At 35.4% G+C, this 131,964-nt stretch overlaps 1 protein-coding gene across 1 annotated transcript; it reads left to right on the forward strand.

Moving 5' to 3' along the window:
• The first annotated feature begins 8,767 nt into the window (after positions 1–8,767).
• LOC124357969 lies at positions 8,768–69,616 on the forward strand. Its single transcript, XM_046810139.1, has 3 exons — positions 8,768–8,999; positions 64,104–64,320; positions 67,870–69,616. The coding sequence occupies exons 1-3, from the start codon at positions 8,899–8,901 to the stop codon at positions 68,023–68,025; spliced, it is 474 nt and encodes a 157-aa protein (XP_046666095.1). The 5' UTR covers positions 8,768–8,898; the 3' UTR covers positions 68,026–69,616.
• The last annotated feature ends 62,348 nt before the right edge of the window (positions 69,617–131,964 follow it).

Consider the following 131,964-nt stretch of genomic DNA (forward strand, 5'->3'; position numbering starts at 1 on the left):
AAGCCACCGGACGGTGATGTTCAGTGAACTGTCCCGGGGTGCTAACAAGGCCCTGCGCTGTCATAGGTGGGAGGAATGTGACGAGAGGTCACAGAGAGGACAGTAGATCGCAAACTCCCTGTGCCTGCCGGGTTAATTGCTTTAATTGACTCAACAATTACCGCTCTTCACGCTCTTGCACTCTACAACTCCACTTTACGTCAGAACGGTATGACTAAATGAGACTAACGATGGTGTGGGACACAACAAATTATGACGCAGGGGAATATTAGCACGGTTTCTGCCCTATACCAGAGGATCTTGGGACTTCCAAGTTTATAGTTACACCTTGGGATTTTAGTTCATCCTTACAATAAATTAGTGTTCGTGCTGTGTAGTCAAGTTTTTTCAAGTACAAATGAGAAGCTGGTCCTCTTTTTAATTTTACATGGTTCACTATATCATGTAGAATTTCACAACTTTCACATCATTTACGTGATTACGAAACCATATTTCCAACTAAACAAAAACATTCAGCATTTATGTTCTCTGTTCACTTAGGACAAGAAGATAAGGACATGTCCATTGACCATTGAACATGTCATAAAAGGACACTTGCGCTGATTTAAGGATGGCAGGATATTCAGAATGACAAGGCTGGGGTAGGGACCACCTCCTGTCCAGTTCCCATGAAAAGGCACGATATCAGTCATGTCGCCTTGGAAGAAGTAGATGCATGTTCCCGTTGAAGCGGGTATGGGATCCGTACTTCCTCATATATTAAGCTCCATCCACTCTAGTTATTGACCAAACCAGACCTATCGACCAATATCGACTTTATTTGCGGTTAGTGATGTGCCGCTCCTGGACATTTGGTTACCCAGATTTAAGTCAAAATCAAGTTCAAAATAAAAAAATCATTCATTTGCTAAGTGCTAAAAAAAAAGAAAAGTGTTTACATTATTAGAGTAATGTTAAACCTAACTGACTAATTGAAAACTAAGTAACAAATTATATTTTTAGTACTAATATGGTTTACTGTTATGGGTGGGTGAGGCAAAAAATGAGAAAGTGAATAAAAGATGTTTACAAGGAAGTCTTTAAGCTTATTTTAAAAATATGATAGTGAAGGGCTGGTTTTTAAATAATCTGACAATATGTTATGATCTTTAGGTCCTAGATATCGTATTGATTTACGGAACATGTTATTATTATGATAGAGCACAATCAAACTTTTTTATTTCGGGTACAATATATATATATGATTTTTGGTAGGAACACGTTATACAGGGTAGATAAAAATGAAGGGAAGGTTTAGGCTACGTCCTTGGAGAAACACCTCCCCATAGATCTCCCGGCTCTTCAGGCCAAACACCAGACCCCTCCAGTACACTCTTTTGCAATTTGAAGATCCTTTGCAACAAAGAAGATGAATCTGTTCCCCATAAATAACACATTGTAATTTGCTACACAGTATAAGTTCTACTGGCAAGATGTAAACCCTCCTAGGGTTTGTCTAAAATATACTTTTGTCTCTGACGTGAGCCAGACTAAACTATCTTTCTTCTTGGATCTTGAAAGATTTAAATGATCCAGAGATGTATGTTATATTGCAACCCCTAATAAGTATTATTTCTCACCAAACCAAAATTACTGAATTTCGTCTCCACACCAACGAACGTGCCAAGGACACTACCATTTTTATCACTACCATTCGTGATTTGCCCATTGATAGCTACATAACCTTTCTTGTTGGTATACCCGACACCGTGCAATCCTGGGTGTTATATAACACCGATTGCTGCTGGAAATAAAAGCAGCACCACAAAGCCTTCGTCTCATTAATTTGTCCAACCGCAGAAGGAAATTTAATACAATTGTGCCCTTGATCAACGACTCAATCAAAAAGAGCTGATAGTCTTGTTGTCTGTAGATCGGTTAACGCCGACGTCGATGTTAGAGTACACCTTTTATCGATACACCAGATTGAAACCCATGCCACAAAAGACACGTAGGGATAATTTAATTTGATTTCTTGCTGAGATCAGAATCCTGTCTTTCTTCTTCCTTATTGAGGAATTTTACCACTAATAAACCGCGTACCATTTCTTCAGTTATGATCGTTCATCAGGGTATGGCTGGTAAGAGGACGATACATATCTGTTACTTCTTCCCTAACGCCTATTTACCATCTATTTATCGTGTACAGATATTGCTACGGCTCAGAATGTGTTCTGCCATGGAATATGGTTTTGAGAGTGATTCTTACATCGATGGTTAGATCTCGATCATGTCGTAAAGACAACTCTCGGTGGAGATACTCTGATGCAGGTATTTGGGATGATGATCAACATCGATTTTCTCAATACGATTGGATATTCCCATTGTTTTCGGTCATCTGAATTTCAGAGAAGCCTGGAATTTGTTCGCGGGAGGAAGAAAAGTCCTTGGTCTCCGATAAATAACATTTAAGGGTTGATTTGAGATGTTCCGATGTGAAGTTTTGGGTTGGTTTTCGAATATCGCGTCACAAAGTCCTTGGTCAAGCGTAATTAAACTGAGTGTGAGGCTGGGAATGCCGTTAGTTTGACTGAGTATCTGAGGTACAATGATAAGTCCGATCGCTTCTTGTACACGGACAAGACGTGGGATCTGCTAGTCTTGGCACGAATCACCATATGATTTTGGATGAGGGTTAGTGAAGCCTATCATCAAGTGACTGAATAAATACCATTTCTGTCAGTCTTTGTGCACGGCGTCTCTAGACGAAACTGACCTATAGATTTGAAATTTTGCATAAAGCTTCATTTCTATATAAGCAACATCGAGTTCAATGATGGTGCCTGTAACTCCATGGAATTTGGCTTAGCGTTAGCGAAAATTGTTAAACTGGTCTTAAAGGAAACCACAATGGAAACGAGAAAGGTGCAGAGTAAATACATAAATTTGTAAACAAACTGGGTACGATCATATGACATGGCAACACACATGTAGCCTAATGAAATGAGCTACAGACTTTAAATTTTGCATGCAATCTCAGCGAAGTCTTTTATATGGCGTACTCCTAACTTCTCACCGTGTGAAACAAGATTGTTACCAGAGCTGCCAACACAGTGTAGGATTATACAATTCGTAAAGTTAGGTGTATTGGAAAGGGTTAGTATTTCAGGGTTAGCCCTAAGCGGATTCTTTTCCTTTCCTTTTCCAAATCCGTTTTGCCGTGTCTTAGTGGCCATGACATGACTATTTGAGTATACTTTCAGTACTTGTACATACCTTAACTTACATTGTTTGGGTTAAGGAGAATAATCGTTTCAGCTAACATTTGGCTGTATCTTCCAAGGTGTAGGATCTTGGACATCGATGAAAAGGTCCTCGGCCTCGTAATGATCGTCTGGAAGCCAAGGCTGTCGACCGGAAGTCCGATTATGACGTCATCAGGTGGGAACAGCCTAGGTGGGCAATTCTCACCTTGTCCGGTCCATTAACAGGGATATAACTGCAGCGTTCTCCTCCTACCGAAATGCTGAAATGTTCTTAACTAGCCTTCAAGAGTCTACAGTTTATCCTGAAATAATTCAAGTCACTGAAGTCAAGAAGCAGATCGGCGATGGTAAGTTCAAGGCTGAACCTGTCCAGAAGAGGGCCTACCGGGCGCTAAAAGAAATATTATAGTGAAGACTTCGTAACGACTAGGTGTATTACTGAGCCTGCAGAGTTTTTCCTAACCGCCATGTTCAGCAAAAGTTCATCATCATCTGCAACCATTATTTTATTAAGTAGCAGAACTGTCGTGCCCCCATTCATTAAATACATTTACAGAAAAAAATATTTATTTGGTTATCATCTTGAAATACGTTTTTAGGCTAGAAATCAAAAGTGGATTCAAAGCAGTAGCTGGAGAGAAATTGTTAAGTACAACAACGTTTTACACTAGACAACTCTTCTAGAGTTAAAAGCTTATTTCATATTCTAAGAGCACAAGGAATAGTAATTACAGAAGAATTAATTGGTTCAAAAGTGTATTCCTTAACATAAAATAAATCATATAGATTATTTATATTTATTAAAAGGGGTTCAATCACTAACTTAAGCTTTTATAATTGGTTAAAATTCTTTATACGACCAAACTTTGCATACTCCTACCTTGTAAAATGTAAAGATTCGGAAGGACAGCATTTTTTTACAATGTGAGTGGCACGTAATATGATAGCCTCTTTTTATTGTAGCTATTCAAGCGTAGCTGTTTAGAATCACTTTACCACAAGTGAAAGAGCAAAACAAACGTATTATAGCGGCAAATATAGCCTGATTAGCATAACAGCAAAGCAAATTACGACCGAGGGCGATGAAACTTTATTATCTTGTCCTGCTACTACGCATGCGCACTTCTACAAGGTAGTTCTACCTCATAGTGCGCAAATAAAACAGTCACAAATTGTAAAAGAGGCATTTATATTAAAAGTGCTCGATTCCTTATCCTTTCACACAAGAACGTATTAAATTTGTTTTATTTGAATGCTGAGTTGCACAGCTGTTCCTTACCTGCTACACTGAATGTTTTGCTGAGCGTTAAAGAAGCCTATCACTTAAAGGGTTGGAAAAAATGTATTTCTATCTGTCCGCACGATATCTGGAAAAGGAACTAACTTATAGACTTGAACGTTTGCATGAAGCTTTATTTATATATGAGCAACACTGAGTTCGATGATGGTGCATGACACTTTATTTTATTTGGCTGAGCGTTAGCGAAGATTTTAACATTGGTTTTATGGGTAACCATGATGGCAGAGAGAAAAGTAGCAGAATAAACACATATTGTAAACAAACTAAGTATAATCATATGAGATTTCAACATGTAAAATTTTTATTCGTAGAGATCAAGAAAAAGACATGTAATGGAATGTCAACGTTAGAAGCTGATGATTTCAGTGCAATCTTGATTTATAGTATCCACCCTTGTTCTTTCGAAATGTTATTATTTTAAACTGTTATGAAACCTAACTCAACATAGTGACTGTGATGGATGCATCTTATATTTACGATAACCCAATCTAAACCTACTTCCAATAAAAAATAGTAAATAGGGACAGAGTAGCCTCCTTTTGCCGATGTTACTTCCATTTGGCAGGCAAAAACAAGAACCGATCGTCACAATAATATGTAGTTTTCACAGTAAATCAAATAAAGTGTTTTTTATAATGTGTAGTTTTTTAGGTTCCCTGTAAAAAGACTGTTCAAAAAATAGTGGCCTCCGGATAGCACCCAAGTACCTAGATATTTACAGCACGTACTAAAACAAATCATTAAAAAACTGGACTTAGGAGAAAATAGATTTAAAAATAGATTATTTGACAATCTATAAATAAAAAAATAACAATAAATTAGAAAATAAGGAACGATCAAACAATAAATAGTTCATAATTGCATAAACTATGGAAGCAAAAAAATACCCTACGCGAGATAACAACAACAACAACAAATATGACTAAATAGCAAAATATCATAATTGTAACATTATATATTCCTTTTACAATAAACACCTCCAAACAATTAAAGGATCACTTTAAAAAAATAATTTGTACTTAGTTTATTGTTCGAAATTTAACACTTATTTTTTATGTTTTAAAGCTTAGGTTAGGGCATTTGACGAACGTCAAAAATACAAAAATAAAAATAACTCTTCAATTAAATTTTAAATACAACAAACGATAATATATTCTTCGAAGTTCCACACTCAATATCTGGTGTTACCTCCTGTGCCTGAGATAACTGCTTGTGTACGCTGTGGCATGGTTCTAATGAGTGTCTGAGGCTGTGTTGAGGCAACCACGCTCATTCTTCTAGTAACCCCATTTCCAGCTCATCCCAGGTCCTGGATTGGTATGACCGGCCCCAGATGCTTCTCCCTAGTTGATCTTAAGACTTGCTTAATTGGATTTAAGTCTGGACTGCAAGCAGGCCACTCCAATACTGGTACGTTATGTACGTCCAAGTACTGTCGAACTATTCTGGCTGCATGTGGTCGAGCTCCATCTTGCACATATACACAATCTTGACCTGCTCGTCCTGCTCTCACACGAATATGGATATCCAACACCTCATCCACATAACTTCAGTCCTTTGGATGGGCATGAATATCGATAGTTTCATATCATTCTATAATCATCATCCGATTGTGTTGGTGGCCGCTTATTATACTGCAGGCCTAATGAACTACCGTTTGGATCTCTAAAAGGTCTCTTAGTCATCAATTGTTATTCTGCCCCGACACTAATATTGAGCCCCCACCAAACAGGAGCCTAGGAGTTAGGCAACAGTTAACAAAACCGCTCATTTCATCTTCTCCATACTCTGACATAGCCATCATTAGCAAAAATTGTAAATTTTGACTCGTCTGTGAGCATAACGCCATTGTCTCAACTGCCAACTCCTATGGTCTCTTGCGAAATTAAAATTTGCTTTCTTACGATGAGCGGTCAATCGCGGCACTTTGACAGGTATCATATACTTTATTCCAGCTTTCCGGAGTCGATTTCTCACAGTTTTGTCTGATGTACGAGTTCCAGTTGCTTGACAAAGGTAATTTTTAAGTTCTCTAGCAGTTGGAAACCGATTATAAAGTGCATTCACTCGTAAAAATCTGTCCTCTATCCGTGTGGTGGACCTCGAGCGACCTTGTCCTGGTGTTCTGCGAAGAGTGCCTTGCTCCTGGTACCAGATCTACAATCTTAAAACCACCGAATAACTCACACCTAGGTGTCTACTCACATCCCATTGGGAAACACTTTCTTCCATCAGTGTGAGCGCTCTACTAACTTCTGTATCGGACAAAACCAGTCTAAAACCCACCATTACAATTATAACCAAACAGAACAATCATAAAACATCAGCTATCAACAGCTAAACTGATAAAAGTTCAGATAATCACAGAACTACACCTGACATTTTTCTTATCTAAGTCTTGTTTGCACCCGATAAGTAAAAAAAAACAGTGTTTATCTCTAACAGAACTCTTCCGAAACAAAACAAAATTACTCATTTTCCTTATCAATGTGCAGCCTTTATCTGTGGGCAAATATAAATCTATCATGCTATTTATATTTATCCCAAATCAAGCAAGAAGTGATCCGGTAGTTGTTTCGAGGTTTTATAAGGATTCAACAAGGAGGGATATCTTAGTAAGAAGACCCGATAATGTTGAATGACATGTTGAAAACTGAACTTATTTAAAGTAGCTCCGAGAAAAGATTTTCTTTCTCCTCCAATGTCTTACAATAACCTTCGAAACACCCTGTCTGCGTGTAAAAACAAACATGTGGTGTGCATCGACAACGGAAGTATTTTGTAAATGTGTTCCGTAAATATCAATTAAAGCTTCACAAGAGACTAAGGATATGTTCGAAAGTACTATCGACAATTCTAAGGCTCCACTGTTGCCCCCTAAGTAAGTACTGTTTTACTATATTAGTCCAACCCAATCCAGAACTCCTATGGATAAATATTTATCTGCGCAGGAAGTAGGGCAGCGTCTAATGGAGAAGATATTCCGCACTGGAAGTGCCCAACATCGACATTACATAATTGCAATACCGTATTCAATGAAATTTGTAGGTATCATCATTGCTTGTTGAAACAATGACACAAACGAATTTGTTAAACGGTATCGTTTAATTGAGGAGATTTCTGTAATTTGTGAAAGGAATTTATGCTCAATTACTGAGCCAACATTATTATTTTAGGATGACGATAAGGTAAAAAAAAGATAATCAGCCCTTGAGATCTATAAATCGGTTTACGTGAGCAGTTCAACACGCTTTTCAGGATGGACGAGATAAGAAGAGCCGATGCACGTGTACAATGAACTTTCTAAGGTGAAAGATAACTTTCCGTCACTTTGCTTGTTACTTTCTAAGGACTGCGTTACCCCAGCAAGGATCACTTCTGGCTGGATTATACCTTCCAGTTGAACCCACACTGTGCACAGCAAAAACCGATGTGTCACTTCAATCTGGCTAACCCTATGGATGTTCAGGAGCGGCACATCATTAACAGCAAGTGTCAAGATTCTGGGGTGCAAGGACAATTCGATAGGTCTAGTTTGGGAAAGGTGACTGTTGGAGTTGGAGGTGTTCGTTCCCTAAGCATCGGAAGTTCTTGCTAGCCTCAACAAGAGTGTGCCAACCCCTGCTTGCTTTGAAAAGAGAGGCTGGTTCAGAGCTGGCCTCCCCTTCTTCCGGGAAGGACATGACTTTGAGATTAATGCCCTATTTCTTCCTCATGGATCTCGATAGGAGGCGGCCCCTACTCCCTAACCTTACCCATCCTGAATATCCTGTCACTCCGGAAGCAGCGCTAAGGTTCTTATAGGACTAATTGCAATTTAGAAGCTTCTTGTCTTAAGAGAACAAAAAAGGACTGCGTGGCCGTCGTACTAAAATATGAAAGATTTTGAAGTTGACCGAATATTTGCTCAGAATTACGCTGTAAAGTGGCGGACTGATACTATCGACATAATGATGACACTAATGGGACAAGAAGACACCGGTGAATGATCTCCACTTGCACCTGGTTGTCACCCAAGTAACCACGATAATAAATATTAGTCAATGACAATCATTACAGCTGGTTAATAGTTAACATTCGGTACGATTCAACAAACCGAATCAACCTGGGAGCGATTAATTTCACACGAAATGATCCCTGCGATGGATGACAAAGAAGAAAGAACGGAGAAGAAGAACTAGGCCGATTAACGGTCTCAACTAAGCCTGTTGATAAAGGAGGCATTGCCCAACAATCCCAGCACACGTTCTCCACAGTTGCAAGTTTCAGTTGTAAACAACCATACCGCAGTGACAATAATTTAAAATTAAAGGAGTAAATAATTTAATTGCTGTTCTCAGAACGGTTGGACGGATGTTGGACCGTGAAAGAGCGTCGCCCCTGGCGGCGTACAACGTCATCAAGCTTCTTACCAGAGGACTCCTTCTGTCGCAGGTCACTGGAAGGATGTTCGAGTGAGTCCCTACTTTGTTATTTCTGGGCCTAGTTAAGTTAGGTTAGGCTTAGTTTACGTTATTCTTTGTCTTACGAAATTCCTTTAATTGTCTATCTGATGGTAACAATATTGTTATTGCGTAGAGACAATATTTAACGAAAGCAATCGCATAAATCAACAGAGTAAACTACGAAAATACACAATTTTCATTGCGTTCTATCAACAAAGAAATATACAACACTTTTTATATGTCAGAATGGGGTTTTCATTGTGGCTTGTGGTTTTAAAAGTTAAAAGTGTTGAGCATTTTCATTCCAGCAACTCATCAATATAGGAAAATGCCTTTGTGCAGGTGTTTCAGAAGAGCTTTGAAGTTTTTTGGATCATTGATTTTTTTGATACCATCAGGGAGCCCAATGATTAGTCTGACGCAAACTTTAGATGGCGAACGTTCAAAAGCTGTCGTCCTGTTTTTCTATTCCAAAGTGCCCTGCCTCTTGTTACGTACTGATGGACGCCCCTGCCCAGTCCAAACTCAGTATAAAACAGGATGACCGGGTCTTTTTCGTTCAAGGGCCAGTACAAAAGACCCTAGCTTGCCTATTCAAAACTCAGATCACGCGATGCTTGCCCGCTGCGCAGCGCTTTGCGCTGCTTGCTCTTTTAGAAAAAAAATGAACTCGAGCTTGCAAAGTCTAAGTCCAGATCAACTCACCACGCTTTATTGAACAAGAAAAACTAAGTATAACTCACTCTTGTAAGGAGCTGGCCCTTAAACGAAAAAGACCCGGATGACCTCGTGTTATTAGAATTTTTGAGTGAAACACAAAACCTGTGGTGTGATGAGGTGTCACGTGATGAAGACTGGCTTTGTGGAGTGTATCACTCAGAACCCCAGTGGGAAAAGGGTGAGGGGATGAAGCGAAGTGACGTGGCGAGGACTGACATGGAACAGTGAAGTTTAATTTCCTCTGCTCGGAATGATTTGACGTGACAAAATAAACCGTCGGTGTCTTTAAATTGTGTTTAAAGGGTCTAGAAGGGCTAAAGATAAAAACAACATAACATATTTCACGGATAATGTAAAGTTTTGCTGTTTCTTTTAACTGTGAACTTTATAGCACCTAGAATTTTTAATAAACTGCTAGAAAACACAAAAACTTCAACTAGTAGGAAAATGTTCCTTGTGAAGTTAAAAAAAATGGTTGTTTGAAACTAATGTTGAACAAATACTGTTCATTCAGCAATGATTATACACTTTTGTATATATTGTATTATTAAGTATTGAGATTTATTTTAAGTTATAAAGTTATTTTTAAAGTTAAAGTGAACTAAAACAGTAGTACAGGGGATGAACATTTATTTTATTATTATTATTATATGTTTTACATTATAATATATATATATATATATATATATATTTTTTAAGAAATTCCATAGATTTATTTCTAGATTTAGACCACTTTATAAAAAATTATAATTTTTGTCTGATCGCACATTAGATACTTTATTACTAATGATGGAACATTAAAACAGGCTTAGCCCTAGAGGCCCTAAATTTTCTCAAATTATGTACTGTAGTTATGTTGTGTATGTATTATGTACTGTATATATTGATATTTAGTTGGAGAGTTAGGGATGAATTGAATTTTTCATTTACTTTCTTGTCTACAACTTGTTAGATTAATTGATTTATGTTTTATATGTAAATATATATGATTGATTTCTCCGGAAGCCGTCTTCTCTTAGTGAAACAACTTTTTTTTTCGCGAAATGAAATTCTTATAAAACCGCAAAACTGATCTTAATTATAAATATAACATATAGGTTAGTCAGAGGTATAGTCCAGTCGTATTACCTGATTGAAAAAATAAATGTTTTTCTTACAGCAAACTAATGGCACAATTTTGTCAAAATACATCATAAATTAATAAAAAAAACCATTCCGAACCAAAATCGTCTATTAGGGGGTATAGGAGGGGTGGTTTTTAGGGGTGAAAATGGTTTTTTGCAATTTGTGAGTAAACAATGCATTCTATTGAAAACAGTCAAATGTAAAAGTTGTTGGAAATAAAAAAATCTACAAATTATGTAGTAATCATTTTTGCCCTAACCTCAAAATGTTTCCCAAAAAAAATCAATAAACCGTTTTTTTTTTGTTTTAAATTTTTTTTCTTTTACAAAAATGGTTTGATTGAGCTGAAAGTTTGATCAAATATACATTGTGTTATTATAAAAATACTGTATTTTTTCATTAAGAAATATTCATTCCGTTATAATAAACTTTCACTTTAAAAAATATTTTTATAATTTTCAATCACCATTTTGAAACATTTTTTTTAATCAAAAAAGGTTTTCTGACGGCTCATTATTTTTGTTTTTATGTCTATTTTGAAGAAATGAAATAAAAAAATATGTAGTTTCATTGAAAAAACTGCAGAAAAATTGAAAATAAACAAAATGTTGACATTTTTCATTATACATTGTATTATTTACGTGGAAAAATTGTTATTATTTATTTAAATTATAATTTTTTATACCAGTGCTATTTGTAAGAATTAAGCAAAATAATAATGAATCATGCATATTTAACAATTACGTGGAAATTTTTAAATAATTAAAAAAACAGAATTCGAGTCTTAGTAATTTTATTTTTAATTTGTATTTTTCATCATATATTTTTTATTTCTTTACAATATTTTTTACAATTCTTATTTAAATTGAATCAAGAAACCATTATTTCTTTCCAAAAGTTTTTTTAATAATTATGTATTTTTTCAGAGAACTTAAAAATATAAATATCTTTTTTCAATATTGTACGTCATCTGATCGTGATTCATACCATATTCTACTCAATTTTCCCCTGCTTTTTTTAAATGTAATATTTGTATCTCCTTTCATTGAAGGAAACACAAGATCATTATCAAAACTATCACTCAATTATTTTTTAATGTATTTAATGTTGGGATATCACCATCAAAAATCTTCTTTAATTTCGTTAAGGGAAAATTGGCACTCGGATGATTTTTTTTTTTAAGTAATACACGCAGTAACTTATGAAATCTTTAGAATCTACACCCGATGTATGTCTACAAGATGTTGAGCTTGTCCTATCATAAAAATATGACATGCACCTATTATGATAATAAGCTTGAACTTCATCTGATTCTTGAGAAAATTCAGTCCCAACTAACAGACTTTTATTAAATGATTCTGAAACATCTCTTCCCTTTAAAGTTGATAAAATTTTTTCTTTAGTCTCAACCTTCTGCATGCCGCGCGAAATGCTCTATTTTGGTTAAAAGGTTCTTCACAAAAAACACAATGATGCTCAAAATCAAAATCACATGCTTCTTTCATAATCTTCTTCCCAACAGATTTTTTTCTTGTTTGTTCTTTGGAAGCTGTAACAATTGATAGAGGTCTATTGTATGCCGATCGACAACCATCATGAATGTGTGCTTCAGTCAATTTCTGAAATGTTTTGTATCGCTGATCATTGCTTTGTTTACTTGACGAAATAAGAGTATCTATCCCTCGACTTTTTATTTTCACCAAATCTCCATCGCGGCTTTTACCAATGATACAAGAAGGTACCTTTTTCCACCATTTACATGAATCTATAAAATGCAGAAAGCACGATATAAATTAGTATACTGAAAATTACTAGATAAATAGCATGCGTAAAATTGTATGTACAGAGATAAAGTTTTATGATCTGTATTATTTTTAATAATTTTTTTGAATAATTTGTATAAAATTTTGTTTCGCAAAATTTTAAAGTTTTACTTTCGATTTGTATTTTATATGGACAAAAATCTTGTAAATTGCTAATCACGAGGCTTATTTCACGACACTACTCCAATATAACTTGACTGACGACAAAGCAGCTGCTTATTGAATGCTTAGAAACATACTGAAACCCGTATAATAGAAGAATAGGATTGACCCCGCCCTTTTCCTTCAAGGACACTATTATATACCTGTACTATATATACCTGTAATCCAACTTTCACATTCAACAATGTTTCTAAACTTTTCAAAATATTCTAAAATTCTTCAACATTAAAAAAAAAAATATAATTTAAATAAATTAATAACAATTTTTCCACGTAAATAATACAATGTATAATGAAAAATGTCAATATTTTCTTTATTTTCAATTTTTCTGCAGTTTTTTCAATGAAACTACATATTTTTTATTTCATTTCTAAAAAATAGACAAAAAAACGAAAATAATGAGCCGTCAGAGAACATTTTTTGATTAAAAAAAATGTTTCAAAATGGTGATTGAAAATTATAAAAATATTTTTTTAAAGTGAAAATTTTATTATAACGGGTGAATATTTCTTAATGAAAAAAATACAGTATTTTTAGTATAGCACAAAGTATATTTGATCAAACTTTCAGCTCAATCAAACCATTTTTGTAAAAAGAAAAAAATTTAAAACAAAAAAAAAATCGGTTTTTTTTTGAATTTTTTGGGGAAATTTTTGAGGTTAGGGCAAAAATGATTGCTACATAAGTTGTAGAATTTTTATTTCCAACAACTTTTACATATGAATGTTTTCAATAGGATGCATTGTTTACTCACAAATTGCAAAAAACCATTTTCACCCCTAAAAACCACCCCTCCTATACCCCCTAATAGGACGATTTTGGTTCGGAATGGTTTTTTTTAATTTATTTATGATGTATTTGACTAAATTGTGAAATTAGTTTGCTGTAAAGAAAACATTTATTTATTTGACCATTTTTAACTGCTATTTCTCCTGGACTAGTAAGGTAGTTTTCACATATGGCTGTCATCTCGATATGTCAAACTATAGATGCTTTATTAGTTTCGACTTAACTTGCACAATACTGATAGTACAGTACTTAAAAATAGTGATAAGAATATAAATTTATATGTAAAATTATGGACTTGATTTAACACAACCTATCCTAAAGTTTTTCTGTAAAAGTATACACCTATAACAAATAAAACTGATTTTATAGAAAATTCAATCGTTCAATGATACAAAAATTAGTAACACTACGTTTCGAGATCTGTAATCTGATCTCTTCTTTAGGTAAATAATGAACCTAATTCATAATTACAAACTAGGTTAAAATAAACAAATCATATCAGAGCGTTGTGACACACGTGTCAGGAAACACAACCACCATGTTGTGTTTCAACTTCACTAACTCTAAAACATGCATTTCATAAAAAACAAAATACAACACTGATTGTTAAAACCGAACTACACAATACAGGTCACAATAGGTCTGCATTCGTCGACCAACCACCTACGGACTGACAGACCGCTCTAATTGTGTTAGGTTAGTTATTTACCTGAAGAAGAGATCAGATTGAAGATCTCGAAACGTAGTGTTACTGTTTTTTTTATATCACTGAACGATGGCCTATGTCCGGAAAAGCAGTTTCCGTCACAATCCTTTCATCGTCAAAAATAAACCTCAAAGAAAGGAAAATTCAATGTTATCGCACAATGTTTCAATCGCCATAGCAGAAAAGAAATAATTATTACACGAATAACGTGATTGAAATAATGAGATAGTGACCCATCGACATGGGTGCAATGGTAGTTATTAACAGTCGACTGATTAGAGTAATTTTAGCGAGGGTCGAGAACTGGCGAAGCCAGGAGACGCAGGAGAGGCTGTGGCGCTCATCCTTTGGAGATACTGTATAAATACCGGAAATACCGAAAAAATTATTCGGATCGAACTATTCAATCGGTTTTAAATGTAAAAATTGTAACAATCATAAGAAAATATTGCCCTCAAAATGACCACCTGCAGATTTTCATAATTTAAATTAATATAAAAGTTCCGTACAGTAATTTTGTTATTAAAAATAAAACAATTTTTATGGTTCCACAGATAACATTCTATGGTCATCTAGTTAACAGATCAGTTGTCAAACTTATAATTGGTTTGATAAAAAAACAAAAACAGAAAAATAAATTTCCTTCATTTTCGGTGCTGCCTTAAAAAAAAAAGATAAGCCGATCCCCTTTTAAGCCTTATTCTGCCCGTCCTCATGGGCCACTGGCCTGTGCGAGGATCTTATCAAACAGAATAAGGGGGAGAGTCGATACAGTACAAAGTCGATGGTACTGATATAAAGTGCAACGGTCACAGACAAGAGTCGAACCTGCGCTATCTCTCACTCAGACTCAAATTCCAACGTCTTAGTAGACCACTCGGCCATCGGCACTCCCAAACTTTGTGGTGGCTCAGTTAGGGCTAATCCCGGAACGTTTAGCCTTAAAGTCCTATGATTGTAAAATAAGTAAAAAATTCTCATCTCAGCCAAAATCGAATTTTATCTGCGGAACTCTCAGTTTCCGATTCGGTTATGACGGTCGTAACGGTTAAAAGATAAATATGTAACAGGTGAAATCATTATACGATTTGCTATAGGTTTAGTAATTCAATTATAGGAAATTAAAAAGTATAAATGAATAAAACAATTTCAAGTCTACAGCTCTTTTCATTATTGACGTTTAGACAATCACACGGTTTAGAATTTTTTACATCCGTCAGTCAACAGAATGATAAGGCTTCAGCGACGCTCAACCAAATTCCACAGTTGGCCATGCAACACCATAGAACTAATTCTTGTTCACGTAGAAATGAAGATTAATGCAAAGCTTTTACAGATGAAATCTTTTTCGAGTTATTTTGCCACAACACACATTCTCAACTTTGTTCATTAAATTGGGTTTCATATCAGTGTTCAAATAATAAAAGTGTTCATACCAAGTTATCATAAAGCGATGGTCTACGTGTTAGGATAGTTGGGCTAAATCTGCTAATAAGTATAATAGGTTAAATTCTTTCGTGATTTTATTTACAAATGTGTTTTTTCTAACATTTCCTTGTTGCCATCATGGTTAGCCATAAGACCAATGTAAAAATATTCACTAACGCTCAGCCAAATCCTATGGAGTGACATGCTCCATCATTAAACTCAGTGTTCCTTGGATAGAAATGAAGATTCTTTCACAGTTATAAGCATATAGGTCAATTCGTTACCGAGATAACGTGCGGACAGACATACAGAAATAAAATTTGTCCAGCCTCGAGTAACAGAAGTACAAGACAAGACTGTTTTACAGTCTGGACTCTTAGTCCGCCTGTTGACCAAATTGAACTATCTGTGCCAGTAGTGATTGACGACCTGTTGTTAAATCTTCGGTAACTGTAAATATTTAACAATGCTCAGTGTCTACACCGCGTGAACACTATCAGCTTCTACTCCTTATCTATCGTTTGGACAAACAAACACAATACAATAACAACCGACAAATGAATACAAATACCCGATAAGGCTCAACGTACGGACAGACATACAGAAATAAAATTTGTCCAGCCTCTCGAGTAACAGAAGTAAAAGACAAGGCTGTTTTACAGTCTGGACTCTTAGTCCGCCTGTTGACCAAATTGAACTGTCTGTGCCAGTAGTAGTGATTGACGACCTGTTGTTAAATCTTCGATAACTGTAAATATTTAACAATGCTCAGTGTCTACACCGCGTGAACACTATCAGCTTCTACTCCTTATCTATCGTTTGGACAAACAAACACAATACAATAACAACCGACAAATGAATACAAATACCCGATAAGGCTCAGATAACGTGCGGACAGACGGACAGAAATAAAATGTGTCCAGCCTCTCGAGTAACAGAAGTACAAGACAAGACTGTTTTACAATCTGGACTCTTAGTCCGCCTGTCGACCAAATTGAACTGTCTGTGCCAGTAGTAGTGATTGACGACCTGTTGTTAAATCTTCGATAACTGTAAATATTTAACAATGCTCAGTGTCTACACCGCGTGAACACTATCAGCTTCTACTCCTTATCTATCGTTTGGATAAACAAACACAATACAATAACAACCAACAAATGAATGCAAATGCCCGATAAGACTCAGACTAGATGTACACAGACGTGAGTTGCATTGCTTTTGTAATCTTGGTACGAGATTTTCGTCAGTTTCATCTGACGTAAATAACTACATTTTGAAAATTAACGTTCAAACCGATTGGATTGATAGGTTTTGATTACATATAAAGTTTTTAAATGTACTTCAGTAACTAAAATATTCGTGTCATTTTTCAAAAACAATTTTTGTTTAATTTTATGCTCCAATTTAAATACGATTCTGTCTGTTATCCAATTATTTTCATTTTCTATTCATTGAAACTTATTTGTGATTAAATGAGTAAAAACACAAATATACGAGATTTTATTGTTACATTTCTTTAATATAACCTAAAATAGTGCTTGTCACGATTTTGGTTTGAAATTAACATAACATTTTTATTCTAACTTGCTAGTATTCTAAATTGATTTGAAAATGAGTCGGTGTTCGTAATTTTCGTTTCAAAGGTTATTTTAGATTGTGGGAAGTTTATTAATTTTTTGGAAAAGATCAGAAAGCTAAAAGACAACGTCGAGGATCGACAATCGAGAGTTACTCCAGAGTCCAGATTAGAAAATTGTCTTCACTTACATTATGCCTTCTTTTACTCATGAGGCTGGAAGATTTTGCAATGATGAAGCATGTCACTCCATGGGATTTGGCTGAGCGTTAGTGAATATTTTACACTGGTCTTATCGCTAACCATGATGGCAACAATAAAATGGTGGAAACAAAATTTCACATCCGTATGATCGTATGATTGTCCGTAGTTTATACATCAATAAATTTAGAACTTGCCGCGAGTTGTTTCAGATTTTTGTATGCGCATTCGTTTCTAGAGAGAGATTGGCTTATGCATGCGTATCGCACATGTGTCGATAAATATTTCACATCTAAAGAAACCTGTTATAAAAGATAAACATTTTTATAAGCCTATTTTTGGGATACGAGGCAATAAGTCGTTTTTCATATTTTATTGTACAAATAAGTAGGTTAATTTTTTAAAGTAGGCTATATACAAATTGTATCCTTTGCATGCTTATTTTGGAAGTAGGCAGTTATTAAAACGTAATTTTTTGACAATCAGTATTAGGTTTTTTGTTTAAAGTTTATCATTGACGATGGAAATTTTAAAAGGATCACAAGTCTCCGAAAATTTGCCATAATTAATTTTATAAAAATAGAATGGTACGTTTCGAAGATTTACATTCTTCATCCTGTGTCAAAGCTAAGCATATGTCTTCGTCTTTTGTCTTACGGTTTTGACAACTGATGAAGAGGGTAGATTACAATCCTCAAAACGTAACGTTATATTTTTATAAAATTAACGTTGGCAAGGTCCGATACAAGTTACAATTTTTAATGTTTGGAGTTGACGACCTGTTTCACCAATACAGCAGGATCATCTGGTATCTCTTCACCATGGCGTTCGGCATCAATATAAAATTGTTTCATATATCACATTTCAAACATATGAAATTACTTAAAATATATATTTACAATTAATAACGTGTTGACACGTGCATGGATCGAGGTTACCCACTATGACGAAGCCATGTATACACGTTTTAGTTGTGATTTCCTAATGACTGTTAGTTAGTGTTGACACGTGCATGGATCGCGGTTACCCACTATGACGAAGCCGTGTATACACGTTTTAGTTGTGATTTCCTAATGACTGTTAGTTCGTGTTGACACGTGCATGGATCGCGGTTACCCACTATGACGAAGCCGTGTATACACGATTAGTTGTGATTTCCTAATGACTGTTAGTTAGTGTTGACACGTGCATGGATCGCGGTTACCCACTATGGCGAAGCCGTGTATACACGTTTTAGTTGTGATTTCCTAATGACTGTTAGTTCGTGTTGACACGTGCATGGATCGCGGTTACCCACTATGACGAAGCCGTGTATACACGATTAGTTGTGATTTCCTAATGACTGTTAGTTAGTGTTGACACGTGCATGGATCGCGGTTACCCACTATGGCGAAGCCGTGTATACACGTTTTAGTTGTGATTTCCTAATGACTGTTAGTTCGTTTTGACACGTGCATTGATCGCGGTTACCCACTATGACGAAGCCGTGTATACACGTTTTAGTTGTGATTTCCTAATGACTGTTAGTTCGTTTTGACACGTACATTGATCGAGGTTACCTACTATGGCGAAGCCGTGTATACACGTTTTAATTGTGATTTCCTAATGACTGTTAGTTCGTGTTGAATAGTGTAATTTTGGTTCAAAGATTATGCAAACCTTCTAGACTAGAAGTAATAAATAAGATTAGAGCTGTTTATAATTTAGAAGAATCGTAAAGATTTTTATTGGAAATTCTTTTAACATTAAATTAAATCAGAAATGAAATATTGATATCCTAAAATGTTTCCTTCAAATTATTATCTGTGACAAAGGAACAATAAGTCATTATATTAAACAAATCAAAGTCCAAATTCTAAATAGTCTTTGTTATGTGATGTTTATAACATCGCTGACGAATTTAACAGATTTTTATTTTCGTTACTGAAGAGCAAGGTCTATACTAGAGGTCTATATACATTATACATTCTCTAAAGCCAGCAGCCTCATTGTTGATAATAATTTCTTCTCTTCTGGAAAGTTACATTCAGTTTTCAATAAGTAATATTCTTGTTCGATATATTAGTGTTGTTATTGACATCTCTGCTTTGCATATTCTAAGGAACGATACGTTACATATATTTTTTTAAACATTAAAAAAACAAAAAATAAAACGAGCTGCCAGAAGACTAATGTGGTTTATTACGGAATAAATCAACAATTGAGACAATATTGGTGTAATAGTAATAATAATATTAAGACAGTAATTTTAAAATTAAAGATTTAGGTGTAATTTTTAGTTCTTCTTTCTGTTTTAATGATCATGTCCACATGCTGGTGTCGATTGCATGCAAACTTCTGGGCTTTGTCAAGAGAAATTCAAGATATTTTCACAATACTGAGACAATTATGACTTTGTATAAAACTATGATAAGAAGTAAATTAGAGTATTGTTCTGTTATCTGGAATTCAATAAATTTATTAGAGTGTAGCAATTTAGAGATAATACAAAACAAATTTCTTAAATTTTTATTTTATAAACGACATAATTATGTATGTCCTTACGACATGCCCACTTCTAATTTAAGGGAAATGTTTGAGATTAAAAAATTGTCCATAAGAAGGGAACTAGCCTCAATAAGTTTTTTATGTAAGTTACTTAATAATTCAGTTGATAGTTCGTATTTGCTAAGTCACATAGGTTTGCATGTAACACAACATGTATTTAGAGAATTTAATTTATTTGCTTTACCTAGATGTAGAACAGTTTCTCATTATAATTTTCCTTTGTACAAGACTCTACGGTTTCTTAATTTAAACCAATTAAACTTAGATATTTTTAATGATAATTTGGAAAATATTTTAAAGAAATGCAGCAACCTTTTATTTTGATTTAATTTATTGTTCATTGTAGAAGTGTATGTGTACAATGTAGCAGGTTGTTATTTTTATTTAAATTGCGTAGAGTTCATTTATTTATGTTGTGCAAAGAAATTTAAATATTAATTTGTGTAACTGCCAGCAGTTTAGTTTAGTTTAGTTTGTTATGTAAAGTTCATATTAAGAGTACATTAATTTTAGTTAGGATGGCTGTTTTGGGAATAATTGAAGGTTTTGTACTTTGTTTGTGCTATATCATGTCCTGTAGCTGTCATGTAAAATTGAAAATAAATAAATAAATAAAATTAATAGAGTGGGAATTAATTACACATTATGTATTTCTTGATGTTTCCAAACTACTGAACACCAACCACTACATGGTCTTCTAGTGCTCAGTTATTATCTCAACTTGATTTGTGTCAATGGCAACAACATCGAATAGTTCATTAGTATTGCATGAAATGTTTCCTGAACTTGTAATGAGTTTTTCTGAGTTTGTTACTGTGTTCTGTAGACATTTGAGACCATGCCGGTTATGCTGGCAGATTCCATTCTGGATGCTCTTTGACATTCCTTGGAATACATCTTGATAGTTGACATGTAATAATCATATTGATCATGTTTATACTACACTAGCTGTTTCCCGCGGCTTCGCACGCTTTTCATAAACTTTGCCCGAGTATGTGCACTTCTGGTTCAAGTGAATTATATTTCCAACGCCGATGTAGAGTTTGCTTTGTTGCCACGATCAAGAAAATCTGTGTATTTTTATAACAATTGTACACGTACATGTACTTTATTATAAAGTGGTCTAACACTCAAGCTTTAAGTTCAACTAGGAATTTATCTTAAAGACAAATATACATCATAACTTAGCGCCTTCAAATATTATTTGGCTATTTAATATAAGTAACTGTCTAGAAATTGCAGTTTATCGTGTGCAGGCGCTTTGAAAACTTTTATGTTTTGCAGCGCCGCCTGGTGGCGAGTTACATCAATGGGCATAACATATAAACCTTCTCCGTGTAAAAAATACATATACATATACATTTTCATATTGATCGGTCAAATAGTTTACGATTCTATAAAGGACATACATACATACATTCATTTTTTATATATAAACTAGCGGGCCCGGCGCGCTTTGCTGCGCATTTCAATAATTTTTTGCAAAAGTTGCCCGCGGCTTCGCACGCAATTTCCCGTTGAAAACAGTACACTATATTCACTTATTCTTTTTCTATCACATTCTAAACATTGCTGAGATAATTGATAGTCGTTCCATCGTGAGCCTCTTGGGCGTATTATGAAGGTATGTACCATATTCCTGCCTCTATCTAGCTGTTACCCACGGCTTCGCACGCAAATCTTAAGAACCGAAGTCCTTATATTACTTAGTAAATTTTTTTTTTTTACTATAATAAATTTTAGATTAAATTAGTTATATCTCCGATGCCACGATTGAGCTTGCTTTGTTGTCTCGATCGAGAGAATATGTACACACGGAGTTTTGAGAACCATACTTCTGTCAAAAAAAACAACTAAGGTTGATTTTATAACATTCTTTATATTTGTAGCCAACGTAAGATAGTAATTATGATATCTGCATTACTCTTCTGATCAAGCATGAGCATGGTTTATATTAAATAAATATTGCAGTTAAAGGTGAATTTTTACGTCAAATTTGAATTGTATTATCTGGATAGTAAAGTCTATGTTTAACAGTGATTGCAAAAACAGTTTAAACAAAATTTGTCGTTTCTCTTAAGCTTACTCTATGCTTTAAAACTATAAGTGTAATATATGTTTACAAAGAACAGCTGATTAAAAATTTGAAAAGACGTTAACATATGTTTGCTGCAATGCATTTCTTATGGGTATTTCTGTAACCAGTGGGGCGGAATCCTGAATCGGGAAAGGGATGGGCATAGCTTATAAACCTTCTCCGTGGAAAAATACATATACGTACAAATTTTCATCATGATCGGTCCAATAGTTCACGATTCCATAAAGGACAAACATACAAACATTCATTTTTATATATATAAATTATTCTGAAGAAAAATGTGTGCTTGAGTTTTCTATTGAAATGCCTTAGTCAGTATATAATGGTTTGATTTACCCCAAATTTTCGACAGTATTTATGTTCGACGTACTGTGAAAATCATAATTTAATCGTTTTTAAACTATAAAAAATGCAGAACGCTTTACATGCAGATGAACCTTATTTCCAAGGCGTTGAAACTAGCCTAAATCGCTTTTTGCGTTAGACTGTGTTCACAAATTAATGGCATTTTACGGCAAGACCACTCACTATATAAGATTACTGAGTCCAGTGTTGGAAGTGGGCGATAATTGGTGAAGGATGATTGTAGCATGTGTGAATGGTTTGATGTGGTCTCGACGGTGTATTGTAAGCTGTGTGTTTATTTTTTAATGTAAGTAAACGATGAGATTTGATTTGAAATTCACGAAATCTTGAATTGAGTTTTAAAACCTCTTTTGTATTATTTGTGAGTTTGAACATGTGTGTTATTAAGGTTATTTTATTGTGGATTATTGTGGTAATGATGGAAATGGCTACTCTCATCCATCTTCTAATTTTTGTTTTAAGTTCCTTTATTTTGAAACTACATTTATTTTTTTGTTCTCTTAGTACAAGAAGCTTATAAATTTCACTTATTCCTATAAAGACCTTAGCAATGCTTCCGGAGTGACAGGATATTCAGGATGGGTAAGGTTAGGGAGTAGGGGCCGCCTCCTATCGAGATCCATGAGAAAGAACTAGGGCACTAATCTCTAAGTCATGTCTCCCTGGAAGAAGGGGAAGCCAGGTCTGAACCAGCCTCTTCAGTAAAAGCAGGCAGGGGGTGGTACACACTTGTTGAGGCTAGCAAGAACCTCTGATACTTAGGGAACGAACTCCACCAACTCCAACAGTCACCTCCCGCAGTAGACTAGACCTGTCGAATTACCCTTGAACCCCAGAATCTCGACATTGCGGTTAGTGATGTGCCGCTCCGGGACATCCATAGGGTTGCCCAGATTTAAGTGACACATCGGGTTTTGCTGTACCCAGTGGTAGGTTCAACCGGAAGAAGGTATAAACCAGCCAGAAGGGATCCCTGCTTCTAAAGTAGACATGTAATATATATCCTTCCTCTTCACTTCTTCGATCTATGCTCTTAGTTTATATTGCTTTTATTGTTTATCTTTTACTAGTTTCAGTGGTGTGAGAGACCTCACCTAGTGTATATAACTTGAAGAGTAATGAAACATAAGTAATAATATTACCACAGACTGATTTTAAACTTTAAAAAAATCTTGATTGCTCATTAGAGTCACTCACAAAGGAGAATTAAGGAAGTGACCTCATGCTCACGTATGACATTATGTGTTCTCCAGAACCCGCTACTGTAAATGGTTTTTGGAAAACTAATCAAGCGAGTTGACAAATTACTGAGTCGGAACCCCGTCAACACCTCATTCCAGTAGAGGCGCGACACGACCTCTGTGGGCCGAGTCTGACGGCGCATTTGTCTTCCACATATTCTACGTTCCTTCGATAGTTCATCGTTTTGAAATTTGGTCAGGATAACAGATGGATTTATTCTAATAAAATACCAACTATTTGTTCTTTTGTAAGTCACTGAACGTTAAAATCATAAATTGAAATAAAATTTTAGTTTTGCCAATAGGCATGTATAAATGAACAACTTGGTTAAAAATGCCTAACTTGCTAACTCCAAAAACTCATAATACACTTGTTTAAGTTAAATTCATTGTCCTTTAAGTTAACTTCTCTGAGTAAAAGGTACAAACCAATTTTTAGATCACTACAATTAAATCCACGTAGGTTCAGACGGCTTGTTTTTTCTTAAAAGATTTTTAATTCAATTTATAAATAATGTGCCATTGTCTTAAAATATCTTCTTTAAGACATAAATTAATATAAAACAAGTCACACCCTACTATATTTCGTGTACATACCGTAAATATTTTCCATTTGTATCTTAGTTGTTTCTATATGGGACTGAATACCTAATTACATACTTGACTATTTTCTTGGCGATGTAAAATAAAATAAATGAATGTCTTATTTTACTAGTCGAAGTTAGGGCTCTTTTTCGCTGAACTTGGGGACCAACGGGTTGGAGGTGACTTCCGAACCACCACCAATGGTCGGGCAGGTGGACTGCTTGCAAGGAAAGGATCGCTCAGCGGTCACCCATCCAAGCAGCAGCCACGCTAGACGTTACTTGATTAGGTTATCTTGCGATACACTGCGCCATTGGCACTGTAATATAGTGAATGTGTGACAATACCGAGTTTAGTAACAATCAGGATAAAGTATCTAAATGGATGTATACTAAGGTTATGATTAACAATTTATTGTACTAGCTAGTATGCCTGTAATTTTCCGAATGACGATCAAAACAATAAAATTTCTTACACTTTTTCAGGAAAGGTAACATAAAAAGCTATGAATTTAAGATAATAACATTTTCAAACTCAAAATCGATTGCATCTCCTTAACGCAGTTGACTTCCTTGAACATCAAACTCTGTCTAACATCAATCTCTGCCTAACATCAAACTCTGTCTAACATCAAACTCTGTCTAACATCAAGCTCTGTCTAACATCAACTCTGTCTAACATCAAGCTCTGCCTAACATCAAGCTCTGTCTAACATCAAGCTCTGTCTAACATCAAACTGTATCTAACATCAAACTCTGTCTAACATCAAGCTCTGTCTACCATCAAACTCTGCCTAACATCAAGCACTGTCTAACATCAAGCTCTGTCTAACATCAAACTCTGTCTAACATCAAACTCTGTCTAACATCAAGCTCTGCCTAACATCAAACTCTGCCTAACATCAAACTCTGCCTAACATCAAGCTCTGTCTAACATCAAGCTCTGTCTAACATCAAACTTTATCTAACATTAAACTCTGTCTAACATCAAGCTTTGTCTACCATCAAACTCTGCCTAACATCAAGCATTGTCTAACATCAAGCTCTGTCTAACATCAAGCTCTGTCTACCATCAAACTCTGCCTAACATCAAGCTCTGTCTAACATCAAACTCTATCTAACATCAAGCTCTGTATAACATCAAACTCTGTCTAACATCAAGCTCTGTCTAACATCAAACTCTGCCTAACATCAAACTCTGTCTAACATCAAACTCTGTCTAACATCAAACTCTCTCTAACATCAAACTCTGTCTAACATCAAACTCTCTCTAACATCAAACTCTGTCTAACATCAAGCTCAGTCTAACATCAAGCTCTGTCTACCATCAAACTTTGCCTAACATCAAACTCTGCCTAACATCAAACTCTGTCTAACATCAAGCTCTGTCTAACATCAAAATCTGTCTAACACCAAACTCTGTCAAACATCAAGCTCTGTCTAACATCAACTCTGTCTAACATCAAGCTCTGCCTAACATCAAGCTCTGTCTAACATCAAGCTCTGTCTAACATCAAACTGTATCTAACATCAAACTCTGTCTAACATTAAGCTCTGTCTACCATCAAACTCTGCCTAACATCAAGCACTGTCTAACATCAAGCTCTGTCTAACTTCAAACTCTGTCTAACATCAAACTCTGTCTAACATCAAGCTCTGCCTAACATCAAGCTCTGCCTAACATCAAACTCTGCCTAACATCAAGCTCTGTCTAACATCAAACTGTATCTAACATTAAACTCTGTCTAACATCAAGCTTTGTCTACCATCAAACTCTGCCTAACATCAAGCACTGTCTAACATCAAGCTCTGTCTAACATCAAGCTCTGTCTACCATCAAACTCTGCCTAACATCAAGCTCTGTCTAACATCAAACTCTATCTAACATCAAGCTCTGTCTAACATCAAACTCTGTCTAACATCAAGCTCTGTCTAACATCAAACTCTGCCTAACATCAAACTCTGTCTAACATCAAACTCTGCCTAACATCAAGCTCTGTCTAACATAAAGCTCTGTCTAACATCAAACTTTATCTAACATTAAACTCTGTCTAACATCAAGCTTTGTCTACCATCAAACTCTGCCTAACATCAAGCACTGTCTACCATCAAAATCTGCCTAACATCAAGCTCTGACTAACATCAAACTCTATCTAACATCAAGCTCTGTCTAACATCAAACTCTGTCTAACATCAAACTCTGTCTAACATCAAACTCTGCCTAACATCAAACTCTGTCTAACATCAAACTCTCTCTAACATCAAACTCTGTCTAACATCAAGCTCTGCCTAACATCAAACTCTGCCTAACATCAAACTCTGCCTAACATCAAGCTCTGTCTAACATCAAGCTCTGTCTACCATCAAACTCTGCCTAACATCAAACTCTGCCTAACATCAAACTCTGTCTAACATCAAGCTCTGTCTAACATCAAGCTCTGTCTAACATCAAACTCTGTCTAACACCAAGCTCTGTCTAACATCAAACTCTGTCTAACATCAAACTCTGTCTAACATCAAACTCTGCCTAACATCAAGCTCTGTCTAACATCAAACTCTATCTAACATCAAGCTCTGTCTAACGTCAAACTCTGTCTAACATCAAACTCTATCTAACATCAAGCTCTGTCTAACATCAAACTCTGTCTAACATCAAACTCTGTCTAACATCAAGCTCTGTCTAACATCAAACTCTGTCTAACATCAAACTCTGTCTAACATCAAACTCTGTCTACCATCAATCTCTGTCTAACATCAAGCTCTGTCTAACATCAAACTCTATCTAACATCAAGCTCTGTCTAACATCAAGCTCTGTCTAACATCAAACTCTATCTAACATCAAACTCTGTCTAACATCAAACTCTGTCTAACATCAAGCTCTGTCTAACATCAAACTATGTTTAACATCAAAGCTCATTAGGCATTAGGGATTAGGTATAGTGTCCCGTTGGCTAATTAAAAGATCAAATTAACTCCAAATAATTTTGCATACCATAGTGGCTCATTTTGGAGTCAATACCCAATGATATTGAGCATCGCCGAGGATTCATCGCAGAATTAAACCATGTGGTTAAAGTCAGGCTTTACAGAAAGAAAAGAATTAGGGCTACATCCGATCACCTCCATAACAGTAGACGCTCTTCTTGAATATAAAGATTGAGTCTGGAAACATCGAGAAATTATGCTTCTGTTGGGATATAAATTCACACTGTGCATGGAAAAACAAAGTAATAGAACATTTACATTTTGTTATATACAAGGTGCGCCACACCATTTGTTGCATAGCAGGCTTCGGTGAAGTCTGCAGGTCATTTCATTCTCAAGATGTCATAAAGAATGTTTACATCCCTCGGGCAGACTAAAGGGAAGTTATGTCAACCTACTGAGCTTCAATGATGCTCAGCCAAATTTTATGGTCGGACGTCATGGAACTCATTTTTGTCTATAACAATTTATGTTTTTCATGCAAAATTTAGCTATACAGATGATCTTTTTGTTGATTACCATATCTTACTTTCCTATTTTTTTCACTGAGTTAGATTCTATAGCTGTGTTTCAATATTAAAAGGTCCGGTGAGGTATGAAGGGTACTATGATGCGAAAGTGAACTGAAATCAAATCTTTTCACCGATTTTTTAAAAATTGAATTTCCACTCTGTAATTTGTTTCCTTATAAGGTTTATGAGTTAATCTATATCACATGTTAATACCTTGTATGATGCTACTCAGCTTGTTTGCACATTGATTTCTTTGCGATTTCTCTTTTGTCATCATGGTTACTCATAAATCCCATGTAAATATATTTGCTAACACCCAACCCAATCCTATGAAGCAACATGCAACATGCTTGAAATCAGTGTTTCTTGTACAGAAATGAAGCTTCATGCAAAATTGAAGATGAGTTCGTTTTTGAGACATCGTGCATCTAGACGGACAGACAGACAGATAGAAAATGAAATCTTTCTAACCCCACAAGTGAATGGCGTCACTAACGCTTAGACAACTACGAGGAATTACTGAAATGTGTTATAAAGCCTAAAACACATGAAGGGGTCAGAAGCCAAGGGGTACAAGTGACTTTATGGTTTTTTCTGGGTTAACTGCAGAAGCCATATCCTGAGTGTATTAAAAATGTTTGTGGCCAAACAGGTATAAGTAAAGCTCTGTTAAATGCTGAGATCTAGCGGCAAAATGAAAAACTACTTTCAGCATCAGCTGTTTTAGTTAGAGGCCAAGGGGTACAAGCACTTGTATCCCTTGGCTCTAACAGCTACAGGACATTTTGTTCTGGAATGTGTTCTGTTTACTGCATTGTTCAACAAGCGAATTACTAATGTTGCTTCTAAGAAACACATATCTGAAACAGGTATTCCAACCTTGAGACAAAAGAGGGCGTAAAGTTCCTACCAACAAAATTGTGCAGGAAAAAACTGACTTGGTCAAGGGTGCATATTGCAATGTTTCCAAGATACTCCAGTCACTATTCTCGACATCAAAATCCAAACAGGAAATATCTTGACAGTAACCTTAACATAAAAAAGATGTATGAATGTTACAAGCTTTTCTGTGAAGATCGGGGCGTGGAACCTACTACTGTAATTTTATTACAGACACATTTTTAACACCTGTTTCAAACCTTACTTTCCATCGACCACACACAGACACTTGCAATACGTGTGATAAGTTGCAAAACACATGAAGAAGCAAAGGTAGCTGCTACTACAGGTAAAGAATTTCACCTCCGTCAAGCTGAGAGTGATAAAACTGAAATGGAACATGCGAAAAAAGGAGATAAAAGATGACCCAACCCATGTTGCGATATGTTTTGACCTCCAAAAAATGTTGCCCAACCCCAATACTAACTTGTACTAGAAATTGCTAATCTCGTCAACTTTGGACCTATAATTTCAACGTCCATGATATCTGTACAGGTAATGCGTTCATGTTCATGTGGCATGAAGCACAAGCTTCTAGAGGGTGCGAAGAAAATTGTCTCTTGTTTGTTGCAGTATATAAAATCATTTCCTTCAACTGTAACCCACTTGACAGCTTTTTAGCGACAATTTTGGGGGCCAGAACAAGAGTCACATCACAGTAAAAGTTCTGGTTTCACGTTGTTAATACAACTAACATTGAGACCATTGATTTGAAGTTTCTGCTTACTGGGCCACCTCTTACAACCACTGTGACAGGGACTTTGAGAAGAATGAAAATATGAAGAGGAACACGAAGAGGGGCGTTTATGTTCCTGACGATTGGATGGAGATTATTGCGGAGCAAGTAAAAATTTCATGGTAAAAAAGATGTCAGATGAAGAGTTTGTTTCCCTGGAAGGCCATTCACAAGGTTCTATGTTAAATCTGTGAAGGGTATCAGTAAGATGCAGTGGTTACAATTTAGAAAAAAACATCCTTGGACTTTTGTTCTACAAAACTACTTTCAATAAAGACTTACCGTTTTCAGAATATAGCATGATCGCTAAGAACCCAGGAAGGATTCCGACCCAACTGCCACCTTTGCCTCCAAAAACAAACAAAAAGAAAATAAAGGCATCTAAGAATCTGCTGCAAATTTGTACCTCCGGTTCACCACAGATTTTACAGATCTCTAGACTATCAAGGGAATACTTTAACAAGACAGGGGCCAATCAAGAGAAGATCAACCTTGTGAGGAACACCCTCATCATGAAGAAGTCAACATTGAATTGGAAAACTTTTTTGACAGTGATTCTGACTAAATATTTAAGATAGGAGCTTACTCTTTGTAATAAAATGTGGTTTTTATTTGACATAAAAGCCTGTGTTCTTAATTTTTTCCTAACTCCACTTGGAAGCCAAGGGATACAAGTGGCACCTCTTATCAGATAGTAGCCCATATCATAAAGAGGGACAATTCAAACCAATATAAAAAAAGGTATTTTAGCATTTTGAAATACCAGTAAAAAATAATGTGCTAAATTTACTGAACATATTTGTACCTGGATTTGATTATATAACTTAAACTTTAAACCTTGTTTTCTCAAAACTCAAAAAGAGTCACTTGTACCCCTTGGCTTCTGACCCCTTCACATAATATTGCATCTAAAATATCAATACCTTTTGTAGGAGTAACCCAATAATGTATACGTACAAAAGTAGCCAACGCCTGTGGTAAGACTATTCTTTTCGTTCCACAAACTCAAACCGTTCTCCCAACTCTTTCCGGAACATAAGTTCCGTCTATATTAAAGGTTTACAGCTTTCGTGCCATCTCAGGTTGACTATTACAAATTCGAGTTGATCTTTCCACTAATCTCATCTAGTTCTGAATATTTCCTAAGCTTAAGGTTACGTTTCCATATAAAGTCAGTTAACCTTCGTTATATTAGTTACTTTCGTTATATTAGTTACTGCAGATTCTCTCTCAGTTACCTCGACTCCCTTGTGTTTATGATAGACTACATCTTTAAATACCCCAAAAATGTGATAGTGCAGCTATTATTGGAAGACGTGTGCTAGCTGCTTCTCAGCATACTGTTCAATGGATCGGGGTCTTGTTAAGTGCTTTGTGCATATCATAAATATGTATTTTTGCTTTGCATGCAGTCATTTATTTATAACGTTATGCAGTTGTCACTTTTGCAAATTATTGTAGCTCTTTCGTATTTCTTTATTTGTCTTTATTACCTTTTTGCACTTGTTATTCATTTATTTATTGTTGTATTTGGCATTTGCTATTTACGTATAGATATGTTTTTGCACTCGTTCTTATTAAGGATGATCTTTTGCATTTGTAAACGTTTTTCTTTTTTGGAATTTGTTAGTATTTATAAATCTTTTACACTTGTTATCCATTCTTAGTTTTTGCATCGTTACTTATTAAAAAATATTTTATTAGCATTGTTATTCATTTATAGATTATTTATTTTTTATCACTTGTTATCCATTTATAGTTTTCTGCACTGTTTCTGGATAATTTATTTGTGTTGTTATATATTTCTAGATCGTTTATTTGCACCTTTTTTATTTAGCCGTTTTGTATTCTTATTTAACCATGCAGTCAGTGTACATTTATATTAGTCTAATAATTTTTTCATTTATTATTCATCATTACCGTTATGTTCATTATAATTTATACATATTTTATATATTGTTAACTACTTATAGAAATATAAAGTCTGGTTGCATGTTTGGCTTGTCCATATGATAATAAGTAATGTAGTAATTAGCTACCTTGCAGTATGTTTACAATTGTAAATTGGTCTTTGACCGTTGGAAGATAATACAACAAAATAAATAAATGGGTAGTTTAGATGCAATTAGAACTTGATACTACAATAATTCAAATAGTTAATCAATCTGGACTTGGGAGTACTAAAAAAGGTATACACCACGTTTAAAATACATTTATGTTAATAAATCCAGGGACGACGTAATTACAGAGGCGTGGGCATGGAAGGTACATCGACCCTGGCAGTGATTACCGGAACCGCGGTCCGCGTAGCGCATCCTTCGAGCTTCCGGCGGCACGGTGAGTTACCGGCCCGCAACAAGTGATGTGCTCAGCGTACAACAACACTCAGTTGAGGCGCCTGGTGGGTGGTGCTCAGCGTACAACAACACTCAGTTGAGGCTCCTGGTGGGTGGGTGCTCAGCGTACAACACTCAGTTGAGTCGCCTGGTGGGTGGGTGCTCAGCGTACAACAACACTCAGTTGAGGCGCCTGGTGGGTGGGTGCTCAGCGTACAACAACACTCAGTTGAGGCGCCTGGTGGGTGGGTGCTCAGCGTACAACAACACTCAGTTGAGGCGCCTGGTGGGTGGGTGCTCAGCGTACAACAACACTCAGTTGAGTCTCCTGGTGGGTGGGTGTTCAGCGTACAACAACACTCAGTTGAGGCGCCTGGTGGGTGGGTGTTCAGCGTACAACAACACTCAGTTGAGGCGCCTGGTGGGTGGGTGCTCAGCGTACAACAACACTCAGTTGAGGCGCCTGGTGGGTGGGTGCTCAGCGTACAACACTCAGTTGAGGCGCCTGGTAGGTGGATACAGTTTTTGAATAATACCAGAACAAACGGAAAGCACATTTACGAAGATTTAGTACGGTTATGGGAACGAGATTTCTGCTGGTGGAATTTTCTGAGTTAGTAGACCTCTTGTCATCCAAGACACTCTTATCTCATGCGTCATTTCTGGATGATGATGCTACTGAGGATGAACAAGCTACTATACCGCACTATGAGGATGCGGTAGTCCGGCCCATTATGATGAATGCGGTTGGAGATAAGGGACGGGAGAACCGTTGGACAATGGTAGTATGTTCAGGCCGCCGCGCCGTATCTGGCAGTGTGTCAGTGTGGTTTCGCCGGGCTCTGGATGTGACGGATTGCCTACTGCAGGTAAACACAGTGTGAAGCCTGTTACACTTGTGTTGTACTGTGTTGTTGGTTGTGTGGATGAGGACTATCAATTAACGTAGAATCGATTAGAGATATATGGTTCCTATAATAGTCTGATCCAAACCTAGAACTGGCAATCGACATTATACAGTAATGTCGATCTGTCACACGCATGTGTTGACAGTTCATACAGAACATAAGTCAACTTTACCACCATTATTTATATACCATCTCAAACAAAAAGTATTGCTGATTTTTGTTTTGCTATTTTGGCAATAGTGATGTCACAGTGACGTTATAAAACTTGCCAGAAAGATCGTCTTCATCCAGCTTAATTTTTAAATTAGTGATATATATAATGGATACGATGTAATATGTTGGTTTATAGCTTGTTATAGCTTTGTTTTAGGCTATAATACGCTAAATTTTTGTGAAAACAATATATTTTTTTGTTAGTTCTTGAAAATAATCGTACATATAGTACAAACAAATAAAATAAAAATAGATATTGGTTATCGATTAATGTATTGCTTTTTAACGAAAACAATTTTCTAAATTTTTGTATTTTAAGGAAATATTTAGTTTAAGAATTATATTTTTTTATACTACTGATAATAATAGTAGCTATAGTAACAAATTAGCCTTTTTTGTACTATTTATGGTTTTTACAATATACATTATAATGTATACCTGGATACTATTATAATTTTTTTTTTTAATTAGATAATATGAATAATAAACTGGTTCTCTCAGATTTTAATATTTATAATATTATCACACTTTACGAAGGACAGTCCCACCACTTAACAAATATTAGTGTAGTCATTAATTTTTAAACGGAATATTGTATTTTTATGTTTGTTAGGCATAATGTTTTTTATACCATAATTATCTCCACATTTCCCTGTAAGCAATGGATTAAATTTATAATATATAGTAAACAATTTGTTTTACAAAATGTTTAAAGTACGTGTACAAACATTCAAAAATGGTATGCCATATGAAGGAAAAATGACTGCCAGTTCGAGGTTTTTAAAGCAGAATAGCCCTGGGTCTGGGCGTGGTGGGGAGGCGCTGCTAGCCACAAGGTCTGGTCTCCATGCTCATCGCTCATCGACGACAATAGCTTGTTGGTAAAATAAGAAGCCTTTTATAACTACTATCTTACATTACAATATTAACATCAAACTCTATTATCACAATAATGTGTTGGTTATAATGTTTTCATTCAAAATATACCCGAAACCTAAGTCTACTACACGGAAGGGTTTTCGGATCATTTTAGCGGTTTCGATTAGAATATAGCGCTAAAATCGGGATAAAACTATATTTTATTGGACATCAAGCTCTCAAACAAAATAGTCTTTTTAGAATGGCAGCTTCCTTCTGGGCCGCCTTCACTTTCGTAGAATCCTATTATGCTTTAAATCTCACTATACCTGATGTTTTGGGCAGGGTTTGCTTTGATGTTTTCGATGTGCTTTGATGTGGCTTGTGCCACCTTGATGTTTTACGCAGAGCATGTATTTCGCATCGCTATAATGTTTTGTGCAGGGCTAGTACCATGGTTTGCCTTGATGTTTTCGGTCGGCAACTAACTTGTGCTACCATGTTTTGTGCAGAGTATGTATTTCGCATCGCTTTGATGTTTTCTGCAGGACTAGTACCTTGCTTTACTTTGGTCTTTTGGGTACGGCTAGTAGCTTGCTAGAATAGCCCCTTTGGAGAATCTAAATTGATACCTTAATTCGGTTTAGCACCTAAATTAGTACCGCCTTGATGTTTTCGGTCGGCAACAAGCTTGTGCCACCTTGATGTTTAGTGCAGAGCATGTACTATTTTGCATCGCTTTGATGTTTTCTGCAGGACTAGTACCTCGCTTTGATTTGGTCTTTTGGGTACGGCTAGTAGCTTGCTAGAATAGCCCCTTTGGAAAATTTAAATTAATACCTTTATTCAGTTTAACACCTACATTAGTAACATGGTTTGCATTGATGTTTTCGGTCGGCAACTAACTTGTGTAACTTTGATGTAGCTTGTGCCACCTTGATGTTTTGTGCAGAGTATGTATTTCGCATCGCTTTGATGTTTTCTGTAGGACTAGTACCTCGCTTTGCTTTGGTGATTTGCGTACAAACAAGCTACTAGCTGTAAAATAAGACAGTCGTATTTTTTTACCTGGTAAAATAAGACATCTTTACTTTACTTTACTTGCTAGAACAGCCCCTTTGAAAAATCCAAATTAATACCTTCATTCGGTCTTTCAGATGAATTGCTTCATTTACCCCACGCCCAGTAATGCATTTTTCGAAAGCACTGCGTATAAGGTATTTGTGATTATACATCCCTTTCTAACCGTGCTGATGGCAAATGTAAAATTTTGAAATCGCGAGTTTCACAGTGATAATTCGAATGTTTGAAAGTCCGGGACGTCAACAGCTATAAATAATTGAATAAAGTGTTTCAATATTTTGTATTTTAACAAATGTTAAAAAAACATGACAGTGTTAAATTAATAATAAAACGGATCATTATTAAAACAGTAAAGTAGAAACAGATTTTGAAAAAAAATCCAATTGCTCGTTTAGCAGCTGTGACATATCAGATATGGCGATGAGTAGTAAGTGCGTGCGTGCACAGCGTCCGCACGCGAGTGCAGTGGCACACGCGCGGTCCACCATTAGCCTGTCAATCGCACACGTGTCAATAACTGACAGGGAATGGCGCGTGTGTCGCTGGAGACATACGCACTCGTTCAGCAGCGATAACCTCGGCTATAAAAACACTAGATTATTTATTCAAGTTTCATCACATTGAACCGATTATTTTACATGGAAAAGTTCCATTTTAGGTATACAAAGCCAAGCCTATTGCAATCTCCCTCGTGGCATCACTTACCGATCATTTTTGAATAACCAGCGAACATGACCCCGCCATTTATTTTAAATATGGCACTAGTTCGACTTTAAAAATTGCTGATTCCGTTGTTTATAAAGGTGGTAGAAGACTGAAAGTGTTCTGGGAATTTCTATTGCGAATGGTTTTCGAAATATCGAGTACATATAAATCCTACGAGAATAAATTCATCATATTTTGATTGTCACAATATTTCCCTACTTATTCCCACTGAGCTGGAAGGACTATTATAAATAAAAATAGTTACTATAGTTTTAGTAAGTATTTCTAAAAAGTTTTAATATTCAATAAAATCTTTAAATTTTTAAAAATTTTGAAATTTTTTAGTTTTTTTAAATTAGTCTTTTGTACTTGCAATACTTTTTAATTCGCAATAAAATTTCGATTTTCACAAAGTTTCCCTACGTCTTCCCACTGAGCTGGAAGAACTATTTTAAATAACAATAATTAATGTGGTTGAAACAATTAAATATTCATAAAAAGTTTTAATATTTACAAAAGGAAATCTTAACATTTTTAAAAATCTCTAAATATATTAGTAAAAAAATTTAATTTAATTAATTCTCAATATATTTGTGTTTGTTGTAATTTTCGGATCGATATGAACTTTCACTCTCCCCTCCCGTTGATACGTCTCTGGACGTGATGGGGGCGGCGACGACGTTGGTGTATGGCGGGGGGCGGTGGGGGGCGGCAACTCACCGCTCGTTACGTCGCCAGTCGGCGCGGACGCGCGCGCCTGGCAGTGTGTGAGTGTGCTCCTCTGGATCCTGAATGTGACGGATTACTTACTGCAGGTAAACGTGCTGGTGAAGCCTCTTACTCTAGTGTTGTGCTTTATAACGGGATGTCATCTCTCGCTAGCTCATCCCTCTGCCAATGTTCTGACATATGTCAGGGACAGCAGCTTGTCAGATATGTCAATACTGCTTGGGTTCATGTCAGTGTTTCCTACAAGAAGTGTAATTCGTAGGTGGGCGAATGTCGGAATTATTCACAAATAAAAACAACAAAACGATACGACTATATATCAGCCCACAATTAAATATAATGTTAACCTAAAAGTTTCCATTTTTGTTACTTCTTGAAAAAAATACATGGAAACCTTTAAAACGAGCTCGTTGTTTGTGGGAGCCACGTTCTAAAAAACATTAAAAGTTATATTTTATTATTTCAAAGCAGAAAACAGACTAAGTAACCTATAACCAATCAAGATTATGTTTTTAGTACCTTTACATAATTGGTTACAAATCGATAGTAAATTTGATAATTGAAACCATACATTTGTAGCTCGATTTCAACTACTCGGGTACCGGAATTCGCAAAGTTAAATATTTACAATACTAATATGGAGCAGATTATAATATGTGCTACTGGGTTCGTGCTCCACATAAAGCTGTAATTGGTAGTGGGAGTATAAACTAATGACACTAGAAACCCAACGATCTCATAAAGTAGCGAGGCTACGCTTCATTCGCCAGTAACCCTCACAAATAGTAGTAAAGTTTGTCGGAGTACAACAACGAATTGTTATGTATGTGTCAGATTCACCTGTGAGATGGTGGACTATAAGATCAATCCATCTTAAGTTTTGAAAACTAGTTCGAGTTCTGATCAAGTATTTTAAATGGTAGTTAATTAATTAATGGTAATCAACCGTTCTTGTAATATAGTCCAAAGGTGAATATTGAATATAAAATAAATATAGGATCATCATAAAGATCTGCCACTTCCAATTCAGTGGTCACCCAGAATCAGACCATAGCCACTCTCTCAATCTAACACACTTTTGATATAAAATAACACCTTAAAGCTAGTGCAACAGTTCCATCACAGTTTATCTTGTTTACATTATTTTCCAGACATCATCAGTGGCCCATTAGACTCAGTGGTCACCTAGAACCAGACTATTGCCACTCTCTAACTCATTTTGCTACTAAATAAAACCTTAAGGACAGTGTGTCAGTTCCATCACAGTTTATCTTGTTTACATAATTTTCCAGACATCATCAGTGGACCCATTAGACTCAGTGGTCACCTAGAATCAGACTACTGCCACTCTCTCACTGATTTTGCTATTAAATAACACCTTAAGGCTACCGAGACAGTTCCATCACAGTTTATCTTGTTTACATAATTTTCCAGACATCATCAGTGGCCCATTAGACTCAGTGGTCACCTAGAATCAGACTACTGCCACTCTCTCACTGATTTTGCTATTAAATAACACCTTAAGGCTACCGAGACAGTTCCATCACAGTTTATCTTGTTTACATAATTTTCCAGACATCATCAGTGGCCCATTAGACTCAGTGGTCACCTAGAATCAGACTACTGCCACTCTCTCACTGATTTTGCTATTAAATAACACCTTAAGGCTACCGAGACAGTTCCATCACAGTTTATCTTGTTTACATAATTTTCCAGACATCATCAGTGGCCCATTAGACTCAGTGGTCACCTAGAATCAGACTACTGCCACTCTCTCACTGATTTTGCTATTAAATAACACCTTAAGGCTACCGAGACAGTTCCATCACAGTTTATCTTGTTTACATAATTTTCCAGACATCATCAGTAGCCCATTAGACTCAGTGGTCACCCAGAATCAGACTACTGCCACTCTCTCACTGATTTTGCTATTAAATAACACCTTAAGGCTACCGAGACAGTTCCATCACAGTTTATCTTGTTTACATAATTTTCCAGACATCATCAGTGGCCCATTAGACTCAGTGGTCACCTAGAATCAGACTACTGCCACTCTCTCACTGATTTTGCTATTAAATAACACCTTAAGGCTACCGAGACAGTTCCATCACAGTTTATCTTGTTTACATAATTTTCCAGACATCATCAGTGGCCCATTAGACTCAGTGGTCACCCAGAATCAGACTACTGCCACTCTCTCACTGATTTTGCTATTAAATAACACCTTAAGGCTACCGAGACAGTTCCATCACAGTTTATCTTGTTTACATAATTTTCCAGACATCATCAGTGGCCCATTAGACTCAGTGGTCACCCAGAATCAGACCATAGCCACTCTCTCAACCTAACACTATTTTTATATAAAACTAGCGGGCCCGGCGCGCTTTGCTGCGCATTTCAATAATTTTTTGCAAAAGTTGCCCGCGGCTTCGCACGCAATTTCCCGTTGAAAACAGTACACTATATTCACTTATTCTTTTTCTATCACATTCTAAACATTGCTGAGATAATTGATAGTCGTTCCATCGTGAGCCTCTTGGGCGTATTATGAAGGTATATACCATATTCCTGCCTCTATCTAGCTGTTACCCACGGCTTCGCACGCAAATCTTAAGAACCGAAGTCCTTATATTACTTAGTAAATTTTTTTTTTTTACTATAATAAATTTTAGATTAAATTAGTTATATCTCCGATGCCACGATTGAGCTTGCTTTGTTGTCTCGATCGAGAGAATATGTACACACGGAGTTTTGAGAAACCATACTTCTGTCAAAAAAAACAACTAAGGTTGATTTTATAACATTCTTTATATTTGTAGCCAACGTAAGATAGTAATTATGATATCTGCATTACTCTTCTGATCAAGCATGAGCATGGTTTATATTAAATAAATATTGCAGTTAAAGGTGAATTTTTACGTCAAATTTGAATTGTATTATCTGGATAGTAAAGTCTATGTTTAACAGTGATTGCAAAAACAGTTTAAACAAAATTTGTCGTTTCTCTTAAGCTTACTCTATGCTTTAAAACTATAAGTGTAATATATGTTTACAAAGAACAGCTGATTAAAAATTTGAAAAGACGTTAACATATGTTTGCTGCAATGCATTTCTTATGGGTATTTCTGTAACCAGTGGGGCGGAATCCTGAATCGGGAAAGGGATGGGCATAGCTTATAAACCTTCTCCGTGGAAAAATACATATACGTACAAATTTTCATCATGATCGGTCCAATAGTTCACGATTCCATAAAGGACAAACATACAAACATTCATTTTTATATATATAGATAACACCTTAAGGACAGTGCGACGGTTCCATCACAGGTTATCTTGTTTACATAATTTTCCATATATCATCCCATTACCTATTAGACTACAACCCCTACTCCAACATGTTGAAAATACATACATTGCCTTGCTTGGGGCAAAATATAACAAATTTCTTAGCGTCGATTATTTTAAATGTAAATTAAAACCATATGTTATCGTAAACATATTTTGTATGTTCTTGAGTTTTTAATCTATCATGTTTATTATATAACTAATGAGTAGACTGATGAAGAAGTATTGTAATAACAATTTGTGGCCTTGCTCTACTATATTACAGTTTTTACACGTATTGTTTTATAACTTACCATTAGGTAACTTTATCTTAACCGATTGATAATAAGTTTGCAAATAGAATGGAAAACTGATTGTATATGATGAATTAATAACAACACGTATCACTGTTTTTAACGATTTGTGAGTATGCCGAATGCTCATTAGAAATTTAAATTTGGGTGGGGCAAGTATGATCCTATACTGGGTTAATCGTACGTTTTCCCCGGGATCTGGTCTCGTACCAACACCACATGTGGTACATATAAAACTTTAATGGCTTCTAGAATGTCCAAAAATACTAGCCGACTGTGCTGCGCTCAAGGAAGGAATCACTACACAGATTGTTTAGAGAACATAATTGTAGTGAAACCATAACAATCGAAAACCGTTTTTCTGGTCACCGAAGAACTGAGAAACGTTATAATTGTATAATATATTTATCGAGGCAACAAGCTTTAGTGAGGCAATATCAGTTTGGACTAGGTTATCTGTTTCCAGTGAGGTTTTGAGCAAAAATAAAAAATGTTTTCTTATCTCTAGCTGTGCCTATCTTTTGTAGGTTAAAAGATCGGAAGTAGGCCTACCTGGACTTTGGTTGATATTGCAGTCGGCTATGCTGGATACCTTGACCTTGAAGACGAAGTACCAGTTTTAAGGGACTGTTACAAACAGAGTCTAAAAGAAAATTCCAGCTCAATTTTTTATTAACTCGTCCTCAATTGTGTACGTTCTTCACACGTAATGTGTATTGCCACTCACTTTACACTACGTATTTTTACATGGAAACCTATCAAAAGTTGGTAGAACTGGTAGCAGTTAATTCAAAAAAAGTCGTTTAGGCCTCTTTATCAGTTATTCATTAAAAAATCTAAACAATTTCAATATTTAAAAATACTACGATTCACTACGTTTACAACACTTTCGTTTTGGTCTGCAAATTGTTTCAGCTTCACTAGTAACTTAATTCCATAAATTTAAAAAAATGTTTGCTGACTCTTCAAGTACATTTTCAGGGAAGTTTACAATCCTTTTGATTTTATCCTGGATCAATGGATCCAGCTATGAATAATCTTGTAATATGCTCCGATTGGGCACAAATAGTTTCTATATATTTGTTCTGGCACAACATAAAATTTACAAATATATGAGTTTATGCTATTGGACCAACTCAACTGTTGAGATGTCTTTAGCTTTTCCTTTTAAACATCGTTTCTCTTGAAAATCTGACTCTATTTCTAAAAAATTATATGTAAACTATAGTTGACATTCGTAGCATGCTACTTTGATTGTGAATACAGGGATTCAAAGTGACCATAGATTCTTCTAGAAATAATTTGCTGCAGTTCGGTTTGAGCTAAGTTCCATGTAGTTGAATAGATTATAATTTTTCCTTATAAATACTTTGAAACTGGGGTAATGACCAAAAATAAATCCAAAAGAACCAAAGACATGAAGGCATTCACGAACTTACACCATTCAAGTTCAAGTTCAAAAATACCTTTATTTATTTAGGAATTCACATGTTTTACTATATTTCATATGCCAACATGGCTCGTGCAAAATGAAAAAAAAACAAACAATTTTATACAATTATATTTATCAGAGTCCTTCAGCTGGCTGCGGTTTTACTTTCAGTCTCTAATATATTGTGTACAAGAAAAACTCCCACCTAAACATTCATGTGAATTACAGGACGGTAATATACCCATACCTCTATTAAGTATAATAACTAACAGAATAACATGTAAATAAATTACTAACAATAAATAAATAACTAATTATGTATATAATCCAACAATAAATAACTATGAAGACATAACATAACAATAACGTAACAATAATTAAATGAATTTATGATATAATATTTGTAATAATCAATAAAATAAATAATTAAATAAATATCCAACAAACATAAGATCCATTGATTTATGATATTTCTTACCATGAATTTCGTTTTACAGTCGAATCTTCCGCATGATGTAATTGAAAACGGTTTAAATATTAACCAACTTCTATGTATTTGTTTTTTTTTTTACTTCTTAATCCGTTGAATTCCAACGTCCAATTTTACCGGACGTTTAAGAAAAATCGGTAAAAATCTAAATCTTTATATTTTTAAACTAAAATTATATTAAATTGTTCCTGAAGAACTGTTTTTTTTTTTCAAAATAAATTGTTATAGTACACTTCCGATCGATTTAATTTAATGAAAATCAATCTAGAACTCACACATACTGTAAACGATGTTGGTTGACTTAGCTACAGGAAACAATGTGACATTAGTTTTTTTAAAGTTGTACTACTCTCTCATTTGTTGAGGATAATTATGTACATTTTTCAAGATTTTTAGACAATTCAATACCGTTTTAGTGATGTGGACAAAGAAAAGGAGATACTTTTTTTAATGATAATTTGGTTGAAAAACGAAATTTAAATAAATTCTGGAATTTTTAGGTCCATTTTTTGTATTCCGAAATTTAATTTTATTGTAGATTTTTTTATTTTATGTTAATTAGGCAGTTTTCAGAGGAAAAAAACAACATTTCGCATTTCGATAACTTATTAAATAAATAAACTGTAAAATTTTCTGCTGAAACCTTGCAATTGTCTTTAAAAGGGCTGGCACTTTTCAGTACACTCACTCAATAAATTCTTGGAACTCAAAGGGTTAAACCCTCCTCGTCAGTAATTGAAGAAAGAGCCTTACCTTTACTCCACCACCTCATAGCTCCAATTTTGTCGAAGTCTCTGTAATTTATTGAGTGTTTATAATTGTTTTTCTTCACTGTCCCTCTTATGGGGAGACATTTTGATGTACACGCTTTATTTTTTAAATCAATCAAATCAAATGTAAAAGTAAACACGTCCCTTCCCAGCCTTTTACATGCCTAGTCAGCTGTAACTGTGAGACTTTGTCTGTGTCTGCCAGGGGTGCCAATCCCTGACACCGAACTTTACCCTGCCGAAAACAAAATAACGTAGCGGCGCGAGGTTAATAACCTCTATCTGTGTCACAGCAACGCTTGGATTTCTGGCCGGCGGCCGCATCTTGGCATAGACCACCGCCACACTATCCATCACTAATATGGATTTAGTTCAATATGAGTTAAAAGTGTTTACTTTGAAGATATTTAGCCTGTGTCCAAATTACGAGGTCTGTAAATTAAGTAATGATACTGATTAAATTTTTATTCGAAAATATTTAAACTTCTGAAGCCACACATCGCTGGAGATGGTTCTTCCACTCCTCAATTTGTGCTGCAACTGCGATGCTGGAATAGCCTCCAGCTGGTCGGTCACAGCCTTTGGGATGCTTTCGACTGTCCCAAAATCACCCTTCAGGTGATTTTGCAACTTTAGGAAGAGAAAAACAGTCACAAGGACTTCAGTCAGGAGAATAAGGACGTTGAGAAGCCACAGGAACGTTTTTGCTGGCCAAAAACTAGTTTTTGGAAATTGCTGTTTGACAAGGAGAATTATCGTGATGCAACACCTACTTGCTCTTGGTGTTTGGTCTTACACGAATGACTCTTTTTCGAGGTCTTTCAAGAACCTCCCAGGAAAAGTGTTGATTAACCGTTTGGCATTGACTCTTTGTGGACGATTCTGTGAATATAAAAAAAAAAACAAATCAGCATGCATTTCTTTGTTTGAAGGTTATTTTTGACGATGGAAGGATTGTGAAGGAAACAGGATTTTCCCGACATTTGCCATCGTTCGTTGACATGGCAAATGTCCGGGAAATCCTGTTTCCTTCAGCATGCATTTGATTTTCGACTTGGCCATCCTTCTTTTTTGAGCCTAGGAGAGGTTGAAGAGTGCCACTCCATGCTCTGGCGCTTGGTTTCTGGGTCGGTCGTACTCAAACACCCAAGACAGTAATGAGTAATGTCCAGAAAATGGGGGTAATTTTCAATCGAACCCAAAAAGGCACCTTTCCAAGGTTTTTTTGGAACCACTTCTGCGCGGGTTTTCTCATCCCCAATTCATTATTCAAAACTTGATGAACGGTGGCGTGAGTCAAATCTAACTCTTCCCCGATCATTATGATTGTCTACCGACGATCTGAATACGCAAGATCCCGGATTCTGTCGACATTCACATCGGTTCTTGAAGATAAAGGCCTTCCGCTTTGTGGTTCATCTTCAATCGACTCTCTTCCTTATGACAGACTGTTGAGTCACCTATCTTATATTCACTGCCAGTTTAAACCAAACGGTCACTTTCAGTAATATACAACATCAACGTGATGTTAGAAATTTAACGAGCCGTAGTACTCGTAGATACAAATCAGAAAAGCTATGAAGAAGTTATAGTAAAATAAACATACATTCTTATTGCAGCGCTAGTAAATTAACACTCCCTGTTGGGACACTTATGTGTAATGCATATTTTATCACCGACACGTGAATATGAATACGACAGAATATCAATAAGGCGAGGCTATGAGGACAAATTGATAGTCTTGCACGAGGACGTCTTTAAATTCTTTGTGCTGGACGATTAATCGGCTCACACTCTTTGCCATTGTGCGTATAGCCGGGACTCAATTAATTGACCTATTTTTTTGTAAAATTCTTTTCTTTTATCAAGAGAAACATATTCTACAATAGAAAAATCCTATTCCTATTATTTCGTCTGTCTGTCATTTCTATTTATTTGTATTATTTATCTCGTTAATGCCTTATTTATTCAACAGTAGACCCTTTTTTATAATAATATGGCATAATTAAGATGGCTAGTCTTATAAATAGAAAAATATCGATAGATGACAATGACGTAATGTATTAGTGCTAGATCGGCAATACTATAAATATGTGAACAATAATCATTGGTATAATAAACATTAACAAGATAAGTAAGTAAAGAGCTGTTTAACTAAGTAACCATTAAACTAATTGCACAGCCATAGTTAATAATTTATTAGTTGATGTCAAATAACATAATAATAATTAAGATAGTAATACTCACCAATTAAATAAACTATTACGAATATTAATAACAGCGAAAAAAAACAATAACAACAACAACGTGACGATAAGTAAACCTTACAAATAACAATAATAATCAATCTACAATAAAATGCCACTGAAGGTAAGGTATCAGAGAAAGATCATACTAAGGCGGTAGATAAATTCTACTGAGGCGCCTTCTGAAGGCGTTTGGATTTGGAATCCATAACACTGGACACCACATTACCCCCTCTTATGAGTTTAGGAATACAATGTTGGTGGCTGTGTAATTAAGGCTCTCTTGAAAAATTTATCCTGAGAGCGTGTGTTTCCCGGAATGCAAAATTCGACCAGTTTAGGAAGTTTAGAGCAGTTAATAAATCCGTTCACAAATTTATACAGCAGCAAGAGATCGGCAATATTTCTTCTCAAAAACAGGGGAGGAAGGCCAAGTGTACTCTTCAAGAGCTCCACCGGAAACTCGAGATACCGGAAACCAATAAGCAATACCACCAGCCTTATAAATCTCACTTACAATCGTTCCAAAGCATCAATGTGACCTGGTTGGTAAGACACCAGACAACAGTTGCGTACTCAAGGACAGGCCTGAAGAGTGTCTTGAAGAGGGTTGCTAAAGCGAGGGTGTGCCGGAAATCACTGAGTATGTCATGATTGATTCTGTTGAATACTTTTGCGAAGTCTAATTGGTTACAGTCTACTTGGTGCTTTTTAAATCAATGCAGAGTTAACTTAGCTTTGTAGAAGTAGACTTTCCTTTCCTAAATCCATGCTCCTGACCAGTGACCAAACGACCCAGGTCAAACTCCAATCCATCTAGGATCAAATCCTCAAACACTTTAACCAGTGTAAACTGGATCTCTGCATTGGCCTGTAGTTAGTCACCTCGGCTCTGGACCATATGTGCCTTAAATCTAGGTACAACATAACTGCTTTTTAGTAATTCAGAGAAGTTGCCACCCACCAGCAGCGAGTTTAAATAAGTAGCAACACGCAGAGCCTAACCCATCAGGGATTACTTTTGGCTGGTTTATACCTTCCAGGTGAACCTACCACGTGGTAAAGCAAAAACCGATGTGTCACTTAAATCTGGACAATCTTATGGATGTCCAGGAGCGGCACATGACTAACCGCAAATGTCGAGATTCTGGGGCGTAAATGTAATTCGTAGGTCTAGTCTACTGCGGGAGGTGACTGTTGGAGTTGGTGGGGTTCGTTCTCTAAGTATCAGAGGTTCTTGCTAGACAACAAGGGTGTGCCACCCCCTGCCTGCTTTGGCTGGAGAGGCCCTGGAGAGGCTGGTTCAGAGCTGGCCTCCCCTTCTTCCGGGGGGACATGACTTTGAGATTAGCGCCCTCATTCTTCCTCATGTATCTCGATAGGAGGCGGCCCCTACCCCCTAACCTTACCTGAATATCCTGTCACTCTGGAAGCTAAAGTTCTTATAGGACTTAGTGCAATTTATAAGCTGCTTGTCCTAAGAGAACAAAAAAGATAAAGAGCCAATTATTTTACTGCAGAATTTAAAAACTGGGGGAGGTATAAGGTCCGGTCCCATACCTCTAAAGGCATCAAGTGCTTTTAGTTTTTCTTCAACTTGGGAGGCAGACAGGACGAGGTTATGTATGTTAAGGTTAGTCCCAAAGTTAAAACACCAATGAGGAGTTTTGGTGTCAGTGTAAACTGAAGAAAAAAAATCAGCGAAGAGCTCACGCTGTTGATGCATGATTTGTCCTAATTCCGTTAAAGGTCATATGAGATGGGATTGCCGTGGACTTGAGGTCCCTGATATGAGACCAAAACACTCTTAAATTATTATAAGTTGTTGATTTTTTTTACATTAATAGGAATTATAACATTTTTTTCCAGCCACTTTACAATGGGAACTCATCATAGTCCCTCACGTGTTTATTTTGAATTCTGTGAACGGTATTTTATAATACAAGTACTTTGAGATCGTGATTAAACCACGTAGGAAATTTACTGTTATTCTTAGATTGTTTTGTTTGATTGTACTGTGTAAAAATTGCAGTAAAAGCTTTTACGTAAAAAAGAACAGATTTATTTCGGTTATATCATATTGAAGTTTATGTAGGGAATGGTTTAAAAAGATGGTCCAAATTTCACGATAAGACCAATGAAAAGTAATAATATCCCGACGGTTAGCAAAAGGTCAGGATTAACTTATTACATACGTATAGACGTTGCAGAACGATACTCCACTCTAGACAGACCGTCTCTCTGGTGGGGGGGGTACCCTTCTATGACTCATATTGATCGATACGAGGCCTTACGCACCATGCGCCTCATACCGTATAGACGTTGCAGAACGATACTCCACTCTAGACAGACCGTCTCTCTGGGGGGGGGAGGGGTACCCTTCTATGACTCATATTGATCGATACGAGGCCTTACACATCGTTCGCTCATACCGTATAAACGTTATTCTTAATAAAACGACCTCAATATAATGTCTCCATGGCTCATAAAAAAAATGCTGCAAGCATTTAGTGAGACCCTTAACCCAATTAGTAAATTATTCATTCCAAAAAGGAGTGTTTCCCTCTCTCCTGAAAATTGCTAAAGTTATTCCTATTTTTAAGAAAGACGACCCAGCTTCAATTACTAACTATCGGCCTGTCTCAATTTTGCCAGTGATAAGCAAAATTTTTGAAAAGCTATTTCTTATAAGAATGCTTCATTTTTTGGACAAATACAATCAGCTCTCAAGTGAACAATTTGGTTTCAGAAAGGGCAAATCGACAACAGACGCAGTTGTGAGTCTTGTCGATATGATTGTAGAGGGAATTGAATGTCGAAACCACACAATGAGTACACTGCTCGACAAACTTGAGTCCCACGGCATTCGAGGCGTGCCTCTTAAATGGCTTAGCTCGTTCCTAAGTCAGAGATCCCAAGTTGTCCAAATATCAAATAAATCATCCAAACCAATAGACCTGAGATATGGAGTCCCTCAAGGGTCTATACTCAGTCCTGTGCTTTTCCTGCTTTACGTGAACGGTATAAAATCATCACTTCTGCATGGAAAATTGGTGCAGTTTGCCGATGATACGACTCTTTTTTTCAATGCAATGTCAAGCGAAGTTTTGGAACAACAGGCTTTTGTTGACATCAACAACTGTGTCCAATACTTCCACAGCCTCAATCTAACAACAAACTCTTCAAAAACCAACGGTTTTAAATTTTGCCTTGCGCACTGCAGGCAACCAGTGTGAGCCGGCCATTTTGTTAGATGACTCCACACTGGAAGAAGTCTGCTCTTCAAAATTCCTAGGAATGCACCTCGATCGAGGGCTGACTTGGAATGAGCACATTGACCATGTTTGCGCAAAAATCTGCTCAGGCATTTTTGTTTTGAGATCTTTAGCCAAATACTGTCCGAGTCAGGTACTGATTACGGCGTATTACGGCTTGATTTATCCCCATCTTGCCTACGGAGTGGTCCTTTGGGGAGCTTGCGCAAACACTCAGTTTCAAAGAGCATTCAGACTCCAAAAAAAAGCAATTAGAGTAATCGCCAAAATCAAATTTAGAGAGTCGTGCAGGGAAGCTTTCAGGAAATTGCAGCTGTTGACTCTGCCGTGCCTCTACATTTTGGAAACAACTTTGTTTTGTGTGAGTAAATGTGCCTTAACCAGAGGCCAAGACGTACACATGTATGAGACGCGTGGCAGAGCAAACTACCGGACTGGGAGACACAGAACGGTAGTTTATGAACGCCTACCCTCGCAAGCGGGTGTGCAGTTCCTCAACAGACTGCCCAATTCAATTAAACATGCCCCAACGCCTAAGGCGTTAAAGACTCGCCTCAAACGCTTCTTGGTGTCTCAGGCATTCTATAATGCGGGTGAGTTTTTGGCATTTGACTGGGAGACCGCCCAATTAGAAGACTGACTCTGCTGTGCCAAGTGGGCTGCATTGGCGAAGAATGAAAGAGGCGTGATTGTAAAATTGTAAGTATGAATGTGTATTGTGTGTATGAATGCTTGGAATTTTAGAAACCCCGTATTGACGTTTGCCATACAATGTATATACAATGTCGCTGCAATAAAAAGATTTTGATTTTGATTTTGACGTTGCAGAACGATACTCCACTCTAGCCAGACCGTCTCTCTGGGGGTGGCACCCTTCTATGACTCACATTGATCGATACGATGCCTTACACACAGTGCGCTTCATACCGTATAGACTGTGCAGAACGATACTCTGGGGGTGGCACCCTTCTATGACTCACATAGATCGATACGAGGCATTACACACAGTGCGCTTCATACCGTATAGACGTTGCAGAACGATACTCCACTCTAGACAGACCGTCTCTCTGGGGGGGGCTCCCTTCTATGACTCACATTGATCGATACAAGGCCTTACACACAGTGCGCTTCATACCGTATAGACTGTGCAGAACGATACTCTGGGGGTGGCACCCTTCTATGACTCACATTGATCGATACAAGGCCTTACACACAGTGCGCTTCATACCGTATAGACTGTGCAGAACGATACTCTGGGGGTGGCACCCTTCTATGACTCACATTGATCGATACAAGGCCTTACACACAGTGCGCTTCATACCGTATAGACTGTGCAGAACGATACTCTGGGGGTGGCACCCTTCTATGACTCACATTGATCGATACAAGGCCTTACACACAGTGCGCTTCATACCGTATAGACTGTGCAGAACGATACTCTGGGGGTGGCACCCTTCTATGACTCACATTGATCGATACAAGGCCTTACACACAGTGCGCTTCATACCGTATAGACTGTGCAGAACGATACTCTGGGGGTGGCACCCTTCTATGACTCACATAGATCGATACGAGGCATTACACACAGTGCGCTTCATACTGTATAGACGGTGCAGAACGGTACTTCACACTCTAGACAGACCGTTTCTCTGGGGGGGGGCTCCCTTCTATGACTCACATTGATCGATACGAGGCCTTATATCGTGCTGTTCCCAAGGCCACCATCTATCTAACCGGCTATGTTATGAATTTTGGCCATGTTCCATTCTAATATTCAAAATGATCAATACAGTTGCTCCCGTAACAGGCTGCATCGAGAAATATTGCTCCTGAGGTTGATAGCAAAGATACATAACTGAGACACGAGCACATGAATTTCGGTATTTTGAACTGCCTTCGTCATAGCAACGATACACTTGTCTGTTTAACGATACACTTGTCTGTTAACCTGTATTCGCTTGAATATAGTCTATAGCGCTTCATAACTGAGACACAAGCTCAAGAATTTCCCGCCTTCGTCATAACAACGATACATTTGTCTGTTAACGATACACTTATCTGTTAACCTGTATTCGCTTTAATATAGTCTATAGCGCTTCATAACTGAGACACAAGCTCATGAATTTCGGTATTTTGAACTGCCTTCGTCATAGCAACGATACATTTGTCTGTTAACCTGTATTCGCTTGAATATAGTCTATAGCGCTTCATAACTGAGACACAAGCGCATGAATTTCGGTACTTTGAGCTGCCTCCGTCATAGCAACAATACACTTGTCTGTTAACCTGTATTCGCTTTTAATATATTCTACGGCGCTTCATAACTGAGGCACGAGCGCATGAATTTCGGTATTTTGAACTGCCTCCGTCATAGCAATGATACTCTTCTCTGTTAACCTGTATTCGCTTGAATATAGTCTATAGCGCTCGTAACTTCAGTTATCATGTCTCAACACGATAGCTTGTTTTACGTCACGAAATATCGCAATGTAATGTCGTCGTTATCTCTTACCGCAGACAATGCACTGGCAGGGGTGGGGGAACTGTCACCTGGACGCTGTTCATCTAATGTGCGGTTGTCAGATACGGCGGTATCACCATTGATATCAGGTGTTGGATTGGTTACTTACACTCCTGGGTACTTACCTCTTCAGAGAACAGCGCGCAAGGAGAAAGAAATTCAAGTAAAATCTATTATTATTCCAAATTTATGTTTGATATTAAACTAAGAGAAGGGAAAGCTCGCTCTTTGAAACAACTCATAAAAACAGTATTGCTGCTATTAATAGTAACTTCGAGCTTGATTCTTTTTTGGCATTTTTAAGATTCAAAAACTCATTTATATATATTTATATATATATATATATATATATATATATATATATATATATATATATATAAAAGGAGCTTTTCTTAAGTTAAACCTTATCAACTTATATTTGAAATCAACATATTGAACAATGATTTAGTTTATGTCATCTGTATTTATTATTATTATTATTTATTTACTGTTTATTTATTTTCGTTTGTACTGTTTTCATTTATATTTTTTTTTTATACAATTTATGCACCTGAAGACGGCTTTCACCGAAATATAGTGCCAATGTTTAAAAAAAAACATTTTATTTGCACAGTAATTTACTAAAAATAATATAATATATAGTCCCGGCGGAGCAAGTACTTTTTGCGGTTCAATGTTTATTGAAATAAATTATATATATATATATATATATATATATATATATATATATATATATATATATATACCGTGGCGTTAATGTATTAAGCTTTTCAGCTGGGCAAATAAAAAAAAGAAAATAAAACGAAAAATTCTATGATTTATTATTATAAGACAACATTAACCTGTCTTGCAGTAAAACATTGTCCAACTGTAAATTGGAATTAGTTTGGAAACCGTCATAAATATAATTATGTATATAAAAAAGACAAGATAAGGTTTACATTAACTTTAAAGTTCCTCCTCTATGGTAAACTTTTATATATATATATATATATATATATATATATATATATATATATATATATATATATAATTATGCATTTCCGCCGTTGTATATATTCATCCTTGTTTTCTACTTTTAACGTAGACTAAATTCTGTTGGTTTGATATCCTTAAAAAAATAAAGGTCCTAAAGTTACGACTTGTAACCTACCGACTTCACCGGAAGATTCTACACTTGCCCTCGTCGTTACCTTTATGTACCAATCACACCGCGTTGATCATTCGACCAATCAGGGTTAGAGAAGTGGGCGGAGTTTCCTATTCGAGTGACATTTTCATGTCACAGTACTTCGCTGAGCTTGTGGAAGTAAGGTGCGGAAGTGTGGTGCGGGTAATCTGCTGTAAGAATACTTCGCAAGTTATACCTGTAAGTTGTAAATCGATAATGAATATTCTAAAATCAATGACGTTTACCACGATAAATTTATAAATTATGTTTTATAAATCTGTATGGAGCTTGTAGAATGTAGAATTTCTATTAATGCTCATTTCGCGCCATTCTGAAAATTTCGTGCCATTTCCAATAGCAAATGTTTATATAGGCTATACCTATACAAACCTAAGGGAAACTAAAGAATCTTGTTTTACTATTTTTAAAGTTCAGTTGTAGTTTTCTGGTTTCTAGTTTCTACGAATGTATTGATACGAAATATGTAAGTGTGTAAGTGACTTCTATTGAACGTGCCAAGGCATATTTTTCAGACCGTCTCAAAAACTGCTCTGTCTTACTTTATCTTATTAATTTTCTCATTATGTGCTAACCGTTTCTTTTTGCTGGCCAACCAGTTTTTTAAGGCAAAATCAAATATTTCACTTCTGCTCGCTTTTATATACAGTGTTTCCCTCATAATTTTAGGAGTTACACTTATACTCTCAACTATGGTAAATTATTTTACTGTATTAATCAGGGGTTTAATACATTATATATATATATGTATGTATTTATAGTCTATATATACCGGGTGAATTTTTTAAAGTGATCCAATAGCAAACTTTTTAATTACACGACTTAGCACCACACTTTAAATTTGGAACTTGCTCAATTTTAAGTTTCTCTCAGGAATACACTTTCAAATTTTTTGAAGATAGCCGCCATTTTCCAATATGGTGGCCAACTTTAAAATCTTTTATGGAACACCCTTGTACTAAAGTTCCTTATCTGAAAGAAGAAAAAGAAAGCATTTAAAAAATTTACTTATGTACTATTTGTATCTAACTGTGCATTGCCCAGGTTACCAAGAACTGGAGTAAGTGCATATTTCATTGCATAATTAGGTAAGAGATTGCTATTGATAGAGCGCTACTTGGCGTCTTCGTCTTTTATCTTATCGACAGAGAAAGAACCCAACCTTCCTCTACACTGTTATTGTTGCTCTTTAAATTATGAACTCGCTTTCTCTTCATCAGAAACTAGACAAACATTACAAGTTACTTTGCAAAGTGTGGAAGGTTTATTGATTATATGTTAATGTCGGTATCTATTATGCAACAGTTTCTTTTGTCGATGTATATTTACTTTAATTACTGTTCTTTGGGTCATCACAAGTATTTCACAACATAAACATTGGTGTTCGGTGTTTATTTTTCTGAAGTTCGCCTTAAAATTCACAAAACAAAACGGTTAAGATTATGGGGATAATACTGCAAAGATTACTGTATATATTTTCCTTATTGTGCCTAACTTGGTGCTAAAAATCAAAACAATATATTTGCAGGATTATAAACGACAATCATTTCAGAAGTTTGATTATAAACTTCCCGAAAAATTTCCACAGAAATATTTCTAGAACGAGGGATACACAAATGAAAAAGAAACCTGCTTTGCTGAAATAATTTAAAACCGATATATTATAAAGTATAATTTTACACTCTAACTATAGGTTGCTAGTACTGAAACGCACGTTAAAAATAATATGAGAAAAAAACGCAAGAAATTCATAAATATTTGAAAAACCAGATTAAGAACGTAAGTTATGAAAACCGAACAAATACAACAATATATTATTACTTCACGTAAATGACAGATTACAAAATTGGGAAGGGATGTAATTGAGTTAACAGGCATTATTAGGAGGTTTCATGTCAAAGTTCAACCTGACTTTGGACTACAGTAGTATAGCTACTTAACCATGATGACCATTCCTATATATTTCGGTACTTGGACTGTAAGAGTTTATTTTTTCCAGTTGCATCGCAAAAGTTGAAAATGTTCTCGGCTCTCCTCTCGGTTACATTCCATCAGCGACTTCACTCCGAAACATTGCCTGCCTGATTCTATTTAAGTTCCGCTAAGAATAGTAGCGGCCTGCGGTATGCTGCATCGCTGCCGGCCAGTCTTCTTGTGGCCCACCAACTGCATTGTTTACCGCACTTGCAAACATAGGACGAGTTGTATTGTGATTATAAGTCTGTATCTTATCAAATAACGTGTTAAAAAGTCGTATATTCCTTTAGCTGATTCGTTCAATGAGTCTTCCTCAAGAAGTTCTGCGTTTTCATGTTTCAAATAAGCACGCCAAACTAAAATTACTTATGATTATTAATTAAGATTACTATGACCGATCATTGACAACTAATAAAAAAGAGGAACTATTACGAAGCCGTGGGGAATACCGTACCATTAGTATCTATTGAGAGGCGTTACATTATAAAACTTCTTTGGAGGACACTCTCCATAATAAATAATTGATGTATATATTGCATTTAAAAATGGCTGCATATACGAAAATGAGAATTTCTCGATAATTCTAATTACTAAACTGCAACCAATTTTCATCCCAAAAATACAATGTGTCATTCAATGGGGACGTTTTTATAAAATATTATATGTTGAGTACCTCCGACCAGGTCGCTTAGATATAGACATAGGCTCCGGACCTGGAACACCAGCAATTCTGTGTCTGGAAAAAACCTACAGTGTCCGTCTTATCGTCAAGAATAAATCATTTCTACTGTGAATAAGGAGGTTAGCTAGCAGTATCATAAATGTCAGTGTTCATGAGATGCCCCAAATAGCAAGTCCCTAAGTTGGTTAGAAACCAGGAAAAATACCACAGGGCTTAGACTTTGAATAAATTAAGTGATTCAAGAGAGAATGTATGTAGAGAACATCGGTCTTGCAATAGAGGAAAAACAACATAGCTTCCGAATTGTCCTTACAAAGTTTGTCACTTGATAGAATTGCAGGGAAAACATTATGCAAAGTAAAAAGTTATATTGCATATTTTGTTCTGGCTTGCTAAGATCTATCGACATACACGAGCGATTTTCCAAGAGAATATTTCAAAACGTTTTTCCGATGGACGAAGCTAAAGACTCAAAGTGGACCTGTTTCGTCGTCAACTCTCACGCACAGCCTAAGTTCTCGCCTACGTCTACAGGTGGGAGAGGATTTTGGCCAGAGCAGGCTGGAGTAGAGGCTCGTTGGCCTCTCTGTAGGATTGACGACCTTGAGATCACATGCTTGATATCTCGTATCTGCACGATACTGGAGGCATCATCAAGGTGACAAACTATGGGATCGGTTAGCAGACTTAGGCTCTGCAGAAAACATGATCATCTTAAAAGGAAATTAATTGATCATGTTCTGTTCCATTGTTGGGGAAACGTTTAAACTGCACCACTAACGTATGGTGGAAAGGGTTGATTCAATGTGAATGTTGAGTTAAGCTCCAACCTTCTTCTGATGACACGGTGAGAATACCTCTTCATCTAGACTGCACTATATTTTGTAGTCTCCTAAATGTCGAAACGATGTAAAGAGTTAATTTTTAGCTCCTTCGTCGCCGACTTTATTGGATCTCATGAAACGCACGAGGACTCCAGATTCCAGGAGTCAAATCCGTGACGGCTTCGGATTTCAGACGCTGCACCAAGAGAAAGGTAAACATTAACTTTGTACCACAAAACAAAGAAATGTAAACGTTCCAGGTAGATCCCTTAGGAAATCACGTGTACAAATTAGGGCTGATCTAACCGTGTAAAAATTGAATGACGGTGTTTCCGAAATGTCCAAGAGAAGTTAGAAAATTAAAGGTCAAGGCCATCTCTTTGTGGAGCTGATTGGAGGGGATGCAGGCAGGATGGCAGAGAGGGTGAGGATGCGGAAGTCGCTTCACGGTCAGCGGCGACGGACACATGCGGGCAGGACGCGGTCGGCTTTTAAAATTTAAAAGGACTCGGAAGGAGGAGGGGGAGGGACGAGATGTTCACCACATCCTCGGCTCTTGTGGGCAGGTTGTCAATCGGTAAGTGTAAACGGGTACTGGGCAGGATCTCTGGTGTAACGGCTTCCACACGCAGCTTCACACGCTCCTCGTGCTTCTCACACCTACCACCTTCCGACATCGTTATCCTGCGACAGGCAACATGCTGGAACTGGGCCCTTGTTATTGATCCTGACGAAAACATCATAAGGTTTCTACAAAGCCGAATGTTTAAGTAGCTTTCTCTTTGTGTGAGAAGAACTGATTATTGCTTTGACAACAGACCATATTTCTGTATGTATCTGAGGAGACCATAAACTTAATCTTCCCTCTGCACGAACACATTGCGTTAGGCATACTTAGGATGGTTTTGATCGTCTACCGGTCAAGAATATTTCAGAGATTTTATTCAACGAAGACTTCATTTCACAAATTGTCAAAGTCAAAGAATGTCTTATTTTACCAGGCGACGTTAGGGATAAGAAGCCTTTCTAACACGTAATCTGGGGATCAGCAGCTTAAAGGTGACTTCCGAACCACCACCAATGGCCGGGCAGGCAGGCTGCTTGCAAGGACAGGATTGCTCAGCGGTTACAAGCAGCTGCCAGCTCGACATCGCTTGATTCAGTTATCTCGCGATAATCTCCGTGCACGCTACACTACGCCATTATCCTGGAAGCTTTACCTAACGATTTAGGTTTTCTAACTATATTTAACTCTCTATAGTTGACAGTTCTCGATGTGATGGATATTTTAGCCTTCTGTATTTTTTTGCATGTACCATGACTCTTTGTCCATGTGTATTGGTTATTTTAATTGAAAAGTAGTTGTTTGGCGAATGTTATCTGTGGAAACCGCACCTGTTGTTTTCTTATCAGAGAAAGCAGAGATAACACCTTATCAGTACCTGCCACCGCTGCCAATAATAAAACACCTGCATACGATGCGTTCCGTAACGCCTATTCTTCTTTGAATGTGCAATAAATAGGTTCGGGGTGGACAGAGATGATCCTGGTATGTCTAAGAAGCAAATGATACCCATCACGACATAAAAGGATAAAGTAGGTGTACGCTACACGTGTCGCTTAGCAGGATTCGCCGAGGTTGCATGGAAGCTATCAAATCTTTAGCTCATTTCATCTTCGAGATGTCCTGCGGACAGACAATCATAAAGACATTTTTACATCCTCCAGCAGGCAAAAGAGGGACTGTGGCAGCTTAATATGTCATAGCCTTCAATGTCGCTCAGCCAAATGTTATAGTTGGATATGCATAATCATAGAACACATTCTTGAGTATTTATAGACGAAGTTTCACGCAAAAGTTGAAGACAACAGATGAAATCTTTTTCGAGATTTCTTTCAACACTCAGCCAAATCCGTTTGGGTGACATGCACCATCATCGAATTCGATGTTGCAACTGTATAATTGAGATTTTTGAGATTTCAAGTCTTTTGATGGATTCGTTTTCGAGATATCCTCCGGAAAGACAGGCAGACAGAAATGAAAAATCTTCCACCCTTTCGAAAAAGCCAATGAGTTACCTAGGGAAAACCCTTTTTAGTCTAATCGGGTAGAGTGATTAAATGAAAGAATCAAACCAATTCTAAAGCTCGTTTTATATTTAATTTTACCAAGACTTTAAACGTGAACTTTTTTAATAGGAACACTGTATTAACTGGTCCATCCTTAATTCCTTCTTAATAATGTTTCATACTCTCTCTTAAGCCACTCTAAAATTTCAATTACGGTCTTTTTGATTCGTAACTATTCGACTGTAAATGGGTCTATTCATTTTATTCCTCCATTAAAGATGGTTAAATAATTGCCAATACAGCCACCTTACATAACTTTCTTTCAACGGGTTTTCTTGTCGCATGAAGAAATTTTAGAAAGACAATTATGGATATATACAATATATATACTCCGCTTGGCAATTTTGGATTACAAAAGCTATACCTATAAATTTACTATGATCGGAATCGAAACAATATATCCTTTCCGATCAATAATCCTAGATAGATTTACAATAAACAATTTCAGAAATTCTATAAGAACTGAAATAAATTTTATGGAGTGTAATTATATACAATTTAGGTTTAAAATTAATGATCTTTTTAAGCTTTTCTATATCTATATTTAAAGGAATAATTTACGATAAGTATCTAAAAAGGGAATAAAAATTATAAGTGTTTGTATCATAAATTAGTATTAAACATGTTAAAATCACTTGAATGTTACGGGCTTGTATGTCAACACAGCTTTTATCTTATCAATAATTATACATGTGTATAATGTGCATAAGAAATATTTATCAACACCACACGGGTGACTTCCTGTAAAGAAAGGACCCAATGGCGGTCAACATTAATTAACCGCTATTGAGGTGCTGTATTTGCATTATGATCAAGTTCGATTGATATTTAAACTGAAGAAAAGAATTGCTAAGTGAACCATGGGACATATGTGAAAACTACAAAAATTATTTTGATTTATGACACCCGTTCTAACCGTTGGCCACACTCCTGACCAAATAAAGCGTGCACCACAGTAAGCCAACGTCTCATAGAAGGCACGGTTGTCAACCTGACCGATTGAATCTTGCACCACAGTAAGCCAACATCGCTTAAAAGACCGGTTGCTAAGCTGACCTATTGAAGCGTGCACCAAAGTAATCCAACTTTGCCTAGGTGGCCCGGTTGCCACTCTGACCTATTGAGGTGTGCACCACAGTCAGCCAACATCGCCTAGGATGTACGTGACCTATTGAAGCGTGCACCACAGTAAGCCAACATCGCCTAGGAGGCCGGTTGCCAATTTGACCCATTGAGGCGTGCACCACAGTAAGCCAACATCGCCTAGGAGGCACGGTTGCCAATTTGACCTATTGAGGCGTGCACTACAGTAAGCCAACATCGCTTAGGAGGCACGGTTGCCAATTTGACCTATTGAAGCGTGCACCACAGTAAGCCAACATCGCCTAGAAGGCACGATTGCCAATTTGACCTATTGAAGCGTGCACCACAGTAAGCCAACATCGCCTAAAAGACCGATTGCCAAGCTGACCTATTGAAGCGTGTACCACAGTAAGCCAACATCGCCTAGAAGGCACGATTGTCAATTTGACCTATTGAATCTTGCACCACACTAAGCGAACATCGCCTAGGATATTAGTTGCCACTTTGAACTATTGAAGCATGCACCAAAGTAAGCCAATAACACCTAGGATGTACGGTTTCCAACCTGACCTATTGAGGCGTGCACCACAGTAAGCCAACATCGCCTAGGAGGTCGGTTGCCAATTTGAGCTATTGAAGCATACACCACAGTAAGACAACAACGTCTAGGAGGCACGGTTGCCAACTGTAGCATTGCCACTACGGCCAGTGAATGCAGAATGCAGCGGTTTAAGTGGTTGTGCAACAGCACTATCGCTGCCGCATTCCTAGAGCGAGCGACCTTCTTCTGCCTACTGGTTCCTTCCACGCTCTCTCCCCACTCGTGTAGCCTACTTGTTTCGCTACTGTTCGCTTGTCTTCGGGAAGACATACGACCGGTTGTCTCGGTGAAAATTCACAGATTATGGGATTAAACGAAGACCAAACCTGTTGGTTCTGATTTTGCCAGTGACTTCACGAGTAGATCGCTTCTTTTGGATAGTATCCAGTAAGACGTCGTAACTCAGATGATGTCGTGCTTTGGCTCCCGAAGAAAAGCGAGATCATAGATGAGTGGCTGTTACACCTTCCAATTCCTGTACAATACATCATCCACCCTGGGTTAAAGCCAAAGAATTCCCTTGCTCATTACTTTCGGCTCCAATTCCTTGGGAATATCGTAAGCACTCTGTGGATGTAATAAGGAAAGTGGCCAAAGCGACGAATTAGAATTCTATCAGTCGCCTTTGGAATTTTCACCATACTAAAGGATAATGAATTGTGTTTTTATGTAAAACGGACAGTATAGTATTGTCTAATTAAATTTAGAATTTTCTTGAACACTGCAATCAAAATCATTGGAAATCTAATGTTGGAAAGAATAAATCAAACATCCCCCAAACGTAGTAAAAGAACTGAGTTGGACAACGAAAAGAGAGAATGGTTATACATCTCAATATTAGTTTGACAAAACATAAACAAATAAAACAGATTTTATTGGGTACTTTCAGGACAAGAATGGTAGGTCAATTATTCGATTGAAAATGCACAACGACCTGAATAAAGTTACTTAAGGACTGAGGAGTCATAATATTTTATCTTTATCTTTACTTTATTTTTTCTTTATCTTTTGAAAAAATTTTGGGCAAGTCCATCAAAATTGAAACGGTATTTGTCTCAATATATACTTGAACAATACACCAATACACCAATTGGTGTTAGAGAAAATTCCCCTTAGACTCATTGGACATTAACTTAGTCAGCAAAATCAAAATATTCATACGGTTAGATCAGGGCGAACGAATTGTCAATTCAAATTTCTGCTTGTCTGCACAAAATATAACTGTCGAACGAGTGTATCTAGACTAGAAATTCGGCATACAAATCTCTACCTCTACATCGCTATATACAATAATAGACAATAGATAGACAATAATAGACAATAGATAGACAATAATAGACAATAAATAGACAATAATAGACGATAGATAGACAGTAATAGACAATAGACATTCCTGTGTATATGAGGCTGACTCTGGTTACATTGATTTTATTGGTAACCATGTCATCAATGATAAAAACGTAGAATAAACAAAATTGGCAAACATAGTACAGAGTGAAGGTTTATTATTACATTACATTTCTGAAAACTTGTGATGAAATTACTTTGTTGGATTGTTTGGATTCATCGAAAGGTTGAACATTTTAATGTAATTATCATAACAAGCTAAACTGTAAATAGCGTTTGTTACTGTGTTATATTTACTGGGATAACTTTTAGAAAATGACATGGACGGAGCATGGCTCTCGTGAATGAAAGTTAGAAACGTTCTATGAACTCGGTGTGTTAAATAACTTTGAAAAGACCTAGAGTCGTGAAAATACCTCAGACTGAATAACAGTGTGAAATGTGCAATTTAATTACTTAGTAAAAATCCTACTGGCTGAGCTTTAGCGAAGTATCATTGAGGGATACTGAGATCAATGATGGTGCTTGTCACTCCACGGGGTATTGACTGAGGGTTAGCGAATTCTATACATGTATCTAACCATGATGGTAACAAGAAAATAGCAGAATTAATTAATTTGTAAACTAAGTCAATACAATAATAATATAAGAAATTCAGACATGTGACATATTAAAACTAACTACCTTAAGACATACACCATAATTTATTAGTGACTCTGTGTATACTTATTATTTCAATACTGATATGAAATCCAATTTAAGGAACAAAATTCTAAATCGAATCGAATAAAATATTTTATCATTCATTAACAATACAACTGCATGGAACACTGTTATAATCATATACGTATAACATTTACATTATTATTACTATAACATTGTTTATACATGCAGTTTCAAATTTAATCAGATCCCCAAAAGATTACTTAACATATCTATTGGAAATTCAATTTAGAAATTTCCAAGAACTCCTCTAAGGTATAACATACTCTGTTCATGAGATAATTATTTAGTCTTTTTTTAAATATTGAAAGAGTTTAAATAGTTTTTAAATAGTCTGGTAGAGGATTTAAATATTTTGGCCCAAGATACGTAGGTTTTTTTTTTGTTTTTTTTTTTTTAAGAATTCATGGTGATGCTTTGGAACTATGTATATGTACTGGAAAGGATTACAGGTTTTTAAAAGTAAACACACACATCAAATATATGAATAAGGATGAAAGGGTAAGGAAATATTCACGAGGTAATACTCGGCAACTCTCCCGGCTCCCGAGACCACAAATTACCTTCACAGCCATTTTCTACAGTCTAAAAGTAAAAACCCGGTTGAAAGAGGATGACGATGAAGTTCTCCAGAAGAGAATACCATGTGATACCAGTGAAAACATAACCATGATAAACCATTTTAAGAACAGATTTATTTAAGAAACCAGATAAAAATCTAAGAGAAAAATGCAAACTGTTCCTACATAGCTGATCTATGTGAATTTTCCAGTTAAAGTCAGAATCTACGTGCATCCCTAAATGTATCATGTGGCAACGTATGCTAAGAAAGATGGTCTATGCATACTTTAAATTTTGCGTGAAAATTCATTTCTACGAGAATAAGTTACATGATCGGTAATTGTCGTGTCGATTCATTGTTTGTACAATTGAATGTTTGTCTATTTGTCCGAGAATGAAATGAGCTGTAAATCTGAAATTCCCCATGTAACCTCAGAGGAACCTGTTACGACTCATGGTGTTTACATATTCCTGAGACGGTGCCTTTAAGCAGAGTGAATAACATCTGAAAATCAATAGATGTTTGTCAATTGACATCGGTTTGTATTTATTTACATGCTTTAACAGGGCGCAAGTGAACTCTGTGTACAGGAGATCAATACAAATTTGTTCATTGTAAAATCTACAGTTGTGCCCTTAAAACCTGTTCATACATTTAAGGAGCGCCGATTGCCGATCGGTGTAAGACGTTGGACTTTGGGTCTGAGTTAGAGATAGCGCAGGTTGAAATCCTGTCTGTGACCGAAGCACTTTGTACCAGTACCATCGACCTTGTACTGTATCGACTCTCCCCCTTTATCTGTTAGATAAGATCCTCGCACAGGCCAGTGGCCCATGAGGACGGACAGAGTAAGGCCTAAAAGGAGATCGCTCTCTCCTTAAAAAAATTAAAATTAGGCATTAGGCACATTACCCGATTTTCTCCATCCGGCGAATAACCGGACGGTTTGAATCGTCATCTGTTGATTTTCACACTGCAGAATTCCGCCGGATGGGAAACGGATAAGCGGACAAATCGAAAACAACACTTCAGTTCTGTTGAAGGTGCGGTCTTGTTAATATAGACGGTGAGCAAGTCATTGCTTTATGGCTACTGTATCGTCGGCGGGAAAGTGAAAGGTGCACTGGATTATGGTCTCGTCCAATTAATCAGAGACGTGAGGAAGTCGGGTCTTCTAAGTATTATTTGAAGACCTGAGAATGATGACCGAAAGTTTTTTACTACTTTTATATGTCGGTTGCTTCTTTTGATGAACTGAACTAGATGGACAGCTTATTCAACTAGTGACATCAAAAAATTTCAACTGCAACTCCTACCATAACTCTTAAAATAATTAAGTTAGGTACCCAATATTCATTTATATTACACTTAATCGCAACTCTAAGTACAATCAATCTCAACATGATTGCAATATTCATTATACACATCACGTAGAGCAATGGTGGAAAGGGTTGATTGAATACGAATGTTAAGTTTAGCTTCATTTTACCTTCCACTTAGTGCAGCGTCTGAAGTCTGACGCTGTGACAGATTTGACTCCTGGAATCTGGAATCAACATCCCTGCGTTGTTGAGATCGTGTCAGATAACATCGTAGTGCACTCAATCGTGCATGTGATGAGACAATGAGAACACCACTTTATCTGGACTACATTTATGTGTAGTCCAGGTGTCTCTCATGTCGAAACTACTCAAAGAGTTCGTTCTGAACTTCTTCGTCGCCGACTCTTTTCTTCTCTTCAGAGGTTGATTCCAGATTCCAGGACATAGGACTGTCACAGCGTTATACTTCAGACGCTGGAAGGTAAACTGGAGCTGAACTTAACATTCGTATTGGACCAACCTTCCACACCATTGCTCTACTTTATCTATATAATGATTGCAATCAAGTTAACGAATGATTGCAATTAGCTATGATTAAATAATGATAAGATTTTCTTAATAATTTCAACAGTAATCTCATTTACTTCGTCGTTAATTCTGTCAAACGAGGTCCTAGAACGAACCTTCAATTACTTCTAGTGCATATATTTCAAACTGATGTATCTGCAATTCTTGTGATTTCACTGTACCAGAGAAACAATTTAAAAGAGTAAAAAATTACGTCCTAGATGACATTTGCAAGTTTTTCTCTGTTGTAAAAATATAAATAAATTCAAATATAGGCCTACCATAGATTATACAGATATAACACGTGATTTCGTGGGTAAAAGTTGGAAACCGATTGACTGAACGATTTTAAACATGTTGCAGAAGAGCACCGAGGAAGTTGCTGAGGAAGAAGATGCAGGACCAAGCCGAGCATAATCGTCAGCAGCAGCCTCAGCCTCAGCAGCAAGTCAGAAAACAGGTGTGCCGCAGACTCTTCGCTGAAGAGCCCTGGAACCTTTCTACTGACGGGGAGCAAGACAACATCATCAACAAGACTTACGAGGAGATAAATCGCGACCTGGACGCTGCCTGTGAGAAGGTAATAGTCCTTTGCACATCAATGTCCAGATCAAGATTGCTTGAGGATGATGAAAGAGCATATGAATTGATCAGACTCAACTAAACGGTTGATACAGTCTGATCAAGTTTGAGAATGCAAATTGATAGTTCGTCAGGTACCATAATAAATTATATACAAATGAAGGAAACAGGATTATTCAGGTCATTTGCCATCGTTCTGTGAAACAAAAATCAGTAACACTACGTTTCGAAATCTGTAATCGGTAAATTCACCGATCTCTTCTTCAGGTAAATCAGAAGGGATCAGTTTGCAGATCTCGAAACGTAGTGGTACTGATTTTTGTTTACTGAACGATGGCAAATGTCCGGAAAAAACCTGTTTACTTCACAATCCTTCCATCGTCAAAAATAAACTTCAAACAAAGAATATATACAAATGTTATGAAACTAATGCGAAATGTAATAAATGTTTTAAGGGTTTATTTTTAAAGATCTTCTGCAGTAAAGATCTGAATGTAAAAGTTGGAAAAGTCAAGACTCTTAATTGTAATAGGATATTTAAATGAAGCTTTATTTGAAAATGGTCAGTGTATGAAAAAATTTTCTCGGTATTTTCTAATTTATTAACTAGTTGTATTTTATTAGTGAAATTGTACTTTGTGAGTACTTAAAATAATAACGTAGGAAGATCTTTGACTGTTCTTCTCAGTAGCCTAACCAATGAGAAGAATTTTTGAAAAACTAAAAAGCTTTTGGATACATATTCAACGCAACGTTAAAACGAGACATCGTCTATAATTCTACAACTAAAATAATGTCATATGTAGTTTAACATTGTTGTTATGGGGAAAACACTACCAGCTGTTAAGTTGAGCAATACTGTACTTAGAGAAATATTTGAATTATTTTATGTCAAACCTTCTATATTTACATGGTGTAATCTTTCAGTCCACTCAAGCACAATTGTTAGTGTATACAAATTCTATCACAAGTTCTCATCAACTGAGACCTCAATTTTCCTAACAGCATAAAACTGAAACTCGAGGTGTAGCGTTAAAAGTGAACGATGTTGGAGTTGGATTTGGAGCAGTGGAAAACATTTTAATCGATCTACAACACTGCTCCCACTAGAATTGTTTTTAAATTGAAAGTTTTTAAATCTGACCTTTTCTGCATAGGTAAGAAGAACGTTAGGAGGAATTGAGTTTTACTATGTAGAATTTCAAGTTCTTTTTTTAACAAGATGGAGTGTATTGTCTGTTACTTTGCAGATCCCACGTCAGAAACCACGTGGGCGTCGGAACTAGGATCTGGAGTTACATCTATAATTATATTAGTACGCAGAATTCAGGCATTACAAAGTCCGTCCGTGGAGGTCTGGAAGGTTCCCGAGCTCATTGGAATTTATTTGTGAGTTTCGTCATCGTGCTCTTTATGTTGGGAACGTTATTTTGTCTAATTAGGGTCTGAATATATATCAGAAGGAAACACAGCTAGGATTTCATGGTATGACTTTCGTATTTGAGACCCTTTCCTATATCTCTACTTTTGTAAATGCAACCTAGCACTTTCGTATTTGAGATCCTTTCCTTTATCTGTACTTTTGTAAGTGCAACCTAGCACTTTCGTATTTGAGATCCTTTACTTTATCTATACTTTTGTAAATACAACCTAGCACTTTCGTATTTGAGACCCTTTCCTTTATCTCTACTTTTGTAAATGCAACCTAGCACTTTCGTATTTGAGATCCTTTCCTTTATCTCTACTTTTGTAAGTGCAACCTAGCACTTTCGTATTTGAGATCCTTTCCTTTATCTCTACTTTTGTAAGTGCAACCTAGCACTTTCGTATTCGAGACCCTTTCCTTTATCTCTACTTTTGTAAGTGCAACCTAGCACTTTCGTATTTGAGACCCTTTCCTTTATCTCTACTTTTGTAAGTGCAACCTAGCGCTTTCGTATGTGAGACCCTTTCTTTTTTTCTGTACTTCTATATAAGTTCAACCTATCACAAGCCATTCATTTTTTGAAAAAGTTTTAAACTATTTTGAAAGTGGCATCTGAGTTATGACTGTTTGCATGGTCGGAATTTTTGAGATAATTTTTGAAATCGTTGCATGTTTGAACTTCACGATATTTTTGGACGTATTGGTTGGATGCAATTGGTCAGTAGGAGGGTTGTCGCAGTCTAGGGGGCCAATCTCATTATTAACATCCAAAACCATGAATCGCAAACCAACATTTGTCCAGATTTCGAACGTTTTGTTAAAAAGAATTATCGACTTTTCATTGTATATTAGGCATATTAATGTGGTCTGAATCTGCATGTTGCATGCTAGAGGATGGATATTTTTATCGAGTGGGCGCATGATCTAATTACTCCAGAATTTGGGGATGTGAGAATAGGGTTGCATAGTCAGAGTCAGTCAATTGTCCTCAAGTCATTTATATCCATTGATCTGTCAGTCCGAGCTGATCAGGTTAAGCCTGCCAAACCAGTTGACCGCGACACAGTTTGTGATAATAGGTTAGCATACTGTACTGAGAGTCTGGCAATTGTCCTTAAGTCAGTTATATCCATTGACTTCGATCTGTCAGTCCGAGCTGATCAGGTTAAGCCTGCCAAACCAGTTGACCGCGACACAGTTTGTGATAATAGGTTAGCATACTGTACTGAGAGTCTGTCAATTGTCCTTAAATCAGTTATATCCATTGGCTTCGATCTTTCAGTCCGAGCTGATCAGGTTAAGCCTGCCAAACCAGTTGACCGCGACACAGTTTGTGATAATAGGTTAGCATACTGTACTGAGAGTCTGTCAATTGTCCTTAAGTCAGTTACGTATATCCATTGACTTCGATCTGTCAGTCCGAGCTGATCAGGTTAAGGCTGCCAAACCAGTTAACCGCAACAAGAACTATGGCACTATCCGGTTTCCCACACAACTCATAAATAAACTAACTTAGTTGCATTAAACCGCTAATGGTTTCACACCCCGATTGGCTGTGCACCGTAATGAGCTGAACATACCGGACCGTTTTCCGGAGGCTTGTTCGATTACGGCATACCAGTACAACAGTCAGTAATGACACAACAATGATTCCTTCGGCGGTCCTTGAATTCCTGTGTTTCCACTCTACTGTGACTAGCAAAACAATGGTTAATGATGATGCATTTATAACGAGCTTTGGTGGTTCATGTAAATTAAGTGAATGTGTTTTCAATGAGGGTGCAAGGTACCTTTGATTTTATCAGTTGCACAGGAGATAAATCGTCAGTACGGATGAGGTGTGCCGGATTTAGGGGACTATTTCAGTTAGTTCTGAGGGATGGCGCTAGGGCAGCTCCACGTAACTTTGTTACCTGACCCCTCAGTCCACAGAGAGCAGACCAAGCGCTCACTTTTGTCGTGCCTCAATTTGCATCATTAGATGATTTGTCTTTTGCGTAACTAATGCAATCAAAGGAAGCACTCAATATGTCTTGTATCCAAGTCATTGTGGCCTGATTTTGTGTTCCCTCCTAGTCTGGTAGGAAATATTTTCTACAGTTAAATTTGATGTTTTCTCAGTATAACTTCGACTTCCGGGCTGAGGAACCTCTGGAAGGCAACTGGGTCTGGGAGCGAGTGGAAGGTCCTACAGGGAACGACATCCAGGAGGTCTCTGCCAACATTCCCTCTCCAGGAGCGGAGCACCCTGCTGGAGCCTCCAGGCAAGACGCCTGAACTTCTAGTTCCTTACCTCCGCATTGTGTTAGACTGTTAGATTTAAGTCGACGTGCAATCGCCAGAATATCTTATTCAAATTGTGTTTTGTAATTTTTATTAATAAACCATATTTATTTAATTTATTAATTTTCTATCACTTTTGTTGAATTGTATAAGTATATTTGCACTCTAATTATCACTTATGTTTTTGAACAAAGATGAACTAGTCATGTAGTCCCGTAAAATTTGAAATGGGGAACTTACAAACTGTTTATTTGTTGACTGTAATATTATAATCAGACAATAGTTCCCATTTTAACACCATGCGTTTTGTTGTTTGTGCAAGGGTTTTTTGAGAAGTCAGTCCAAACTTAAAGTATCTGTTGCTTAAATGCGATATCCTCTTAGAGTTTTCAATAGTCTTTTTGTTTAAGTACGTGTATTATGTAGCTGGACAGTTATTATACAACAGTGTAACATTGCTCAACTCATTCAAAAATATACATTCAGTGAGATAATTTTATTCTTGTTTCAAAAGTTCACTTCGGCCAGCAAGTCTAGAGATCAAGGAAGATGTTTGTTTATTGAGTTGGAACCTCTCCTTCTTCAGTTCTGATGCCAGTTTTGTCATGGCAGAATAATAGTGGTGAACCCTTACCAATTAATTGTTTCAATCGTTCCAGGAACTACTTGTACTACACTTTTCTTGATAGATGTAATTCATTCCTTGAACACTAAACCACAGTTTCCATAAACTTCTCGGCTGAAGATCTCTTCTTTGTTATGAACTTGCACCTTGTAACCCGTTGTGTGGACTTTTCTTTTGGTAGCAGATTTGTATTAGTTGGGGTGAATCCAAATGTTATTCACAGATGATGTAAGTTATCTAATTCTAGTGAAGCATTCTTGGAACACATCACAAAATTTGTTGGAGCTATTTATTATCCAGAGCTGACTCGAGTTGCTTGCTTCAAACGAATAATAAATTCAGAATAGTAACACGACATGGGTGAAAATTGTTGACAGCATATCCAAGAGAGTCTACTAACTGAAAATAAACTCGGTACGCACCACATGTCTTAGCATAGACTTATCAAACTACCCTTGCGCGTGAATCAGGATATTGGTCTGTAATTGTCAATCATGATCTCTGCACCTTCGTTTGTAAAGATTCGTAAGACCTTAAATGAGCAAAAACGTACAACATAATTCTGGAACTTGAGTTTTTGTCACACCAGTGAACGAAGGTGTAAAATTACGTAGGAAGCATCGTTCTGATTTACATACTTTTTGCTGCATTTCGCAGACGGATCTGAAAGTGTGTCAACGGATCTGAAGGTTAGTGGCAACATCACACGTGCATGTTTGTAGATTAGAGAATGAATCGGTAGGAACAGTAAATAATGTGTAAATATTGTAATATTCGTTTCACAATGGTGACTCACGTTACCCCTTCTAAACAGCTAACAGTCCAAAGCTAAGAATGTCTAATTTATATCGATGTACATAATATTGTTTAACTGTTTGTAACCATACTGAGCGGGCCTATTTTTCTGTGTGGGTATTTATATCATGTAACTTATTAAATTAAATACTTGTTATAACTGCATTTTGTGTTTTATTTAATTACCTTTTAAGCTATTAATGTGTAATATTCTTCAAGTAGCCCAGGGGTGAAACCTATCCAAGTTTCATATTGGAATTGCAGATTACGTGGTCACATATTTTTGAAACATTTGTACAAAAAATACATGCGATGTATTTATCAGAAGTATGTATTCATTACCTTTAGTTGTAATGATATGAATAACATAATTAGAACATAAATAATCAGGTGTTAAATGGGAATCACACTTCGTTATGAATGGAAAATCAATTTCTTCAGCCACAATGATGTTTTAAAATTTTTATTAATTTCATTTTCAATGTGAAAATTTTTCAGAAAAGTGAACTATAGTTAAATACTTAAAATATGTACACTACATGCCAATAAAAGTCTAATAAATATATCGCATCACTGTTATTAAGTGCACACCAAAATTTGTTTGGTACTTCATTCATAAAAATATAAATTTAACCTGTAAAAGATTGTCTTACCTTTCTGTTATGACAGTTCCGTGGATGTAGTTTATAGTGATGTGATATAACCGAGACTTTGACTTTGGAAGAAAAGATAAGAAATTTCACAACAAGGCTATAGGAATATTTCATTGAAGGAGGACATTTTCTTATTTGAAAACTATTTGATATTATTTTCTTTTATATAAAATATAGGAATATTGTTCCTTATAGGAACTTTGGTTTTGACTATTCAGTCTATAGCTGTAAAAAAAGTTGCAATTAACTCGTCGATATTTGTATATAAGAGACAAGAGAATGAAATTATCAGAATGGCCATAATTAATTAATCAAAATCTGAAAAGAGGACAAAGCAAATTGAAGCCAAATCTACCGGGGATTCCTTAAAATTTCACATAAATGTCAGATAAATATTTTGATGGTTCTAACTTTACTGTGAGAAGGAAAAATTCAGCGAATATATTTCGGGTTGTGGTCTAAAAATCATCATTTGCCCTTGTGATTCATGCCAGTTGTTATTATTTACAAGTGGTAAATAACTCGAAAGAAATTTATGAATTCATCGAATTCGAAATGTACATTGTACGCAATAAAATCATTCAAAAAGTGTCAAAAGGTGTATTATATATCAAACACTTTTCGAGCTACATCTCTAATAATAGAAATATATAGTCTGTAACTGTAGTCCAACTAGTTAAAAAGGTTGAGATTCGTCAATTTAAGGGCCTGAACTTACATTGGTAGATGCCGCTAATCTAACAAAGTGTTTACGTGTAACAGGTGCTTTTTATACGAGTCAAGCTATAAAAAATACATAAACAAATTATTATTTCATATTCTTAACCCTTTTGATGACCTCTCACCAGTAAAACTTTTAAGATCAGTTTTTTCTTATAAGAATACAATCTATCAATTTTTTAAGAAAAACAGCGCAAATTAGCTCTAGGTTTCTAAATAATTAAAACAGCCACGATTGTCAGTTGTGTGAATATAAATTTTAAAAAGCTACTATCTCAGTTGAATTTGATCGATTTGTAAATTTTGTTTGGAGGATTAATCAAGTGAAATCTACATATCAGGGTTGATTCAATGTGAATGTTGAGTTTAGCTCCAGTTCACCTTCCTCTTAGTGCAGCATCTGAAAATTGACGCTGTTACAGAATTGACTCCTGTAATCTGGAGTAATGTTCGTCCACGAAAAATCCAAACTATGTCGAAAAAAGTATATAAAATGTTTGATAATTTCTGAAAATTATTACAATCGCTGATAGATAGCGGTATATTTCAGTTTTCAACAGGTTTTAACATAGGATGAAGTCTCCTCGGAGACAGATTCTTTAATCATAGGAACCTCCGACATTATTGTAGAAAAATCATTTATTTTTCGTTCACCAGTTTTTTGTTTTCTAAACAAACTTTCCTTGCCCAAGCAGAGAACACCAAGTATAAAATCAAACGTTCAACGAAGTCAGTGCAAATGTTTACAGTGAAATGTCAACAGTTACTGTAGCTAGCCCAGTATAATAGAGCTATGGTTGCCAAGCTGTCTGCTCGTGCAGTGAAGGTCAACTATCTGACCTTGAGAGCTGCTATCAACACTTCAAACGCTTTGTCACATGTGCGTTGCAATTGCAATCTTATCATAATGACTCTATAGTTATAAATACAGCGTCATTTAAATGCTTCTAACCTCCACATTTTCTCGAGTGCAGATTGTTTATTGGAGCACTTGAGTTGCCACTCATTTCTGTGTTGCATATCTCGATGGCTGAGCGTTATCGAAGCTTGTACACTTTAGTGGCTGGATAATTTCATTTCTGTCTGTCTGTCTGCCGATATCTCGAAAACGAACTGACATATGGACGTGAAAGTTTTCATGTATGTTCATTTCTGTATGAGGCTAAGTGAGTTCGTTGATTGTGCAGACACTCCATGAGAGTTGGCTGAGCGTAAGCAAATATTTTTCCATTCATCAGCAGCAGAATAAACAGAATACTCGTAAACAAACTCAATACAGTCGCATGTAACATTTTTACATATACAGCAAATAGCACAAATTCTTTAAAGAAAAGCTACAGTTAACCCTTCGACTGCCATTTGGTTTCAGCGCACTCTTTCATTGTGGTACACGCCTTAGCCCACCGAAACGTAATACACGACGTATCGTAATAAATAAAAATGTAAATATATTATATGGATGTCAGTAGATAGTAATATGGCGGTTCTAGCTCACTTTTGGGACAGACAGAAAATCAAGGGAAAATACTGTTTAAAGGACAATAAACGAATCTGTAAAATCAAACAGTAAGGCGGTTCTAGCTCACTTTTGGGACAGTCAGAAAATCAACGTAAAATACTGTTTAAAGGACAATAAACTAATCTGAGAAATCAAACAGGAAATCACGAATGTTAAATAACCGAATCTATAGCTGTTTTACTGTTCAATGTTTGCTTCTACATTTATAAGCTGTTTTAATGAAAAAATCCAGAAATCTTAATGAAAAATCTATAAACGGAAATAATGAAATTTGCTAACATTCGCTCAACAGAAAATAAGACGATTTTTACTGAATTTCTTTAATATCGTTCTTAATCACATCATAGGCTAAAAATTTCTCAGAAACCACAACCACATAACAAATCGCGTTTGTAACAGCTTTTTGAAAATCCATGTTGATAATTATATCGTTCTTTGAACCAGAAATATTTGTCATACTCTTTGTTGTATCAATGACATAAATAGGTCTATTCGCTAAAAATTCTTTAGGATTGTAATACATTTCCTTATTATTACAGTAAACTTTCTTAAAATCTTGATACATCTGATACATGATTCTGAAAAGACCTCCTGAAATGTTTAAGTTTTGTAATTCATCTGGATAATAAGAACCGTTCAATTTTACTCTGATATTTTTTACATCCAAACTATCAAACTTTGAAGGATTTTTTTCTTGATTATTCTGTCTATCTGTTTGAAAACCTATGATAACGAACTTGGGATTGAAGATATTTCTATAAATATTTGTGATATCGAACGAATAAGTTGTTCCGGAAATACCTTTTTGTTCAATACATTGCCAATCTAGAAAATTAAACATAATGTTTTGACTTTTTGTAATTTCATCAATCAACCTTATTTTACTCGTGATTTTATAATCAATCATTGGAACTCTAATAAAAAAATCTGTAATTGTTATTTTTCCATCAACAGGCATAAAATTTCCAGTTGCAGTCTTCAGAATCACATCATCGTCTTCTGCTCTTATAAAACTTAGATAAAATCCTCCTTTATAGATCGGAATAGTAACATTTTCAAAAAATCCTAATCCAAAATGAGATAAATTTCCAGCTGCTTCAAAAACACCAAATTTAAAATCTGATTCAAAGCCATTAGAAGTTTGAGAAATAACATCACTTTTTGAATACGAAATAGTTCCTTTAATTGTGCTTAATTGGCCACAGTTTTCGACTTCTTCTATCAATTTATTGTGTTTTCTTACTTCAATCTTAGAAAATAAAAACGGTATAAAATTATCGATTAATCTAACATTATCAGTTCCAAGATATGCTTGACCATCTTGTTTTGTTAAAGTTCCAGAAATATAAAACTGGAAGTTAGACGAGCAAAAGTTATCTCCAAAATCAATATTAAACTCAGTTCTTTTATTCGGTTCATTCAAATGTTGTTTACTAATTGGATAGAAATTTTTAAACTCCGCCCTTTCAATATCACTAGCATATTTTCTGTAGTCCGCCATTTAATAAGAGAAAATTTAGAAATTTTAAACATCGTGTATAATTTTTTCATCGATCTAATGTACGTTTTTATAAGAAAAGATATAAATTTTAGTAAAATAATTAAAAAGATTAGAGTCATTTTTAATGATCTACTTCGTCATATTCAGGATTCTCTTCCTTAAATTTTGCGATCTCGGTCACATATTTCAATAAAATCTGCACAGGATAGTAACCGCTATCTATAATATTATTCCAATAAACTGTATCTTTATTTTCATCCAAAAACTTTATACTCAAGTGTTGATAGAGGCAAAGAACAGACATATGATCTTTTAATTGATAATGTATATTTTCTTGAATGAACTCTGATGATAAAGTTTGATATTTAGCAATGTTATACCAATTCAATTTGTTTACGTACAATCTAATCATATCTTCGGATAATTCATATTTTTGAGAAATATCATCCCAATGTTCTTTTTTCAAATCTCTTTCGTGTTGCATGATAAAAAGATCGAAAGCACTGTAATGTCCCGCCATCTCTATTTATTAGGAAAAAATTTCAAAATCAAGTTTTTATAAATTGGCTCTTTTTTGCGTTACATTCAGCACATTTTCCAGAAATTCTCTTAACTCCATTGATGTTTGCATAGTATTTTATATCGTTTGTGGCAGTTTTTTCTTTACATCTCACACAATATATGAGCGCCATTTATATAAGGAAAATTAGTCATCATAGCCGCCTAATCCATTAAATCTGATGTCGATGGCTCTAAAACTTATAACAACATCTTCTTTAAATTTATTAAAGTTTTCTTCTAATTTTTGAAATTTGACAGCATAAGAATCATTGTATTCAACAAATTTATGACCAATATTCTCAAAAGTTTTCGTAGCATCTAAACTAAACTTATCAAAAGACTCTTTAAATCTAGTAAGTTTTTCATTAATTTCACCAACATCGTCTACTGATCTTTTACTTCTTTCATCAAGTTTTTCATAGACTTCTGTTGTAAAATCTTTAACATGCTGTTTATGATTCTCATAATTTTGTTTTAGTTCATTAAACATTTTAATAGGATCTTCTAATTGAATCATTACAACAACATCAAATGGATTAATTCCTTTACTAACACCGCTAATTCTTTTTCCTTTAAAATCTAAGGCATTTTTAACATTCGGATCATGTAAATCAACAATATCGATGTTTTCTGATAATTTTAGAGGTTTTAAAATTTGTTCTTTAACAACAACATCATGTTTGTCAATACCAGGTCGAACACCGACAATTCTTTTTTTATTAGCTAAACTAACATAATTCTTTTCAACTTTGATCGCTTCAGTAATTTTATCAGCTTTATCGATATGAGACATTAAATTGGTAAATAATTTTTTCACACCATCATCAACTTCTTTTTCCAATGTTTTTATTTTATCAGCAACTTCATTTGAACTCATGAAATTTGCAAGTTTGTTATCATATTCTGCTTTAAAATCTTCAATCTCGACAGCAAACATATCTGAATCTGGAAGGTTTTGTAATAAATTTTCTAACTTGTTATCAAACTCATTTCTCAAACTATCAAAATTCAAACTATTATCTACATTTTGAATAATTTGTGTTCCAAATACGTCAAAAATATTTTGTGAATCCATATTTATTAAGTAATAATTTGTTAACAACTTCTTTAAAATCTTTACCAGTACTCAGTTCATTCAAAACAAAAACACATAAATGACCACAAATTGGGGGATCTTTATAGTCTTGAATCTGAGAATCATTGTAGTAGACGCTTGATTTTTTCAAATATTTAATCAATTCTATAGGTGGTTTGTCCTCAATTCTTCCATACGAATCAAAATAACATGCATTCTTATCATTTTTATAATAACAAATCCAATGCGTTCCACTTCCCATAATCGAGTCTAAATTCACAATTCCACATTCAAATTTCTTAACTTTTTCAGGTAATGTATCTCTCATGAAGATTCCTCTAAAATGTTTAATATTTTTGCAGATTTCTTCCAATTCCCCGAATGTTAAAGGTTTAAATTTTTTTTTTTCAATGTTTGATTTCACGTAATTCAAAGTTTTTTCATCTAATCCAGATCCTGTAACATCTTCCAACTCTTTATCTAACCAATTTAAAATGTTTCGAACAATAGGAATCACATCCTTTTTAACGATTGGAGCAGCTTTACGAACATAAGGAACAACATTTTTAACAACTGGAATATTTTCTCCAAAATCTAATAAATCTTTCAAAAGTCCACCATTTTTAAGTTCTTTCAACTGATTATAAGAAAATTCTATTCTGGTTCCTTTATTGTTTTTCTTATGTTTTTCGAGTTTATTGTATTGTCTATTTGTTAAAAATATCTTATCTTCGCCATTTTTTAGTTGATCTATTTTAAATTGAATACTAACGGGTATTTTCTTCTTAAAAGCGGATTTTATTTTTTCTTTCTGATTTTTGCTGAAATTTACATTCACCTCCATTTATATAGTTAAAATTTCAAGTTCTCTTCGATTCCCATTCCTAGTTTTCTCTTCAAAAACATTGCTCCAGCTGTTGGAAGTGCAACAAATCTTTCACCTAATCCAGCATCTTTTGATAAAAATCTATCCATTGCTTTATCTTGCAAAACTTTATCTGCTATATGTCTGGAATTTGTGTCTCTATGTTTTGCATAAAAAATATCGTGTTCCATAGCAGCTTGATCTAATTTATTTATACCAGGATCTCCTCTTTTTAGTCTTTTTTCGAGTTTTGTGCCAGGCCCCAGATACTGATAAGTTGGTACGTGTAATTCAAAAGGTAAATTGTTGATAAAATCATTCAAAAGTCCGCTACCTTCAATCATAGATGAACTTATTGCCGGCAAAACTCGTTTTAAATATTTAATTCCATCAGGTTTTTCAATCATTTCATCAAGTTTGTTCGAAATAAAATCTTTAATCGCTTTCTTTTCGTTCAAAAAATTGTTGTTTCCAGCCTTTTCTTGAGCATAAATATAATTAATAATTCCATCGAGTTTTGTCAAATCGTCGATATATCTGTATTCAATCTTATTATCACTGTATTTTCTCACACCTGATCCTTCGATTCTTTTTTCCCAAATTGGTTTAATCAAATTGAGATATTTTTTACCCTTACTTGACTTTGGTTTCTTAGTTGATGGATCATTATTTTTGTAAATTGAATCAGATTTCCATAAAATTTCAGTATACTTTTTCAAGTCTTCTTCAGAATATAAACCGTCTTTTGGAACATCAGTGCCTGTTAATAATCTCCATAAACCTTGAGTTCCTTCATATGTTTTTTCATTAATAATGATATCATTATGCTCAAAATTCACGGGCAAATTTCCAATCATAAAACTTTTCTTTTTTCTGTCCCAATACAAACCAAATTTATCATCCTTTGCTCTAGGAAGAAATTTTTTACCAATTTCACCAATTATTATATCCGTTGTTCCGAAAATTTTGAAACGTGGAACGTGGAAACGTGAACACGGAACGTAAAACGTGAACGTGGAACGTGAAACACGAACGTGAAACACGAACGTGAAACACGAACGTGAAACGTAAACACGAACTTAAAACATGAACGTGAAACATGAACGTGAACGTGGAACGTGAACGTGGAACGTGAACAGATTTACCGTTTTTCTGTTATTTTCATAATGTAAATAAAAAGTAAATATAATATAAAAATAATTGTAACAAATATTTTATCAAGTAGATTTGTCAGACCACTGAGCAGCATTTATATTAGAAAATTTATTCAAATATTTACCATTTTTAGGCTTCAAAGTTAGATTAATTGTTAAAAATCCGTAGTCTTCCTTCCAAATTTTTATCACATAACTCAATAAAGTGGTTAAAACTCATATCAGATCCCACATAATTGTTATAAATCTTTCTCGAATAGTGATCATCTTGCTTAAAAATACACAACATATTCAGGTTATTTCTTATAACTTGTTTATCAACCTTTGAAAAGCATTGAGAAAGATAGATACAAGAGATATTTTTGTGACGGGACATTACGAAATATTCCTTAATAACGTCTTGATTTTCCAAAATACAATCATCAAAAACGATTAACGAATTGGGTTTACATTCGCTTAACGGAACTATGTCCTCAGAAGCATTATAAAAATGTGATATTTTTTTGTTTAAGTTTTTCTCAATATTTTCAAATCTTTCTTGTAATTTTTTATAGGCGTCTTGTTCTAAAGATTTACTAAAAACATACAAATTGGAATAAGGAATCAACCTATTGTAGATAAAATTCAATAATAAAGTTGTTTTTCCACATCCACTTGAACCAACAATTAACAATCTGATTGGTTGATCTTTCTTATTTTCTTCAAACGTTTGAAGTTTTATCTGATCTTTTTGCTTTAAAAATTTCTCCATTTAAATAGAAGATTTTCATCTTGAAGCAACGCTTGCGAAAATGAAGCTGTTCAAGTTGACTTCAGAAAGCTCTAAATTAGTTTTAAACTTGGAACATCCTATACACTTAGAGGAAGAATCAAATTATTTTATCGGTTTAAGCGGTTTTTATTCTGACAATTTTGTAATAAATATTAGTGAAAGTTCTCCTTATTGTATAGGATTTAGTGAGAAGAACATAACAAAATATTATGGTTTAAACAAAGGATATTATACTTTCGATCAAATTAAAAATTCCCTTAAAAATTATCTGAAAACATTCAAACAATCAGATAAATCTTTAAACTTTGACGAAAACAAGTTTGAAATGCAAAAAAATTATCTCTCTAATAAAATTCAAATAAAATCACCAGTAAGAATAATGTTTTCAGCAATTATAGTACATTTATTAGGGTTTGTTCAAGAAACTATTGAGCCAAATCAGGTATATTTAGGAAATAAAACGCCAAAATTTAGACCGTTCGATGTAATTGAAGTACATTGTAATCTCGTTGAACCTAGTTTTGAAAATCATACCGAACATCTTCACAAAGAATCGGAAATTTTGTACACTTTTTACCCAAATGTTGCTTATGGATCAAAAATCAGTGAAAAACCGAATGAAATCGATTATATTCCAATTAGAAAAAATATTAAAAGAATTCAAAAAATCGTTTCTAACTATACAAGACTCTGAGGGAAATTTATTAAATAATGAGAGTAAAACAACAATATATTTAAGATTGAAAAAGGAATAAAAATGAGTTGATGATGATGACAAAATTCAATATTTTTACTTAAAAAACAAGGGGCTATTCGAATGGCCCCTTAACAATCTTCATCCTGACCCTGTTTTTATCAATGAATCTAGACTTTATACTGAAATAAAAATTACTAGTTAAATTTCTTTTCTATCTAAATGGAGTCAGTTGTGAATCTACTCAAATTCAATAATAAAGAAATTTTAACATTTGTTGACGAAAATAATGAATTTTGGTTTAAGGCGAAAGATGTTGCAGAGGTGTTAGAATATAAAGATACGAAGAAAGCAATTAAAGAACATGTCAAAGAAAAATATAAAAAAAGCTTCGAAAACATACATTCTGAAGGTAGGGGTGATTCGCCCCCGCCTTCAAACTTTCAAAAAAACACTGTTTTCATCAATGAAGCAGGCATATATTCTTTAATCTTGAAATCTAAAATGAAAATAGCAGAAATGTTTCAAGATTGGGTTTTAGAAGAAGTTTTACCAAGTATTCGTAAATTTGGTGTGTACAAACTTGAAAACGAAAATAAGCAGTTAAAAGATGAAATAAAACAGTTACAAATTTCAGGTCAAATGAAATCCTTGAAAATAGAGAATCAAGAATTGCGAATGGAATTAATGAAGAGAGATATGGTATGTAAAGATTTTGATAAGAAAAAACACCATGTTTTTGTGTTAATTAAGAAGAATCACATGTGGGAATGGCCTTATTACGTTATCAGAGCTCAGAAACGAGAAATACCAAACCGATTAAAACATCTAAAAATAAATTATCCTGAATTAGAGATTTTGTTCATTGATGACGAACCAAATTCTATCAATCTCTACAACCAAATGAAAGAATCTTTGAATATTTTATACAACGGAAATCATTTTACTACAAATATGGCAGAATCTCGACTGATTTATAGAATATCTAAATTACACGATGAAAATGTTTCTAAATTTTACTAAAAACTCTCGATTTATTATATTTTGTTTGTAAATGTTTAGCATAACTAGGTAACCATTGTAAAATCTTTTTTTCATATTCACAAGGCATTTCGTTTTTATAACTTTCGCTGAAAATTTTTTTAGCACAATCTTTGCAAAAAGCATCTTTTCTATCTTTACTATACTGCCAGTTATTAAATTCAGAAATATTTTTAATTTCTTTACAAAAGTAACACTTTTTCTCTTCTAAAGTTAATTTGTCCATTTTATCATATAATTCCTTACAATAACAGTCTTTTCTATTCTCTTCTTGACACTTTGTACATTTCTTTTGAGACTCCATTTATATAGAAAAAATTATTACACGATGAAAATGTTAAACTCTTAACTTATGATATTTGGTTTGTAAATGTTTTTGATAATTATTTAACCATTTTATAGTTCTTCCACATTCACATTGAGTATCTTCATAATATAATCTATGAAGATTCTTCTTTACACAATCTTTACAATATGAGTCTTTCTTATCTCTACTATAGTGATCACTATTAAACTCTGAAATTTTTTTAGTTTCTTTACATTTAAGACATTCTTTGTCTTCCAAAGTTAATTTTTCTATTTTATCATATAATTCTTTATGATATTCCCTTTCACAATCTTTGCAATTATAATGCATTCCATCTTTCCTATTTTTATCTTTATAAAATTCATTTAAATCTTTAAATTCGTTGCACTTTGTACATTTCTTTTGATGCGCCATTTATATATAGAAAATTTATATTACAGTTTTGACTTCTTCAATTCATATTCATAAAACTTTCCGGTTATTTCTTCATTATTTAAATCTTTTATACTATAAGTTACAGGATCTGTGTTATTAATTTGATAAATCACAAAGATTTCTCTTGACCAATTGTTCTTATATTTGTTCGAAAATGTTTGTTTTTTACTAACAATTCTTACATGATCATTGACTTTAAATTTAGTTTTCGTGTGAATTTCAGGTGGAACATACTTGAAAACGGTCTCTAATAACTCCTTTTCTGCATCCTTATCTACGTCTTTCGGTTTCATTTTGATTGTGCTGTGAACTGTATCGTTATAATTGTTTACGATTTTTTGAAGAATATCGATCCATTTAAAGTTTTTATTAATCTCAAAAATTACTTTCATTCTCTCATTTTGAGTTCTGTTATATCTCTCTACAATACTTGATTTCTCTTCGTTTTCAGTATGATAAATCTTAATGTTGTATTTCCTCAAAACATCGTTAAATTCTTTATTTTTAAACTCTAAACCCTTATCTGTATGAAGTAGGTTAGGAGGTTTGTGATTGATCCTTATGGCATCTTTTACTATATCTTCGAAAGCTTTTGAAATATCCTTGCCGTTTTTTCTTTTGATAGCTCTTGACCAAGCATATTTTGAGAAAGTATCAATAACATTTAACATATACTTAAATCCATCATTTTGATCTGAATAGTTAGACATTATAACTAAATCTGCTGCCCATAAATCGTCAATTCCTAATGTTATAATTTTTCTCTTTTTAAACTTTTTTCGTACTGGTGCATGAATTTCTCGAGCTTCAATCTCTATCTTATCTTTAGTCTTCAATTCTTGCTTAACAGGTTTTGGATTTGGATTCTTTATAAACTTACTCTTGTTTGTCTTACATTTTGAACATTTTGCAGCAATTCTATACAATCCATTTTGAGTTTGAACGATTTTTGAATCTATATTTTTCGTTTTCTTTTTACACTTGTGACAGTGAATTAAATCATCTTCCATTTACATATCAAAGTTTCCAAGTTTATTTAATTCGTCTAATATCAGATTTTGCTTCATTTTTATAGCCATACGGTACTGTATCGATCTTATTTTCTAGGACAATTCTCTTATCATCTTTAGCGTTCAGTGCCAGCTTGTTTATGGTAACAGTGTACAACTCATGTTTATAACTTTTGATGACTGTCATCTCCCTAAATTCTTCTTTATCTTCGAACAAACATCTCTTCAAGTTTTCGATATTTATTGTTTTATTTACAACGCTTCTCTTAATTCCTTTACACCTAACTGGGTTTTTATCTAGATATTTGTACGAGTACATCTTAGACCTTAAACCACAAAATTCTTCTAAAACTTCGCTATTTAACTCATCTTTGAATTTCCCTATTACCTTCTTATTTTTAGTAGTGAAACATTCATGATCTTTTGGATAATCACTTGTATCAAAGTCATCTATATTTTCTTTAATAATTTTAAAAGGATCTCGTTTCAATTCTAGAAAATAACTGTCTGTATCCATGTAACACAGATTCAAATCTGGATCAAACTTCTTTAATTTGTTGTAATAAAACTCGTACATTAGCAATTTTGAGAGGTCGAGAACTGAAAATCCTATGTAAATCGGTTTGTGAAATTTAACCTTTTGTTTGTACATGTGACTCGCTATACAGTTGTCGTCAAAGATATTGAAACATTTGAAATTCGTTTTCTTAGCTTGTTTCATTGAAAATTCTTCGTTTCCTAGTTTAATATCACATCTATTTCTTACATTTTCCATAGATTTTCCAAAAAACTGAGTTGTTCATCAGCTTATAAAAGTCCTTCTCAAAGTCGCTTGTAGCTTTGGTTCTCATGTTTGTGTTAAAATCAATGTATTCTTTCATAAAAGGCTTCTGATCGAATGCGATAACTCTATTCACATGTTTTAACACCATTCCTTGTTCCAGATAGAACTTCAAATTTCTCGAATGAACAACGTATTCAGTTTTATCCAGTAGAGTTGTGCAAAGTTTGTTTTTAAAATGTTCTGGAGCAAGAGGTAAATCCTTGTGATGTTCGTGTAAATTTGTTGGATATCCAAGATCGACTTCGAGAATATAGCCATAATCTTCGTCGCCAGTGAGTTCTAAAATTGTTTCTTGCCACTCTTCTTTTGTATACGTTTTAGGATCCATCCACTTGATATCACTAAACGGCAGTTTTTGCATAAGACCATACCCATAAAGGTTGTTTGCATCGAGATAGAGTAAATAGTTTTCGGGCTTTGTCTTATCAAAATCTTTTAAATATTTGTTATTTGCTTTCATATATCGTTTAATACACTGAGAAATGCCTCCGCGAATACCTTTTTCGATCATCAAATACATATTATAATCACTAATTAATTGTAATTCTATCTTCGTTAATTTTAACATAGCATCCCATGCAAGACTGGGAGCTGTTAGATAGTGTGCTGGATCAAGTTTATAGCAATTCAAACAAATATTCCTAAAATTTTCAAAGATATCAGCGAGCAATAGAACATCTTGAATGTTATAGAGATCAGAGTAATTTCCTAGATTTTTCTCTTTTAATTTGTTCCAAACATTTAAGTAGTGTTGAAAATCTTTCTCAGATATGCTCTCATCTGTCAAAAGTGAATAGAAATCTTGAATTCTCAATTCTTCTGTGTAATCAAGTTTTTCAATACTGTCGATAAATTCATAGGGAAATATTCCTTTTCCAGATAGAATTTTAAAGATTTCTTCTTCGTCATTTGGTTGTCTATCTAGAATTGCGTTCAGACCATCTTGTATAAAATGATTTGTATGTTTGAAGTCTTCTTTCTTTAAATTTTTCGCTAATTTTTCAATAGACGATGCCATAAATCTGAACGTATCTACGAATGAAAACTTGATGAACTTTCTTGGTTTATCATCTTCAAACTCATACCCATATCCTGAATTTACTGAATAATTTATATATTTTTCATCTGTGTTTGCGATCAAATCAACATTTCCATATTGTTTAGCCAATTCTTTTATGTACAAATGAGTATCGTAGTTACTCATATTGTGACAGAAAACTGGAATATTTTGTGGAAATTTCAAATTCAGATTACAACATGAATGAGCTGCGCCTCGAAATTTACCTGTTAAATGACAATGATCTCGTACTTTTTTTCTTGTTTGATTATCAAAACCATCACATTCGCAAATATGACAATGACTGGAATTTTGGTACGCTAATTCTTCTTCTTTGGTCAATTTCATAGGTATTTTATTCTTAGAATTATACTTTTTAGCTATGTATTTCGATAATTTATTAAGTTCTTCAAACAATTTTGCAGGAACATTTGGCAAATCTTCTTCATTTTTTGCTCTATAACATATAGGTTTGTACATGCGATTTGTCACATTTGACACTAAATATAGAGTAAAACCATAAGGAATGTGCTTCTGAATCTTGGTTGTAATCGATCTTTGTGGATTGTTTTTGCATGTGGGAATCTTCTCTAATATGCTTTCAAAATCCATATAAATAACGTAAGGATGAGAAAATTTCTTTTGATAATTAATAAATGTTGTTGTTTGACCTGGAAACGGCATAATTGGCTTACAAACTTCGTGATTTTTACAAATTTCTAAATGGTCTGTTAAATCTCCAGATTTGTAGAAATGGCTTAAACATCTTCTGCATAGAAATTTTTTGTGTTCATGCTTAGATAACTGAGAGAAAACGAGCTTATTTAAATCTGTTATCAAAACATAATGAGATTTGTCTTCTTGTTTAACATACAATAAGTCAATGTTTAACTCAGCGTCGTATTTTTCAGAAATTTGTAATGGAACAATATTGAGTTTCTCATCATAACTGTAGATATTTATAGACATTTTTGGATATTTGTACTTGGAATTGTGACTTCGTTTTTCAAATAATTGTATATCTTTTAAGGACATTGGATACTCGAAACCTGAAAATATCTCGTCATTTACAAATTTCTCGTATTGCTTTGCTCTGTCAGCATTCTTTTCGGGTTTTTCAATAGCGCATCGGATAGAATAAACAAAACAGAAATCATCTTTATTTTTGATATTTACACAAGCTTTCTTATCTTTGATTTTCTTTGGCAAATCGATATATGATCCTGCGTTCATTATTTCGTGTTTATTAAGGCTCAAAACTAGTTGTTTGCAGCTTTTAAATGTCCATCCAGAACCCTTATTTGGATGATTTGTCTGTTCTCGATGTGTTAATTTATTAAATTGCTTAGTAATAAAGTCGTTTACATCAAAGATCTCGTCTGCTTTTATAGTAAAGTACATTGGACAAGTTTGTGTTTCACCGTTCACTAAAGTTCGTTCGTATTCGCATTCTAAAGAGAGATATCCTTTACTATTTTTCACAGTTTCTTGAAATTTTTCGATTAAACTTTTAATTTCTGGGCGCAAAATAGAAAGATATTTGTAAATTGACATGGAATTATCGTTTAAATTTGTTAAAATGTATTGCTTGAAAAGACCGTGTATTGAGGATAAAACTTCTACATCAATGATATTTTCAGGTTTCTCATTAAGAGTTTTGTCAATTTCTTCGATCATTTCAGACTTAGTTTTATCGTTTGTTTCAATGGACAATTTCTCAGCGATTGATTGAATTTTTTCATCTTTAAATAGATTGAGATCTTTTTTACTTTCCTTAAAATTTTTCTTTAGTTCACGCAATTTTTCTATATTGTACATGTTTTGGTGATCGGCAATTTGATTCTCTTTAGCCCAAGTCCTCAAATAATTTAGTTCTTTATTATAAATTTCTTTGTTCTTCAAATGATTTTTCGACTTATAATGTCGGGTAAAATGATGTTCGAAAACATCTTTTTTGCAGTACGGGCAGGATATCTTTTTCCTCTCCATTTAAATAGGGAAAATTTGTATAACTCAGACTTTGAAAAGTGGAGAATTTTACTAGAATTTGACACAAATCAGCACAAATTGTAGTAAAACAGCTGTAGATTCTTCTATTTATTATAGAAAAATCTGTAAACTAAGACTTAAAATTATTGAAAAAATAGTATAGTTATAGGACAAAATAGTACTTTTATTACTATATTGGTTTGTAGGAGGTAATTTAAATTCTATAATACTATTTTTTCAATATTTTTTTCTTATGTAAATGGAGCTACTAAAGGAATTAAATGAGGTTGGTGATTTAAAGTTCAAAGAATATAAGAAATTGATTGATTTAGAAGAAAATAAGAAGTATAAAATTGTGACATTGGATAAAATGAAAGATAAATTCGGGCTTACAATAATTGCCGAGTTGGAAGATTATAAAGTACACTTACCGAACAGATTTTTGACTGTTTTGGATGAAAAAAAGATTAAAGAATTAAAAAAAATGAAAAATTACACTTGGTTGTTACTGGAAAGAAGACTATTAAAGATAAAGACTGTGTTACAATTAACTTCGTGGAATAAAGATTTCGAAGATTTCTGGATTTTTTCATTAAAACAGCTTAAGAAATTAGAAGCCTACAATGAACAGTAAAAACAGCTATAGATTCGGTTAATTTTTCATTCGTGAGTTACAGATTAGTTTATTGTCCTTTAAACAGTATTTTACGTTGATTTTCTGACTGTCCCAAAAGTGAGCTAGAACCGCCTTACTGTTTGATTTTACAGATTCGTTTATTGTCCTTTAAACAGTATTTTCCCTTGATTTTCTGTCTGTCCCAAAAGTGAGCTAGAACCGCCATATTACTATCTACTGATGTCTCGGAAAAATGTTTAATCTATAGACTGCAAACGATTAAATGGTTGAATAGGTGAATTGAAATTTCAGTTCTACATAGACAAGAATGAGTTCAACGATGGTGTCCAACTATAAAATTTCGTTGAGCGTCGTTAAATTCTGTCAGTCGGTAGACTGACATAATTTCTCCTTTGTCTACTGGAGAAGACATGATTTTCTGCAGGGTTCTTGCGAATGAATTAAGCAATACATTTGAAATGTCACAAGCCAGAATCCAGAATATGATAAGAAAACAAGATGGCCACTGTTGCCAAAAAAATCATCTACTTTAAGAAGCCAGCTGCCAGAATTCTCAGTCATCTTCCTGCTAACTTCAGACGTCATACCCAGTATACTAAATTTTGTTTAATTTCCTCGACTTCCACACTAGAGGGATGATTGGAGTGGTCAATCTCCATCACCTCTGCAGATCTGGTCGTTAACCTACTGCACTTACAAAAGATCTTCGCCTTCCCGGAAACCCCTAATATGCTGCATTCTTTTAATCACCGAAATGTCATGCATAATTCGACAAGACCTTTACCACGCTCTGAGACCATCAGATGCTGAATCAAGTGGTTACGTCTATCTAGATTTATTTTTAGTCAGAACCTTAACGACTTTTGACCACCTTCACATGAGCAAATCACTGAGCTTCCTGCTTACAATCTGAGTATCGACAACGCTCTGTCATCGCTCTTAGACTGAAGCAAAAATGTAAAAGTTCCATATTATTATCGAAGTATAAGAGAAACCTAATAGAAATAGTCAAAAATTAAAATATTTTCGACAACGAAAACTGCGTCAGATTATCGAAAATGTGGCATCTTGTGGTGAAGAAGCCATTCCCAGATTGCTGATTGGTTGAGCGATATAGCCCCGCCTCCACAAACTGTATAAGCTGATATGTATTATAAACTAGCACTTCCAGTTTTGGTTTAATCTGTGTTTACTGAAGATAGGTTGAATTATCTCAAGATATTAATTGTGTTAACATTTCTAGAAGCTGTAAACAAAACAAATCCTAGATGATATGACTCACCTATTATCGCTTTTTTCTAAACCTTATCGGGCTTATCTTGTCTCTTATCAGTGTTGATAACTGCACCGCACCATAATACACTCAGCAGTGGACTGTCACAACATACTTGTTTATTACAAATACTTATTAAATACATAAAGATCATAATATTTCTTTATTGTCTGATACAGCGAATGTTGTATACAATCCATCAGAATATCACGTACCAACATAAATCGTGTACCAATCACTCAACATGCAGACATAAAGGACACAGGCATTCGCTCGCTCACAGATGACGTCATAGCTGATCCTATTGCTCCAAACTTGGTTTATTCACTCTCCCAGTTGTAAGACGGGAATTCCCGCACCGACGAGTAAAGAGCGATTGACGCCTATTGTCGTTTCAAACGTGTCTTCAACACTTCAAGCTAAGGTCTTTTCATTTCAAAATAATCATAATGAAGAGATATACAAAATTATTCTCGTAATTGAATATATATACAAACAGGACTTTTTATTTGATATGTGTGATGGCTGGCTCTCCAAATATTCTTCAAAGCTTTACATGTGTTGATGCATATTTACTATGATCCTTTAGGGGCATTAGTGTAGTTCTGGCATTACATACAACTAAAATTTGAATTAGGCGTCTACTAATAATAAAAAGTTCGGTAACAGATTTACCACTAAATAAATATCATTGTCGGCGCAAACGTCAAAAAATGTGTTATTTTATTATTATAGTTGTTTTACATACAATTCAATTAATGCATTCTTTGTTATCAAATGTTCAAATTTACTTATAAAAAAGTAGTAAACATATTCTACTTTTATTGAAACTAAGTCATTGTACATTCTACCAGCTTCTTCTTATTGGAATTAAATGCTTAATTTAGGAACAATGTGGGTCTGATGGTGTGTTCAATGAACACATGAGGGTCTGATGGAGTGTTTATTGAACACATGTGGGTCTGATAGTGTGTTCAATGAGCACATGTGGGTCTGATGATGTGTTCAATGAACACATGTGGGTCTGATGGTGTGTTCAATGAATACATGAGGGTCTGATGATGTTTTCATTGAACACATGTGGGTCTGATGGTGTGTTAAATGAACACATGTGGGTCTGATAGTGTGTTCAATGAACACATGTGGGTCTGATGGTGTGTTCAATGAACACGTGTGGGTCAGATGGTGTGTTCAATGAACACATGAGGGTCTGATGGTGTTTTCATTGAACACATGTGGGTCTGATGGTGTGTTCAATGAACACGAAAAACCTCGCAAAAATACAAATTCTTATTTTTTGGAGTGTTTGTTCGTAAGTAATTGTAATTTGTTCAGTTCCTTACTCACAAATAAAATTTCAATTTTCAAGCATTTTAAAACTAAACTAACTGTTTATTACAGCATTGATAGATCGTAATTTTAAAAAATTTCTTTACGGTATAAAAATATAGGCACTGAGTTCAGGGCCCGTGATTTATAATTTAGTATACTATTCTATATCTTGGATTTTTAAGAGCTTCCTTTCTCGGGGTGGGGGTGGAGGGAGATGTAATCGATCAAAGCGTAATGATAATAAATCATGTTATCAAAACTGAGTTTTCAAAACTGAATACTTATTGGAAGAGCAGTTTGATTTGGTATTAAATAAAATTATATATATATATATATATATATATATATATATATATATATATATATATATATATATATATATAACGTACTAAGGTTATTGATAAACGTGTGTTCCACTCATAATTTGCTAATGTTTTGTATTCAGCATAAGGCAACGTTCGGTTTTATGGAATGTATTACTCAATATCGTTCGGTTTTATGCAATGTATTACTCAATATCGTGCGAGGACACTAGTGGAATATTCCGACACTCACGACAGGATGACCGATAACAAAGATAATGTATGATCGAGTGTGTCATCGCGGTCACGTTGAAGTCATGCGCAACTTCCATAAATAAGCTTGGTTCAAAGACAGTTTGACCAAACCGCACCATTGGAATGAGAGTGTTTTATTACTACAATTAGAAGGATAATAGGTTGTCGGACATTTGCCATCGTTATACAGGGTGTCCCGTAACTCTCTGGACAAAGATGTACCAAGTTGTTGCTCAGGTCAAGACAAACATACAAGCGGTCTCTGATGCTTAGTTTCCCATCTATCTGTATGTATTTGTATTTTATACAAAAATATACCCATGTTCATATGGTGAAATATGTTTGTCTTAACCTGAGCAATAACGTGGTATACCTTTGTATAGAGAGTTACGAGACACCCTACAAACGTTAGAGCACTACGTTTTGGGGCTTGTTTTTAATTTTCCTCATTTTTTACGTTTAGGCCAGTTTTATAAAAACGACGAGACGAATAAGGCCAAAGTAGCCAATTTCGTAATATAATACTGAAATAAAAAATAACTGGGAAATGTATATTTTACATTTTTAAATCTACAAAAACTTTATTAATTAAAGTGTAGTGATATCTGATTCTTGGGATCAGTAAACAGCTACTGCAGAGAGTTCTTTAGTACGTGAGGACGATATAGCTCGACAAATAACCAGATATGAATTATGAGATACTATAAAATAAACAAAATCATAGTCACAACATTAGGAATCAGATGGTTATGAAACCGGGGTTAACAGATGGGAGACAAGTAATGAGAAGAGTAAACAAGTATCTAATCTGACAGGTGGTTATGTCTGAGTCTTGAGATCGGTTAACAGAGAGGAGACAAGTAATGAGAAGAGTAAACAAGTATCTAATCTGACAGGTGGTTATGTCTGAGTCTTGAGATCGGTTAACAGATAGGAGACAAGTAATGAGAAGAGTAAACAAGTATCTAATCCGACAGGTGATTATGTCTGAGTCTTGAGATCGGTTAACAGATAGGAGACCAGTGATGAGAAGAGTAAACAAGTATCTAATCTGACAGGTGGTTATGTCTGAGTCTTGAGATCGGTTAACAGATAGGAGACCAGTAATGAGAAGAGTAAACAAGTATCTAATCCGACAGGTGATTATGTCTGAGTCTTGAGATCGGTTAACAGAGAGGAGACCAGTGATGGGAAGAGTAAACAAATATCTTATCCGAAAGGTAGTAGTTTGTCTCATCCACGTACCGTACCAGCAAGGATCAGGATACACTGTATCGGTGACCTCTGGAGCGACGAGAGCAGCAGCGAACACTTAGCCAGCAATTAAAGGTCGGTGCTCGCAGCCGGAAGTGGAAGCGGGGAGTCGCTCCCCTCACATCCGGGCACATCTACACGTCCACATCGCGGTCGCGCTCAGGCCCAGGTGTGCGAGGTCCAGCAGAATACAGATGTGAGTGTGAGGAGTCAGGACAGATACGTGCAGAATCGCAGGTGCATTAGCAGGGCCGTAACCACCGACACCAGGGCCCGGGGCAGTCGCTCCCCTCACATCTACACGTCCATATCGCGGTCGCGCTCAGGCCCAGGTGTGCGAGGTCCAGCAGAATACAGATGTGAGTGTGAGGAGTCAGGACAGATACGTGCAGAATCGCAGGTGCATTAGCAGGGCCGTAACCACCGATACCAGGGCCCGGGGCAGCATTGCATATTTTTAATTACCACCCCGCCTTGATTTTTTTTATTCAAAGATTCAGAGAATCCCTCAGGTAGATACGACAATGTAATGTATTAACCATAACCGCTAGCACAGGTCTATAAGAGTTTAGTGAGAAATCTGAGAAATGAAAGCAAATCGGTTAAGTTAACTGAAATAGAAAATTAAGTAAATGTAATTATTTATTGATTACCGAAAAAATTTACATTCTGTCCTCTGTTCTCTGTCTCTGGTTCACATGAAATACCGTAGTATTCTTTTTACAATGCCTTGAGTATTTATTACCTTACAAAAACATTGCCTTACAAACATTTATCTCTTCATTCCATCTACATGTTATTAAGTATGTATTAGCTATCGTAATTACCGTTAGTTTAATTGACTCGTGATTTTTTTTTTCAAAAATAACCCGATAAATCGGAGTACAAGGCTCAAAAGAACGTAACGGAGACTGAACAAACCCAAAGTACCTTCACCAAATGTGTTAGTGTTTCATGATAAATTATCACAGATTGTTGTCAGTTTGTTTACTAATTTGTTTATTTTGAGACGTCACCCCTCTCATCATGGTCATCTATAAAACAATATTAAACGTTGAAGTTTTATTTGTTCCTTCAATTTTGAACTTTTACAATCAATGCAAATTTACACCTCTAAATGTATTAAATATAAAGTCCTCAGGGCCTTTCTAATAAGAGTTGTCACACACATACGAATAAATAACTATACTATTGTCGAACGTTTTTTATAAATGCAAATATGACATTCAAAAGATAAAATAAGTACAAAATCAAAAATTTAAAAATTTCCGTCGTAATTTATTATTAGAAACAAGCTATTTTACTATTCGTGTCAGTATTTATTCAACGTCCTAAAATAGTTTACTACATTTTATTTGTTCCTTTAATTTTTACCTTTTACAATCAATGGAAATTTACACTTCTGAATATATTAAATATAAAGTCCTCAGGGCCTTTCTAATAAGAGTTGTCACACATACGAATAAATTACTATACTATTGTCTAACGTTTTTATAAATGCAAATATGACATCTAAAAGATAAAATAAGTACAAAATCAAAAATTTAAAAATTACCATCGTAATTTATTATTCGAAACAAGCTATTTTACTATTCGTGTCGGTATTTATTTAACGTCCTAAAATCGTTTACTACATTTTATTTGTTCCTTTAATTTTTACCTTTTACAAAATCAAAAATTTAAAAATTACCTTTGAAAGTTATCATTAGAAACACATTTTAATATTTGTGTCAGTATTTTTCAACTTTCTAAAATCGTTTATTAAACGATATCATGTTGGTATCATATGTTTTAGTATGCAAAACTACCATGGCCGAGACGAGATTCGAACCTGGGACCTCGTGGTCGTAAACTACAACGCTAACCACTCGGCTACAAGGACGGCGCGTCTACAAAGGGCTGTAACCTATCTCCAGACAGAGCGCCCTTGTACGCAGACCCTTGAGATCCTGAAAGGTTTTCTCTTGACACATACCAGACTCCTCCCCATCCCTAGATCTTGACAGAATACTTTGTTCCTTCCCAAGGCCTAAACACCTCAGATTGATTGATTATACAATATAAAATTATGTACATTCAACATTTCAAATCTATTATTAAAAGATATTATTGATGTTTGAATGACATTTAACTTTTGATAGCGTATTTCTTTATTTAAGGTTGTAATTGGTGGCAAATTACTGTTACAATTTATCAATTGACCAATAGATTTAAAATATACCTTTATAATAATATGCCAATTAAAGATACGGTTGGAACTTTTACCGTCGAAAGAGGAAAGAGATAGTCATCAAAATACACAAAAATGTATATATATATATATCTAAAATAATTGTATAAAACCATAGTTTAACAAACCAATAGTTTAAGAGAATTGGTTAAAGCTTGATGTTTGAGTTAGAAAATGTGGCCCATGGGTGAGGACTTTCCCAACTCCAATTACCAAAAATGGGAAGCTCTCATATTGATAATATCCAGTTTCTTTACTCATCGCATGGCCAATAATTACTCATGTATTACTCACGTTGTATATATATTTTGATACATAACGAGCTGTGATAGGAGGGGTTGATACAATTGAATTTTGAGTTTAGCTCCAGTTCACTTTCCTTTTATTGCAGTGTTTGGTATATGACGCTGTTTCAGACTTGACTCTTGGAATCTGGAGTCATGTGTGTCTGAAGAGATCCAAAGAAAGTCGAGGACGAAGAAGCCCGAAACGAAAAATATATACTATTTTGTATTTGTTCAAAGTACCGCCCTCGCCTCACGTAGTTATCTAATGAACACAAATGAAGGGATTTACTCTGGGTCATGTTTATATGACCAACTGAGGAATATTTTATGTATGAACAATTTTGACCCTCCTCCCTCCAAAACTGAGTTAGTTTGGGGGTAAATCAAAATGTTTAAATAGAAATATTAATCAAAAGACACCTTCATAATTGTGCCAAGAAGAATGGCACAATCTAGAGGCCTTTAATGTTACTCTAACAAATTTGGTGGCTAATTAAATTTCGAATTGTCTTTTAAAACACCATCACTTGTGAATGATTTTCACACCTAAATTCCTACAAAATGTGAGACGCAGTTTTGAATCCAGGCTTTATTTTTGTCAAGAAGTACATGCCAGTCATTTCGAGCATCTCATCTGAATTAAATTGAGGTGAGACTCCAAGATTTTTACCATTACTAAACTATCCACAAGATCCTATTTAAAACTCCTCGGTTGGTCATATGAACAAGCTACAAAGTAAACCACTTCATCTCTATTCATAAGATAGTCAATACGGGGAGGGGGCTTTGGGATGAGACATTTAGACACCCGGTATAACATTGCATTATATTTTTCACCTTCACCGTCTCTACACTGAACCGATAGGCTATCAAGCCGAAAGCATTGATCAATGACGGTGGCGAACACAATATAAACACGGTTACTCAAAATACATATTCAACTAAGATTTACAATCCTCTGATCATCAACTCGCAGCTGGTACCCGTCTACAGCCAGGAAAAACAATGAGTAACCACAGCAGCGGTCTCGGTGCGATGTGTGATGTCATCAGGCGATATGTCTGTCTGTCTGTCTGTCTGCCTCTCAGTCATCCTTCTGTCAATCTTCCTCAGACACTGTTATCACTTACGTCATTCACAGCCAGTGTGTCTCTACAGACAGTACAGTCATGCGTTATCTGCTAGTGTACTGTATTGTTAGACAGTAAACCGTAGTCTTTTGTATATCCAACAAACTAGAATCTTTAAATTTTATGATTAAGTAGTACTGCTTTGTTTGAAGAAGGTGTTTATACCTTTTCATAGCTCTACATTTTGAACAGACATCCCGCTCTTTTTGGAGGTGATCACCCTCTTCCTCTTCTTTACCTTTTAGGATTCTTATACTACAGAGAAATCCCCCGCTTTTTCCATTTTTGGACGTGTACAGCCTACTTCCTATCCTTAACATTTTAGGATTCTTATACTACAGAGAAACGCTTTTCCCCATTTTTGATGTGCACAGACTGTTCCTCTTCTTAACATTTTAGAATTCTTATACAACAGAAAAATCCTCCGCCTTTTTCCATTTTGGATGTGCACTGCCTTCATCCTCTCCTTAACCTTTTACGATTCTTTTCCGAAGAGAAACACCTAAAGAGAATACCCTGTCTTTTTTCTTTTTGACATACTCAGCTTCCTCACATCCTTGACCTTTTAAGCATTATACGGATCAGTAATTCCTTTGAAGTCAAAGTAAACGACGATAAACCCCTCTTTACCGATGTGACAGTAATTCTTGGAGTGACAAGAATATTCCTGTATTTCATCAGAGTTCTTGTGTAGTGTGACTCTGTAATTGTCGGCTGGACGGCGAGGACCTCCTGGTGGGAAAGGCCCGTGTCGTGGAGGGCAGTGCGACTTGTCAATGGTGAGAAACCAAAAGTAAATCTCACTCGAGTGAATGTTCCCACAATTAAAAGTGCAGTATCAGCAGCAGGATCGTGGCACCCAGATTGGAGGCACTCACCAGAACCGCGGCCCGGCCTAGCATGGCGTCTTCCTCCCGACACGCCACCAAGCAGCAAATTATTCGGCGGCGGGCCATTGCGTGGATTGTGGAGTGGCGTGGAGTGTGGAGTGGCGTGTTCCACACCAACGCTAGAGTTGTGATACACTGTTAAATACAAGGCAGGAGTACGCCACAACATGTATCGATCGCGTAACTGGCTTCGCTCAGGTTCAATGGGAAATTTTACACCTATAGCTCATTTCATTATTGACAAATACAAAGATAGACAATCACAAGGAAAAGAAATTTGTACATCCCCAGCAAAACTAGAGAAATTGTGTCAGCCTACTGAGTGGTACGCTACAATAACGCTCAGCCATTCCAGCTCCATGGTTGGTAATGCACCAATATATAACTCATTTTCGTCTATGTGGAAATTAAGTTTCGTACAAAATCTAACTTCAGATGAAAACTTTGTCGATATATCATGCCACATGATTCATTCATGATTAAGTTTTATCATCCAATTGGACTTCCTATCAGCATTTATATAATAAAAGTCTACACATAAAGTCATTATAAAATTACTAGCAGTTACCCGCACGCAATTTCATATGTTTTGCAACTCTACGAGCATGAAGGAAATAGGATTTTTTTCCGGACATTTACCATCGTTTAGTGAAATAAAAAATCAGTAATACTACGTTTCGAGATCTGCAATCTGATTAACACAAACAAGTCTTAGGTTAGTTATTTACCTGAAGAAGAGATCAGATCGCAGATCTCGAAACGTAGTGTTACTGATTTTTTGTTTCACTGAACAATGGCAAATGTCCGGAAAATCCTGTTTCCTTCACATTCCTTCCATCGTAAATCAACATCTATGAGCATTTCTGGTTCGAGTGGATTATACTTCCGACGCCAATGTTAAGTTTGCCTTGTTTCCCGATCAAGAAAATACGCAAAAAATAGTAATTATAGCCATTGTAATTTATTTCGTTCTTAGTATGTTTTGTTACCGAGTTGATTTTGTTTTGTTTCCCGATCAAGGAAATGTGTATCTCATATCAGAGAAGCGTACTTCTGTCAAAAGAGAACGAAGATGGGTTTTATATGAGTCTTTAAATTTATAGTAGAGGAAAGTGCCCAAATTCGGACCCCCATTTTGTTTTTATATTATAAAATATATAAATTATTGAAAAAACCTGTTTTAAAACTATGTAATATTTACTTTACTATGTCGTGTACTATTTGTAATTTATTTATGCCAAAAATATATATAAGTTACAGGAGTAAATACAAAAATTTGTAAACCTTACACTTCAGTGAATTTCAAAAAGGTTGCCTAAACTGGACCCCTGGGTAAAATGACAAAAAAACTTAATTTACTGAACTAGGAAAGGGAATAAAACTGAAAATCAATTGCAAAACGGTTTGACAGAAAAGTTTTTTTATTTGAACATTTTTTTAACGTAGAAAATTGAAAATGTGAAAATTCAAGGTTGGGAAAATGTACATTGGGTTCAGTGAATAGGTTGTAGATTATTAAAGGCAAAAATCACAGATATAAATGTCCTTATCAGCTCCTGCGCAATCTACATGGGCCCACATAGAACACATGATACACATTACCCAGAGTTCTCCTTTATTGTCCTCTGAAAACTTTCTGTCGCAAAACATACAAGCCGCGTCGTCTTCTTTGGCTGGAATTACACCAGGAGGTACCTCGAGTTCTGAATTTCCGGATGAGACACTCTCATCTGCTTTACTGCCGGATACTTTTTCATCCCGTTCATCAAAAGAAAGACGTTTCTTAACCAGTTGTTTTCCTTTCTTCCGGTTCCCCCGACATCCTCCAGTAATACGGTTCTTTGCCTTTTGCTGTGCTTCCTTCTCTTCTTTAGCTTTTTTGGCCTCCTCTAATTGAGTTTTATAAGGAGTAGAAGTAATGACTGTAGACTTGCAGGCTTTTCGTCCTCTATTTGACGTTCTTTTCTTAACTTGTGGAAGTGGGGTTATGTCAAATGGGCTGATCTGACAAGATGTGGCAGGGCTCATCTCGAGTTCTTCATCCGGCAAAGGAAGATAACCAACTACTGAACTTGTTGATGCTGATGGCCTATTTAAATCGATCTCTTGAAAACCACCTTGTTCATTCGAAGTACTTTGGTTCTGATTTATTGGTGGGCTTAGGTTTGTGCCTTTAGGTTTATTTTTCTTCAATACAGCTTCATAAAAAGAGGAATCTCTTTGTTTGTTAGCTTCTTCTATGTATTCAGCGTCCGAGAATATTGTTTTGTTCAATGGCCATATCCCAGTTACTTTAAAACCATTGATCGCTACTTCAGCTCTCTGACATTTGATGTAAGCTTTACCAAATAACTCCATCACATCAAACGCGGTGACAGGACGTTGGTTAATTCTGAGCCACTGTCTTATTTCATCACTGTAATGGATTTTCAGAGGACCCATGAAGGTCTTGTCCAACGACTGGAGTTTATGAGAGCAGTGGGGAGGCAGAGAAAGAATGGTCACATGATTTTCTTTTGCCAGGTCAATTAAATCTATGTTTTGGGTGTGGCTAAAGTGCCCATCCAGCAACAAGAGCACAGGTTTTTCTTTGGTGGGATTGGAGAACTTAATGAAATGTCGAAACCACTCTGTGAAAGAATTTGTCTGAATCCATCCTGAAGGATGTGTGGAAAAGATAGTTCCAGCTGGAGCTCCTTTTGTAAGTTGTTCACTCATGTTTTTTCTAGGGAAAACTACCAACGGGGGCACAAAAGAACCACTAGCACTCATGCAAGCTACAACAGTGATTAGGGCTCCACGCTCTCCTGAAGTCAAGGAAGCAACCTGTTTTTTCCCCCTTAGACCTACAACCTTTGCTACTTTTGATTGAACAACGGTTATTCCGCTCTCGTCAACATTATAAATTCTATCAGGAGTAAATTTTTCCTTCTCATAAACTTCATCCAAAAGGCCAAAAAACATCTCAACATTTTCCTTGCTAAACCCAAGAGCCCTGCTATAAGAAGTCCCAGTTGGCTTTCTTTCTGATAACTTAGACTTGTGCCTTTGTAAGAAAAGACGTACCCATTTTTTCCCTGCAATTTCATTTTTGAAAGGGTGTGCGATTTGATTTCTTTCTGCCAATTGGACAGCGATTCTTCGGAGATCAGCACGAGTAAGACCAAAAAATGATGCCTCCATCGCAAGACAGTAAGTAACTAGCTCCTCTTCAATATCTTTACTCAAAACAGTTGGCCTACCCCTCTTTACTTTTACTGCCTCTTCAGATGTGCCGTACTTAACATTAGATAATCTTATAAGAGTAGTTTTGGGCACATTGAAGTGTTTACTAGCCTTTTTCCATCCCATATTTTTTTTACGAACTGCGTCTATTGCTTTTATCATGTCAGATTCATTCCATTTTCGCTGGGCTATTTTCCCCATTCTTCTTTTTAATCTGAAAACAATACAATAAGGAATATAATCTGGAAAAAATAACTAGGCCTATTTTTAAATAAAATATCACACGTTATGCAGGGGGTCCAGTTTAGGCAACTGTTGGGGGTCCGTTTTAGGCACCTCATTTCTGAATTTTTAAAACGCCATATTTAATTAAAAAAATATCCCATGGAAATAATTACATGGTTACGTGATTCCTTCAACATTACCATTTAAGAATATATAAGGGTTGTAAGGCTTACCTGTCACTTATCGCGTCCAACTAAAAAAAACTGAGCACTCACAAAAACTTTTAGTATTGCAAAAACACGTAATGGCCGACTGTCAAGAAAGCAACTGGAGCAGGTGACGCTAGCGCTCTTCTACTTTGTGGTGGAACCTTGCACTAGTATTTAAACTGTTTGTTGCTAGGTTTCAGCACTCATCAGAGACAATAACCATGGGGGTCCACATTAAGGCAGGGGTCCGTATTTGGGTACTTTCCTCTAAACTTGTTAATACGTACATTAGTTCAAATTTCATCTAGCATAGTTCTTGTCGACTGCTTCAAAGGGAGTCTTCGGAGTCAGGTTCTGACCTTCTTATGTTTTAGGACATTAAAAAAAAAAGTAAAGAATGTCTTATTTTACCAGGCGAACAATCTACATTTTATAAGGTAGATTAGTTCTTACATAATCGCGAAAATCGAAATCCTTGATTCTTAGTAAAAACTATACTCTTTAGATAATTTAATCACTATAAATGTAAACAAATAAATAGAGAATTGATTACAAAAACAGTTGATTACATTTTGACAGGCTCAATTAATTAATATTACACAACATCAGAGACCAATATGGCATTTTTTAGTCTTAAAGACCAAGGGGGCGTAGTCCGGAAGGATTTACGAAATAAGAATAGGCCTATGTTCATCATAGGGGCTTTAGGAATTTAATGTAAAATTACAGTACAATCAATCAGTTGAGTAGTTCACGCGTGAAAACGACACAAACCAACAAAGCACTTTCGCATTTATATTGTTACGATTAGAATGTATGATGTTGTAGGGATATTTAGGCTACGTGTGTGTTATTGAAACACTTCTGTTAGTGTACTGAGTTTGTTTACAAATTAATTTATTCCGAATTTTTCCGTTGTTACCACGATTACCAATAAGACAATGTAAAGATATTCGCTAACGCCCAGCCAAATCCCATAGAGTGACATTCACCATTATCGAATTTAATGGGCAGGCAAACAAAAACAATAAAATTTGTTTAACTCCTCCAGTGATAGACAAGGTTCCAAAACTTGTATAACATGGATTTATGAAATGGAAGACTAAATATTATTGCTTGACCATCAACTGTAGAATAGTCTGGTTTTGGAGAAGTCCATAGTAAAACTTTGTATTAATTACACAGGAGGTGAATCATTCCTACAGTCGAGGTGTGATGAGGTCTAGCATTATTTCAGCTAGTTCTGATGCTAGTTCCACTGGCAAAGTATCAGTGACTGGGTCAGTATTCTTTCAGACCAGCGAAAAGCATTAATACTAACATCCTTGCCATCGGGTAGTTTCTTTTGTTTTGTGTTACTCACAGCACATACCACTAAGAAACCCCACATGGACAAACACATGTTACTGGTGACTTCCAGCACACATACCATCGAGACGTAGCAGCGTAGTTGCGTAGGCTATGCTCCACTATAGGACATTCTTCCTCCCACAGAATGTTACAAATCATCCTCATGGGGTTGCGTAATATATGCTAATAGTAACAAAGAAGCATGTAACGTTCTAGTGTATTCTAGCTATACACAGAATTCATTTTGCTCTGAATAACGTGGGCTGATTGGCTTCATGTTCTACCAGTTTGATTTTTTTTTGTAAGATTTTTTCGATTAACTTTTACTCTTTTAAGAAGGAGCCGATCCCTTAACCCTTATTCTGCCCTGTGAAATACGATACTGTGCAAGGTCGATAGTACTGGTAAAAAGGGATACAATCACAGACAGGATTGCTTATTGGTGTTTCATACTGTTATATACTCCCTATTCTACAAATGATACGTTGATTTCCTTAAGCAGTAAATATTAGGAAAGTAAATAATTAATAGCGTCCCACAAATTTATATTCAGGGTCTTTACTTCCAACAATGTTCTAAACTGCTCTCTTAAGTGGGGTCGTCCTGAACTGTCTCTGGTAGTTCTATGGCAACGAGCTCTGAACAAAATTTGATTTTTTGTGCATTCAGAATTTCAATACAAAGGTAATTTAAAAGTTTATTTTTAAGAATTAAGAAAATATCCTCCTTTTGTATTCAATAACCCTACTTCTTGGAGACCACAGTTCTTCGCATAGTTTGAAGTAACGCGTCACTGAATCCTTTTTAATCCTACAGAATGAGTTTCAGTTGTATAATAAGGGCTTTTTACTCTACTGGTATTGTTCAGGTTAAGGATAAGCCTACGTTATAGTGTCAGACGTAGGTTTCTCTTTTCTTCCTTACTTTCTGGAAAGGTATTGATTTTCTTCTTAGATTGCTCGGGTTTGGAGACAACTGTTTTCATATCTGAGTAACTATTCCGTGATCGCTGATATCAGCGAAACTTAGCTGTAAATGAAAATTGATCTCGTGAAGGATTTTAAAATGTTGGGTAGAAAGCTATTTGTACCACTAAAAATGCTCATTGGCTGCCTTTTATACATTTTCCAATGGCGCAGTACAACGAGTACAACGGTTATCGCAAGATAATCAGATCTGACGTGGCTGCTGCTTGGATGGGTGACCACTGAACGATCCTGTTCTTGCAGCCCGCCTGCCCGGTCATTGGTGGTGGTTCGGAAGTCACCTTTAAGCCGTTAGTCCCCAGGTTAAGTGTAAGATAGGGTTTCTTAGCCCTAAATTTGTCTGGTAAAATAAGTCAGCTTTACTTTACTTTGCTTTTGTTGCAGTAGTACCTGAAAGAGAATATTAGAACTTATTTGGTATCTAAAAATGATATGAGGAAGGTCTTGAGCAGTGTTTAAAACTCCTGATGGAAACGATTCTTATAGCGGCTACACCTATGAAAGAATGTTCTTCTAATAGAGGCACTGTTTAATATTTTAAAATGCTGTCTGGAAGGTGTATTGAAGTATTAAAAAATGCTAATTGGCTGTATTGTTGAAGTGGCTATGGCTAAAGAAATGTTCTCGTGATGGAGACACTATTAGCGTCTAAATAATTCTATGTGGCTTGAGGGTTTTTAATATCTGACCCAGAGGTATTATACAAGGTGTGCTTCAAGGATCCAGTTTAGGGGCGATCTTCTTTATTGCATGTAAACTATCTTAATACCAGAATGAAGTGCCGCATTACAAAATATGAAGATCAGACAAATTTGGTAACGAGGTATTTTCTTTTGAATGGCATAAATTTATGTTGGATATAATTGCAGCTTGCCCATCACATTCGTTCTCACCAACGACTTTTTTATCTATAGTAAACTTACGATACATTTTTTTCTTGATCGTTTTTAAAAACTGTAACCACAGAAAAGGTTAGTAGATATAGGATTCTACTTTTATTATAAGAAACGCCTATGACTTTTTAAATTTAATTATGTATTTTCACGATTTAGCTTTTTGCGGAGATATAACCTGTATCATCCCCAGTTTTAACGCTTTCTCCCAAATGATTAAAGAAGCCTTGGGTTAAACAGGGAAGCCAGTAAGTGCACTGTGCAAACTTCGGGAGTGAACTTGTTAAGTCTAATATAGCTGCTACGTTACAGTAAAATACACCCAGAACTAGTATAATTTATCGACTTATATACAATCCCATACTTACTTCATTACATAACAACTCAACATAGTCATATTGTCAACTTTGAGTATCAAAAACAGCTGTCATCCTTCAGCCGACTGACCGCCCTGTCACTCTGCGCCTATATTCTACACATGTTTCTCTATGCGCATATGTTTGCGTTTTGATCACAAACAATATTTTATGATTGACACGTTGAATAATTCCTTGCTTCTGTAACACGTGGTTTGTCATCGCTCGAATATTATTCGACCGAGAGTTGTTCAGGTTTATGGAAACTTTTATATCTGACTTTGACTTCGTCATTTTGATTTCGTCGAAAACTGGACTCGCCATTACCCAATGTCTGAATTTCGATTCGATCATAAGGTTCAGACAAATATATTTATAATTTCAAGTACTTCTAGTAGCAGAACATAAACTAAAGTACAACAATTTAATACATTCATAATGAATTTTTCATTTTAAATTAGTTCTATTGTTTATAAATTACATAGGCTATATGTTAAATTTAAATACAATTTCACCGAAGTTTCGTAAAACCCATGTACTAATAGATGAGAGTAAATTAAGTAGTAGCTAAATTAAATGCTCTGGTCATGGATGTAATTTTGCCTAGATATAAATGTTTTATAAATATGATAATCAAGGAAACTGGTTTTGCCTATCCGTTCATTCAAGCCAACGCCAAATGCTAATTTACACGAATTACGAAATAACTAATGAAATTACAAGGATAAAACTTGAATCTTCAATATTGGTAAATAAAGTCATCTAAAACGCTAATATTATTTAAATAACAACAAAATAAATGTCTGTAATGAACGAAACAACATTATAACTTAGAACTACATCAATATAATGGTTGGTTGAGCTTTAATGAAGCCTATCATTCGCAAGACTGGAACAATTCATTACAATTCATTCATTCATTACTGTCTGTCTGTCTGTCTGTCCGCACGATATATAAAAAACTACCTGACCTCTAGACTTTAAATTACGCATGAAGCTTTATTTCTATATGAGGAACACGGCCGAATGTCGTGCATGTCACTCCGCAGGATTTTGTCTGAGCGTTATCCAATATTTTTACAGCGTTATCTGATGGCAACGAGAAAATAGCAGAATAAATGTGTTCCCAAACATGTGACATTAACACCAGCCTAACTAACCCTACACATACAAAATTATTTAATAAAGACTTGGTTTGTACAATTTTATTATTTAAATACTGATATGAAACCCAATTAGTGTTCAAGTATTGAAAATATTCTGACTGTATCATGTAGCAAGATAAGTTGAGAAAGACTTAACTTTGCATAAAACTTCATTTCTACAAGAATAAGTTCTACTCGTATGGTATTTAACCACCATGCAACCTCAGCGAAGTCTTTTACGACACCTGGCGTGGCGTACTGCTACCTTGTAAATATTAAAATCTTATTATACAAATAAAATAAAATTCACCTATAATTTAAATAGCCACAGTAAGAATTAACAACTACATCAGAGTTAAACAATTATGACAAAATAATCTTAATTATTGTTATAATTATTAATCTTTTTTAGAGGTGGGCCGACATTGCCATTTACCCTGAGCACTGGAGATGAGGGGCGGTAATCTTATTACAAGACGTGCTAATGTACAGATTCACCACATTGTTGTATGGAACTAAGATTGCTAAAATTGTATTCCATATTCAGTCAAAATCAATTTTAATGGTGAACTACATTTAGTAAGATATTTCCAATTAAATTTTTCATATTTCTATACTACATTCCATACAATATTGTCAGCTACAATTATGTATTATGGCTGTACTAGCGGCCATCTTGGTTTTAGTTCCATAAGCACGATATTACAAATATTTTACGACCCTTCTTTTAGTCGTAGAATAGAGGGAGCTGTCTCATTTTTAACCAATGTCTCATCACTACGTAACCAAACGAGTTGTTACACTTTTCGATAATTTATTGATTATTCAGAACAAAATCTCAAACTTTTTTGCACTTCATCGTTGAAACACTAAAATAATACACACTTAGTACAAAAAACTAAAGAGCGTTTGGATGCGTATTAATTACATCTATAAAATGAGACACCTCACAATGTTACGACTTAAAATAAAGTTTTGAAGTGCAAGGGGTTTAACATTGTTCTTATAGGGCTGTTAAGATGATGATATTATTTAAAAAACGTACTTTTGATGGGAAGGGTTCATTCAATAGGAATGTTAGGTTTCGCTCCAGTTCGCATTTCATTCAGTGCTGGAATCTGACGCTATCGCAAACTTGACTCCTGGAATCTGGAGACGTCCTGTACGTCAGAAGATATCCAAAAATAAGTCTGCGATGAAGAAGCTCAAAGTGAACTCCCTGCATCGTTTCGACATCAGAGACACCTAGACCACAACATATGTAATCTAGATAAAGAGGTAGAATGTGCACCTGATGACACAATGATAATACCTCTTTGTGTAATCTGTGAAATCTGACCTGCTCCACTAAGAGGAAGGTAAACTGGGGCTAAGCTCAACAATTATATTCAATCAACTCTTCACACCATGGCAATGGCGCAGTGTAGCGGGTACAAGATAACCAAATCAAATCAAGACCAAATCAAGCGACATCGAGCGTGGCTGCTGCTTGGATGGGTGGCCACTGAGTGATCCTGTCCTTGCAAGCAGCCCGAATGCCCGGCCATTGGTGGTGGTTCGGAAGTCACCTTTAAGCCTTTGGTCCCCAGTTTAAGTGTTGGAGAGTAGTTCTTAGCCCTAACTTCACCTGGTAAAATGGCATTACTTTACTTTACACCATATTATGTATTTTGTAGAAAATTCGGTTGCTCCACCGTGCTTATAGATCGTGTCTAAAGCATTACAGTGAACTCAATTGTGCATCTGATGGGGCAATAAGAACACTTCTTTACCTAGGCTTCCCAATATTTTTTAGTCTGTGATGTCGAAACGACGCAAGGAGTTTGATTTGCTCTCCTTCGTCGTAGACTTTGTTAACCAAGACGTACACGACTCCAAATTCCAAGAGTCAAGACTGTGACAGCTTCATGTCAGACGCTGCGCTAAGAGGAAGGTGGACTGGAACCTTACAATTCCAATGCTGTTATTTATCCTTTATAAACTGAAAATAGGTTAACGATGCGAATGTCACTGACAGTATATTCATACTTAGGCTACGTACTTAACGAGAAACAGATATGTAAGTATGGCTTATTACTTAGATAAATAGGCGAGGCATATAAATCATTTAAATGCGCGCAGAATAGCCTTGAACTAACATCTTATCCTTGTCATTAAAGAATAACTTATAGCCTAGTTACCTTTACAAGCAGTAATGAACAAGTGTAAATCTTCTAGGACTATTTTCCGCACTTATAAGCTACCACAAGCTATAAAAGCAGTCAAGGACTGTGTTAAGTTCTAAACTAAAGTGTCACTGAACTATAGTTTTGTAATGAATTACATTTTTGACCGCAATAAATTTCGTCTACAATATTTGAAACTCTTTATCTAGAGAACTGAAAAATGAAATTGTAAAAACAATTTATATGTGATTTTTATTTAACTCAGAAATTACAAAAAGTATGTTAGGTTATTTTAAGGTTCTGTATGTTGTGTTGCAGTTTCTTTGCTCAGCATGTTTGTCTGAGAAGAAAATTAGTTATAAGTTCATATGGGATTGTCTTGCTGTCTTAGCTGAATAATTACAAGATTGTGGTTGTAAATTTCAGGAAAAGTGATAGGGAACATAAAATGCGATATCATCAACCAAGGTCGATAAGGTCGAAGCTGGTTATGGAAAACTTGGGTTGGGAAGACCAGTGTTCAAAATATCACATGGTTTAAAATACGGTAGTATATTAATCTGTTTCCATCGTTCAGGGAGAATATATTTAAATGTTCCAGGGTTAAGACCACACAATATTTAACCAATAATTCTATACTTTTGAAGACCATGTTCTTCAAAATGGTTTTTGTAACAATTCCACCAGGCTTGTATGAATGTGATAAAAATTCTGCATGGAAATTTAAACAAGAGTTGTGATGAAACAAGATAACTCTAGCAATAGGAATCAGCGGGGCCAAAATTCCTGCTACTCTGTTTTTGAGAGGGTTAATGGGCAATTTAGCCAGATTTTTGAACCATTAGTCACGTGATAAGTATCAATACCGCTATAATTATTACATTTTTTTCGGTAAGCATCGCTCAAAGTAGTGCAAATATTTCACTAATTTCATCCTATCAAATATTCTATAAGAGAATATGAATGATTTTTATTATTTTCTTAATCAACTACCAGCAGTGTAACCTTCACAAAAAATATGTTGATAAAGAGTGTTTGGTACCGCCTATACTATTAAAGCAGATTTAAAAAACTTTTCTAAAAAATACTTATCTTAGAGTCACCAAATTTTTAACACATATTTACTATTATTTTATTAAACTGTTGAGCTTTTTTCTTTCAATTGTGTCCAATTTAGAATTATAAACAAAATAATAAGTAAGTTTTACTGTGATAAAATGTTTTTCTTACTTTGTTAAGACTTTCAATGTGTACAAAAAAAACTCAGTAACTTTGGAGTGTTATACTGAATATGTGGTAAAAGTTTCAGGTTTGTATCTTGTATACTTTTGGGGAATTTTTCTTTTTATAATAAAAAATACAACTTTTTTTAGTAAAATACAGCTCCATAAGAGGTTCGAGAGTCACTGTTTTTGGCTTCCATCTCAGCCTGAAGCTTTTTTTAGCAACTTTTGCTCTCTGGTTGGGTTCCTCAGAGAATTCCGTAATGTTTGAGACTCCTCTTACAAGCTTGTTTTGGTCATCTATTAAGCCTTCTATTATAGATCCAGGCTTAGGATTAGATGGTTGAGCTAGGCTGGTTATTTGGCTACCATCCTGACCTTTCCTACTTTTAAAAACGCCACGAATGTGAAATGATCTTACATAAAGGTACGTTTTAAAACAATTAATCTGTTTACCTTTCAAACAAGACTACCACAACATAAACATAACCAGCAAACATTGAAAAATATGACTTACCCAGAAAATCAAACAGATGGTCAAAGTTCACGGTTACCAAACTTCTAACATTTCTAAAACATAAGTACTCAACCTGAGTTGTGTTTACTATAACGAATAATACAACTTGGATGAATGAGATGCTATAAAGATATATATGTATTATTATATTATATATTATTATGTATGTATATTTTCAAACTTTTTTTAAATGTGTTCCAGTCATCAAAAACACTTGTTTATACATCATTTTAACCGGAAAAGCCATGGAACTAGGGAAAAAACAAAACATTTTAAGGTGCTAAACTCTCTTAAGTTAGCAGATTGAGAATAACTACCTGAACAACAGTTTGTTTTAGTAATCAGCTGTTTTAAAAAACAAAAATATTCTCATGAAATTAACATTGGAACTTAGGAAGCTCGTGGGGCAGAGCCCTATTATAGTCGGATGTATTTCAAATCTACAGAAAATTACAGATCTAGAGTGTAATGACTTTGGGTTGATGTCGAATATGTTTATAAAAAATAGTATTAGATACCTAAAATCGCCGTACAAATTTTTACACTGTGTCGTAGTGTAAAACTATTTGGAGGTGATCAAAATCCATTCATTAAAAATTCCAAAATAAATAAGTGAAACAAACAACCAATACATTTGCACTATTACAAAGGTAACCTTTGGTAGCACCGTCACTTGAAGGCAGTATTGTTATGCTAAAGTCTACCGTCCCGTAGACGTCGCGTCCCAGAGTAGACTATTCAACGGTTTTAATAGTCTACGTCAAGTGTGGGTCCTGGATTGCTTGCAAACACAGAACAAAGGTTTCATGGGACGGTGCACCGCCAACGGTCCCGTTCAATGGATCGGTTTGGTTGAAAGTAGAACATTGTATCCGCAATAATGTTTTCTCTAGGAATCAAAAATTCCCGTGGGTAGAACTGTTGTTTAACTGAAGTGAATGGAAGGGGGGTAGAGTTGGGAGTACGGTTAATCTAGAGGACAAGAGGATCAATTCAGAAAGGGGTTAAATTCCTAAAAGGCCAATTGGTTCGAAGCTGTTTTTCTTTAAAACAATAAACTAGAATGCCATTGGCACAGAAAACACTTTCAAAATTTTATATGACTTATCTCCAGTCCATGATTACAGATTGTGAAACAATAAGCTTGTTTATGAAAATTCAACTTTGATTAAAAAACTACTATGAGGAGAACAAGCTACCAATTTTAACAAACAGAAAACGTTTTAATGGTTTCAAACTTGTTTATTTATTAAAAATTATTGTTTCTTTCGAAAATGCGTTTTGCTAGGTATGAAAAAGCCTAATTATATCGAATAACAAACAGGTTCCGCTGAGGCAACTTGAAAAATTTCAAAAATTGCAAAAGTGTACAGCTTATTCCATTCGTGATATACGTGTCCTGCAGAAAGGCAAATAGTCCTACAGACTTTTCCAACTCCCAGGGAGAGAAAAAGAAAATTTTCCCACCTACTGGTGATATCACTGCCGCTAGCACAAATTACAAGTACAGACATGCACCAATTTTGAACCCATTATTGTTTATGTAGAAATTAATTTCATGCACAATTCAAAGTTTATATAAGTTAATTCTCGACATACCGTGTAGAGAGACAGATAGAAACAGGGATGACATTTTGTTTCCGCCCCTGGAGTGATTGAGTTTGCTAATGCTCAGAGAATAAATAGACTTTACAATTATAACCGATATATCCTAGTATTTACCACAAACATTATACATACAAGTTCTGATATGTTGATTTGCAGCAAATTGTGTTAATTTATATTTATTTATAGCTATCGGAGACTTAATTGATCAATTTTCAAAAGTCAATGTTTACAATTGACTTTATTTAAGACAGTATATACTGTACAATAGCGTCAATTTTCTATAAAATAACTATACTAGTAAAAGGTATACTAATAAAAAGCTATACTAGTCGTATTTTAGTGTATAACCTTTTTTAATTTTAATAGTTAAGTTCTTATAGCTTAAATTTCGACGATAAGTCGGAAATTCCTCAATTATGTAAGGGTTCTTTGACAAGAGAAGTTTCCTTAATCCCTTCCCAAAAGGATCCCCGCTCTCCTGCCTCAGCCGCCCCGGCAGTGAGTTGTAAAGTATGACTCCATTATAAACGAGTCGATTTTCGAAAAACGTGGTCCTAATGTTTTGGAACTATAAGATTTAGTTCATTACGGAGGTGGTACTCATTACAGACGGCAGTGTCAAAAAGGTTAATATTCTTCCGGACAAACAAGGGTATATATAGAATGAATGAATATGGCAGGAAATAAGAGATGTCTCTCTCTAAATAACTCTCTGCATGAAAACTGTCTGATTTTATTGAAAATTGTTCTTAAAACCATTTTTTTTATTTAAAGTCATTTTGTTTCTGTACTTTCATGGCCCCAAACAACGACACCATATGAAGGATATGGGTAGATAATCGCATAATAGGCAGCAAAAATAGTTAATTATTTTAAAATCATTGAATCAGGACACAGAACATCGATTAAAAATCTAAAATTAATAAAAGAAATAACAAAACCAATGAACTTGAATGCTTGGGAAACACTATACATAAACAGAAATAAAGAAAAACTCATGAACAATGAAGAGGGCCCTATTGAAAATTCCAATCTTCTTTCTTCTCAATTTATTAAAAAATTAAACTCTAGTCAAATCTAATTTTTCATACTGGCTGACATATTTCCAAAATTTTTTGTATTTACATTTTTACACCATATGTTATTTTAATATTAATTGTAACAAACAATGTGTAAATATTTATTTGTGGAGTTGCCTGAAGATGAAACCTTTGGTTTCGAAAGGCCTCGTCCAAAAAATAAACAATTAGGAAAAAAGTAGTGTTTTTATTAACATTTAGTAATATTTTAAAATCGTTTTTGTGTTAATTTTCGATTATTTAAAAAATGTATATTTGAATTATTAAACTATTCTATATTGTACTTTTTACTCGAGTATTAGCAAAAGTAAGTGTCATCCTTTTTATTGTACTGTACTTACTGATGCACTTAGGTACTTTAATTACGTTGTACTCATTCTGTGTTGTGCTAATGGCGGTGTCCGTTGCATTGGATTAAATTCATCCGAGAATCATCCAAATCCAAATAGAACGGATTATAATCCGGTCTCCACGGTTGGATGACAGCCGATCACCGGACTGACCGACGAGACGTGTGGAACGAATCTCGAGCTGCGCGTTTCCACGGGATTCCACAAAAAAGGTGTAAAAGAAGGTCGATTTTGTAAGAAAACGAAATAAGCGATCGACACAGAGCGGACACTGTTGGGTAATAACCCGGGACGAATCGGTCCACCCGGTCTGAGCACAGTGATCTCGGCGATTTGTGCTCATTCCTGGTCGTTGGGCCATGAAACCATCGGAGACACTCTGCAGTCTGACTGTTACTGCTGGGCGTCTGGGCTACTGAAGAAATCTGAGTTTGGTTGGCGACACGGAGGCGTTATGTTGGTCACTCTAGAAGTCAGAATCCAAGGTCAATAAATCTATAAAAACGTCAATTGCGTTATCAGACTATCAGTGATCCCCCCCCCCTTATAATCAGACCTTATTTCGTTTATTTCATTTCTCCACGTCTACCACCATTTTCACAAACAAATTATAACAAAACAATCATATATAAAAATGAAAACGCCCTTGCATTTGCCTCGAATATATTTTGCTACAAACTAATATGTACGCTTTATTTAAACATTAACTATTGAAGGTTCGGAACATTCCAGAACTCATTTGAGTCAAATAACTCACTGGAGGAATAAATTATTATGTATCATAAACAAATGCCTTTCAAGAGGCTAAATATTTATGTTTAACTCATTAACTCCGCAAAATCCCGCAAATTGTTTGGATTATTTTCTTTTTAAAGATGATTTTGATATGCTAGGCTAGCAGAGTAGAAATGGAGATGATGTTACACAATTTCAAAGATGTTACAGAGGAACGTCACAAAAACCTTCTTTAACATATCCATCTTTGATTGAGTATGTTTTGATTATTAATAGAATAAGTACCTGTTATGCGTACCTATTCTGGTCAAAGTAAGTTGTAAATTTATAATAAATTCAATTGTTAGTATTAATAACACGAGTAAATTATATTACCTACTTGACTGCACAAATGTCTTTCTTTATTTCTGTTATCAAGGTTTTTTAGATGTTTAAACTTTTACAAAATATCAAAATGACTATTATTTTTATGGTCTCATATGGCTCTTTGTTATTTTTCAAATATTTCACGCTCTTGGTAAGAATGCATTCAGAACATTCGTAATCAAATAAACGATGAAGTCAGAGGATGTTTAAAAAAAAAAAAAAAAAAAAAAAAAAAAAAAAAAAAAAAAATAGAGGTGAATCCCATTTTAAGCCTTATTCTACCCGTCTTTACGGGCCACTGCCCTGTGCGAGGAGCTTGTTCCATAGTATAAGTGGGGGAATCGATGATACAGTACAAGGATGATATTGATAAGAAGTGCTATCTAGTCCAAATCTTAGACCGTTCGGCCTTATAAACTCCCAGGCTTGTGAAAGATCCTGTAAGATGTGTTCCAAATAAAACTCAAGCATGTAAAAATTAGAATGAGAACTATTTGAAAAGGGGGGAAATTGTAACCTTCCAAATCCCACCTCAACTGCAAAGATTACGGTTTGAATGCATAAGCTGTAAAGAAGTAAAATTTTAAAGTGTCATAAAGGAACATGGATTGAGTCATCAGATTGTAACGACATCTTGGGATTAATGAATCTTCAGTGTTGGAAGATGGAAGAGGATTCGAAAATGACAATAAGAAGATAAGATTACAGACAATTGCAATCGCAATCTTGTTACGTTTTCATATCATATGACGTCAATGATAAACTTTAAACAAAGAAGAACTTTAAACATACGTTTGTTAGCAGGTTAATTCAGACGTTGTACAATAACAGAGAGATAAGATTACAGACAATTAATTGCAATGGCAATCTTGTTATCTTTTCAAATCATCTTCCGTCAATGATGAACTTCAAACAAAGAATGTAAAAACGTTTGTTAGCCGGTGAATTTAACCGGTGGACAATTCAAAGGTTCAAGACCATGAATGCTTAAAAAGATAATATCAAGGATAACAAAGTACAGTGCTCGAACTTCACACTGGGTTGGTTGTTGCAGTTGCGTTGGTTGAAGGTTAGGTTGCCAAGGCTAGCGGATATTCGCGCCAAAACCTGACGCTAATCATGGGGAGCCTTGCATGTCTCATGTCGTATGTCGCATGTCGCATGTCGCATGCCGGTAGTCGGCGGGTAGTCCAAGTCCACAGTTCCTCATTACAGCTAGCCTCTGCCTACTGTCATCAAACATCTTGCCTCCTCGACTCATGCACAAGGATTGATAGACTTCTGTCGGCGGTTGTTGGGACCCACGTGAACCATAAAAGCTCAAAAGGTCTTTATTCTTCCACATAATTGTGGGACCGAGTAAATTTACGGCCCTATAAAAAGGATTATTAAAAGAACTATAGGTGGGTTCATAAAGTTGGATTTATTGCCTATTCCACGATTCAAGACATTCTTTTTAGACGTTTATAAAGTGTATATCGTCCCCAACTAGTATATTTACGCGCGGATACACAATTTACAGTCAATGGTGCTTGCAACCTGTGTATATTTAATGTACTGTCGGAATGACTCCTACCCGTATATCTATATATGTGTAGTCAGGCACATGAAATATTGTTTTAATCATTTCGTTACAAAGCATGCTATTCTATAGGGTGCCCCGTAACTCTCTGGACAAAGGTATACCACGTTATTACTCAGGTCAAGACAAACATATTTCACCATATGAACAAAGGCCTCCGATGCTTAGTTTCCCATCTGTCTGTCAGTATATGTGTTAAAACAATTTTCGTTTCTTAAAAACTAATAAATTAAATTATACCAAATTTGGCTCAAATATTTATGATAACAAGGTCAGTTACTGAAAAATATGGTATGCTATTATTTTTGGCATTTTCAACATGGCTGCCATTACAAATTTTAAACTTTAAATACCTTAAGAACCTGCAACTTTTTCTCAAGAATTACAAGAATAACATTTTTTAGAGGATTTTTATCACAAACCTAATGACATAAAAATTATTTAAATCGAATAATAAATAACTTATTTAGAGCAGATTTATTGACAAGACGTGACCAACATTGAAGTTCTTACTGAGTATCCAACAAATGCAAAAACTGAATAAACGGCAGCTCTCAATATGGGCCATGTCTTGTCACAGTAAATCTGCTCTAAATCAGTTATTTATTATTCGATTTAAATAATTTTGATGTCATTAGGTTTGTGATAAAATCATCTAAAAACTGTTATTCTTGCAATTCTTGACAAAAATTGCAGGTTCTTAAGATATTCAAAGTTTAAAAGCTTTAATGGCCGCCATCTTAAAAATGCTAAAGATAATTTCATGATATATTTTTGAGTAACTGGCCCTTGTTATCATAAACATTTGAGCCAAATTTGGTATAATTTAATTTATTAGATTTTAAGATATTAAATCTGTTATAATAAAACACATACAGACAGACAGATGGGAAACTGAGTTTCGGAAATTGTAAGTTTCTAGTATATAGTTTCGGAATTTTCGTAAGCCTCCTCCTACCCAAACTTTCTGTTTCGCCTAGGCTTAAAACTGAAGTTTAGGATTGACATCATTCTGTTGATGAAGGAAAAATTATTTAGAGGATTTAATTGTGTAAGCAATGTTTCGAAGCGATATGTGATTCGGAAGATTTTGATACATGACACCTTTAGAGCCAATATCTCACACTACTTATTTATTCATTTATTCTTTAAACGTCTACCTCCATTTTACAATAGTGCATAAAAATAAAATTAATAAAAATAGAAAAAAATAGAAGTAACAAAATTGTTAAGTCCAGTTACTGTGTCAAAGTGGCCTGAATGTGTTTCACATACTAACTGGTAAACAATAAGAGATGACGGCACAATCAGACATTTGTATTTTTAATACCTCTTAATGGGCTTTGGTCAGACAAAACAAAACCTAATGCTATGTTAATGATGTTTTTTGATCTTGTAATGACATGTTTTACGATTTTGTATCCTAAGTTCTCAAAATTATTACCGAGTGAAAGTTTATCTGCCTTACAATAACTGTAAATGTAATTTAAACTTTAGTGGTTATATAAAAAATTCAAAATTTAATTGGCCACCAAATTTGATAGAGTAACATTAGAGACATCTAGTTTGCACCATTCTTCTTCTTTTTAAAGTAGTACCTTTAAAATAAGGTATCGGTTGCTAAGGGGTTCTATTTAAAAACTTTGACTAACTCTCAAAATACCCCCATTTGGGGGGGGGGGAACCAAAATTTTCTTACGTCGAAAACCTCCTCAGTTGGTCATAGAAACATCCCCAAAGTAAATTATTCCATCTCTACTCATAGGAAAGTTAATAGACTAATATAGTTCAGAATAAAGGATGGGACTTTAAGGACATATCAATATAATATCGGTATATAATAATAGTTCAAGTATTAGTCTACATCACATGAACTGGTATCAAAAACTTTAATAGAAAGTAAAATCTAATTTAGGAATTAGATTTGGATTGCTTATTTGTACCCAACTAACTATATATAAGAGATAAAACCCACAGCTGGCGTGTATTCTTGGCGCGACATAATATTTCGAGTCACTCACTGATTATAAATATCAAGCAATAACATTTACATAGCCATAGATCTGTTCTCATCTTCTATCTGTTCGACTGATATTGTATATTGGGTATAGTAATTTTGTTAGACCTCCAAGAACCAGAATTAGAGCTTTCTTTCGGAGAAGGCAGTCGCGTTATCTGATAAGGTACGAAAATAAACAGTGGTAGTGTTCAGGTGAGCTAAACGCTACATATAATATAGGGATCAATGATAAATAAATAATACAGGACACATGAAACTCGTAATTATTAATGTTTCGTGAATATTTGATAACCAAACCAATTTTCTCATTTTCCTGAGTACCATTTGCCTTGAATACATTCAAGAAAGAAGATCTCAAACCGTTATCCAAGATGAAATTGCATGTTTTGCAATCTCTTACACTCCGACTATTCTGACTACTCCACTTGCTAGAGAATGGCACACCAGAGGCTGGCCAGAAACGTGAGTTCATGCCTAACTCGCTATCCCCTTATCAGAGTCGCCTGCGAGATAAAACACTCAACTCTATTATTGACTCGGTGCAAACTGCTAGCCAGATTTTACAGTCCATTGTTCCTCAATATTCACCATCAAACCGATCGACTTTTTGCCGTTTCCGTTTGGTTTATCTACGTGTGTCCACTCCTATGCTGATGTAGATATCCACCAGAGAGAGACACCTGCGATATGATGCCAAACTCGCTATCCCCTTATCAGAGTCGGCTGCGAGATAACAGCCCAACTCTATTATTGACTCGGTGCAAACTGCTAGCCAGATTTTACAGTCCATTGTTCCTCAATATTCACCATCAAACCGATCGACTTTTTGCCGTTTCCGTTTGGTTTATCTACACGTGTCCACTCCTATGCTGATGTAGATATCCACCAGAGAGAGACACCTGCGATATGATGCCAAACTCGCTATCCCCTTATCAGAGTCGGCTGCGAGATAACAACCCAACTCTATTATTGACTCGGTGCAAACTGCTAGCCAGATTTTACAGTCTATTGTTCTTCAATATTCACCATCCAACCGATCGGCTTTTCGCCGCTTCCGTTCGGTTTATCTACATGTGTTCCTATGCTGATGTAGATACCCACCAGAGACACCTGCGATATGTACGTGAGTCCATTATCGGATCTCGGCAAACTGCTATCGAGCTTTTATTACTCCATTGTTCTCCCGTATTCGTAAACAAACTGAACGGCGCTAAACGGTCGTTAATTTTTGTTGAACATTCCTCTCGCTTAACACCTTAACTGCGGTTCTGCACTGAGCGATGTAAGATCACGTGCATTGTGTTAACTGCACCTGCTCGTGGTGGAAATATTACGTACTGAATGTCGTTTCTATAGAACACTAGTGTTTTAGGAGTCTTAAGTCTAAGTTAACATTTGCATCGATACGTAATCCCTAACTAAAATGTGAAATTAATCCAATAAGCAAAAAACATCTACAGTTGATGCTGAAACACGAGTTGCTCATGGAGTTATTTCCATTCCAATAACCAACTCAGTATCAGCTGATTGAATATAACATTCACTAACCAACTCAATATCAGCTGATTGATTATAACATTCACTAACCAACATAATACCAGGTGATTGATTATAACGTTCACTAACTAACTCAATATCAGCTGATTGATTATAACATTCACTAATCAACTTAATATCAGCTGATTGGTTATATAACATTCACTAACTAACTTAATACCAGGTGACTGATTATAACATTCACTAACTAACTCAATATCAGCTGATTGACTATAACATTCACTAACCAACTTAAAATCAGCTGATTGGTTATAACATTCACTAACTGACTTAATACCAGGTGACTGATTATAACATTCACTAACTAACTCAATATCAGCTGATTGACTATAACATTCACTAACCAACTTAAAATCAGCTGATTGGTTATAACATTCACTAACTAACTTAATACCAGGTGACTGATTATAACATTCACTAACTAACTCAATATCAACTGATTGGTTATAACTTTACCTAACTAACTCAGTATCAGCTGATTGGTTATAACGTTTTCTAACCTACTCAATATCAACTGATTGAATATAACATTCACTAAGCAACTCAATATCAGCTGATTGGTTATAACATTCACTAAGCAACTCAATATCAACTGATTGAATATAACATTCACTAACCAACTCAATATCAGCTGATTGGTTTTAATATTCACTAACCAACTTAGTATCAACCGATTAATTATAACACTAACCCATATTAGCAACACAATTGAGTTATGGCCTAGTTAAATTTGGCAGAAATTCGTAAAATTGTTGTGGTGATTTATCACATCCATTTCACTGTGCTTTTGACTTGATACCATGGCTTAGGAGTCAATGCTTTCCTTACCTTCTCAGCCACATATTGTAGTAAGAGCCAGTGCAGCATTTGAGGTGCATCTGAAATCTAAGATTATAACGTATACATTCGATGCTTAGCTAATGCAGGATAGATTATTGTATACTAGCTCCCTCGTTCACCGAGCATAGCAGTTAATAGGAGACAGCCATTCTAATACAATACAGGGTGTATATTATGTCTGGAAACGCCCAAATATATCCTTTAATAATTTAAATATAAATTTGAAACCTCTTACAATCGTGATAGAGATTGGGCATCTACTTTTTGGAACAATGTTTTGTTATGTCACACCAACGGGGGACGTCCTGCCGAGGGTATCGTGAATATTCTTAATGGAAAGCCTATACCTTTGTGATACATAATTTTTAAAGGTAATAGCTTACTGAATTGAATGCCAACAAACCTGCATCTCAAAGGAAATTATTCTATCAGAAAATAGAGCCATTTTTAGTATTGAAAATTTACTGATGTTCAACAATGTAATTTTTAACATGGTTCTTGCCACAAAATGTGTTACACTAATTTTTTTTAGCATTTTTTTAAATGTTCAAATTAAATAAAACAAAAATTTCATTTTAAGCTGGTTCTATTAGCACAAATTTGCCAGTTTTTTATTACAGTACAATTATGGAAATACTTATGTTATTGATTTCTTATTACAAATAAAAAATAATGTATGCTGTTAGAAAAGTCTTTACAACAACAAACGTTTTACCTGCATTTGGTGTCAAAGCAATTGTTCGAACTGTGTTCCTTCTACGGTTTGACAATGAGCCAATCTTGTGTAAAATGATTCGACAGAGTTGCCTAACATTTCTTCAGTTATCAAAGCAATCTCCTCTATAATCCTGTTTCTTCTTAGGTCTTCCAAATTATGAGGCTTTCTTCTATAAACATTGGATTTTAAATGACCCCATAGGAAATAATCGATTGGTGACAAATCCGGAGATCTTGGAGGCCATTCGATTTCTCCTCTTCGGCCAATCCATTTTATGAGGAAACCTTAAATCCAAATACTCTCTTACCTGTCTCCCATAATGGGGTGGAGCACCATCCTGCTGAAACCATACATTATCAAAGTATTCTCCTGATGCAATTTGAATAGCTGGGATTATTTCATTTTGGAGCATATTGTAGTAAAGTTCGGCATTTAAATTTCCATTGATGAAAAAGGGTCCAAACCAATTTTTGTTACCTAAAAAATTCCACACCATACGTTCAGTTTTTGTGGTTGCTGTGAATGGGACTCAGTAATCCAATGTGGGTTTTCACTAGCCCAGTAACGGCAAATTGTGCCTGTTAACATTGCCATTTAGGAAAAAAGTTGCCTCATCATAAAATAGTATGTTGGTCAGAAAATCTCTATTGTCATCACATTTGCGCATCACAAGTTCACAAAACTCAACTCTTCTGTCGTAATCATCCCTCACTTAACTGTTGGACTAAATGAACTTTAAATGGTTTGTATTTATTAATTTTCCAAAATCTTACTCACAGACATAGGGTGCATATCATGTTGCTGTGCAGCTTTTCTGAGCGATGTAATGTGGGTCTTCAATAAATGTTTGCAAAACATCTAGTGCATGTTCTTCATCTGTTGCAGATTGTATCCTACCCGACTTTGGCCGATTTACGTACACTCCCTGTCATTTCAAAACGCTCAATAGTTTTTGATATTGTTGAAACACTTATGGGATTCCTTTCTGGGAAAGTGTCATTAAACAAATTACAAACTTCCCGATAAGATCTTTGACGATCGCCATATCCTCGCATCATCAACAGAGTAATTCGTTCTCTTTCAGACAATTTCCATTAAAATGCCAAATAAAAACTGAAAACTACTGTAATTAGATTAACTTGTTGACAGCAATGCTTCAGAGACACTGATTAACTCGACAGGAATGATATGACCTTTGTCCATTTTGTAATTCCCAAGCTTAGACCTGTCTAGTGAAAGCTCCATGCTCAACAAACTGAAACCTGTAGACCAGATGATTAATAACACAATAATGTTTCTCATAGGCTAGTGACCTTTGTCTCTTTAAACCTTCCTGCTGACTGGAAAACACCAAGTACAGATTCATAAGTAATCAGAGAAAGTGACATAAGTTTTTATTCATTGTAATAAAAACTGGTAAATTTGTACTAATGAAACCAGCTTAAAAATAAATTGTTTATTTTATTTTAATTGAACATTTAAAAAATGCTAAAAAATTAGTGTAACACATTTTGTGGCAAGAACCATGTTAAAATTACATTGTTGAACATCAGTAAATTTTTCAATACTAAAAATGCTCTATTTTCTGATAGAATAATTCCTTTGAGATGCGGTTTGTGGCATTCAATTCAGTAAGCTATTACCTTTAAAAATTATGTATCACAAGGTATAGGCTTCCATTAAGAATATTCACGATACCCTCGGCAGGACGTCCCCCGTTGGTGTGACATAAACAAAACATTGTTCCAAAAAGTAGATGCCCAATCTCTATCACGATTGTAAGAGGTTTCAAATTTATATTTAAATTATTAAAGGATATATTTGGGTGTTTCCAGACATAATATACACCCTGTATATACTATATACTGCACTGGGAACATAATAATTAGTGCAATGCGGGTTGCGTCTGCTGTTCTCGCGACCCACGTGAAGGCGCCTTTGTAGGTTATACTCTTTCGTGTTTAATACATATGTTCATATATGTCTTGTATTTGATAAACATATTTATATGTCGTTTAGTTTATTTATTTGTGATACCCTTATTAAGTTAAAAATGTAATTAAATAAACCGTTTTACATAAGTGTAAATGGAAACATATGTCACGATGACAAGCTTGTAGTAGGAAACAATCATATGTTTTCAGGACGGATAGTCTAGTTGGAACTGCCATTTGAATAACATGCTTCATGGACGCTCCGTCCTGCACTTTGGATGTGGTTCCAGTGTAGAAATTTAAACCCTAATTTCCTAGTGTTTTGGTCGTTATACGTAATACAAGAGTACATTGGAACCGATTGAAGCCAAACAAGAATAAAAATATTTATTTTCTCTTACACAAAAATAATTTTTTTAAACAAACAGAAGTAAACATGATATATAAAACTTATTGATACAAACATAATCATTACTTAAAGAAATAAAAATAAAATAATACTTAGTACCATAAGTGAGTATCTTTTAAGCAATAAATATTACATTTTTAAAATAAAATATTGGACATTTAAATACAATTTACTTTTTAATTATTACTGGCGAGAAAACTTAGGACATCAGAAGGCTAAGCCTGTTTAGAGGTTCCATTTTTAACATTAAATATTACATTACTAAAATTGGCCACGCTCATACATGACTCAATAGAAACATACCAGTGCTAAAATAATAACATCAATACTCTTACCGCTTAACATCATTATACCATTTATATGAAATTAACATTGATGAAATTAAATAAAAATACACAGGCATGGACTGTTTATTAAAAAGAACAAGAAAAAATCTATTTTTAACTTGAATATGTACTGCAATATTAGTAAATTACAAGAATTAGTCACTAAATACAAATTCCTGTTTTTTTTATAATTCTCTTTGATTTTTTTTTATGTGCGAATTGTATTCCACGGTTGCTGAAGAACGATTATACAACCTATGATCTCGATGTCCAACAAGTTTCTACAAACTTTAGTAAATAATCTGGAGCAACGCTGTCGAAGATACGCTGTCATCCTTCTTTAATGACTCTCTTCTGGCACGGCCGCGGCCGTTCCCCAGGGAAAGATGACCTCTGATGACAAAACAAACAGGTCAACAATAACGCGCACATCAGAGATGTGATGGCCCTGAAGGAAGGTAATAAACGGTCGTTAGTGCTCCGGAGGGCCGGCCATTGTGGGACATCCGGCCTCCGGAACCGACATGGACACTGGACACGGTCCGGCGACTCTCTCACACTCTCAGCATCGCTTACACCACAGCCACCGCACCGTGTCCGCCACCTCGGCTTCGGCCTTCCAGAGAGAAACCACTGAGTCACTCGCTCCCCGGGTCCGCCCGCGGTCTATGGGAACCGTCTGGGGGAGTGTGACATAACTGATGTCATCATCTTCGACATGGACTTTAGCAAGACTGAAGGTTTCTGCAGAAAAGGACACTCAAAAATTTGAGGATCAGGGTATTCAAAACATTCCAAATAATGCATTTTCGAAATGGTCTTGAGAACAACCGAAGGATTGCTGCAGAAAAGGAACATCAAATATTTCAGGATCAAAGCATTCTGTTGCGTTTCATTCCAAACAATGCATTTTCGAAATTGGCTTGAGAAAAACCGAAGGTTTGCTGCAATAAAGGAACATAAAACATTGGAGGATGAGGGTATTCAATGTATTCTGTTGTGTTTTAGTTCAAAGAATGCTTTTTCGAAATGGTCTTGAGAACAACCGAAGGGTTGCTGCAGAAAAGGAACATCAAATATTTAAGGACCAGGGTATTCAATGCATTCTGTTGCCTTTCATTACTAAGAATTATTTTCGAAATGGTTTTGAGAAAAACCGAAGGGTTACTGCAGAAAAGTTAAAAATCAAACATTTGAGGTTCAGGGTATTCTGAGCATTCTGTTGCGTGTTAGTTTAAAGAATGCATTTTTTTAAGGACTTGAGAAAAACCGAAGGATTACTACATAAAAGGAACATCAAACATTTGAGGATATAGGGTATTCAGAGCATTCTGTAAGTCCAAAGAATGCATTTTCATAATGGCCTTTAGAAAAACCGAAAGGTTACTGAAGAAAAGTTAGACATCAAACATCTGAGGATCAGGGTATTCAAAGCATTCTGTTGAGTTTCATTTCAAATGATGCATTTTCGAAATGGACTTGAGAAAAACCGAAGGTTTGCTGCAAAAAAGGAACATCAAACATTGGAGGATGAGGGTATTCAATGTATTCTGTTGTGTTTTATTTCAAAGAATGCTTTTTCGAAATGGACTTGAGAAAAACTTACTGAAGAAAAGTTAAACACCAAACATTTGAGGATATAAGGTATTCAATGTATTCTGTTGTGTTTTAGTTCAAAGAATGCTTTTTTTTCGAAATTGACTTGAGAAAAACTTACTGAAGAAAAGCTAAACACCAAACATTTGAGGATGTAGGGTATTGCGTGGCAGCCCAAATAAATACGTCTACCTCAGGTGCAAGCATTGACTTTTCAGATCTGCCCGAATTTCCTCGCATCATATTTCATTATCATTTTCGTTGCAGATGACTTACCTCCATATGATGCTAAACCAATTTTCCCGAAATGTTTTTTGACTTCGGGTTAGCGTTCACACCATCCAGCCCGAAGAGTGGCACAAAATGAAGCGATATTTAAATTTTATTTTTACATAGAGGTGTTGAATTAGACACAGCACCAAATATAGGACATATTTAGTATAGAAATGAAGCTTCATGCGAACTTACAAATCCGTAGATCCTTTCTGGTCCATTTTCGAGATATCGTACGGATGGACGGACAGACCGACATAAATTAATTTTTCGCGACTCTCTAGAAATAAGCTGCGCAATCTAGCTGATTACATGTAGCTGACTCTTCATAAGATGTCTCAAGAACGATTTCAACTTTAGCCTTTAGATTTTGCATGAATCTTCAATTCTACATAGACAAGAATAAATTCTGTGTCGGTTCATATCCATGCATGGATTTGGCTGGATGTCATTGAAGCCAACCACTAAGGGTATGTAAAGATTCCTTTCCTCGGTGATTATCTGTATTTATATCTGTACGCGTAACGGCTCAAGCATGAGGTAAGCTATAGGCTTACAATTTTACATAAAACCTCAGCATGTTTGACGAAACGTGGTGTAGCGTCCTTCTATCGTATTTAGTTTCCGAACATTTCCGCAAAAATCCTTGCAGTGATCTAGTTTCTTCGACAATTCAACAATTTCCATTGGAAGGCATGCCAATTTATGTGAGTTTAGTTCCAGTTCACTCCCCTTCTAATGCACCGTCTGGAATCTGACACTGTTGCAGACTTGACTCTTGGAATCTGGAGTCATGTTTGTTTTGAAAGATCTAAAATCATTTGATGACTAAGGAGCTCAAAACGAACTCTTTGAAATGCAACATGAAAGACACCTAGACTACAAAATATAAATATATAGTGTAATATAGGTGAATAGGTATTCTCATTGTCTCATCAGGTGTACAATTGAGATAATGATCGTTCCCTAATTTAAAGTATAAATGAGATTCCCGATCTATGATGATTCCTTCATTCCTTCTTCGGGCCAACAATGAGAATAGAAAATAGAATATAGAGAATAGAATATGCTTTATTCCAGAAAATATAGATTGCCAAAAATTGACATCAGTGCTGGTAGGAATTACTAGCCACAGTATCCAGTAAGCGTGGCTAGCTCAACTGAAAGTTGTACTTAATTGTATAGTGTTCAGTCGAATGTTAACAAGTAAATCGTGCGGTTAATCCGCAGTGTGCACACCCCACAATTAACAGTTATTCGAAACATAACATTTTTTAGTTATAAATTTACAAATTAAAAAATCTTAATATAAAACTGTACAAATTCCAAAACTATAATTTGAAAAATAATTATCAATATTAAAAAATTTTAAAGCCAATTTTTTATTTATTCTCAAATTTGTTTCTAATTTTGCAGTTTTTTAGTTGAAAAGGCAAAAGATTAATAATTTTGGACCCAAAAAAGAAAAGATCTTTTTTTTAAATTGACTTATTTACCTTCGGTCTCATGAACAGCCCCAGTATGTCACCTCTTGTTCTTTGCTAAACTCTGTCTTTCCTGTTTCCACTTTTCTCATAGAAAATGTTTAATACTTTGAATATAAATAAATATTTTAGTGGTAATATTCTTAGATATTTATAAATATGTAATGCAGATTCATATCTTTTCCTTTTTGCAAAATATTCAATTTTTGAATTTTCTGTTAACGCCTCGTGTTTTAACTGTATTGTTTTATCCTAACGTTTATTGGTATTTTTGTCTCGCCTATGTATTCCCTACTATTATGTTGTTACAGACTTTTTGTATGACTGGGCTATGGCAAATGGTCGGCAGTTTTTGAAATCCTATGTGCTATTATTTGTTTTGTTGTTACAAGAGTGTTATGTGTTTTGAATGTGTTCTTATGTTCTAAGCACGTTACGTCATCTTGAAGGCCACAGCAGTAAGTCTTTTCATTTTGTCTCCACTGGGGCTACGCCCGCAGGTCGCATACTTCCTCCAGAGGATATCATCCTCTGATATTACAGAGGATATCAGACAGGTGTTTTTGGCAACACTAGGCCCGGAGCGGAAGCGGCACGTCAGGCCATTGACTCTGATAACGTTGTTATCAGGGTAGGCAGAGGGCAGGTGACTGCCTATCCCGCCCCTTTATACTGATAACAGTGATAAGCCAAGCCACACACTGGGGCACGGGCCGTATGTCACACACTCCACTTACGATGTGTTTGGTTGCGTTTACTTACATTCCACTTCTCCGAGCTCATCCTCTTCACTCGCTTTGTCCACGAGGAGACTCCTCTGTCTATCCTCAAGTGGTCGGTACACTCTGTAAACTTCTACTTGAAAGGCAGATACGGAAAGGCTGCATTTCGAGTGCTTTCAGGAATAGTGTGTTAGAGCTGGATTTTCTGTATCGCTTTATATCCGTAATTAACCCTTTCGGTGACGTGGAGCCGTAAAAGATGACAAGGTCATCAAAACCTCAGAGTTAATCATACACCAGGCATAAAAATCCAACCAAAATTACATCCTCAAACGTTTTATCATTCAAAAGTCATTACTGGTTTAAACTGGTAGGTGTTTTAAGAGTCTTTTACTTTAAATCACGAAAAATAGCCTTGCAATCTTGACGTTTTTCTTTTAGTAAATATCACTTTACCCTAAAAATTTCATCTTCACTCTAAAATAGTGGCTATATCCATGAAGTCATTGGTATTTTAACAATTGCAAGACAAATTCATGCCATCACATAGAATCAAGTAAAATAATAATTAGCAATTAGTAATGCAACACTAGAAATTAAAAGCAATTTTTATAGTAAAATAGGGATTTTGATTATTCTTTATCCACGTTTAGCGTTTTTATAATGAATGCAGATTTTAAAAGACATACTAGGGCTACACTTTTAGATATTGGAATAATTTGTATAACGTACTTCATGTAGTGTTGATTACATCATAGCACTGGAGGAAAGTCCTTGATTTGAATCATAATGATACTGGAAGAAGGTGCTAAATTGCCAAATGAAGTTCTCTGGTTCATCTTCTTGCAATGAGGAAATAGCCATAGCCCTACAGAATCAAGATAAGAAATACCAGTTATAGTTCCTCCTCCAAAAAAGAAAGGCCTATAAACCTTCCGCCTGGATATGGTACACAAGACATTCAATTTAGACAGTCTCGCTGCAATATTGTACCATCCATCTCATGACAGGTTTCTGAGCCCCAGCTCACACATTGTGTTCACATGTCCACTAAGTTGAAATGTTGATTCATCACTGAAAATGACATGATCCAGAAAATCTTCATTGTCATGCAACAACATTTCGTTTGCAAATTTGGCACGTAAACCATAGTCTACAGGTTTTAGAGCCTGCAACAACTGCAAACCATAAGGACGTAATTGTAAGCATTACCCACCCAAACGGTCGTCACAGGAATTGCTAATTCTTCCCGTACTTTTCCCTTTGCAAAGGCAGCCAGTATCTTCAAACTGATGATACCATTTACGGATGTTATCATCACTTGGAGGATCACAACCAAACTTTTTACGGAAAGCACGTTATAAAGTTACTACAGATTCCGTCTTTGTAAACGGTAGAACACAAAAAGCCTTCATTTTTAGTTGTTTTATCTGTGTTTTCGATCAATGAATAACTGCTAAAAACTCAATGTGTATTTATATTTTATACCTTTGTTTACATTCTATGATGAAATGGTAACTGACATGTGACGTATCATAGGCAGAGTGATAAGCCAATCCTCACAGCTGATGTTCCATCATAATTGCCTAAGAGTGAAAATAAAATTTTCTTGGTATAAATTAATGAAGGTTCAAACCGAAAGGAAATTTTGATTTAAATATAAGTTGATGAATAATTTAACTTATAAATAATTAAATCTATTTATCTATTTCGTATACTTCGTCCCACACGTTCTGCTAAAGGCAAATGCCTGCACACCTTAACTAACATTATACGAGCGGAAAGGTCTCATGATTTAGATGTTTTTGACGTCTAAAACATTTGCGGCAGCGTGCGACACAACGTGTAACTTCGGAAAATGACGAGCAACGAAAATACCGATTAGAAGAACAAAGACGTCGAGACGACAGACTAAATGTTCCGTTACTGCAGCTGTGCAATATCACGCCATAGGACCATTTGAAATTTTGTGAATCCATTGTGGTGTATTGCATTTCCCTGAGAAACGGGTTACTAATCGCTAAATAGAAATTCTTTTGATTACTGTTTGTTTGTATGGACGAATTTTAATGGAGCAACCAAAAGTTTTGTTAAACCGTCACACATATTCGGAAGAATTTCATAAAAAAAGAAACATAAACGCATCTTTTGCTCCAGCATCCTTTAATGCAGAAGAGGACAGAACAATAAATAGCCATGGCATTTATAGTTTTTATCGTTTTGCGGACAAGTATATCATAAAATGAATCCCACAAAACACGATTTACCAGAAAAAATACCGAGCAAGGCTCGGTTTTTTGATATTTCATTTGTAAACACCCGGTAAATTTACACCCAACGGTTAGAGGAGCTTTTGATAATACATTCCAAAGGATAAGGGAGTCCAATCCGTTACGAAATGCTGAGGTAACCAGGATCAGACGATTGGACACGAAGAAGAGATGCGCGCGCAGCATCCGTTCAGACTCAGCTGTGAAGAGAGCTAAGTCTTGGATCACGAGTACAGAACCGTGTCTGAGCTCTGTGTCTGGGGATTACAGATCTTAGTCCTCAATACCGCAGCTTAGAACCTCAACACGTCACGTGACTAGAGGACCGTGTCCTTGTCCTCTCTCACTGTGTCTGAACTAGAGATGGGCGGTATAAAACGTATTAGTGTCGTATAACATTGTTATTCAGTGGTAACCTATTACCAGGATAAAGTGTTACAGTAAAACCCTGTTACTTCAGTAACAGGTAGGATAAATTATTTGGCGTTGTCATAACGTCTTTCTGGTATTAGGTTTCTCAGTAACCTCGTTACTGAGCAGCAGCCGAGGCTATAACCGTGCAAGCAGTGGAGCTAGGAACGGAGTGCTGGTAACGCTTTTCTGGTACTAAGTTACTGAGAAACCAATAGCGTAGTGGAATGAGCTGGATGGTACGGGGGGGGGGCAGAGAATAAAATATCAGATTAAAATAAATAAAATATATTTATCAAAATAGAAACTTAGACTTGTTCTGAAAAAAACCAACCTAACTTATCGTCATTTAATTGTTTGTTTTCATTTATCATTAATTATAAGTAGTCCACTAATCTAAATATTACATTTTAGTGAGTTAGTTAAGCTTTTTTATACTAAACAATAATTGTATTGTGCAGTGAAAATTTTAAATAACCACTTCATAATTAGTATATTTCAAAGCAGTCTAAGATTACATTTTACTGACTTAGTTACATTTTTCGAAACACTAAATAATAATTATTTCACACTCTTTCTTGCGGAGAAGAATGCTCTAAAAGGAAAGAAACTCCTTTCAAGGAAGAAAGCCCTTTGAGAAAAATTCGGTGCAGATCAATTATTTATTTAAGTCTGAGACAGCGCCAGATACGCTGCAATAAAGGGAAGGTGAACTGGAGCTAAATTCAAAATTTAATTGAATCAACCCTTCCCACCATAGATAGCTACGTTATATTAGCCTTCAGAACTAATAATTTATCGTACCACAGTGATTACAAATAAAACATACTCAGCCTAAGACTAGAATCTGGCCGACGCGACGTTTTCATGTGATTAAAACGAACTAATCTCATTCTTCAAACATTGTCACTTAGCTTGATTTCAAGCCTAAGGTCCACTGCGTGAGATGACCGTTTGGAGTTTGTTTGAGACCCCAAGTTTTTAATGCCATTGCTAGTCTAGACTAGCAACAGTGTGCCACCTCTTGCCTGCTTTAACTGGAGAGGTTGTTGCAGAGTTGGCTTTCCTTTCCAACGAGACATGACTGAGGTTAATGCCCAAAATCCTTCCTCATGGATCTCTGGATGGAGGTGGTCCCAACTCCGAATCTTACCCATCCAGAATATCCTGTCTCTAACGTGCAATTGCTCAGTTTCTTATATTAAGAGAAAAAACGCCAAATGTTTTACAATTAGTACAATTCCTCTATAATGTCATAAAGTGCCCCAATAATTTAAAAAATTAAAAATACTTCCGTTTAACACGAGAATTCCAATCCTTCCTCTGGAACACTGGGAGTCCCATGGTGTGGCTAGCCTTCCAGAAAAGAAAACCCAAAAACAAGACTTTGGATTATTGGCTTACCACGAACTCGCCTAAAACAACCCAAACTAATAAGCTACAAGCCGAGACATTAATTAATGGAACAAAAACTGCTTCAGTAAAATGGGTTAAGCAAAAGTAAATACTCCAACTGTTTTCAAGAAAGGAAAATGAAAAATGTGAGAACTTCATTAATTTATGTTTGATTGTTTACATACATTACAGTTACTATTTACAACAGTTATCAAGTTAATAACTATTCTAATACTGTAAAATTAAACCGTTATAGTCGGAAATTACGGAATCTCCGAACTTTGTCAGAAGGAATTCACCACACGTGTGCTGGAAGTTGGACCCCCCACCCCCCCCCCCCCCCACCCCCCCCCCCCCCCACCCCCCCCCCCCCCCACCCCCCCCCCCCCCCACCCCCCCCCCCCCCCACCCCCCCCCCCCCATAGCATGATATAAGAATTTTAGTTGTGTGCTTTTGCTTTTACAATCTAAAAATTTTCAAAAATTTTGCAGTTAGCAGGTTTCTGTAATAAAATGAGCTTTTACCAAAAAACATTTAGTTTCAGATTATGTTAGCAACGTTTTGTGACATTTAAGGCTTTGAAAAAAATATAAACAATAATACAAATAAAATATGTTTATTTGAACAGAAATTAAAACCGTTTTTAACATTTTGGTAAAAATATCAAAGTTAAGTAACTTAATCTAACCATTGTTTGCATAAACCTAACAGTTTTACTTAAAAGATTTATTAGTACTATAGTAGGCTATACATTTGGTGTGTACACAAGGTGCAGAAATAAACCTTCTTTAGAATTCATACACTTCTATTAACAATAGTCTAGTAACTTAGGTAAATGATAAAGAGAAACAATATATAAAACGCACACACACAGTCAAGATGTTTTTGGTATTTTGTCCTAAGCATACTCGTCTTCAAACTCTCTGTCCACATTGCACTGTAGTAGGCCACTGGAATATTTTGGAATAGAAGCTGTCATACGCTACAGTATAAGGACTCAGCTTCTTTAGATCGTCGATCTTCTTCTTATTGATTGGTACCTTACCAGAAAAGTAGGCTTTCACTGTTGGGAGCTGAGGAATGTCGTTGTTCTTCTTAAAAGTAAAAGAAGATGTCGTAAGTCCATCAGTGAAGTCTTTGACAACGACTCTTCCTTGATTGGTTTTGCTGAAGTTAAATTGTTTATAAGTTGACACTTTAAACGGCACTCTTTTGTCTTTTGGAAAACCTCTTCCAGAGGTCTCATCTGAGAAAACCATTTCTTGTAGTGCTGTGGCCACCATGTCTTGAAGCTCAAGATTGTGTTGCTTGTTACGTGGTGAACAGCCAAACTATTGGTTTTGCTGGCTTTGACAATCAGGTCTGCATATTGGCCTGGGGTGTACACTCGGTCAACTTTTCTTACAACGCATTTTATGGATCCAAAATCACGATCGCAAGGTAAGAAGGAGTGACCCCTTACCGAAAATTAGTGGGTCACAGATTCAAACATTCCGCTATCACAAAGATACATTTCAAATCGCACAACTGTGTGGTTTTTGTTTTGGCTTGAAGGGCCATCACTAAAGAGAACTAGGTGCTTGACCCCACTTGAAACTTCTCTTTTTAAGTAATCCAGTAAACAGTGAGCATACTTCATCAGGGGACTTGTTAGCTTCTTCCTCGTGATAAAGGTAAATGTTAGCCTTGTTTGTTTTTAAGTCGTGTATACCGAATACGTTAAGCCAAAGCTGACGCATGTAAAACACTTCCTGAACCGGTATGTTCGGAAGAGGCAGGTTTTGCATAAAGTCAAAACACAGAGCCACTGTGTCTTCATCTTTGTTCCCCACTAACTTCAATTTTTATAAAAAACTTTTTTGCCCTGTGCTTGTGAACCAGCTGCTCAGCAACAACGCTGCGTTTCAAATTTTCAGCTAAAGAAGAATCTCTAAGCCTTGCACTGAAATATTCACATTGGCTGCATACGTCAACCTGTGGTCACCCGAAAGAATAGTTAAAATTGTCTTTAAAATAATTGTAGTAAAAATGGTACTTGACTTCTTCCTCCATTTCAGGATGTTGACTTTAAAAACATTTTATGCATTTGAGTTATGCTTAATCTGGCATCCAAATATTGTTTGGATTTTTCCTCCATAGTGAGATTCTTTCAATTCAAACTGGCTTATATGTTCATTAATAAGGGTACATGTGCTGCCTTTAATGGCATTTCCACTACGATTTTTCCCTCTCATATCAACTGGTGTTTTGTTTTGAACTAACAGGTTAGTCATCCTTCCAACTCTATCACGAGAAACTCCATGGATTTGTACAAAAAACATTTTTGCAAACTGGAGTAAGAACGCCTCTGATCTTAACGTTGTACACAAATGATTTATTTTTAGTTTTAGAGGTTAGATTTTCAGTTGTAACAGCAGTGCTGTGATCCTTTTCCTTATTTTTTTTCAATCTACGCTTGACTTCTCTCGCCTCTATCAACGTTTGCAAATACGTATCTTGATTGTTTTTAGTATCTAGTGAGTAGAAATCATTCCAAATCTGGGTTTTGGTTTCAATATCAATAGCTGTACTACATTTACCTGGATATTTACACAGTATTTCAGCAGGAACAGACTTGGCAAGAACCATTTTACCCTTATAGTTTTTATAGGTTTCACCTTTAACCCTTGATTTGCGTATGATTTTTCGAGTGTACTTTCCTTCATTGGTGATACCACGCTTCTTTTTTGGTTAAGGTTCATCATCAGAAACTACTA

This window comes from Homalodisca vitripennis, chromosome 3 (assembly GCF_021130785.1).
Source record: "Homalodisca vitripennis isolate AUS2020 chromosome 3, UT_GWSS_2.1, whole genome shotgun sequence".
Lineage (NCBI taxonomy): Eukaryota > Metazoa > Arthropoda > Insecta > Hemiptera > Cicadellidae > Homalodisca > Homalodisca vitripennis.

Coding starts and splice junctions, on each gene's coding strand:
- LOC124357969 (XM_046810139.1), top strand. CDS start 8,899: ATGTTGGACCGTGAAAGAGCGTCGCCCCTGGCGGCGTACAACGTCATC. Junction 9,000..64,103: donor GTCACTGGAAGGATGTTCGA/GTGAGTCCCTAC, acceptor AACATGTTGCAG/AAGAGCACCGAGGAAGTTGC. Junction 64,321..67,869: donor TGGACGCTGCCTGTGAGAAG/GTAATAGTCCTT, acceptor ATGTTTTCTCAG/TATAACTTCGACTTCCGGGC.